Consider the following 144,179-nt stretch of genomic DNA (forward strand, 5'->3'; position numbering starts at 1 on the left):
TCGTCCAGCTGCCAAATCAGGGCATCCGGCTTGGCAGTAAAGGTAATGGTTTTGGCAATTTCCTCCAACTGGAACCATTATTCCATGAGATTATCACTAAAGTTCCTTCTAAAAGAGAGTTTTAGGCATTGACCATCCCAAACTTCATTGACACTTTTGTTAAGCTCATTGCAGACAGAGTAAATAGGCCAAAATTGGACTGCTAGGGGGGATGTGCCAAACCAAGTATCTTCCCAGAACCTAGTTCTGCTCCCATCCCCTATGTTCCATCTGTAGCCAAATTTCACAGCATGCATAATAGATTTTAATCCTTTCCAGAATCTAGAGGTCTTAGGGTTGGAGGAAGGGACAAAAATATTAGGTTTATTTCCTAGGTATTTATGGGCAATAAGAAGCTTCCAGGGTTTCAGGTCTTCCTCATAGAATCTTTAAATCCAAGACCCTAGAAGACAGATGTTAATTTCTTGGAGGTTAGGTATGCCTAGGCCTCCAAAATCTTTTTTCATAGAGACTAGGGCCCAATTAGCAATGTGTAGCTTCCTATTTCCCTCAAAATCATTCCACAAGCAATGAGACATCTGAGAATTGATGAGGTTCACTGCCCATTTAGGGAACTTGAAGAAGGAGAGGAGATACACTAGAATGGTAGCCAAACAAGCTTGTATGAGGATCAATCTACCTCTGTAAGAGAGAAGTTTGCCCCTCCACCCAGCAATCCTTTTAACAATTTTATCCATAAGGGGTTGGATATTCTCTCTCCTCAGTTTATCATAGTGGAGAGGGATACCTAGGTACTTAATGGGGAAGTTACCTTTATTACAGACTAGAATAGAGAGGAAGTCAGCTAACTCCTGATCATCCATGTTGATAGGGATGAGTTCACTTTTAGAGTAGTTGATTCTCATTCCCAAGACTTGTTCAAAACAGGTTAGAACAGTTTTCAGATTGCTAGCATGTGTGGAGTCATTGTCTAAGAAAAGGATGGTATCATCTGCATATTGAAGGCAGATGATGCCACCAGGGCAGACCTCAGGACAGAGCCCTACAATTAGACTATGATCAGCAGCTTTGCTCAGCATTTTAGTAAGAACGTCCACTACTAAATTAAACAAAAGCGGGGAGATGGGGTCACCTTGCCTAAGGCCTTTACCAGCAAGGAAAAAGTCACTTTCACAGTTCTTTAACTTGACCCCAACAAACCCCTCATGAGTAAGTTGCTGGATCCAACTAGTCCATTTACCCCCAAAACCTCTAAGCTCCAGGAGTTTCATAAGGAAATCAAGGTCAACTTTACCGAAGGCTTTCTCATAATCCAATTTAAGGACAAGTCCTTTATCACCTCCTGAGTGAACTGAATGAAGAACTTCATGAGCAGTAACAACACTCTCTAAAATGTATCTCCCTTTCAGAAATGCAGATTGATTGGTAGCAATCAACCTCTGCAGGACTTTAGAGAGCCTAGTGGTGAGGACTTTAGAGAAAATCTTAAAACTACAGTTAATCAGGCTGATAGGCCTGAATTTCTTCATAGAGGTGGCCTCAGACTCTTTAGGAATAAGAGAGAGCATAGAAAAGTTGAGCCTATATATGTCCAACTCTCCTCTATGAAAGGCTTGGAAAAGATCTAAGAGATCATTTTTCACCAAGTCCCCAAAATGCTGGTAAAACAAGAAATGAATCCCATCAGGACCAGGAGCCCCATCAGGATAAGAGCTAAAAATGGCTTCCTTCACCTCTATCTCTGAAAAAGGGGCTTATAGCAGCTCATTTTCAGCAGGAGAGACTTTTTCAGAAGCAGAGAAAAAATTGTTTTGTAGAGAGAACCCAGAAGGGTTTTCTTTCTTAAACAGATCTTTGTAGAAGTCACTAGCCAGTTTCAGCATCTCATCTACCTCAGTAACAGGGCTATTAGGGCCATCAAGGGAGTGAATGAGGGTTTTCCTCCTCCTTTGGTTAGCTACTGCATGGAAGTAAGCAGTATTTCTGTCACCCTCCTTAATGTTCCTATCTCTAGACCTTTGTTTGGCTTTGATTTCTTCTTGAAGGCAAATTTTCTTAAGCTCTCCATGGACAAAGTTTAATCTATTAGTCTCAGCCTCAGAGAGGTCAGTGGTTTCTGCCTTAATATCTAGAGAATCAAACTCAAGGAGGAGTAGCCTTTTGTATCTTCTAAGATTAGCTTCCTCATTGGAGTTCCATCCTTTGGTAGTTCTTCTAAATCTCTTGATTTTGATCTGCCAATTTTCTAGGGGGCAACTGCTCCCAGTAGGCTCATTCCAGATTTTCCTGACTAGCTCAGTAAAATCTTCTCTAAGCAACCACCACTTTTCAAATTTAAAACTATTGCTCTTTGGAGTTTGGTTAAGACCAGAGTCCCAAAGCAAAGGAGTGTGGTCACTACCACATCTGGGCAGAGCTCTACAACTAGAAAGGGGAAAAAACTATATAATTCTGTGTCATAGAAAATTCTGTCAATGGTGGACATAATCTAGTCTACTTGATTATTGGCCCAAGTAAATTTCCTAGAAGAAAGTTTAATTTCAAGCAAGCTCCAAATCTCAATCCAGGCATTGAAGCAGTCACTCCATTTATGATTAATGGAACCATTGCTTTTACTGCAGCATTCCTAACTAAATTAAAATCCCCTCCAATCAGGGTGGGAATGTGAGTATCTAGAAATAAGGTATGAAGTTTAGAAATAAAAGCTTCTTTGCCTTCCTCATAAGGAGAGCCATAAACAGTGATAATCCTAAAGGTTTGACCAGTAGTTTTAAAATTAACTAAACAACTAACAGAAAAGTCTAGGTGTGACCAAGCAACAGCCTAAAAAATGCTTAAATCTATTCCCATTAGGATGCCTCCAGCAGATCGTTTGGATGGAAGAACATGCCAGTCAAAATCTCTGTTGCTAATGAGAGATTTAAGAAAAGAAGAGGAAAATCCTCTTTCTTAGTTTCCTGGAACCCAAGGATGGTAGCATGGGTTTTGTTAATGGTGTCAATAATAAGGGATTTCCTACCAGGAGCAGCAATACCTCTAATATTCCAGAACAGAGAATTCATGGAGAAATTTTGTTCCTAGGGTGCTTGCCCCGTTTATGTCTACAAATAAGAGACTAGAGACCCTTACTTGGCTCAGTAGGGGGGTCAACGCAGTCTAAACTAGAACTACCATCTAGAGAAAAATTCTCACAAATAGAGCCTTCAGATCTATTTTGGTGAGGGTAAATAAAGGAAGAGCATTCAATGCCATCATTAAGAGAAGTAACATCTACACCAATCTTAGCAGCAATGGCATTGAAGGAAGGATCATTAAAGTTGGAGAAGGAAGTGTGTTTCATACCCTGGGGTTTTTGCACTTCCAGGTTCTGAACCTCTTTGAGCTGTTGAACTTTTTCAATAATGGTTCTCTTGTCACCAACTACCCTGGCACTGGTTCTGGTGGCTTGAATAGGACCCCATTTGGGAAGGTGCTTCTCCTTAGGAAGGACAGGGAAGTCAGAATTGTATTTTGAGTCCAAATTGTCTGGGAGTTCAGTTGTTTCAACAAGTGCCTCTTAATCCTCTTGTAGATCTACAGAACCTTCTAATTCCATTAGATCATCATCTTCCAGGAGCTCCATTTCCTTGAGGAGGTTGAATCCATCAGTTTCATCAAGCACAGAATTCAAGATCTTTTCCTGAATGCTGAGTTGAGGAGTGTATGGAGAATCAGGGAGGTGTGTCTTGAGGACTGAAGTGGGTGTAGTTTCTCCAAGCATCTGATTGTGGCCAAAAGACTGTCCTCTGATGTTAGGGGCCACAGAATTGGCAGCAGGCCCTTTATCTGATTCAGATCTAGAGCTCCTGTTGGATTCAGCATCTTTAGTAAGATTGGTACCAGTTTCAACTGTAGAGACATATGTACCAGCAGAGAGGTTGGTGGAGGTGCTAGTTTCAGTGGGGGTTAAGGACTCCACCTCAATGAGTAGCCTGTAGATTTTGTTCCCAACTCCAAAAAGCCTTTTAGCAGGGATTTGGGGTGGGGTGGGGGGGTCTTTACATAAGATTTTGACCCTAACAGTTTCATAGAATGACTTGAAATTATGCTGCCAATCCACATCCAGTAAGACCCCCAGAGTGGAAGTGATTTGATCCAGCATAGTCCAGTCACACGACTTGGGGGTTTAATTTCCTGATCTTGATCCAAGTTTCCTGGAGGTCCTCTTCAGCCTCAATCCTGCCTTTCCAGACTTCAACATTGACTACAACATTGTCTTTTTTGAGACCAAAACAGGGGTATCCAGCAACTTGAACTACATCTATTTCAGGAGGGAATTTGACCAAGAATGTCCACTCATCTAGGGCATTGATTGGCCAGGGCCAGTTGGTTTTGTAAATGTCTACAAACTCAGTGGCAAGTTCCTCCTTGGTCACTTCACTAGCTTTTACCATAACAATCCCCACATTCTTCAGGCAGCCATGATACTGAGCATTTTCATCTGGTGGGTCTATGTGGTAGAACCCTAATCCTGGAGCAGCACTTCCAACATATCTAGCAGAACTGTGGGTTTTCCTTCTGATAGGGCAATTCTTAACTTTATGGGTAACCATTTTGCTGATAAAACAACTCTTGGGCTTGACACATTTATCCAAATGATGCCCTGGTTCCCCACAGTTGTAGCAGATCACCTTAGAGTATGCCATAAGGCCCGAAGCAGGGGCAAGAGCAGTTTTCTGGATGTCCTGTTTCTTCTTTTGATGATTCTTGCCTTGCGATTTCCCACTAATCTGAGAGTCAGAACCACCAGCAGATTGATCTTGGACAATTACAGGAGCCTGCCCATATTGTGCCCCCATTTGGGGCGGAGGTGGGCCGTACCACTGCCCAACCGGCGCCCCCCCATTGTGATAGCGGAAATTCATCGGAGTTCCTGGTTCCTTCTCATCTTCTAGCCAGATGCTGTCTCTCAGGAAGCAGAAATAACCACCAGACAGCTCAATTGAAGCAGATTGCAAGCCTAATTTCAATCTTTTGCAGGTTTGGGGGAGAGGTAAGGTAGGGGATCCACCTGCTCCGGCTCCGGTGGCGTGCTGGTGGGCATGAGTCCAGTCAAGCATTCCCATCTCGCAGCATGGTGTGGATCTCCTGAATTCACTTCTCCTTTCGTCCATCGAACGAACGCAATCGGCGGCTCCCTAGGGTGGGGCATCTTGTGCTTCTCCGAGAAATCTCCTTCGAAGTAGATTCGCAGGGCTAGATTCAGCAGCTCCCAATCCACATGATCCTTGCACATCCGAGCATACCTGTGCGAGTGAGAGAATGGATTCGGTCCCTCCTTTGCTTCCCTCCATTCGCGTGTGCACTGGGTCCAGGAGAGAGCGTCGTCACGGATCCGCATCGCCCGCTCCCTCCTTCTCCTCCCTCGAGTCTCCCGCAACACCGCCGGCGTGACGGAGTTGAGCGGCTGGAGCATCCGCGGGAAGGCTTTGTAGACATGTGGGAGATGCATCTTGTACATCTGCCTATCTTCCAGCCATTCCCCCGTGGATCTGGCTGGTGATTCCATGGGGCGCGCGAGCGGACTTGCTGAGGGGGGCAGGCGCACCCGGAGTCAGGAGGCGGCGCGGGGGGGGGGGGGGGCGAGATCTATGGCGGCAGCGAGGGTGGAGGTAGTGGCGGGTGCGGCGGCGAGGTTGGAGGTGGTGGCGGGGGCGAAGGGGATCGCGAGAGCGGTCATCTATTTGCCAATTATGTGAACTAAACAGTCAACATATAAAATAATTTAAATATATATAATATAGTTAGAAGGGAAACATAAGTTGGACCTGGCGTTCCTATTCTTATATAGAAAAAATAGAACAGACCTCTACGTTTTCTTCAAAAAAATACATAAATTGGGCTGCCAAAAATAAAACCTCGGATGGGCCCTAAGAAAATACAAACAGGCCTATGGACCTCCCACCCAAGGTCGTGGGCTGCGCATGTTCAAAATGAAAGCCTAGACGGGGCAGCCCAAAACCACGTCCAACACTTGCCAAAAGTTCGTCCCTCGTTTTCTCTGTGTTTCGCACACTCGACATTGTGTGGGCATTTTGACTGTGCATCATATGAAGATGTGCTATGCATGAATGTTGATCAGCATGATGTTAACTGGCTGGTAGTTCCATTTTTGACCATGAATAAAACTTCCAACATGATGTTAACCCTGTTTGAAAAGGCCGTGTTAATATAAATGCTCTGCCTCTGAAAGTTGCAGTTTCTTCTCTGAGAATCACATTGTCTGCACTTTTATACTCCTATTAAACTACATTTTTTAAGTGCTAAAAATAGATCTCTAGAATTCATAAAATACTTCATATGCTCAATACCGCAAATCTGAAATTCAAAAGACATTCATATCTGAAAGTACTCTTAAAATACACAACACAAAACACAATTCACAACCTGCAAATACTGACAACCCTAAGCTCCTCCTGACAATTCACAACCTGCCCGACTATTGGGCTGGGGCAGCCCCCTCCTATTCCTCGGCGACAGACAGCCGCCCGTGAGATGATGTGAACGGCGAGGGAGACGATGGCGGGGAAGCGTCGTTGGGCCAACTGCTTTTCTCCTCTTGCGGTTGGGTTCGGTCGACGAAGACTCCACCGGCTCGCTCTGGCAGGACACCCTCACAAAAGGCACCCTGTAGATGCTCGATCCTTCAATCTCTGGTGGATGCTCCATCTGGGATCGATACTCCCACCACCGCTCCCTCACGATCGGATTCGATGAATGTGTTTGCTCCATGGCCCAGAGGAGCAGCTCTATGTACTCCGGCGCAACTCCCTCCGGGAGTATCGCCGCCTTTTCGCTCTATTGCAGATATTTGGCCATGGATGTCGCCGCTAGTTGGTCCTTGTTGTCAAACCAAGACTGTATCTCCAACATCCTAGCTAGCTTCATAGGGTCGCCGTCTGCGATCCTCACGTATCGGTTGTACTCCTCCATCGATCTACTTCTCCACAGCACCTTCACTCGCCGGCGGCGGTTTTTGAATGGAAGAGGAGAGGAGCAGCGCCGGTTTTGGATTAGAACGGGAGAGGAGCGACGTTGGTTTTGGACTGGAACAGGAGAGGAGGGGTGGTGGTTTTGAAATGGAAGAGGAGAGGAGCGGCGCTGCATTTAGATTGGAACAGGAGAGGAGCGGCGGTGGTTTAAGAGAAGAGCGGAAGAGCGGCGCTGGTCTTGGAAGTATTTTTTTGTTGTTTTGCGTATTTTGGGTGAAAGTTTGACCACGTACTGTATTTGACAAGCAAAATCTGAATGCATGTCACCAAAAATTGCACCGTTTGGTTCGTATCTGAATGTACTTTCAAATTATATTATTTTTGCAATGTATAACATATATTTTATGTGTGAAAATCATGGTCAATTATGACCCAGAATAAAAGGGAGACCAGTTAATGTGGGGTCGCTTTCTTAATTGAAGGGTAAATTGATTTTGATTTTGATCCAGTCACAGCGCGCCGGCCCTCTCATCCAATCCCAAATCGCTGCCGCACGCTCCTCTCCCTCTTCTCCGTTGCAAAACCACCTCCTCTCCTCTCCATCATCTCCATTCCAAAACCACCGTCTCGCCTCTCCCTCTTCTGATCTTCTCCATTGCAAAACCACCTCCTCTCCTCTCCATCATCTCCATTCCAAAACCACCGTCTCGCCTCTCCCTCTTCTCTATTGCAAGACCACCGTCTCTCCTCCGTTTTCTAGACGCTTTGCTCCATGGTGCGGGCGCAATCCATGGATACAAAATTAGTATACTGTATACTATTTAAAAGTCGAGGGCGGGGCTTTTCCTGCGCGGTAGGCAGTGGGGCAGTTCCGCCTAGTCGGTTCGACAGAGACGCGAGAAGACGAGGGAGTAGGCTGCTGCAAACGTAGGGCTATGTGATTTGACAGCGAGTTACTGCTAGACAGGTGGGGCCCCGTGATTTGACTTGCCATTATCATTTTAACTGCGACACTACGACCGATGTGAGTCTCCTGATTCCTGACCACCTCCATACAGGTGCCTCTCCCAATGCTCCACCATATAGTAGAGGCTGGCTCTTGCATGAGAGCCCACTTCTCCACTTTTTCCTTGCCTCTCTTTCCTCCACATATGCAAAAATGCCATGTAAAGCGCACTATTGTACTTACTTTTACTTGCTCCTACAGGTGCTTAAGCTTGCCACATAGGCATAAAGTCTGATGTGGCAAGTTAATCAAGAAGAGAGAGACTAGTTTGGTGACCCAAGGAAGAAACGGTGCTAAGCGTGTGTACCTAGGTGAAAAGACAATTTTGAGTCTATAGCTAATTAAATGAAGCAAACTTAGCAACACCATTTCATTGGAAGAGGTCACTCCTTGGAAAATGCAATAAATACTAGTACTCCATGTGTCCCATAATATAAGAACGTTTTTGGCACTACACTAGTGTCAAAAACATTCTTATATTATGGGACGGAGGGAGTACAAAGAAAGAGATAGAGAGGAGTAAAAAAATACACTTATAGCCAACCTTATAGCCAACCTTGTTGTAGTATGAGTGACTAAGTGATGACTATGTATGACATGCCAACATCAGATAGCCTAACACACTGTGTTAAATCTCCAAGGGCGCGACCGCGCGAGCGACACGACGGTCGTGGTAGGCATGACCATGATACGGGCTGCCGGCAGCCCTTGGATCTGAGATCAAACGGTCGCATTCTAAGTTGCTGAAAATTTGCAGAATAACCCTCCAGGATAGGATATTCACCCATAGTTCTAGAATCACGCCATGCAAATGTTCGATCTCAGATCCCAGGGCTCTCGGAAGCCCGTATCATGGGAGAATGGAAAGCCACTACCCTGTCGTTCGCACGCTGGTAGTTTGCTCCTACTCGTCCCCGCACGTCCTTCAATACTACGGCGGTTCACTCCTAGTCGTCCCGTCCATTCACATTACGGCAGTTCCACTAATCCTAACCCTCCTCCCAAATCCATGGCGTCCCAAATCTCCACGATCGGTAGTGAGTACAAGGTTAGAACCATCACCGGCGATGAGTTCGACGTCATCTACACCCGTACTTCCGCGACGGTGAAAGGATGCCTTTCTTGCTTCAGACGCATGTTCGAAAACTCAGATGATGAGTGGGTCGCTGTGCTAGATGTTGAGTACACCACAGTCCTGGAACCAGAGAAGGATCTAAAGGACGAAGAGAGGAAGAAGCCCGTCGTGATCCAGGTTTTGCGTACATAACGTTTGCTTGGTCTACCACATATGCCATGCCGACGTTGAGTGCCAGGATTTTAAGAACTTCCTCAAGGACAAAACAGTGAAATTCATTACTGTAGACTTTAAGAACGATAGGGATGTCCTGCGTCGGATAGGTCTTGTTGTAGGCAACCCCTTCGACCTCCAAAAGAATCGGCTGGTGTCCTCTCGTCAGCCTTCAATGCTGACCCTGGCAGGAGTCATGGTTCATCCTTCGTACGGTAAACTGGAGAAACCTCCATACACGTTTCATCGTCATGCATGGCAGCGGAATGTACTAGATATATACCACATCCACTACGCTACAATGGATGGCTACCTTTGCTTCAATATCTACAAGGGTTGGATGAAGAGCAACAGCCAAGTGTGCGGTTCAAGCAAAGAAGTATCGGCCAAGAGGAAGAGGGACAAGGACAAAGTCGAGGACATGGACGAGGACTCCGAGTAAGGTGGCAGTGTCATTGCTCATGGTGGTTCTAATGCAGTGTCTACCGGAATAGTTGCAAAGTTTAATTTCAGGTGTGCTTAATTTAATTTGAGGGGTGTGTTGTGCTGAGCCCCCAGCAGAACTATGTTATGTTTCTTCTCGTTACTTTAACTCTTCAGTACGTACATACTAGTATTTCTTACATTTCATCTTTTAGTTGGTATAGTACTACCACTCGTTTCTTCACATTATATACGTACAATATATATGGCCAACATCATATAGCCAACAGTTTAGTTGTCAAAGAATTTCAGGGTGCTTAGTTTTGTCAAAGAATTCCAGGATGCTTAGAGGGTGCTTGGATCCAAGGGACTTATTTTAGTCTGACTAAAAATAGTCTCTTTAAGAGGCTAAAGTTCCAAGCACCCCTGACTAAAGAGGGGCTAAAACTTGAGACTAAAATTTTTTAGTCAGGGATACCCCTACTAAAATGTGGATTAGTCCTCTCTCTACTCATTTAACTCCTCTCCTTTAACACAGGCGAGTTCTGGATTGGAGGATTTGGAGGATAATAAATGCTCATTAACTTGATTTTATCCTTTTTAGTATTTGGATCCAAGCATGGGTGAGGCTAGCATGTTTTAGTCCCACTACTTTTAGTCATGGGACTAAAACGTATCCAAGCACCCTCTTAGTTTTATTTGAGGGGTGGGTTGTGCTGGACACCATTATTGTGACTAGCCTTTTTAATAGTACTATATGCATAATTTGGCGACGAGCACTCTCTATATGTACCACCTTTTTTTTAATTTCAAGTTTTGCTCCATGGCGCAATCCATCGATACTACTGCTGTACAAAAGTATACATTTTTTAAAAGGCTAGAGGGCGGGGCAGTCTAGCTTGGTCGGTTTCACGAGAGATGAGGGCCTTTGTGATTTGACGGCTCATTACTGCTGGAAGGCGGGGCCTTATGATTTGACTGCTCGTATAAATGCTCCGATGACCTGATCGAGGAGGAGCAAAGAACCGTGCGGTATACTCAAGTTTTCCACTGGAGTAGTACTGCGATGAAGGGGCACGAAACACGGCAACCCAGTGCCATATGGCGATAAAAAATGATCTAATTTTCTAGTCATCTCATTGTTAGCATTGTTCTATTCATTCCCTAAAAAAACCATTGTTCTATTCATGCCTTGCAGAGAACGTGACACGTGCGGCGAAACACCCAAAGCAAAAGATGAAACACATGAGCAAAATAAGAAGGAAGATTATCACCCCAAATGATCTAATTCACCTAGGAGTCGTATCTGCTTCTTCATCTCCTCCACGACCTCCATCTCCTTGCGCGTCTCCTCCGCCATCTTCTTCATTCTGTCCATGACGCGGGATTTCTCGACGCGAGCCTTCATCATCTGTTCCACGGCCGCATTACGTACCTTGACAGCAGCTAGGTGCTCGATGTGGAGCTTCGCCAACTCCTCCTTCTGTTCCATGACGAGGGCCTGCAACATCTTCATCGAGGAACTACTATTCTCATGCAGCTTCTTCCAACCAGCGTTCTTCTCCTTCAACAGGTCGATCTCGTGGTAGAGCTTTGCCTTGTCCTCCTGAAGTCGCAGGATTTCGCCGGTCGCCTTCTTCTCCAAGGCAATGCTCTTCTTCAGCAGCATCACCAAGCCGGCGGTCAACTCCCCCTGCTGATTGAGCTCAGCGGGCATGTCGCCGAGGCTCTCCTTCAGCAACTCCATCAAGCCTTGGATGAACTCCTTCTGCTTATTGAGGTGCTTATTGAGTTGATCAGGCATGCCATCGAGGGATAACGACTCCAGCTCCGCCGGCTCGGCATGTTCGCCTCCGCGGCTAGGGCGCTCCTAGGAGCCATCGCCTGCCCGCGAGAGATCTTTCAAGGTCTCTACGTGGCGGCGAGCCCTCTTTTTTTCAGCAGCCTTGGTTCCCGCTCCCTTGTTACGAGTAGTTCTCGACCTAGAGCTCTGCTCACCGGCCATGGCAACGACGGACGAAGAAGAAGCACTTATGAGGAGGAAAGGTAGAGTAATTTTCGGTTAGGTAGTTCCCCTTTTTATAACCTAAGTACTAGCACTAGTACTAACACCTGCATAGTGGAAACACTTTCAGGTTTGGTACGTACTAGTAGGTGTGAGCAGGCTTTCGAATGTGATGGGAAGAAGGTAAAGATTAATTGATGGTTTTGGTTTCGAGGCCCGAAACGGCTCCCGATGAGTTTAGCGGAACATAAATTTCAAGTACTACACTGATCAAATGCGTAAATATTATGTTACTGTCAAAAATTGGCACAAAATATGGAGACCAATCGAAGTACTACTAGCAACCCACGATTTAACTACTCGCATGCGCGCAGTGGAGTAATAATGTCTTTCTTCCGCCCTCATGTCCACTCAGTTTGCATGCGCTGTATTAATTGACCATCAATGAAGTGAACGACTTTACACGCGTCAAATTATCACATGGGGTGGATCTTGGTACAATATTGCGTCCACCCGTGTACCCGCGTGTGCATGCGGTGAGTGCATGCGTGGCGTGCATGCACATCTTCGTTTCGTGCATGTACCGCCAGTATGGCTCAGGGAGGACGAGTACATTCTTCTAGAACCAGCAGCACGTTACTGTGATCAATCCACGCAAGGAGGTCGCGACAACGCCTCCACATGTGCCACGTGGCTTTATGAACTGTAAGAGAGACACTGTGTAGCATGCCATTGGTATTCTAATTTACGTGTTTTGCACATACTTGAAGTACTAGTAAGGTACACGTGCATTGCACGCATCAGATTTTGCAACCAAATTATGAATAAATACCACACTATAGCATGCAAGCTCTGAGTCATATATGCCTGATGTAGCCCTTCGTTTAATTCTTATAGTTCATCTCATTCAAAATCAATTAGTTTTTATAAAAAATCTAAGAACGCGGGAATAGGAAAAACATGGGATTATAGTGGAATGTCGTCTTGAATCCTACAAGATTGTACGAGTGTTTGATTGTGCATGGAAAAAACGTAGAATTCTTTCAAAGAGGTTTGAGTGGATGGGATGTTTCCTATGAAATCTAGTGCAAATGAATCATATGGAAAAATTCCTATGGTTTACAATCCTACGAATCAAACAACCAAGATAGGAAAAATTCCTAATGATTACAATCCTCCGAAATTCCTTTGAGAATCATTTGAATCAAAGAAGCCCTTAATCTATTTTATGATTCATGGAATTGTGCGTTGTAAAGCATAAAGTAAAAACAAATAATGGCAATTCAACTAGAAAAAAAGTTTGGGCAGTTATCATACAGAAGATTCTAGAACAAAAGAGAACCACTGTTGTTTTGAGGTTTGTGCATTATGCTTAAGTTCAACCATGGAGTCTGCTAGATTGTACATGTGGCAAAATCCGGTGGGGGGCTAGAAGATGGTGAGAGGGGCCGAGTGGAGGGAGACTATGAAGGAATGCACAAGTGTGAGATCGATATTTAGAGAGAGGGGGCGAACACGTGCGCTGTTGCGCGCAGTGGTGGAGCCATGAAAAATAAATGAGCTAGGGGGCCAAGCATTGCTAATCCTTTACGAGGAGGGTCAATTCATGAACTTAAACCATTTTAGCAGCAATTGTCTAATGATCACATTCATATTAGCCTCGATATATAGTGATGTTAGGGGGGGAGGGGGGCAGGGCCCTTACTGCCCCTGTCTTCGCCTTTGTGCACGTGTCTGAGAGATGAAGCAGAAGGCATGGATGATGAGAGGGGGACGTTGGATATATAATTAATGTGGGTGTATTAGCTATATATGTTAATCCTATATAGAGAGGTATTGATTGATCGATGTGGACGTGGGAAAGAGGGTGAGACCTCATTGGATATATTGATTGATCGGTTTGTGTGGAAAACTATGAAAGACCTAGCTATATACACCACTAGTAGAAAAATGGTCTAATGTGAAACTCATTAGTCCCAGTTTGTAATTGAACCGGCACTAATGTGACCATTAGTACCGGTTCCAGCGGCTAGGCGGGCGGTGCTCATTAGTACCGGTTCGTGGCGAACCTTTAGTACCGGTTCGTGCCACGAACCGGTACTAAAGAGGTTGTGACCTTTAGTACCGGTTGGTGGCCCCAACCGGTACTAAAAGGGGGGTCTTTAGTACCGGTTGGTGGCTCCAACCGGTACTAAAAGGGGGGGGGTCTTTAGTACTGGTTGGAGCCACCAACCGGTACTAAAGGTGGTGGCCTTTAGTACGGGTTGATGGCTCCAACCGGTACTAAAGACCCCCCTTTTAGTACCAGTTGGAGCCACCAACCGGTACTAAAGGTGGTGCGCTGCCACCTGCAGTGCATAATGTTTAGTCCCATCTCGCTAATTGAGAGGAGTTCGCACCGGTTTATAAGCCCCGCCCCGGCTATCGTGTCGAGCTCCTCTCTAAGCAGGCCTTTGTGGGCCTATTGCAAGTCTTCTGCCCTGTGGGGCCTACTGGGCCGTACGGTCCTGCATCCTGGGCCAACTAGAGATTGGGTTTCTAGTCGTACGCAGGCCGTGTCGGCCCAGTAGGCGGGCTATTTTTACTTTATTTCAAAAATAAAAAAAAATCCTTACCAACTGGGACTAAAGGTCCTCCAGACCACGGCGCGCCTCGTGCCACGTGGTTGCCCTTTAGCACCGGTTCGTGCTGAACCGGTACTAAAGGGGGGGCATTAGTGCCCACACTTTAGTGCCGGTTACCGAACCGGCACTAAAGGGCCTTACGAACCGGTGCTATTACTCGGTTCTGCACTAGTGCACACATACATAGAGGAACATCGATCGTTGCGCATGCATGCGTGAGAGATAAAGAATGCTCGATATGATGGAGAGGGGGATGTGTGTGGGTGTGTGCCTTCATGGGAGACCGACCTGAAGAAAAAGATTGCATGCGTGCGATGGATAATGCCGACTGGTAGTGTGTGTGCATGCATGCACGAGAGAAAGTTAGCGGTACAATTATAAAGAGAAGACTACTATGTGGGTGTAAAAGAATAGGTGAGGTCATAATCAATGTAAAGTTGAATTCAAATATTTGAATAAGAGATCATGATGTTTGAAACCCATGCATGCATGAATATAACGGAGATCTGCGCGGTGTGGTTTGGAAACGAGCATGTTGTAATGTATACACATTGAACAAGGTCAGACTGATTTGAATTTGAGATACCGATGGCAGACATCATTTGGCCACGTCGCATCCGTGCATGGACACACTATTCTAATTGGATATGATGGGCGGCTTTCGCATCACATATCTATATCTATACCCCTATATATATTATATTTTATATTTTTTATATTGTGTGCGGGTAACTTTAACTTTGAAAGATGGTTGTTGGATGAGGTGAATCCGATGGTCCAAAGATGGCAAATTTGAGCACTACTGGCCATTGGATATCATCTAGATTCCACCAGATTTCGCCACATGTATAGTCTAGAGGACTCCATGGTTGAACTTAAGCATAATGCACAAACATCAAAACACAAGCACTTCTTATTTGTTCTAGAATCTTTCGTATCAGAATTGCCCAAATGTTTTTCTACATGATTTGCCATTATTTGTTTTCACTTTATGTCTTACGACGCACAATTCCATGAATCTTAAAATAGATTAGCTTTCTTATAAAAACTAGATGATTTTGAATGAAATGAACTATAAGAATTAAACGAACATCTACATCATGCATATATGACTCAAATCTTGCATGCTATAATGTGGTATTTATTCATAATTTGGTTGCCAAATCTCATGCGTGCAATGCACGTGTACCTTACTCTAGTCTAAATGGTGTTTGTGTGTGTGTGTTGTGCATGTTGAGGTGCAAATTGTCTTTTTTGGTACACGTTAAGCTTGTTCTTCTGAAATTTCAAGTCACGCCTTGTTATGCCGAAAATTCAAGCTAGCGTCTCTGTCTATCGTGCTGCGAAATTCCCGCCTCTTCAACCCACGCCTTGTTAGCCCGAAATATTTAAGATATATCTTTGTCTCGTTGTGATCCGACAACTCCCTCCATCTCAACCCGCGCCTTGCTATTCCGAAATTACAACGCGCGCGAAAACTACCACCTCCTGTGAAACCCCGACACACGAAATGCACGTGGTACCCTGAACCGAAAGAACCGCCTCAAATCGGTGGGGGTACTTTCATAACTTACCCACATTTTGGACAAGCACGTCTCTAAGCCATGGTTCCCCACTGCCATCCTATCTGCCCACCCATTCGTACACCGAGGCCGCGAAAACCCGCGACGAAACCCCACACCCTGCTCCGTCCGCCACCCAGCCGGAGCCTCTTCCCCGACGATGTCGTCCACAACAACACCTCGACGTCCCTCATCCACCGTACCAGATGAGGGTCCGTCGTCGATCTCATCGTCCCGCCGGTTCAGCCACCCTGTCCTCCACCTCCAAGGAGCTGCCCCGACGTTCCCCTCGTCTTTCGCGCCACCTCCATTCCCACACTGCCGTATTCACCTGCACCACCGGAAGAGCATCATCATCACCGTTTCCTCGGATGAAGATGCGGCCTAATCGGCGCTAGCAAAGAGGTTGTACACTAATCGCCGCATTTTCTTCTTGATTCGATCTCACGGTGCTGCCGGCGCTCGGTCCCGAGCCGACACGGCGCGGCTCCGTCCACGACAGCGTCGTCGGCCACTTCCTCCATGGCGTCGCTCCCTCGGTGGCGACGTCCACATTAGTAGGAGCTGCTGCTGCTTTAGGTCTCGCTCGCGTTGCTGCTCTGCTCTTGCTCTCGGTCCCCTGCCTGGTCTACTCTTGCTATTGCTCTTGCTCGCACTACTGCTCTCGCTCTTGCTCTTGCTTGCGATGCTGCTCCAATTTAGCTACACTTCAGTCGACTGAATCGACTTTTGGGTCAGTCGATTTTCAGGGGGTGGGGGGGGGGCTTGCCGGGGTGAAGGAAGAACCAGCCGCAGCGGGGAGGGGGGCTCGCCGAAGAGGTACCCCACTATCTATCTTAGGGTTCAGGATGGGGGCGGTGGTCGCCGGGGTTGGCGGGGCGTTGGCGGGGCGGTGGTGTGGGGATCGCCGGAGAAAAAGCTCGGCACAGGGGGGCCTAGAGGGATGGCCGGGGTGGCGGCGGACCGACGGTGGGGAGTGTTTTCGAGGCGGGCGGGGCGGCGCACCGCCGGCCATGGGCGGCGGGGGGTTGCTGTTTGGCCGGTGGTGGCTGGCGGCTCAGGGGGGGTGGAGATTGAAGATGAACCGCAGGCCCTTGATTTCGTATCCAACGGCTGCAAAATCGACTGACCAGAGATGAAAAAGTCAGTCAACCGACGTGTAGCCTCACCTTTCTAGTGCGTTCAGTTTCGACAGCAAAATTCAGTTTCGACAACAAAATTCAGTTTCGACAGTTAAGTTCAGTTTCGACAGTTAAGTTCAGTTTCGACAGTTAAGTTCAGTTTCGACAGTTAAATTTAGTTTCCACAGTTAAGTTCAGAGATGAGCGGCTGATGTATTTTACATCTAGCACTTTGTGGTTATGTATTTTACGTCATGTATTGGAGATGCTATTAGAATTCCACTCAGGTTAACGTTGTTCGTTGTCTCTCTTGTCCTGCTTCAGCCTCGGCATCGTACAACTCAGCGGAGCTGCTCCAACGACGAAACCCTCCATCACAGCGGAGCAGTACCTCGGGCTCCATCTCCAGACGCCTAAGATCTTCTTCCCCTCCTTCGATAGCCAAGTCAGCCGGAGCATCCTCATCGGCCAACCCAATCACGCTGAGATCGACATGGCTTCGCCAAAGAGGTTGTACACTTGTTGCATCTCTTTTTTACTCTACATGTTATATATATTGTCCACTAAGCACTCGTAGTAACGGGAAATACGATTATTTTATCCTGCTATATGACAAGCAGTGAGGTACCAGGCAACTTAGCTATCCGTGATGGACTCTCTTGAACGCCATCATTATTTATCTCTACGCGTTTGAGCTGTGCATTTGTCGATGGGCCTGGGAGTTGAGCTAGTATGGCAGTGGCCTGGGTCCAAAGTAATAGAAGTAGCACAAAAACATTTTTTCACTGTAGGATTTTCCTTGCTCAAGCCTGCCTACTAGAATCGCCAGTGCTTGAAAGGAAAAGTGAATGAAAAACATCGGAATTTGAAAGTTTCCTATGGTACTACTTTTCATGAATTTGGTGCAAAGGAATGGAGCAAAGGAAAACTGTAGGATTTGTTCCTTTAGTGTCTCCTTGAAAGAAAAACCGTAGGAATTCTAATTTCCACTTCCCGTTCTTTTCATATTCCTATTCATCAAGCACAAGACTAAGAGATAGTAGCATAATAGCATTATAACCGTACATTTTCTTGTGGTTTGACTTAATCTCACCACGCTTTTTTGCATCCTGTGATCTTCCAATTGTTGTGAATCAAACACCCAGATTGGCAGAAATCCTGTGTTTTTAAATTCTCTATTTTGCACGTACATTCCTATCCTATTCATGTCTATTTCCTATCCCTGCATCGTTAGAATCCTCAAATTCAAACAAGCCCTTACTCAATTACTTCTGTTATAGATATGTGTCAAAGAAAACCTTGTGTGGTTTGTCCTGCTCCTGCGGCGCTGTGTTCCACCCCAGCTCAGTTGCTCCAACGACGGAAGGGTTCACCACAGCAGGGATCCGCTCTCCAGACTGTCTTTCGCCGCCTCAGATCTTCTTCCCCGCCGCTGGCAGCCACGGCAACTGCATTACCATCATCAACTGAGCAGATGACCTTGAGGACTACACGGGTCCGCAAGAGAGGTCGCACTCTTCCGTGTCTGCTTACGTTATGCATCACTTAATATGATGACATGCTACATTATCGTCGTGTTCACCTATTAGACTCCGAGTCAGGTCCAAACTAATGCTGAAACTTGAGTTTTTAAATGGTTGTGGGGTACATATTGGGGCAGCAATCAGTACTATCTGTCTACTACCTGGTTAATCTCCGGTGTCTACTATGAGTTTCATGTTGGGTGCAAACAAACATTAAAGGAGCCATTATCTGTATTTTTTAACCAAAGCTATTATCTGCCTGCTATCATTGGTTTTGGGTCTATCCACAGTTTGCTACCATCACTCTGGATTTGTGCACGCACTCCTTACATAATCTCACTATGTTTTATTCCTATGCATGCCAGTTATTGTACACAATGGAACTGATCATGTAGAGCAAAAGAGACGAGCCTTGCATGGCAATAAAATTACATGCAGACGTCGTTCCATGGTGGGCGCAAAGGCAGCCCCCCTCCACCCATTTCGGATCGTAATCAAGAGGAAGATAACTGTTTTGAGGGGGATTCAGAAGGAGAAGACCACTCCTATTTACCCCATGAGGTCTTCGCTCTAACTTTGCATGCTGATGTTGGTAATATCATGCATATGGTGCCTTGCATTGCTTACTATATACATTAAAGATGTCATCTACTTAGTTTAGACATGCTTTGTGTCAATGCCATCTGTTTCATTTCTTTATCGTATATGTGAATCATGCAATGCCATCTTGTCTAGCCAGGCATCATATATGTGAATTTTGCAATGCCACCCTGGTTAGCCAGTCATCTTATATGTGAATTATATCATGCCATCATTTTTTTATTACGTGTTAAATTTGTCAACAATTTTAGTACATTCAATTACTCTTCATGTGCATCAGCCATTTGGCACGATCATGGCAAAATCTAGAGTGGAAACAAGGTCTTCAGAGCAGACAATGCTATCTGACGAAGCGCATGTCTTGCTGGTTACCGATAGCTCCTCAAAGGAGGATTCAGAGACAGATGACCAGTCATATTTCCCCTCGAGGTGCATGCCCTAACTTGGTAGGGTTATGTTGCTCATATCGTGCGTATGGTATCTGGCGTTGCTATGTCATTTGCTTAGTTTAGACATGCTTTGTGTGAATGCCACCTGTTTAGTGTCTAATTACCATATATGTGAATTATGCAATGCCATCTTGTTGCAAGACATTATATATGTGAATTATGCAATGTTATCTTGTTGCAAGGCATTATGTATGTGAATTATGCAATGCCATGCTGTTTAGGCAAGCGTCATATATGTGAATTATATCATGCCGTCCTTTTTTTGTATTTCTCGTTGCTTTTGTTGACAATGTTTGTATATTCAACTGCTCTTCCTGTGCATCATCCATTTGAATTGGTGATGGAGAAATCTGGAGTGAAAACAAGGTCTTCAGAGCAGACAATGCTACCTGCTGAAGCAGATATCTTGCTGGTTACAGATAGCTCTTCAGAGGAGGATTCAGAGGCAGATGACCAGTCCTATTATCCCCCTGAGGTGTATGCTCAAACTTGGCAGGGTTATATTACTCATATAATGCATATGTTGTATTGCAATGCTTAGTTTTTACATCATATACACAATATTAAATGTCATCTCCTTAGTTGACACATCATATATGCGATTGCCCTCTGCTCACTTCCTTAGTATATAAATCATATATTTGAATTATGTCATGCCATGATGTTTACATAGACAGCATGTATCTGAATTATGGCATGCCAACCCATTTTCCAAAGACATAATATAGTTATATCATCTCATCCGGTTTACATAGTCATCATATTTTAAATTATGTCATTCTATCCGTGAATTATATCATGCCATCATGTTTCCATCGACGGCATGTTTGTGATTTATGGCATGCCAACCACTTTAATAGACACATCGGATAGTTATATCATGTCATCCTGTTTACATAGTCATCATATTTTGAAGTATGTCATTCTATCCTGTTTAGTTAGCCATCATACATGTGAAATTGTGTCATGCTATCCTGTTTAATTAGCCATCATATATGTGAAATTATGTCCTGCTATTCTGTTTGCTTACACAACATAAATGTGAATTATTTCATGCCCTGTTTTCTTCCCTACTATCCATTGCACCTGTCTATCTTACAATGTCTGTACATTCAATTACTTTTCTTGTTTATCAGCCATTTCAATTGGAGGGAGTGATGGCAGTATCTGTGGGAGTAAAAACACGGTCTTCTGAAAAGATCGTGCTACCTGTCGATGCAGATAGAGCCACGGTTGTACTTGCCCAAGAACCAGCCCCACCACACATAACCCACACTCATGCAGATTGTACCCCTACCCAGTTGGACAGAGAACCAACTACACCCCTTCTAACCCCAACCCCAGTAGATAGACACCCAGTTCTTGTTGACACAGCACCGTCTCCACCACAGAGCACCCAAACACGAGCAGTTAGTAAGGCAACTGCAGTGCCCAAATAACGAGGACCACCACTCCGAACCGAAGTCAACGCTTAAAGCAGAAGAAGAATTGTTCTCAGGTTAGGTTCCGTAGCTATGGTTCATACTACTTTGCTCTTGCATCACTGTATTTACTGATACCAACTAATTTCAAATTTGAAGGATGCAATTGAAACTCCAATGGCGCAATAGGTATGTTTTAAACCTGTTTCTTCAACGTGTTTGGCTGTTTGCTATTGTAACTTGCTCTATGTTGATTTTAGTTTCAATTGAATAAACAGTTATGTTCTCATGCCATGCACATTACAAGTGTTGTTATTGCTGTGTAGTTTCCCACACTTATATTCTGTCTATGCTGCTTTGTCTTAAATAGATATGATTCGAACTGTATCTATCTTGATTTGGCAGCATAAACTAGAATGATATCGACCATACAGTGACCATACTACATAGATATATGTTTCTTCATGCTGTTATCCAGTCCACCTTACTACTAAACTAGTTTACCAAAATGAGTTTCATATACTACATTGTAAACCTGAGATGTGTTTGTTTGTTTCTCTTTTAGAACACGGATAAAATAATGGAGAAGAGTACCCTGTTATGCAATGGTAAAGGAAGTAATGCAGATAAGGTTCAAGATAGTGAGACATCCCTGTTGGTCTCCAAGAAAGCTGATAAAAACTATATTGAAGACACTGAGACAACCCCAAAGTCCTGTCTTGATGTAGTGTTCAAGTTACTGGCTACCACTGATGGCACCAGCTCTTCGAACTCGTTGCCTGAATCAGTTCGGCTTCTTGAGTCTCAACTTCAAGTTGAAAGACATCGATCAGATGTTATGCGACAGGAAGCCGAAGGACTGAGGAAGTCCCTGCAGAATTCAGATGCATACTTTCTCGTGCAACAGCAAGCGCTGGAGGACTTAAGCGCCAAACAAGAGAAAGTTAATAAGCTTGCTAAGCATCTTGCCAGCATTATGGGTACCCAGGATATTGTTTCTTGAGCTCTTCTGAAGTGGTTTCAGTTCTGGACTTGTTTTGCTGCGGCTTTATATGCTGATGTGTTCCCTATATTTGCACTGGTGGCGAACTTTGATGCCTAGTGGATGTAATATGTGTAATAGCCATGATAGCCTAGTGTAAGTTGCTTGCTTATTTATTTCCCTGTTGTCTTGTTTATTTGTTTGCTTGTAGTCAGTGTAGTTCTTTTTCCATGGTTTGCTAGTGGCTGCAATAACCTATTTTTTAAAACTAGGCCACAATAACCATGGGCTAATATTTACTGTAGTGACACTGGGCCTCCTACGGGCCATAGAAACAGTGGGCCTTCTACGGGCCGTATAAATAGTGGGACTTCTACGGGCCGTAGAAACAGTGGGCCTTCTACGGGCCATAGAAACAATGGGCCTTCTATGGACCGTATCATCAATGGGCCTTATACGGGCCGTATGATCGATTGGCCAAACATGGGCCAAACAGACCGCATTCTGGCCGTAAACGGGCTAGAGTTGGAATCGTCCATTCATGGGCCGACCATAACGGGCCATCGTTAATAGGCTGTATTTGATGACGCTATGAAAACGTCCCAAACGGACCACAAATGGGTCGACTGTAACCACGGGCTCAATTTGGCCCACAAGCAAAAAATGACCGTAATGGGCCATAAGTAAAAGAATGCTGGAAAATAGCCCAAGAATAAATGGGCTCTAAGAAAGCCGAAAGATAACATGGGCTGGAAACGGCCCAACGGAATAACGGGCCGTTAATGAAAATAGCCCAAGAATAAATGGGCTCTGAGAAAGCCGAAAGATAACATGGGCTGGAAACGGCCCAACGGAATAACGGGTCGTTAATGGGTATAAAGTGATACACTGTTCTTTACGGGCCAGTTTCACCATGGGCCGTTAATGGGTGTAAAGTGATACACTGTTCATTACGGGCCAGTTTCACCATGGGCCGTTAATAGGACAAGAGTTGCATAGGGCCTCATATGGGCCGAAAGACGTCATGGGCCATACATGGGCCAGAAGTGAAAACGGACCGGAATTATATTGGATGGCCCAGATGACGCTACTGGGCCTAATTCAAATAGGGCGTAATGGGCCTTGGGTTAGCGGGTTGTAAATGGGCTATATGCGAATAGGCCATGAATAGGCTTTCCATGGGCCGGCCCGCCACCTTTTGACCAAGTCAAACGGGTCGACATTTTCACAGGAATGGGCCTCTGTTGGGTCGTGCCACGTGTCGACATATCATAGGCGCCTTCTGTCCAATGAGTGGATGACATCTGTCCCAGCATGAGCCGACACATGTTTCCTCCAGCCAATGATTATTTTACACGTGGAAAATCCCCATTGGTCGGGGCTGTTAACGGGTTATCGGATCCAAAACCCGACCCAATAGCTTAACGACGTTCTATTACGGTGGATGCCACATGTCGGTCACCCTTGACAAAAGCACTTCTGTGACGCGCGAGTTATCGTCATGGAAGTGGACACTTCCGTGATGATAATTTTGGTAATGTCATGGAACACTTCTACGACAGCACAGGTATGACTATCTTGATTCTGTCATAAAATCGTCATGGATGTACATGCATGACAGAAAACGCGACCTACTGTGACAAACACGTATCATCACGGAAGTGTATTTTTTTGTAGTGAATCTAAATCTGATATATCAGGACACAGTCCGCCAAATGTGGATAGACCCGACACAAATAAGCCACAGTAATACTACCTTCAAGGGAGTAATACCAGGCCAAGAGGCCCGCTGTACGAGCTCTCTACCACTAGAGGTGGTATTCGGTTCTCCCGATAACTTCCGAAGCGAAACGTTAACTTTTCATATGGCTCCATTCCGAAGTGATTATCAAGCACTACTCGGGAGAGCGGCTTTCGCTCGTTTTAGCGCAATACCACATTATGCTTTTCTCAAGCTCAAGATGCCCGGTCCACGAGGCGTCATCACAGTTAGCGGAAATGCCAACCATTCTTTACGTACGGAGGAGGACGCGGTGGCTCTAACAGCCGCACACTAGACGGCCTCATCAACCAGAAAAAAATGGAAGGTCGTCAAGACCATGGACATGGTTAGACGAGTCCGGCATCCCATCATACATGCATGAGATTGGTCTTCGAACCCTCATAAAAAGATACCAGGGGCTCCCCGCGTACAATTAGGGCCAGCCCGGCTCGACCAGGCCTCTCTGGAATTTTGATTATTCATTCTTCTTGGCACGACAACTTTCACCTAAGTTCTTCCCTTTTGCAAGTGACAATCGTGCTGCACCCGTCCAGGACACGGCACAACGGAGACACAGGCGCAAACGTGCAGCAGGGACCCGCCCAAGCGTTTCTTTTTAGATTATGGCCCTGCGTAAACCTTTTTTATTGTCTCTTGTTGCTCACATCCTCCGGATACTCTAATAAACCGAGAAGGATGCCGGCGTTATTGGCATGTGGACACGCCAGGATTTTGCACGTACCTAGACACATGGGGTTTCTTATAAAGGGCATTGTTTAGCCCGGTATATGTTATAAAGACCAAACACCTTAGGGAGTGTTCGGCGTTGCGAGTTTGGCCTATATGCATCATCTTTGAATCATGTCTTTGGTCAAACGTTGGGTTTGCCCGGCTCCCACGTTTTGGTACCTTATGTTCCGTTATATCGGCTAAGGTAGCACTGGGAGAACTACTGCGATTGTGCCTAGTTCATCCGGATGAGCACCTCAGTAGAGAAAGCCGAAAACTAACTGTCATGATATAGCGAGAGACTGGTCAACCACTCGATGACTAATCAGAATCTTCGGGATTCCTCCGCATTAACGAAGGGCAGTTTCCCGGTCATGTACGTACGTGCCCCGTATTCGGACAAGCGCAGAAGTACCAGGGGCTATATAGTAGCCCCACTGTCAAACTCCTATGGCTAAGTGAAAGTGTTAAAGCAATATAGTCCGATTGCCTTGTTCGCTACGCTATCACCTCCTTAACGGACCAAGACGTTGGATCAAGTGTGGATATGCATCTTTTGCGAACACCCCCGCATTATATGCGTGGGGGCGAAAGCCGACAATTGCAAACTTTTAGGTTATATACATATATACATAAACGGCCGCACAGGAGGCATCATAGTACTTTCGGGCGAAAGTATAAATACAGCCTTGATTAATTCAAAAAAACATTGTTTGCACAATGGGACTACATGTCACTAGAAACTAACATTCTTCGAGCACTGAGCCGCTATCGAACGAGCGCCTGCAAGGACTTCTTCAAAGTGGTGCTCGGTAGCCACTCGGCCTATGGCCGAACCCTGTGCTACAACAGTGGTGGCATCCATTCCCGCCCATTATGTTTTGACATGGGCAAGGGCCATCCGCGCACCTTCTATGCACGCCGATCTCTTTACAGCATCGACGCGTGGCACAACATCAAGGAATTGTCGCACTAAGCTAAAGTATCTATTCGGCCTTGGCCCTTCCGGCAACAGATGATCCACAACAGACCTCATGGCAAGTCCGGACAACCTCTGGAGCTCGGCCCAACCGTTCAATCGCTCATTCAGCAGCAGCGGATGGACTGGAGCGTGAAACTGTGACCAAAACGTCTTTTCCACTTCGGGACCTTTTTGATCCTTGAAGTACTCGGCCGCATTAGCAGAGCTTGCAGCCAAATCCATGTACTCGTCTGCAGAACTCCATAGCCAGTCCAGAGGAGCATACTTCGGATCTCCGAACTTAGTCCGCAACAAGAAGGGCTTCCCAGACACGATATTTGCAGCTTGATTCAGCTCCTCCTTCGTCACTCTAATTTTGGAGCGGGCCTCCTTGGCAGCCACCCGGGCTTTCTCCAGGTCCGTCGCCTTCGCCCGGTTTTCTTCTTCAAGAAGCCGATAATGGTCAGTAGCACCTTTTAACTCTACAGCCATCTTGGCTACTTTTTCCTTGCTCTTGCAATGCGCGGCCTGTTCAGCCCTTAACTCTTCGGCCGCCTTTAATGCGGCCGCATTGCTACTCCTTGCTTGCTCGTTGGCTCAGGCAAGCTTCGCCCGAAGGGTCTCCATGGTGGCAGCTCCATCTGCAGTCACAACATATTAAATATACTAGCATCATGCTGCTCTTATTATGTGACGATCACCAGAAAAATCACTCACCCTGTGCCTCGTCAAGCCGCTTGTTGACAAGCACGATGTCGGCATCTGCCGCATCCAGTTGCCGCCTTAGTTCAGCAAACCCATCAGTCTGGCTAGCCACCGGAGCTTCAACCACCTTCACATAAAGGCGGTCTGGTTATTACCTGGGACTATGATCCTCTGTTTGCCGCCGTTCTCGACGACAACCAGAGTCTCAGGGGCTACTATCTGCATGGGCACACCTAACGTATGCGGTACTGTTAAAAGCATACATTATTTCACGTACTTCGAAGCCTTTCAGTAGACTCATAAAAGCTTCATGCAACCCGCTTTCAGCGGATGAAATCCTCTCAATTACTGTACCCATTAGCGTACGATGTGCTTCTGAGACAGCAGCTTGCCTCAAAAGATCCTTCAGCGTGTCCGACCACACACTGTACGGACCCTTGTTGTCGCTCTCCTTAGGAGCCGGATACTGGGGATTCCAGGTAGCCAAAGGGTTATCCTCTGGCCCTAGTGGATCCGGAGATACCCTTCGCAACGACACTTCAAGGTCGCCCGCTTCTTGAGCTGGGGAGTCCAGGGGAGGCGTTTCGCTCTCCATCATCTCCGGAAGAAGATCCCCCGAAGATGAACTCTGTCGAGAAGGGCTGCGATTCAGACTACAATTTATAAGCATCAGTTATTGTCTTCGGAAGTAAGGTAGGATATCTTTACTATTAAGTACTTTTTGGTTACTTATAGCTCGGTAGAGGGCTGATCCCCGTGCGGACATTGTGCGGCAAGAATACCCTCCAAGGCAGGACCCTCTGGCTGAGATTTCTTCTCCCGTTTGGAAACCTTAGTTTCCGGATCTTCAGAGGTAGTCCTCTTCCTTCCACGGGGAGAGAGAATGTCAGATTCTTCCCCTGTGTTATCCTCCCTCGCGGAGGCGCTCATTCCCTCAGTTGGAATAGGTAGCGAAGGAGGCCCGCTTTCGCCCTCTTTATTCCCCCTTCATCTTCCCTTGAGGGCATTAGACAAGGTGCTGGCTCGAGCATCTTTTCCAGCACCGGATTGTATAAGCCCTCAGGAAGGGGGGCCACACACCAGATCATCTTCGCTTTTGTTATCCTGTCCTGATCAAAGAACGATTTTTCAAAATGATGTCATGATAAATAAAAGGGCAGTGTGTTCGGCCATGGGATTACTTACTTGGGCAGCGGGGCGGTTGCATCTTAGACCCACGTCCTTGGTGGTGTTCGGACACTCTATTTGGAGTCCGAAGAACGATTTGTACATCTCCTCTTGTGTCATGCCGAGGAAATGATGAATAGTGTGCGGTCCTTCCGGGTTGAATTCCCACATATGGAGGGGTCAGCGTTTGCAAGGCTGGATTCGACGAACCATCATAACTGGCATTACCATACCCAGACTGAAGTCTCCCTCGAAGAGATCTCGGATACGGCTCTGTAGCACTGCACGTCCTTGGCTGGACCCCAGCTTAGCCCCCTGCTGATCCATGGCATCAGTTGTGGTGTGGGACCCAAGCGAAAGGAGGGGGCAGCTACCCATTTGGCACTTCGGGGAGCTATGATGTAAAACCACTCCTGCTGCCACAATCTGGACACCTTTGGAAAAGAACCCTTTGTGCATGGAAAGTCAGCCATTTTGCTTATTAAAGCACCTTCGCACACTACGTACTGCCCCTCGATCATCTTCGGCTTCACATCGAAGGTCTTGAGCCACAGGCTGAAGTGAGGGGCAATGCGAAGGAAGGCCTCACATAGGACAATGAATAATGAGATGTGAAGAAGGGAATCCGGGTCCATATCATGAAAATCCAGCCCGTAATAGTACATAAGACCCCTAAAAAAGGGATCCAGAGTGAGGCCTAGCCCTCGGAGGAAGTGGGAGATGAACACGGCGCTTTCGTTGGGTTCAGGAGTAGGGACGATCTGCCCTCGGGCGGGTAGCCTATGCGAAATTTCGGCATATCTGGCCTCCCTCAACTTCTTGATGTCCTCCTCCGTGACGGAGGAAGGCATCCACCAACCTTGAAGGCTGGATCTGGACATGATTGAAGGTCTGAAGTACCTGACCTGAGCTTTGGGTGTTAGAACTCGAGGCGGGGGAAGGATTCGATTGAGCGTGGGGGGGGGGGGGAAGAAAAAGCCTTGTCCCTTTATAAAGAGGGTGAATACCAGGCGTCCTCCTCGTGGCCGTTTCAGACTTACCTAAGATCTAGGAGTCATACCAACAGGCACAGTTGGGTTACCCATGTTCGTATTGATGAGAATCCCGTGATAAGGGGAACACGATCTCCGCTTTGACAAGACGTATGAAGAAAACGCCTCGCGTTATGTGCGGGGCTGGTTCAAGAAAGGTTCGAATAATGACCGGGCCGTGGCATGATGTCATGCTGACAAAACGTGTCAGCAAATTAGGTTTGTGGAAATATTATTCTCTCTATGGTGGTATGTGGAACTTATTTTGCAGGGTCGGACACTATCCTTGTATTCAAAACTCTTCCATGGTGTATTCGGAGGAGGAACCCGCCTTAAAATGCCGAAGACAATACTGCGCGCCGGACTCATCGTCATTGAAGCCTGGTTCAGGGGCTACTGAGGGAGTCCTGGATTAGGGGGTCTCCGGACAGCCGGACTATTGGACTATGAAGATACAAGATTGAAGACTTCATCCCGTGTCCGGATGGGACTCTACTTGGCATGGAAGGCAAGCTAGGCAATATGGATATGTATATCTCCTCCTTTGTAACCGACCTTGTGTAACCCTAGCCCCCTCCGGTGTCTATATAAATCGGAGGATTTTAGTCCATAGGACAACATACAATCATACCATAGGCTAGCTTCTAGGGTTTAGCCTCTCTGATCTCATAGTAGATCAACTCTTGTACTACTCATATTATCAAGAACAATCAAGCAGGACGTAGGGTATTACCTCCATCAAGAGGGCCCGAACCTGGGTAAAACAACGTGTCCCCTGCCTCCTGTTACCATCCGCCTTAGACGCACAGTTCGGGACCCCCTACCCGAGATCTGCCGGTTTTGACACCGACACCCTCCTTGCCACATCTATCTTCTAGTGAGCAGATCAAGGTCTCTTATTGAAGAATCCACATGTGGTTGTGTGGACCTGCGCCAAGAGACAATAATGGTGATGATTAGGCTAGGAAGACAATGACGTACAATTGATGGGATTGCAGATTGGGAAGCTTCAGCCCACATCGGCTGCTCTTTTTCATTAAAGAGGTTACAAATAATTACCTTCCTACTTGAATCCGTAGACATCCTGAGAAGGTGCGACAGAAACAATAGCTGGAGCGAGGAAAGATAGGAGGACGATGGCTACCCGATCAAGTCGAAGATGTGATGGTAGAGATGCATTGGGAAAGATGAGGAACACGGATGTTGTATAGATAGTTGATCAGATGTATGTGTCCAAGCTTCAAAATAAATAAAGAGATGTACGTGTCCTAGTAGGATAGGACTTCCTTTTTTGGTGTTCGCTTGTAGTTGTAGCTTTTTTTTATCGCTTTCCAGCTTCTGGTAATCCGTACATCCTACGTACATGACCAAACTCTTTCTTTCTTACCAACGTAATCTTGCACCTTTTTATTTAGATTAATCGTGCACCTTTTTTAAAATAATCTTGCACCTTTGTACATGACCTATGTACTTGTCGTGCAACATATATAACTTTAGGCACATAACGTAATATCGTTAAATCTCAGTCATAAATATTATTGATCAAGGATGCATATTATTTTAACTTATGTGGAAGAACGTGGTGTCTTATTTGACTTCATTTTAAATATATAATAGATTGTATAGGTGCACTAGTTTGGCGAAGAGATGGTGATACAAGTGCAATATGGATAGTAGATATAGGTTTTTGTAATCTGAAAATATAAAAACAGCAAGGTAACTAATGATAAAAGTGAGTGTAAACGGTATTGCAATGCTAGGAAACAAGGCCTAGGGTTCATACTTTCACTAGTGCAAGTTCTCTCAACAATAATAACATAATTGGATCATATAACTATCCCTCAACATGCAACAAAGAGTCACTCCAAAGTCACTAATAGTGGAGAACAAACGAAGAGATTATGGTAGGGTACGAAACCACCTCAAAGTCATTCTTTCCAATCAATCCGTTGGGCTATTCCTATAAGTGTCACAAACAGCCGTAGAGTTCATACTAGAATAACACCTTAAGACACAAATCAACCAAAACCCTAATGTCACCTAGATACTCAAATGTCACCTCAAGTATCTGTGGGTATGATTATACGATATGCATCACTCAATCTCAGATTCATCTATTCAACCAACACATAGAACCTCAAAGAGTGCCCCAAAGTTTCTACCGGAGAATCAAGAAGAAAACGTGTCCCAACCTCTATGCATAAGTTCATGGGCGGAACCCGCAAGTTCACCAAAACATACATCAAGTGAATCACGTGATATCCCATTGTCACCACAGATACGCACGGCAAGACATACATCAAGTGTTCTCAAATCATTAAAGACTCAATTCGATAAGATAACTTCAAAGGGAAAACTCAATCCATTACAAGAGAGTAGAGGGGGAGAAACATCATAAGATCCAACTATAGTAGCAAAGCTCGCGATACATCAAGATCGTGCCAAATCAAGAACACAAGAGAGAGAGAGAGATCAAACAGATAGCTATTGGTACATACCCTCATCCCCGAGGGAGAACTACTCCCTCCTCGTTATGGAGAGCGCCGGGATGATGAAGGTGGCCACCAGAGAGGGATTCCCCCTCCGGCAGGGTGCCGGAACGGGTCTAGATTGGCTTTCGGTGGCTTTGAAGGCTTCTGGCGGCGGAACTCCCGATCTATTCTGCTGCCCGATCGTTTTAGGGTATATGGAGATATATAGGTGGAAGAAATACGCCAGGGGAGCCACGAGGGGCCCACGAGGGTGGAGGGCGCGCCCCCTACCTCGTGCCTCCCTTGTTTCTTTCCTGACGTGCACTCCAAGTCTCCTGTGTTTCTTTCCTTCCAAAAATAAATTTTCCGAAGGTTTCATTCCGTTTGGACTCCGTTTGATATTCCTTTTCCGCGAAAAACTGAAACAAGGGAAAAAACAGAAACTGGCACTGGGCTCTGGGTCAATACGTTAGTCCCAAAAGTAATATAAAAGTGCATAGTAAAGCCCAATAAACATCCAAGATGGATAATACAATTGCATGAATACTTAATAAATTATAGATATGTTGGAGACGTATCAGCATCCCCAAGCTTAATTCCTGCTCGTCCTCGAGTAGGTAAATGATAAAAGAAATAATTTATGAAGTGTGAATGCTAGCAGGTGCACAAGGTTGATCAATGATAATTTCAATCACCTTTTCTAGCATCATTATATCATAACAATAGTTCATCTCATAAAGCTTCTCATGATCAAGTAATAAGCTATTCACATGTTAAAGTATAGATCGTAAACTTTCTTGAAAACTAACAAACCATGTTATCAGTCATCAAACAATTACAATTCATCTTATTTTCAGGAAGAGTCTATGTCAGAGCTTTGATTTAGCAAACCCCACATACTCAACTATCATGTAGTCTTTCACAATTGCTAACACTCATGAGATATTTATGGGTTCAAAGTTTTAATCAGACACAGAGAAAGATAGGGGCTTATAGATTCGCCTCCCAACCTTTTACCTCAAGGGTAATGTCAACAATAATAGTTCATGATGCCTTACATCCAATTGGATATATATATATATATATCAGAATCTTTCCAACACAATGTTTTTGCCAAAGGATAAAATGTAAAAAGGAAAGCTGAAGATCACCATGACTCTTGCATAAGGGTAGAAGATAAAAGTAAAGATAGGCCCTTCGTAGAGGGAAGCAGAGGATGTCATGCGCTTTTATAGTTGGATGCATAAAATCTTAATGCAAAAGAAAGGTCACTTTATTGTCCCCTATGATAGGGACCTTTATTATGCAGTCCGTCGCTTTTATTGCTTCCATATCACAAGATCGTATAAAGCTTATTTTCTCCACACTAAAAGAACATACATATTTAGAGAGTAATTTTTATTGCATGCACCGATGGCAACTTACTTGAAGGATCTTACTCAATCCATAGGTAGGTATGGTGGACTCTCATGGCAATACTAGTTTAAGGGATGTTTGGAAGCACAAGTAGTATCTCTACTTGATGCGAAGAATTTGGCTAGCATGAGGGGGAAAGGCAAGCTCAACATGTTGGATGATCCATGACAATATACTTTATTTCAGATATAAGAAAACATAACCCATTACGTTGTCTTCCTTGTCCAACATCAACCTTTTAGCATGTTATATTTTAATGAGTGCTCAGAACAACAAAAGATGTCCAAGATAGTATATTTATATGTGAAATCTCTCTTCCTTCAATATTCTTTCATGAATTGTTCAAGTGAGCAATACAATGTTTGCTAACCTTCAATAAATTTACCACTTCTACTTCTTATATGTGAAGTCATCACTCCCCATGGGATAAGCATATGAAACATATATAATTTCAGATTTATGATATTCGCTGACTCAACTATTTGCTCATAGGATATAAGTGAAGCACACGAGTAAATGACAAACTACTCCAAAAAGATATGAGTGAAGATCAACGAGTAGGTTAAATAATTATGTAGCTATGTGAAGACTCTCTCTCATTTAATAATTTCAGATCTTGATAATTTATTCAAACAGCAAGCAAATCAAAAACAAAATAAAATGACGCTCGAAGCAAAACACATATCATGTGGTGAATAAAAATATAGCTCCAAGTAAAGTTACCAATGAACGAAGACGAAAGAGGGGATGCCATCCGGGGCATCCCCAAGCTTAGGCCTTTGGTTGTCCTTTAATATTACCTTGGGGTGCCTTGGGCATCCCCAAGTTTAGTCTCTTGCCACTCCTTATTCCATAGTCCATCAAATCTTTACCCAAAACATGAAAACTTCACAACACAAAATTTAACATAAAACTCGTAAGCTCCATTAGTATAATAAAATAAATCACCACTTAGGTACTGTAATGGACTCATTCTAAATTCATATTGGTGAAATATCTACTGTATTCCAACTTCTTTATGGTGCATACCCTCCGATTCTACTCATAGATTCATCAAAATAAGCAAACAACACAATGAAAACAGAATCTGTCAAAAACAGAACAGTCTGTAGTAATCTATAGGTTTCTACAACTTCTGGAACTCATAAAATTCTCAAATAAATTGGTGGACCTGAGGAATTTATATATTAATCATCTGCAAAAATAATTAACTAAATAGCACTCTCCAATAAAAAATGGCAGCAAATCTCATGAGCGCTAAAGTTTCTGTTTTTTACAGCAAGATCAAAAAGACTTTCCCCAAGTCTTCCCAAAGGTTCTACTTGGCACAAACACTAATTAAAACATAAAACCACATATAAACAGAGGATATATGAATTATTTATTACTCAACAGGAGAAAAAATCAAGGAACAAAAATAAAGTTGGGTTGTCTCCCAACAAGCGCTATCGTTTAACGCCCCTAGCTAGGCATGATGATTTCAATGATGCTCACATAAAAGATAAGAATTGTAACATAAAGAGAGCATCATGAATAATATGACTAGCACATTTAAGTCTAACCCACTTCCTATGCATAGGGATTTTGTGAGCAAATAACTTATGGGCACAATAATCAACTAGCATAGGAGGGCAAAATAAGCATAACTTCAAGATTTTAAGCACACAGAGAGGAAACTTGATATTATTGCAACTCCTACAAGCATATGTTCCTCCCTCATAATAATTTTCAGTAGAATCATGAATGAATTCAACAATATAACCAGCACCTAAAGCATTATTTTCATGATCTACTTGCATATAAATTTTACTACTCTCCACATAAGAAAAATTCTTCTTATTCGGAATAGTGGGAGTATCATAAGAGACTTGAATACTATAAATTGTTTCCACATTAAAATAGTAATGTTCAAAAAAAGGGTAATCATAATCATGAAAAGTTTTATAAATATAATCATCACTACTTTTTATACCATAAGTTTCATCACAATAATCATCATAAGTAGCAACTTTGTTCTCATCATAATCGATTGAAACCTCTTCCAAGATAGTGGATACATCACTAAATAAAGTCATGACCTCTCCAAACCCACCTTCATAAATATTATAAGATTCAACATCCTCCAAAATAGTGGGATAATTACTTCCTAAAGTTGACAATCTTCCAAACCCACTTTCATAAATATAATCATCATAGGTAGAAGGCATGCTATTATCATAACAACTGTGCATATCAAAACTTGGGAGGCTAAAAATATCATCATTAGGAAACATAGCATCCCCAAGCTTGGGACAAACATTAATTTCAGAAAATATATTCTCAAATATGTCATCCTCATCAAACATAGCATCCCCAAGCTTGAGCCTTTTCATATCATAAGCATAATCACTCTCATCATTAATAGTATGGATAGCACCAATAGTATAGCAATTATCATATTCTTCCAAGCAAGTGCCAAAAAGATCTTCAAGATCATAAGAAGTATTATTATCTTCCCAATCATAATCATCACAACAAGCAATAGGCATAACGAGATCATCATCAAGTGCATCATCTTCCACAATTATTTTTGATTCATTTTCATGAGGCACAACAATAGTAGGAGCAACATTATTTGGGAGAGATATCTTTTTACCTCTTCCTTTTTCTTTTCTTCTTCTTCACCTCATGTGTGGGTTCAATCCTCTTTTTGGAGCTCATTATTAATGAGATTGGTTGAATACAAGGCTCCTCCTCGTTACCTGATTCATCATAAGAAATAATAGGAGAATATTGGGAAGTCTCTTCCCTTTCATTAGCATTCTCTTCATCTTCTATTTGTTTTCTTTTCTTCATGTAATTGGAAATATAAGGATTTTCAATGCAATTCACCGCACAATACATATAAATTCCTCTAGATCAAAATGAAGAACTCTATCAAGGGCAAATTCTGGAATATCCTTAGTTATACGTTTCATTTCTTCATAACCCAAGAGAAAACTAAGTTCATTATGATGTGCAAGGGAAATCAAGTCATCACAATTTTTGGACATGATATGATCATGAAACAATTTGCATTGGGTACTGAAATGATCATGTTCATTGCAAAGTTCACAAGTACGGCTAAGAAAATTTAAATTTTCAGCACAAGCATCTAGCCTTTCTTGCAACCATTTAGTTTCCAAGTACTTATGCCTCTTGCAATATCTATCTTCCCTATTTGGTCTGTACTTGCAAACCCAATATACTCCACAAAAATCGACATGCTGATAAGAGATATTTTCATCATGACTAGTGCAATCATCATTAGTACCATGGATATTCAAGGAGTTCATACTAACAACATTGCAATCATGCTCATCATTCAAAGATTTAGTGCCAAACATTTTAATGCATTCTTCTTCTAACACTTTGGCACAATTTTCCTTCCCATCATACTCACAAAAGATATTCAAAAGATGAAGCGTGTGAGGCAAACTCTATTCTATTTTTTTATAGTTTTCTTTTATAAACTAAAGTAGTGCTAAAACAAGAAACAAAAAGATTCGATTGCAAGATCTAAAGATATACCTTCAAGCACTCACCTCCCCAGCAACGGCGCCAGAAAAGAGCTTAGTTGATGGGGTGTTAGTGCTTCTTACCTAGCCTCCCCGACAACAGCGCCAGAAAAGAGCTTGATTTCTACTACACAACCTTCTTATTGTATACGTTATTGGGCCTCCAAGTGCAGAGGTTTGTAAGACAGTAGCAAATTTCCCACAAGTAGATGACCCAAGGTTTATCAATCCGTGGGAGGCGTAGGATGAAGATGGTCTCTCTCAAACAATCCTGCAACCAAATAACAAAGAGTCTCTTGTGTCCCCAACACACCCAATACAATGGTAAATTGTATAGGTGCACTAGTTCGGCGAAGAGATGGTGATACAAGTGCAATATGGATAGTGGATATAGGTTTTTGTAATCTGAAAATATAAAAACAGCAAGGTAACTAATGATAAACGTGAGCGTAAACGGTATTGCAATGCTAGGAAACAAGGCCTAGGGTTCATAATTTCACTAGTGCAAGTTCTCTCAACAATAATAACATAATTGGATCATATAACTATCCCTCAACATGCAACAAAGAGTCACTCCAAAGTCACTAATAGCGGAGAACAAATGAAGAGATTATGGTAGGGTACGAAACCACCTCAAAGTTATTCTTTCCAATCAATCCGTTGGGCTATTCCTATAAGTGTCACAAATAGCCCTAGAGTTCGTACTAGAATAACACCTTAAGACACAAATCAACCAAAACCCTAATGTCACCTAGATACCCCAATATCACCTCAAGTATCCGTGGGTATGATTATACGATATGCATCACACAATCTCAGATTCATCTATTCAACCAACACATAGAACCTCAAAGAGTGCCCCAAAGTTTCTACCGGAGAATCAAGATGAAAACATGTGCCGACCTCTATGCATAAGTTCATGGGCGGAACCCGCAAGTTCATCACCAAAACATACATCAAGTGAATCACGTGATATTCCATTGTCACCACAGATATGCACGGCAAGACATACATCAAGTGTTCTCAAATCATTAAAGACTCAATCCGATAAGATAACTTCAAAGGGAAAACTCAATCCATAACAAGGGAGTAGAGGGGGAGAAACATCATAAGATCCAACTATAGTAGCAAAGCTCGCGATACATCAAGATCGTGCCAAATCAAGAACACATGGCTACTGGTACATACCCTCAGCCCCGAGGGAGAACTACTCCCTCCTCGTCATGGAGAGTGCTGGGATGATGAAGATGGCCACCGTAGAGGGATTCCCCCTCCGGTAGGGTGCCGGAACGGGTCTATATTGGCTTTCGGTGGCTACGGAGGCTTCTGGCGATGGAACTCCTGATCTATTCTGCTGCCCGATCGTTTTAGGGTGTATGGAGATATATATATATATATATGTGGAAGAAATACGTCAGGGGAGCCACGAGGGGCCCACGAGGGTGGAGGGCGCACCTAGGGGGTGGGTGCGCCTCCCTACCTCGTGCCTCCCTTGTTTCTTTCCCGACGTGCACTCCAATTCTCCTGTATTGCTTTCCTTCAAAAAATAACTTTTCCGAAGGTTTCATTCTGTTTGGACTCCGTTTGATATTCCTTTTCCGCGAAACACTGAAACAAGGAAAAAACTGAAACTGGCACTGGGCTCTGGGTCAATAGGTTAGTCCCAAAAGTAATATAAAAGTGCATAGTAAAGCCCAATAAACATCCAAGATAGATAATATAATAGCATGAATACTTCATAAATTATAGATACGTTGGAGACGTATTAGGGCTCCTCGGCCCGGGCTGGAGCACGACGGGCCTTGGAGTTTGTAAGTGCATCTAGTGCCACCCCTAGTTGGTTTTGGAGTATTGACGACAAACCTAGTTGACGGACTAATGTGTTTGCGAGAATTGCAGGATAACACAGGTAGAAGTCCCTCATTGATTCGGTTTTACTACCAGAGATGACCCCTAAAAATGTATGAAGACATTGAAGACAATGGTGGTACATGAAGATATTCACATTGAAGACTATGACAAGAGAAGACACCACGTGAAGCCTATGGAACTCGAAGACTTAGATCCTTCGTAGTTTTATTTCATTTGTGTTGGGTCATAGGAACCACCGTACTGTTAAGTGGGGTCCAAGAGAACCAGTCAGAATGACTGAAGTGATGCCTAATTCAAATCCCATGTCTTCGAGCGAAGACTATGAGAGCAAATCTTGTCCAGAGTCGGACAAGTCAGCTTTACTTGTAGCCCAAGTAAAGTTGCCATGTGAGTTCGAAATCTGACCGTTGGAACACGTGTCAGTTCCTTAGTGACCCAGGGTCATTTCGGACAAATCAGGTCGGGTTGCCCAGTGGCTATAAATAGTCCACCCCCTACCACCATAAATGGTTGGCTGCTCAGATTTCAGTGCACGGCTTTTGTCGTTTGAGAGCAACCCACCTCGAAGCCTTTGAGAGAAAATTCCTAGCGAGGAGAAAATCCCTAACCACCCAGAGCCAGAGTAAATTGGGCATCACTTAAGTCTTCGTGTCTGAGTGATCTAAAGAGTTATTACACTTGAGGACTGTGCATCCTCCAGACGGTTAGGCGTCGCGTTCTGAGCATCCAAGAGAAATTGTGGATTGCCGGTGAACGAGGTCTGTGAAGGTTTGGGAGTCTACCTTGAAGACTTACCAGAGTGATTGGGCGAGGTCTGTGTGACCTTAGCTCAAGGAGAAAACGGTGAGGACTGGGTGTCCTGAGCTGCGTGTTCAGGACTGGGTGTCCGGGACTGTGTGTCCTTTGGTTTAAATACCTAGCCGCTCCAACCAGACATACAGTTGTCACAGCAACTGGAACTGGTCCAACAAATCATTGTCTTCAACGTGTCACTGGTTTCATCTTCCCTCCCCTTTTAACTTACTGTCATTCAGTGTGAAGACATTGCTTGCTTTCTCTATCTTTTGTCTTCATAACGTAACCGTATGATTTGATTGGCTTCACAACTTCTTCCTACCTGATCCTTATTACACTGCAGCTACTTGTCATTGTGCTTTCACTCTATTGAATACTTGACCATGGCTTGCCTAGTGTAATCTAACTTCCGCTGCTTAAGTGATAGGCATATCTGTACTGTTTGTCTTCATAACTCTCACGTTTTGAAGACTTTCATAAAAATCGCCTATTCACCCCCTCTAGTCGATATAACGCACTTTCAATTGGTATCAGAGCAAGGTGCTCCCTTGTTCTGTGTGATTCGGTTTAACCACCTGGAGTTTTAGCTATGTCGACTGCAGGGATAATCAAAGTCTCCGCTGCGTGCCCCGTCTTCGATGGAACTGAATATCCCTACTGGAAGAATAAGATGCGCATGCATCTTGAAGTCATTGACGTCGACCTATGGTATGTCGTCGAAAACGGCGTTCCCAAGGCTGGAGAAGGTGTCACTGCTACTGATGTCAAGAAGTTCACTCAACTGGACTCTACTGCCAAGAATATCATCTGTGGTCATCTGACCAAGGGACAGTACGGCCGTGTGAGTGCCTTGAAGACATCCAAGCTGGTCTGGGACTGGCTCTCCAAAGTCAATGAAGGCATCTCAACCCAGAGAGATCAGAGAATCAGTGTTCTTCGCAACCTCTTCAATCGCTTCAAGCGAAATGACAATGAGAATGTCCAGCACACATTTGACCGGCTGACTGACATCACAAATGAGCTTCAAGCCCTCGGCGCCACTGAGATCACCAAACATGAAATCATCAAGACGCTGCTGAGATCACTTGATAGTTCGTTTGACATCCTAGCCCTGATGATTCAAGAACGTCCTGATTTCAAGACACTTGATCCGTCTGACATACTTGAGAGGCTCAACACACATGAGTTTCAGCTGTCTGAGAAGAGAGATATCTACGGTCCAAAACTATGGGCGTACTCGTGCCTTGAAGGCAAAAGCTGTGTCCTCATCTGAAGAAGAATCCGACAGCAGTTCTGATGATCCTGAAGACATTGGAAGGGAACTTGCAATGCTTGTGAAGAAGTTCCAAAGATTCACCAAGAAGAAAGGCTTCAGAAAGTCTTCACGATCAAGCTCAAGGAATGATGAAGCTTCTGATCATGACTACAAGAAGAAAACATGTCACAAGTGCAAGAAAACTGGACACTTCATCTCTGAGTGTCCATAGTGGGACAATGAGAACAAAAAGAAGAAGAAGAGCAAGGAATATGATTCTGACGACAAGAAGAATGAGAAATACTCAAAGTCTTCTTCCAAGTCTTCCTCGAAGTCTTCATCACACAAGAAGAGCTCATCTGGCAAGGCACGTGCGTTTGTTGGCAAGGAAATGGATTTAGAGGAGGAGTCCACCTCTGAGGAGGCAGAGGTGGAATCTGAGGAGGAGTCTGATTCTGGAATTGCGAGTCTGGCTACAACATACGTCGCCAAGTCCATCTTCAACACTGAAGAAAATGACTTCATCACCGACACCGATGCAAATGACAAGGACGATTCCACTCCTACCTACTGCTTCATGGCACGCGGTGCCAAGGTAAACTCGCGCACTACTCACTATCAAACATCTAGTGACGATGACTCTGATTGTGATTCAAAACCCAGCTACAAAACTCTTGCTAAAATTGCAACTGAACAACAAAAGGCCATGGAACATATTCAAAAACTATTAGACAGAAGCGATGATCTGTTGGGAGCTGAAATGACTCGATCTGAATCCTTAATTGAAGACATAAAAAATCTTCACGTTAAGTATCAGGAACTTGAAGATCGTCATGATACTCTCTCAACAACTCATGAAAAGCTTTCTTATGATTATCTTCAAAGGAAGCAAGATCTTGAGAAATTGAGAGCGGCTCATGAAGATCTTCAAAAGGAAAATGAGTCACTTCGTGCCGAACAGATCAGTTCCGCTCAGGAAGGATTTGAACCACCATGCCTTAAATGCATTGAGCGTGATAATGCTACTTCTGTTGCTGAATGTTCCACTGCTACTGCTGTTGCAATATCTTCAACTGTTGAAGTGGTAACTAACCCCTCTGCTGAGGATACCACTGCTATTGCTGATGAGAATGCTAGGTTGAAGACATTGCTTGAAACAGGGATGTACAAAAGTCTTAAAGGGCATCAGACATTATGTGATGTCCTCAAGAAGCAGATTCTGAACCAAAACCCTAGGAAAGAGGGTGTTGGGTTCGTAAGGAAAATAAATGCAGATGGCTCTTACTGGAAGCCTGAGAAGTACCCCAAAACCACATGGGTTGCTGCAAAGGAAACTTCAGCAGATCCATCCAATCTATCTGGCTTCACTTGTGCTAACCCCATTATCATTGATGAATCCTTTGATGAAAACTATAAACTATTTAAGAATCAGAATGGTGAAGTGTTTGCCAGGTACATTGGTACTAACTGCAGGAATGGACCGCCTATGAAGAGGATCTGGGTTCCAAAAACGTGTCTGGAGAATCTTCCTGTGAATGTCTTCATGACACCTCACTTGAAGAAGACAAACCTCAGACCAAAGGCGTCATACGGTCCAAAGGCTTCATACAGACAGAGGACTCATCTGAGTCACACTAACGCAAATGTTTTGCAGGGAAACCATACTCAGGCATATGAATATGAGAGCGGTTCATCAAACCGTCATGTTCATATGACCAAGAATTATTCTGCCTATTCTTATGAGTACTATAGTTCGCCTGCTAGACTGTTTGCTAGGGCTCCAAAGCCAAAATTCTCAGATGCTGCACTTAGACTTATTGCTTCTAAGCCACCCTTGAAGATGTGGGTGGTTAAGAAAGCTTAACTCTCTTTTGCAGGGAAAGGTCTCCAGCAGAAAACCAAAATCTTCTGACACTATTGCTGGGGACCTTAAAAAACTTGTGGGGCGCAAGATTAAATGCCCGAATGGCATCACTATGTATTTCGTTCCTGAATCGCATGCTACTCTCCCTATTAGTCCTAATCTGGATCTAAGTTTTCATAACCCACTGGTTCATCAAATGTTTCTGCTTCACAATACTCTTCGTGAAGCCTATCCCCCTAACTGCACTGTAGGGTACGACACCAGTGGCTTCAGAATGGATTATTAACAGTGGGTGTACAAATCACATGACTGGCAAACGAAGTCTTCTCATGGACTCAACCTTACGTCCATCTGACAAGAGCCACATCACATTTGCTGACACTGGTAAAAGTAAGGTATTGGGTCTAGGTAGAGTTGCAATCTCAAAGGATCAACACATGGATAAAGTCATGCTTGTTGAATCCCTTGGCTTCAACTTAATGTCTGTCTCAATGCTCTGCGATTTGAACATGATCGTAATATTTGGAAAATATCGTTGCCTGGTACTAATGGAATCTAACAAGTCTCTAGTGTTTGAAGGGTATCGGAAAGATGATTTGTATGTGGTAAATTTCTCAGCAGGGCCACAACTTGCAGTATGTCTTCTGGCAAAGGCTTCAGAATGCTGGCTTTGGCATTGAAGGCTTGGGCATGCTGGCATGAGGAACCTCCACACCCTTGCAAAGAAGAAGCATGTCATAGGCATCGAAGGCGTCAAGTTCAAGAAAGATCACTTATGCGGTGCCTGTGAAGCAGGGAAGATGACGAGGGCAAAACACCCCTCGAAGACAATCATGACCACTACTCGACCCTTCGAACTGCTTCACATGGATCTGTTTGGTCCCACTCACTACTCAACTTTCTCAACTACTGCTTGCCTCTATGGCTTTGTCATTGTTGATGATTATTCTAGATATACTTGGGTGCACATAATCCTTTACAAGACTGAAGTGCAGGATGTCTTCAGACGCTTCGCCAATCGAGCTATGAACAATTATGGCGCCAAGATAAAGCACATCAGAAGTGACAATGGCACTGAATTCAAGAACACTGGCCTTGATACATATCTTGATACTTTGGGCATCACACATGAATTCTCAGCCCCGTACATGCCACAGCAGAATGGCGTCGTCGAACGCAAGAACAGAACACTCATTGAGTTGGCCAGAACAATGCTGGATGAATACAAGACTCCGAGAAAGTTCTGGCCTGAAGCCATTGACACTGCATGCCATACAATCAATCGCGTTTATCTTCACAAGCTTCTGAACAAGACATCTTATGAACTCCTAACTGGCAAGAAGCCAAATGTCAGTTACTTCAGAGTATTTGGCGCAAGATGCTGGATCAAGGACCCACACCACACCTCAAAGTTTGCACCAAAAGCACATGAGGGCTTCATGCTTGGATATGGAAAGGATTCGCACTCCTACAGAGTCTTCAATCTCTTTCACTACAAAGTGGTTGAAACAGTGGATGTGTGGTTCGATGAAACCAACGGTTCACAAAGAGAGCAACTGCCAAATGTGCTAGATGAAGTTCCAGCTAGTGAATCAATCAAGCTTATGGGAACTGGAGAAATTGTACCTTCTGAAGCTCATCCTGAAGAAGAACTTATCATCTCAGCACCTGATCCACATGAAGATAATGCTCAGCCTGAAGATATTCCTCCCAACGATAACACAGATCAGCAAGAGCAAAGTCTTCGCCCTGTACATCCTCGTGTTGCCAATGAAGTGCAGATTGACAGAATAATTGACAGCATCAATGCACCTGGTCCACTAACTCGATCAAGGGCAACTCAACTGACAAATTTCTGTGGGCACTTCGCATTCGTCTCAATTACAGAACCCAAGAAAGTTGAACAAGCCTTTATGGAACCTGAATGGATTCAAGCAATGCAAGAAGAGCTTCAACAGTTTGAGCTAAACAATGTATGGGAACTGGTTAAGTGTCCTGATCCACGGAAGCATAACATAATAGGCACCAAATGGATATACCGCAACAAGCAAGATGAGCATGGTCAGATCGTCAGAAACAAAGCTCGCCTCGTTGCTCAAGGATATACTCAAGTGGAAGGCATTGACTTCAATGAAACCTTTGCTCCGGTGGCTAGACTTGAAGCCATACGTATACTGCTGGCCTATGCAAATCATCACAACATAATTCTGTATCAAATGGATGTGAAGAGTGCCTTTCTCAATGGCAAGATTGAAGAAGAAGTATATGTTGCACAACCACCAGGGTTTGAAGATCCAAAACATCCTGACATGGTATACAAGCTCAATAAGGCACTGTATGGCCTCAAACAAGCCCCTCGGGCCTGGTATGATACACTCAAGTACTTCCTGAAGAGCAAAGGCTTCATATCTGGTCCCCTAGATCCCACTCTCTTCACGAAGACATATGATGGTGAACTGTTCGTATGCCAAATATATGTGGATGACATTATCTTCGGCTGCACCAATCAGAAGTACAGTGAAGAGTTTGGCTATATGATACAAGAGCAATATCAGATGTCCATGATGGGGGAGCTGAAGTTCTTCCTTGGTCTTCAAATACGGCAACAACGCAACGGCATCTTCATATCTCAAGACAAATATCTTAAAGAGTGCCTGAAGAAGTTCGGTATGCAAGACTGCAAAGGCTTCACAACACCAATGCCAGCCAAACATCATCTGGGTCCCGACGACAATGGTAAAGAGTTCAATCAAAAGGTATACCGCTCCATGATTGGTTCTTTGCTTTATTTATGTGCATCTAGGCCAGATATTATGCTTAGTATTTGCATGTGTGCTCAATTTCAAGCGGCACCAAAGGAGTCGCATCACTTAGCTGTGAAGTGAATTCTTCGATATTTGGCTCACACCCCAACTCTAGGATTATGGTATCTAAAGGGCTCAGAGTTTGATCTGGTTGGATTCTCGGATGCTGATTATGCTGGTGACAAGGTTGATCGGAAGTCTACATCAGGCACATGTGACTTTCTGGGCCGATCACTTGTATGTTGGTCTTCAAAGAAGTAGAACTATGTATCCCTCTCCACTGCTGAATCTGAATACATTGCTGCTGGATCTTGCTGCGCTCAGCTTTTGTGGATGAAGCAAACTCTCAAGGACTATGTCATTCATCTGAAGCAAGTGCCACTTTACTGCGACAACGAAAGCGCCATCAAGATCGCCAACAACCCAGTTCAGCACTCAAAGACAAAGCACATTGAAATTCGTCATCACTTTCTCAGAGATCATGTTGCAAAGGAAGATATTGATATCATACACGTCAACACTGAAGAGCAATTGGCAGATATCTTCACCAAGCCCTTGGATGAGAAGAGATTTTGCAAGTTACGGTGTGAGCTAAATATCTTGGAATCCTCAAATGTCCTGTGATCAGGCACACATCCAAACACTTATGCATATTGACGACTTAGATGTGCAACACACGAAGTAACGTATATCTTCAATCAATGAAGACATACATTCTAAGTGTGAATACATTAATGTGGAAATTGACTTCGGAGTGCCACGATAATTGTGCGCCGTGTCTGAGTCTAATACTTCCTATATGGTGGGTAACGCCACCACCAAACGTTCCATTTTGAAGTGTTTCACTCATGGCGTTACCTTGCAATGTCTTCACATTTGGTTAGGCTTCAATCTCAACATGTCTTCATGATTATCTTCACTACGTGGATTATATAGATATATATATGTACCAGTGTTCTGTCCTCTACATCATTCACTTATAGCTATGTCTTCTTATTTGAATCTTTTGAACTAAGTGAATGTGATCGGACCCTAACCTCTCTATGCTTTCTATCTCAAACTCTATCTCTCCAAGTCATATGCATTCTATTGAAACTGTCGAATGTCTTCTTTGCGTCCTTGTCAGCAGAAGACACAGAGACAAACTTTAAAACTGTTTTCAATGCTCATTCATCCACAAGAAATCCGGAGAAGTAGGAACGACCACCCGACAATCCAGGCGTGCGTGGGATGTGGAACTGCCCCCGATATTCCACATGGTGGACACGTGCTATTCAGATGCGAATCGCCAGGGGCACCTGTGTAATAGCGCAGTGCCGCCTCTATCCCTATAAATACACGATTCACTGCGGTCATTATCTCTTCTTCCACCCTCACACGAACCCTAGCGCCACCGCTAGCTCTCGACGACGCCGACGACGAAGCGCTTCACTGCCGCAACCTCTCCGACGACGTTTTCACGCCGACCGTGGACATCGTCCTCTCCGTCGTCGCCGTAGGTGTCTTCCGTCGCCAAGTTAGGGCACGAAGGATCGAACTGCTCGGCCTCATCTCCCACTTCGTCTAGCAGTTCCAAGTGTGGTAAATAAAACCTCTTTTTGAAGCCTCTTTTGATCCTATAGTTCAGTCACTTTCTGCCATAAGAAGTTTCTGTTCTCACAAGTTAGATCTCTCTCAGTCTGCATCTCATAACTTGCCTAGTATATTCACTTGTGCTTCATGAAGTAGTTAGATTCCTCACTTGTACTGATCTGTGGGTTTGTACAAATCTGGAACCAACTTCTTTTCTATGAGTGAATGTCTTCGCACGCTGAGGTCAATGTCTTCTAAACCGATTTATCTTCAAAATCTTCTGAGAATGCATATGACCTCTTCCCCTTCCCTCGCACCTTAATGCTGTCACAGGTACATGTCCGTGGGAGAATCCTTTGGTTCTCATAGTCTGCATTCATTTGCAGAGTACTTACAACATCACATCAACTCACCTGAAGCCAGTTCCTGGTCAAGCAAACGGAAGCCTTTGAAGCCGTTGAACATTTTGAAGCCTTCCAAGTTAAGGTTTATGGCTTCAGAAGCAACAGCAAGGAAGGGGGGCAGACAGAGACGTGGGGAAACATCCAAAGATCTGCCTGATGAACTGGCAGAGATGTACAAAACAGACCCGGAAGAAAGCTATGGTCAGGGCAAGACTCAAATCCAATGGATTCGAAGATATTGGGCAGAACAATGGTTCCACTACCGCTTCGTCACTCAGGAGTATGCGGAGAAGTGCGCCATCAAGAGACCGTGGGGAGACGTACTCTACAAAAATCTCGTACCCAGGTCCAGAGACAAAGCCATTGCTCAAGGCTTCTATCCATGCATGGTCCGAGGACCGCAGCCAGCTGAAGCACATCCGTCATCACTACTCTGGTGTCGCGATGACAATCTGTTCAAGCGCAACTTCCAGTTTGCTCAGAACTCTGTGAAGCAAAACAAGAAGAAGTTGGGATTAGACTTCAATCCTGGTCCCTCTGAACCAAGGGCAGATGGCACACGCGACGCCGACCCAATATCATCGGTCCGTATGCCAATCTTGCAGGCCTCATCACCCGCATCCTAGTCCAAGGGACTACTGTGAATGACCCTCCAGCAGACACTGAGTCTGATGACGCTCCTGCTGCGCCGAAGCCAAAGCAGATGAAGAAGCCAAAAGCTTCAAAGCCGGCCCCTTCACCCAAAATCTCAAGGGCGAAGCCATTGGCAACTGCACCTCCTGAAGCCAGTGTGCAGTCTGAAGACTTATCACGAGTCTCCAAGCCCCAGGAAGCCAAGAAGCCTCAGCCACACACAGGCAAAGAGCTCACTGCTGCTTCCATTCTGCGCAGCAAAACCATTGATCTGTCAAGCGATGAAGATCTTGGAGATGACGCTCTTGAGCAGCTCATCAAGAGCAAGGAGGAGGCTGAAATCTTCAACAATCTGCCTCTGTTCGATGTCGCCATCATCCACAACTTCATCGATGAATGGTTTGCCTCCCCGCACATAAGCTTCGAAGATCTGCAGCTGCCCATAGGCCTCAGCGTCGCCTTTCAAGGCGCTATTGCTTCAGAACTTGCAATTGCCCAGCGCATTGTCGAACTGAAGCAGAAAATTGACTTTGAAAAGGCTAAGTTCAAGAAGCAAATGGCCAAGCTCAGCGTGCAAGAAGTGAAAAACTTCAAGATCATGTTGCACGAGCTAAAGGAGAACTTTCTGCAGAAGCGTGCAGAAGCTCAAGGGTCGCGGGAGCGAATGAAAACTCTGGTTGATCGCTGTGTGCAGGCCTACAATGAGGCCGAGAAGCGCAAGACACTTGGGTGTCCCGGCATCGACCCCAGGATGGCCGCAAAGAAGAAGAAGAAGACTTCCACCGTTGAACCCGAGGCGCCAAGGTCAGATGCTGTTCCGATTGTCTTCACCACTGCAACGACTGGCTTGAAGCCAAAGAGTCGGTCAACCGCCTCAGAGCTCAAGAAGACACGGACTGCAGAGGCTGAAGCTAGGAAGAGGAAACACTCTGAAGCCTCTCCTTCTGACCCCACCAAGAAGAAGCGCAAGACAAAGAAAGCTCGGGCTGCTCCCACAGAGCCTTGATAGTTGAACCCCTCTCTGTCATCTATCCTGACGCAGATCGTCAGCTGACAGTTCATGAGCCTGCTCCCACAGAGGCTCCTGAAGCTGAAGGCATTCCAGCAGCCGACCCCAACGCTGCTGAAGACATTGGTCACCAAGACAATGTACAAGGTGATGCAGCCCTTCCTCAGCTTGAGACAAGCGAACTGATCAGCATTGGTCGTCCATTGACGCTAATTGCACAAGATGCTTCGTGGGCAGATCGCCCACAAGAGGAAGACAATGAGGCCCAGCCCACTCCAACTCCAACGGCGTCGTCTGCATTCCGCAGGCTTCGCAAGGGACCAAGGCCTCAAGATTCTGCTGAAGACATTCCGGCTGCATCAGCCGAAGAGAATGAAGAAGAACCACAAGCTCCAACTCCCCCGCTCCAACAAGAAGCAGTTCTCCAGGAGAATGTGCCTGAGTTCGTCCCTCCCACTACACGTGTGCAGGCTGAAAATGTTGAGGCTGCCACAACCAACACCGAAGCCAATGTGGAGCCCTCCCCAACAACAGCTTTAGAAGACACTGAAGCTACTGCTCCTGACACTTTTGTGCCTGAGTCTGCTGCCGGTCCCCAATTCAACCATCATGTTGCGCACCGGCCTCAGGTCCAGAAGCCGATTCCACAACTGCCAAGGTTCCCAGGTCCTGCATCAGCTCCTGGTTCCTTTAACGTCAATAGCTTCAGGGCAGATAATACATTCTTCAACAGCTCCAAGAACCCTTATTCACGGGAACAGATTGTATCAGATAGGTTCTGGAGCTATCCACAACGCAGCTATTACTCGTGCATCCTATACAACCAAGGTCGCATCTTCCCGCACAAGCGCCTTGAGGTTGAAGCTGTTGCTGGTCTGCCCGGCCTGGAAGAAGCACTGGATTGCTTCAAGCAAGTGGTTCTGCTGCCGTTTATCATAGATGAAGAGCACTGGAATGAAGAGCTTCTGCTTCAATTCTATGCCACCCTCCATATCAAAGGCTACAACCGAGATCCAAATACTTGGGTCCTGGAGTGGATGACCGGCAATGTCCATCATGAAGCCAATGCATTCGATATCATTGAGCTTACCGGCCTGCCCACTCCTGGCGAATTCTTCGAGGAAGGCTGTCAACTCCATGCTGAAGCAATTGAGAGCATATTCCAGTGGCCTGAGCCAAATATGAGTCAGATGCTCTCAATGATGAAGCCATTGCCTCATGATGCACCCTATCCAACTGAGTTCTTCGTTGAAGACCTAGAGTACCTTCCCAGAACCATATATCACATCATCAGGCGGACTCTCTGGCCCATTAAGGGACACTCTCCACATGCTAAGGTTGAAGGTGCCATGAAGACTCTCATATTCTACATCCTTCATGGCAAATGCTTCAACGCACAGGATTTCTTCATCCGCCAACTTGCAGCATCCGGCTCAGATCTCTTTGGCTTGATGTTTTATGCTCCTTGGGTTATGAGGCTGATCAAGATTCACTCTGCGATCTCCTATCAGCCCTCAGCCCGCAACCATCGGATCTTCTTGCCAGATGTGGACATCTCTGCTGAAGCAATATATCCTGAGCCTGCCAAGCAACCATTAAGTCTTCAGAATGCAGAACACCAGAGCTTCACTCGGAATGTTGAAGGTGTTGAAGCCATCTCCAGCGTGTATCCGTTGGCTGGCACCACACGTGCACCTGCATCTACTGAAGCCACTAACAGCACAGCTGCTCAGCGACCCAAGAAGCGCGCTCGTGCCCTCAATGACAGAGAGCTTCTTGTGGCTCTTCACCAAAAGCAGGATAGGCATCACGACTAGCTCAAGAGGCAGATGAAAAGCATCATGGAAGACCTCAATCGCATCAGAAATCTAGCAACCAAGAATGCATTTGTTGCACACGAAACCTGTCGCCGCACTTGGAAAGGGACTCACAATGATGTGTCCTGAAGCTGAACTTCAAGAGCATGGCTTCACAGAGCGCTTCAAATTTGACTCCACGCCTCCTCGAAGGGCTATGCTGCGCCGAACTCCATCACTTGAAGATTCGGAGTTCTCTTCTTCTGCTGCCACGGTGACTGCACGGATTATTGAAGAAGAAGACGACGCTACTTAACCTCCACCTCCTTTAGCGCGCGTCGAATCTGCACCAAGCTCGTCTGCACCGCCAAACACCTCCACCGACCCTGCTGCGCCTGGGAACGCGTAGAAAACTCTATGTCTTCAAACCTTTTTGGTCATCACTGACAAAAGGGGGAGAAGCATATGATGTTTATAGTCTTCAAGCGGGTCACTATGGGCGGGTGCCTTTATATTTTGCTACATTTTGCTTCGTGCTTACAACTCCCATTTTTGCTACATTTGCTTATTTGAGTTGTAACACTTAGACTTGATGGTCGTCTGCTACCTGTTTGTCACTCTGTTATGCGAAGATAAATTCCGCATGTGCGACGATAAATTCCGCACTTAGATCATTTTGCAGACGTCCATCTTCCATTATGCATGTCATTATCTTCGTATACTCTTACATGCATAGTGGATTGTCATCATAAGTTGAAGTGGATCTCCACAAGTACAACCTGCCATGTGCATTTGCATTCAAGAAGCAAATTACTTATATGCACATCTTCAGGGGGAGCCCTTGCAGCTTATGAAGACAATTCCTTTAAGATTTCACAAATTATATTCCCCGTTGAAAACTTCAACTAGTTTGTCATCAATCACCAAAAAGGGGGAGATTGTAAGTGCATCTAGTGCCACCCCTAGTTGGTTTTGGAGTTGACGACAAACCTAGTTGAGGGACTAATGTGTTTGTGAGAATTGCAGGATAACACAGGTAGAAGTCCCTCATTGATTCGGTTTTACTACCAGAGATGACCCCTAAAAATGTATGAAGACATTGAAGACAATGGTGGTACATGAAGATATTCACATTGAAGACTATGACAAGAGAAGACACCACGTGAAGCCTATGGAACTCGAAGACTTAGATCCTTCGTAGTTTTATTTCATTTGTGTTGAGTCATAGGAACCACCGTACTGTTAAGTGGGGTCCAAGAGAACCAGTCAGAATGACTGAAGTGATGCCTAATTCAAATCCTATGTCTTCGAGCAAAGACTATGAGAGCAAATCTTGTCCAGAGTCGGACAAGTCAGCTTTACTTGTAGCCCAAGTAAAGTTGCCGTGTGAGTTCGAAATCTGACCGTTGGAACACGTGTCAGTTCCTTAGTGACCCAGGGTCATTTCGGACAAATTAGGTTGGGTTGCCCAGTGGCTATAAATAGTCCACCCCCTACCACCATAAATGGTTGGCTGCTCAGATTTTAGTGCACGGCTTTTGTCATTTGAGAGCAACCCACCTCGAAGCCTTTGGGAGAAAATTCCTAGCGAGGAGAAAAGCCCTAACCACCCAGAGCCAGAGTAAATTGGCCATCACTTAAGTCTTCGTGTCTGAGTGATCTGAAGAGTTATTACACTTGAGGACTGTGCATCCTCCAGACGGTTAGGCATCGCGTTCTGAGCATCCAAGAGAAATTGTGGATTGCCGGTGAACGAGGTCTGTGAAGGTTTGGGAGTCTACCTTGAAGACTTACCAGAGTGATTGGGCGAGGTCTGTGTGACCTTAGCTCAAGGAGAAAATGGTGAGGACTGGGTGTCCTGAGCTACGTGTTCAGGACTGGGTGTCCGGGACTGTGTGTCCTTTGGTTTAAATACCTAGCCACTCCAACCAGACGTACAGTTGTCACAGCAACTGGAACTAGTCCAACAAATCATTGTCTTCAACATGTCACTGGTTTCATCTTCCCTCCCTGCCGGGGTTTCTGATCCACGGACACCTATGGGACCGGCGGACCGGGTCCCTTTCGGTTCGGCGGGGGGCGGAGGTTGCGCAAAGAGCAGATCGAGGCGAAGCAAGCGGGCGGTTGGTCGTGCAAAGAGTAAATCGAGGCGAAGCATGCGAGCGATTTACCCAGGTTCGGGCCGCACGGATGCGTAAAACCCTACTCCTGCTTTGCGGTTTGGTATTGATTTCTAGCTCAGGAGCGCGGGGTGCTACAGTACACACCGGCGACTAGCGAGACCGAGCGTGGGCGTTGGAATGGCCTCCTCCCGAAGGCTCTCAAAATGGCCGACCCCCCCCTACGTTGCACATGGGCCTCCTTTTATACTCAAGGGGTTACCGACATAGAGCAACGGCGGCCAAGGGCAAAAATGGAAAGGGTGCCGTGGATAGGCATAGCTAGGTGCTGTAGTAGGCACAGCTACCCGCTACAGTGTTATCATACCTAACCCTGACGGCAGGGGACAAGGGCATTAAATGCCCGTCTGTGTCGCCTAAACAGTACCGAGAGGGACCGCTAGGGACGCCACCGTTTGCCACGATGGTTATCTCGTCAGCGCCTGCTCGCCACCTCGCACCCCTAGCTGCGCGACCTCCTGCCATGTGTGCTTGGGAGAGGCCCCCAGAGCGACACGTGGTGGTTGTGCTGGAGCGCGGGCTCGGAGAGGCGGTTCCCGCGGCGAACTCCTCGCCGCGGTCGTCGTCTTGTCGCGTCCGGGAGCTTGTCGCTCACCGGGTCTTGCCGGGACGCGTGGCACGTCGCGACAGGTTTTCTTGGTATGCCTGGGTTGGCCTTCCCGGCAAGCTCCTCTTGCCGGGGTCTCGTTTCCTTCCCGGCAAGCTCCCCTTGCCGGGGCCTTGAGATGCTTTTGATAGCTTTCCCGGCAAGCTCCTCTCGCCGGGGTCTTGTCTTGGATACTTTGTTCTTGAATGGTCTTCAAAGTAGCCGCGGAGGACCCTGGCGGTTACCCGGCAAGCCTTGCCGCGGGGATGCTACGACTGCCTGTGCACAAGTTTGGGGTACTAGGGTACCCCTACCTTCGTACACCGACAGGAGCCCCCGGGCCTGGGCCAGACACGGTGCCGAGCGCTGTTGGGCCAGGCCCGAAACAGTGCACGGGCACGCGCGGCCTAGGTTACGCCGTACATCTCTCCGCTTCCACCGCGCACGCCTAGAACGGCGCGCGTCAAACGCGGCGTCGTGGGTGACGTGGGCGGCGTGCGCGGGGCTAAGCCCCGCGGGCATGCGTCAGGCCATGATGAAGGGGACGGTTCACGCCCTCCTTCTTAAACGGAGGTAGGCGTGGTGCATTTACTGGACGGAGCCGGTGTGCGGTTTCCGAGGCACCCACTCCCCGCGATCGCGGGGTGGGGCGAGGCCGCCTCATTCGCCGCCTCGGTTCCGCATCCTGGCCACGCGGCTCCCATGCGCTTGGGGTCGTGGATGGTGGAAGTGGGAATCTGGGCCGCCGCGGGCAGAGGCAGCGGGTCGGCCCCGACTCCCTGCCCTTCCCGTGCCTCGATTCGCTGGGCGGGGCAGCCGCGCCCCCACCTCGCTCCTTTATAAAGAGCGGGAGGGGAGCACGGAAGCCCGCACTCTTCCATCTCCTCCCTTCTTCAGCTTCTGCTCCCCTTCCTCTCATCTGCTATGGAGAAAGGGAACCCTGGCCCTTCATCGGTGGCGGCAAGGGTCGCCGCCAGACAGCGCGCCTCGCCCCCTCCCGCGCCCGTGATGGCGGAAAGATGCCGGGGTTTCTGATCCACGGACACTTATGGGACCGGCGGACCGGGTCCCTTTCGGTTCGGCGGGGGGTGGAGGTTGCGCAAAGAGCAGGTCGAGGCGAAGCACGTGGGCGGTTGGTCGTGCGAAGAGTAAATCGAGGCAAAGCACGCGAGTGATTTACCCAGGTTCGGGCCGCACGGATGCGTAAAACCCTACTCCTGCTTTGTGGTTTGGTATTGATTTCTAGCTCGGGAGCGCGGGGTGCTACAGTACACACCGGCGACTAGCGAGACCGAGCGTGGGCGTTGGAATGGCCTCCTCCCGAAGGCTCTCAAAATGGCCGACCCCCCCCTACGTTGCACACGGGCCTCCTTTTATACTCAAGGGGTTACCGACATAGAGCAACAGGGGCCAAGGGCAAAAATGGAAAGGGTGCCGTGGATAGGCACAGCTAGGTGCTGTAGTAGGCACAGCTACCCGCTACAGTGTTATCATACCTAACCCTGACGGCAGGGGACAAGGGCATTAAATGCCCGTCTGTGTCGCCTAAACAGTACCGAGAGGGACCGCTAGGGACGCCACCGTTTGCCACGATGGTTATCTCGTCAGCGCCTGCTCGCCACCTCGCACCCCTAGCTGCGCGACCTCCTGCCACGTGTGCTTGGGAGAGGCCCCTAGAGCGACACGTGGTGGTTGTGCTGGAGCGCGGGCTCGGAGAGGCGGTTCCCGCGGCGAACTCCTCGCCGCGGTCGTCGTCTTGTCGCGTCCGGGAGCTTGTCGCTCACCGGGTCTTGCCGGGACGCGTGGCGCGTCGCGGCATGTTTTCTTGGTATGCCTGGGTTGGCCTTCCCGGCAAGCTCCTCTTGCCGGGGTCTCGTTTCCTTCCCGGCAAGCTCCCCTTGCCGGGGCCTTGAGATGCTTTTGATATCTTTCCCGGCAAGCTCCTCTCGCCGGGGTCTTGTCTTGGATACTTTGTTCTTGAATGGTCTTCAAAGTAGCCGCGGAGGACCCTGGCGGTTACCCAGAAAGCCTTGCCGCGGGGATGCTGCGACTGCCCGTGCACAAGTTCGGTGTACTAGGGTACCCCTACCTTAGTACACCGACACTCCCCTTTTAACTTACTATCATTCAGTGTGAAGACATTGCTTGCTTGCTCTATCTTTTGTCTTCATAACGTAACCGTATGATTTGATTGGCTTCACAACTTCTTCCTACCTGATCCTTATTACACTGCAGCTACTTGTCATTGTGCTTTCACTCTATTGAATACTTGACCATGGCTTGCCTAGTGTAATCTAACTTCCGCTGCTTAAGTGATAGGCATATCTGTACTGTTTGTCTTCATAACTCTCACGTTTTGAAGACTTTCATAAAAATCGCCTATTCACCCCCCTTCTAATCGATATAACGCACTTTCAGAGTTCGTCAAGGCGTGGTATCCTGGGCTAAATCTAGCCCAGTTGGCCACACTTCGACTGGAAGACCAAGAGGAGCTGGTGGCGGTGGAGCGCGAGCTCGTCCAGCGGGCTGCGGCGATCGCCGAGTACACCAACACCAGCATCTTCCTCCCGGAGCTAGCTGAGAATGGCACCAAAGCGCCGCCAGAGTGGTTCGGGCTGAACCCGGAGGATGGCGAGGACTCGGCCGAAGTGATCGACTCTAGCGACGAGGGAGAAGGAGAGGAGGACGAGGAAAGTGAAGATGAGGCGCCAGATGTTGGAGCGGATGGCCAGCCTCAGCTCGACCGCGCCTCCAGCAATGAGCCACGCCCGAGCGAGCCGACTGCTGCTGAAGGCGACCAAGCGGAGACCGACCAGTCGGCTGCTCCACCAACTGGCACCACCGACTCCATCGTTCCGCCGAACCCGTCTGCTGCCCCCTAGGCTGCCTATTTACCTTTTGTTTTTACCTGCTTATCAGCCTCGACAAACTTTGTTAACTTCGCACAGTTCCACCCGCGGGGTGTATTTCAAACTTCTGTTGAATGTTGGCCAAGGGCCTTTTTGTATGTAAATATTTTTGCCGAGTTCTATCTTTCCTTGCTTTCTACTCCATGGCTTTTTTCCTTTGCCGCCTTCCCTCAGGTGCCGTCTTGCCAGCCGAATAGCCGCTCTACGGACTATGGCTGGGTCAAGTACTTAGCCACTTTCGGGAAGGCAAGTACTTAGCCAATTAGAGTTTTTTAGCAAGTTAAGTAGAAGCCGGCCGGCCGGCTGCTCGGCAGCCGTTCGGGGAAGCGGGAAACCGGCTTGAACTATGCGCATGCCTTGGGTCCTTAGCCATTTTTCATGTGGACACCCTTTCTGCCTTAACTCCTGCCCACCAGACAGTCGCTCTGCGAGTTACGGCTTCTGGCAGGAGAAAGCTTAAGTGCGAGCACATTACTTGTCCGACTGCAGGAAGCATTACATAGTACAAGGCGGCGAGTCCCCGGGCCGACTGGTCGAACCCGGTGCCCATGGTCGCTCCATCTCCTTGTCGGAGTCATCTCTTTTGCGTGCTCGAGGCTTCTAAGCATCGTTCAGGTAGTAGGAGTCTTTGCCCAACACCTTGCTGATGATGAAGGGGCCTTCCCAAGGTGACGAGAGCTTGTGCTAGCCGACTATTCGCTAGATCAGTCGGAGCACAAGGTCTCCCTCTTGGAAGGATCTTGGCTTGACCTTTCGGTTGTAGTATTGGCGCAGGCTCTGCTGGTAGATGGTGAACCGGCTGAGTGCCAACAGTCGGCCCTCTTCCAGCAGATCAACACCGTCTTCTCATGCTTCTTTTGCCTCCTCTTCGGTGTACATGGTGACTCGAGGGGAGTCTAATTCTATGTCCGTCGAGATGATGGCTTTGGAATCGTAGATGAGGAAGAAAGACATGAAGCCGGTTGACTTGTTCGGAGTTGTGCACAGACTCCAGAGGACGGCCGGCAGCTCATCGAGCCAACAGTCGACCGACTGCTCTAGAGGCTCGACCAGTCGGGGCTTGATGTCGGACAAAATGAGGCCGTTTGCAGGCTCCACCTGGCCATTTGACTACGGATGGGCAACAGACGCTAGGTCCAGTCAGATGCCCTGCGTCGCGCAGAAATGGGCCAAGGCGCCTTTGGCAAAGTTTGTGCCGTTGTCAGTGATAATGCTGTGTGGTATGCCATACCGGATGGTGGTGTCGGAGATGAAAGTCATAGCAGTCGGGCCATTCAACTTCTTAATTGTCTTTGCTTCTATCCACTTGGTGAACTTGTCCACCGCGACAAGTAGATGAGTCAAGCCGCCGCATGCTGTCTTGAATGGTCCCACCATATCTAGCCCCCAGACAGCAAAGGGCCAATCAATGGGGATGGTCTTGAGTGCAGAAGCCGGCTGATGTGGCTTGGAGCGGAACTTCTGGCACCCTTTGCATTTCTGGACCAAGTCTTTAGCGTCTTCTAGAGCAGTCGGCTAGAAAAAACCGTGCCGGAAAGCTTTGGCCATGAGTGCTCCTGAAGCCGCGTAGTGACCACACTCGCCTTGATGGATATCTTTGAGGATTGCTTGGCCTTGCTCTAGATCCACACAGCGCTGGTAAACACCAGTGACACTACGCCTCACAAGTTCTCTGTTGACGATGGTGTATGTTGCTGCCCGTCGTTGCACTTGCCGGGCCGAGACCTCGTCAGTCGGCAGCTCTTTGTTCATCAGAAAGTTGAGGATGGGATGAGCCTAGGAAGGTGCTGCAATTTCTTCGACTGCTAGGACTGCTACTTGCATGAGGGCGGTTGGGCTGGGAGGTGGCGGGTTGGAGTCGGCTGCCATTTACTGAGTTGATCAAGTCCCCGGGCAGACTGCTGCAATCCCCGGGCCGGGTTCTGAAGTCCCTAGGCCGGGTGCGGCTGCTGCAGTCCCCGAGCCGCCTGCCGAATTCCCTGCGCCGGCTGCTGGGGTCCTCAAGTCGGATCCGACTGCTTCAGGAGGATCTAGTACGAAGATGGAGTCTGATTCTGGTGACGGCTTGACAGACAGCTTGAGGAGGCGTTGCAGGGCGACGCCGGCTGGTATGGCTTGCCGGGTAGAGCCAATCCATGCCAAAGCATCGGCTTGCTCATTGTCATTTCTTGGCACATGGAGGAACTCGCACCCTTCAAAGTATCCACCAAGTTGCTGGACGAGGAAGAGGTAGCTGGCCATATTTGCATCCTTGGCATCCCAGTCGCCAGACGACTGCTGGACCACCAAGTCGGAATCACCATAGCACAGGATCCGGCGAATGCCGAGTTCCTTGGCAAACCGGAGCCCGTGAATGAGTGATTCACATTCAGCAACGTTGTTGGAGGCGGCAAAGTGGATTTGCAGCACATATCTGAGCTTGTTGCCTTTGGGAGAGGTGAGGACGATGTCAGCTCTCGAACCAGTGCGCATCTTGGAACCATCAAAGTGCATCCGCCAATGGGTGGAGTCTGGCGCCGGCGGCAGGTACTGGGTCTCGGCCCAGTCGACGAGGAAGTCGGCCAGTGCTTGTGACTTGATGGTGATGCGGGGCTGGTAGTAGATGGTGTAGGGGGCCAAATCTATGGCCCATTTGGCCACTCGGCTTGAAGCATCTCGGCTTCCAATGATCTCGGCAAGTGGAGCGGTGCAAACCACAGTGATTGGGTGCTCTTGTAAATACGACTTCAGCTTCTTGGCGGCAAAATGCACGCCGTAGCACATCTTCTGGTAGTGGGGGTAGTTCTGCTTGGAGGCGGACAAAACTTCACTTAGGTAGTACACCGGCCTCTAGACTGGTAGTGCTTTGCCTTCTTCCTTGCGTTCCACAACTATGACTGTGCTGACCACCCAGCTGGTGGCGGCGATGCAGAGGAGCATGGGCTCCTTAGGGGTTGGAGCCGCTAGGATGGGCGGAGTGGTCAGCATCTTCTTCAACTGGAGAAAAGCTTCATCCGCCTTGTCGTTCCACTCGAAAAAGTGGTCTTCTTCATGAGCTGGTACAGGGGAAGAGCCTTCTCGCCCAGCCGACTGATGAAACGGCTGATGGATGCTAGGCAGCCGGTGAATTTTTGCACGTCCAACAGTCGGGTGGGCACCTTCATCCTCTCGATGGCCTGGATCTTCATGGGGTTGCATTTTATGCCGCGCTCTGAGACCAGGAAACCAAGAAGCTGGCTGGCTGGTACTCCAAAGACGCATTTCTCCGGGTTGAGCTTGATCCGGAATCGGCGCAAGTTTTCAAAGGTCTCCTTGAGGTCTTCTAGCAGCATTTGACGCTTCTTCGTCTTCACCACAACATCATCCACATAGACGTGGGCGTTTCTTCCGAGTTGCTTGAGGAGACACTTCTGCATGCAACGCTGAAACGTGGCACCAACATTCCTCAAGCCGAACGTTAATAGAAGGCTCCGAATGGTGTGATGAAGGCGGTCTTTAGCCTGTCGGCTGGGTTCAGCTTGATCTGATGATACCTTGAGTATGCATCCAGAAAACTCAGCAGCTCGCATCCGGCTGTGGAGTCTATCACTTGGTCAATCCTTGGCAAAGCAAAGGGATCTTCGGGGCAAACTTTGTTGAGGCTGGTATAATCAATACACATGCGCCACTGTTTATTTTTCTTCAGTATAGGGACCGGGTTAGCTAACCATTCTAGAAAGAACACTTCCATGATGAAGCCGGCTGCTAGAAGCCGGGCTATCTCTTCTCCAACAACTCTTCTCTTCTCTTCTGACAGGCGGTGCAAGGGCTGCCTGACTGGCTTGGCATCAGACCGGACATGTAGCTTGTGCTCGGCGAAATCCGTCAGAACACCCGGCATGTCCTTGGGAGACCATGCAAAGATGTCCTGATTCTCACGGAGGAAATCGACAAGCTCGCTTTCCTATTTGCTGTCAAGGTTTGCACCTATGACAGTGTACCTCTCCGGGTGCTCCGGGTCCAAGGGTATCTTCTTCGTTTCTTTCACCGGCTTGAACGAGCCCTCAGCTTCCGACTACTTGGGGTTGGGTGACATTTCCGGCTGCTTGCCTGCCGTCGCCACAACCCGGTCCACGAGCCACTTCTTGGCCGCGATCACAAGGGACTCGGCTAGCCGGCTGCTATCTGCTGCACAAGCCGACGACTTCTTGTAGTCCCCAGTTATGGTCAGGATCCCCTTGGTGCTTGGCATCTTCATCTTGAGGTAGGCATAGTGGGGGACAGCCATGAACTTGGCCAGAGCAGGACGACCAAGCAGCCCATGGTAGGGGCTCTCAAGGTCCACCACCTCAAACCAGACTGGCTCTCGGCGAAAGTGCTCTTTGTCTCCGAAGAGGACGTCGATCTGTGTCTTGCCAATTGGTGAGCAGGAAAGGCTAGGAACTATGCCATGGAATACAGTCCGGTTGGGCTGGAGATGTCTCTGCTGGAGTCCCAACTTCTCCATAGTATCTTTGTACAGGATATTGATGCTGCTGCCGCCATCTATCAGAACTCGGGAGAAGCGAGCAGCCCGCCTCTCTGTGGCAAAGCTGGCATCCAACACCAGAGCATAAGAACCGTGATTGGGCATCACCTCCGGGTGGTCGGCTCTGCTCCAGCTGATGGGCTTCTCGGAACAATGCATGAACTTGGAGGTCTCTGATGCTACTGCATTTACTTCTTGTTGTCCTTGCCGTCTGTTGTGCCTGTCGTCGGCCACACTGGTGAACACGACATAAGCTCCATGCTATTCAGGGTATTCATCTTGTATTGCGCCGACTGGCCGAACCGCCAGCTACTGGGGAGGAGGAGGCGGCGGGCCGGCAGGCGGAGGAGGCTGGAGTCCGTCGCCTTTGGCGATCCTAGTGAGCCAGTGGCATTTCCAAGTGGTGTGGTTGGACAGCTTCGCGCCGCTGTGGAACTTGCAAGGTGCATCGAGAGTCTGCTCGTACGAGAAGGCAAGCAACCAATTGGGCTTGCCGCCCTTCTGGCGTTTGAGAGGAGGCTTCCCTTCCGGCTGCTGGTCTTCGACTGTCGCCACCTGCCGGCTCGTGGAAGCCGGCTGCATGGCCTTGCGCTTGTTGTCATTCGGTTGTTGTCGCCGACTGGTGTCACCAGCCGGGGTCCGAGGAGCTTGAGGGGCCACCTTGCCCGACGCATTAACTTGGATCTTGGCCTTCATGGAAGAGTCGGCTGTGGCGTACTTGTCTGCTATGATCACCAGTTCGTCGAGGGTCGCCGGCTCATCGTAGAGAAGCTTGTGCTTGAGGAGGTGATACGTCTCCGCCGTATCAATAATTTTTGATTGTTCCATGCCAATATTCTACAACTTTCATATACTTTTGGCAACTTTTTATACTATTTTTTGGACTAATATATTGATCCAGTGCCCAGTGCCAGTTCCTGTTTGTTGCATGTTTTTTGTTTCGCAGAATATCCATATCAAACGGAGTCCAAACGGAATAAAAACTGACGGATATTTTTTTTGGAATATATATGATTTTTGGGAAGAAAAATCCATGCGAGACGATGCTCGAGGGGCCCACGAGGCAGGGGCACGCCCCTGACCCTCGTGGCCACCCCGTAAGGCGGTTGAAGCCCTTCTTTCGCGCAAGAAAGCTAATTTCCGGATAGAGATCGTGTCAAAATTTCAGCCGAATCGGAGTTACGGATCTCCGGGAATATAAGAAATGGTGAAAGGGTAGAATCTGAGAATGCGGAAACAGAGAGACACAGAGAGACAGATCCAATCTCAGAGGGGCTCTCGCCCCTCCCATGCCATGGAGGCCACAGACAAGAGGGGAAACCCTTCTCCCATCTAGGGAGGAGGTCAAGGAAGAAGAAGGAGCGGGGCTCTCTCCCCCTCGCTTCCGGTGGCGCTGGAGTGCCACCGGGGGCCATCATCATCACCGCAATCTTCACCAACAACTTCACCGCCATCATCACCAACTCTTCCCCCCTCTATGCAGCGGTGTAACCTCTCTTTTACCCGTTGTAATCTCTACTTAAACATGGTGCTCAATGCTATACATTATTTCCCAATGATGTATGGCTATCCTATGATGTTTGAGTAGATCTGTTTTGTCCTATGGGCTATTTGATGATCGTGATTGGTTTGAGTTGCATGTTTTATTATTGGTTCTGTCCTATGGTGCTCTCTGTGTCGTGAAAGCGTGAGGGATCGCCGCTGTAGGGTGTTGCAATACGTTCATGATTCTCTTATAGTGGGTTGCATGAGTGACTGAAACACAAACCCGACTAACGGGGTTGTTACGTATGGGATAAAGGGGACTTGATACTTAAATGCTATGGTTGGGTTTTTACCTTAATGATCTTTAGTAGTTGCAGATGCTTTCTAGAGTTCCAATCATAAGTGCATATGATCCAAGTAGAGAAATTATGTTAGCTTATGCCTCTCCCTCAAATAAAATTGCAATAATGATTACCGGTCTAGTTATCGATTGCCTAGGGACAAATAACTTTCTCGTAACAAAAAGCTCTTTACTAAAACTAACTTAGTTGTGTATTTACCTACAGCCCCTACTTTTTATTTACTTGCTCTTTATTATCTTGCAAACCTATCCAACAACATCTACAAAGTACTTCTAGTTTCATACTTGTTCTAGGTAAAGCGAACGTCAAGTGTGCGTAGAGTTGTATCGGTGGTCGATAGAACTTGAGGGAATATTTGTTCTGCCTTTAGCTCCTCGTTGGGTTCGACACTCTTACTTATCGAAAACTGTTGCGATCCCCTATACTTGTGGGTTATCAAGACCTTTTTCTGGTGCTGTTGCCGGGGAGCAATAGCATGGGGTGAATATTCTCGTGTGTGCTTGTTTGCTTTATCACTAAGTAATTTTTATTTGTTGTTCTTAGTTGTTTTCTATCTTTAGTTATGGGTAGGAAACGCAAAATACCAAAAAATTAGTTGTACCTACTGAACCAATGGTTGAAGAACCACTCAAAAAATATCACACTCCTGAAGCTTTTTACTTGGATCATCTTCGATCCCTATGTGCCCGTGCCGAAACCCCAACTAGCTTAGTTGAGGGCAAATCTTTAGATGAGCATGCTTGTTATGTGTGACACCATATATCTGAAAAAGGGAACTTTTACTGGGTCAAATTCATCGTTTGGAATGCTATGCTTGGAATTTATGTGAAATATATGACTTTACTTGTTGTTCTGAAAACCCTAAGAAACACCTTCCCTATCAATGTGAGTTTAGTGATAATGGAATCGTATCTTCGTATGCTAAAGGTGTTTATAGTTACTATGATGTTCAACAAATTGAAGAATTTTTTGCTTTTAAGGGTGCTTACGAAATTGCTTCTTTGATTGAAAAGTATGATGCTACTCTTTACAAATCTGAAATTTTTGCCATACTTAAATATTGCTATGATAATTATGCTTCTAATTCCTATGTTGAACCATATATGGAGGACTACTCCATTGTCCAAGAAGAGACTAATATTTTGCATGAGTCTATGGAAGAAGAAATTGATGAAACTGTGAGCTCATTGGGTGAAAAAGATGATGAGGAGAGCGAAGAACAAAAGGAGGAAGAGAGGATTAGCTACCCGTGCCCACCTTCTAATGAGAGTAACTCTTCAACTCATACATTGTTTAATTTTCCTTCGTGCTTACCGAAGGATGATTGCTATGATGATTGTCATGATCCCGTTGATTCTTTTGAAATATCCCTTTTTGATGATGCTTGATGTGCTTGTGGCTAAGATGCCAATATGAATTATGCTTATGGAGATGAACTTGCTATAGTTACTTATGTTAAACATGAAATTGTTGCTATTGCACCGACGCATGATAGTCCTATTATCCTTTTGAATTCTCCCAACTACACTATATCGGAGAAGTTTGCCCTTAGTAAGGATTATATTGATGGGTTGCCTTTTACCGTTACACATGATGATTTTGATGAATATAATATGCATGTGCTTGCTGCTCCTACTTGCAATTATTATGAGAGAGGAACTATATCTCCACCTCTCTATGCTTCCCACATGATAAAATTGCAAGAAACTGTTTATACTATTCATTGGCCTTTACTTTGCGTGCATGAATTGTTCTTTTATGACATGCTGATGCATATGAAGAGAGTTAGACTTCGTTGTTGCATGATATATGTTACTTTGTGCTCACTACTAAATTAAAAATCATTGTTAATTAAAATTGGCTTTGATATACCTTGGGATCCGGGTGGATTCATTACTTGAGCACTATATGCCTAGCTTAATGGCTTTAAAGAAAGCGCTGCCAGGGAGACAACCCGGAAGTTTTAGATAGTCATTTATTTCTGTTGAGTGCTTTCATATAGTTTAAAAACAACAAAAATAAAGAAGGGAACCCAAAACACTACAAAAAAATACACTTCCGTGATGATACGTGTTTGCCACAGTAGGTCGCTTTTTTTTCATGCATGTACATCCATGACAAATTTATGACAGAATCAAGATCGTCATACCTGTGCTGTCGTAGAAGTGTTCCATGACATTACCAAAATTATCATCATGGAAGTGTCCACTTCCATGATGATAAATTGCGCGTCACAGAAGTGCTTTCGTCAAGGGTTACCGACACGTGGCATCCACCGTAACAGAACGCCGTTAAGCTATCGGGTCGGGTTTTGGATCCGATAACCCGTTAACAGCCCCGACCAATGGGAAATTTCCACGTGTAAAATTCTTATTGGTCGGACGAAACATGTGTCAGCTCGTCAGTGGGTCAGATAGGCGCCTATGATACGTCAACACGTGGCACGGCCCAACAGAGGCCCATTCCTGTGAAAAGGCTGGCCTGTTTGACTTGGTCAAAAGGTGGCGGGCCGACCCATGGAAAGCCTGTTAACGGACTGTTCGCATATAGCCCATTTACAGCCCGCTAACCTAAGGCTCGTTATGCCCTATCCGAATTAGGCCCAGTAGCGTCATCTAGGCCATCCAGTATGATTCCAGCCCATTTTCACTTCTGGCCCATGTATGGCCCATGACGTCTTTCGGCCCATATGAGGCCCTATGTAACTCTTGGCCTATTAACGGCCTGTGGTGAAACTGGCCCGTAATGAACAGTGTATCACTTTACACCCATTAACAAACCGTGGTGAAACTGACCTGTAATGAACAGTGTATCACTTTATACCCATTAACGACATGTTATTCCGTTGGGCCATTTCCAGCCCATGTTATCTTTCGGCCTTCTCAGAGCCCATTTATTCTTGGGCTCATTTCCAGCATTCGTTTACTTATGGCCCGTTAGTGTCATTGTCTGCTTGTGGGCCAAATTCAGCCCGTGGTTACAGTCGGCCCGTTTGTGGTCCATTAATACGTTGGGCCGTTTTCATAGCATCATACAGCCTATTAACGATGGCCCCTTACGGTCGGCCCATGAATAGACGATTCCAACTCTAGCCCGTTTACGGCCATAATGCGGCCAGTTATTGGCCCATGTTTGGCCAATCGATCATACGGCCCATATAAGGCCCATTGATGATACGCCCCGTAGAAGGCCCATTATTTCTACGGCCCGTAGAAGGCCTACTGTTTCTACGACCCGTAGAAGGCCCACTATTTCTACGGCCCGTAGGAGGCCCAGTGTCACTACAGTAAATATTAGCCCATGGTTATTATGGCCTAGTTTTAAAAAATAGGTTATTGCAGCCACTAGTTAACCGCGGAAAAAGAACTGCAATGACTACAAGCAAACAAATAAACAAGACAACAAGGAAATAAATAAGCAAGCAACTAACGCTAGGCTATCACGGCTATTACACATATTACATCCACTGGGCATCAAAGTTCGCCACCAGTGCAAATATAGGGAACAAAGCAGCATATCATATACACTGGCCGTCAAAATTGGCCACCAGTGCAAATAAACGCGGCAGCAAAACAAGAGCATAACTGAAACAACTTTAGAAGAGCTCAAGAAACGTTATCCTGGGTATCCACCATGCTGGCAATAAGCTTAGCAAGCTGATTAGCTTTGTCCTGTTTGGCGCTAAAATCCTCCAACGCTTGATGTTGCACCAGAAAGTATGCATCTGAATGCTCCAGGGACTTCCGCAGTTCTTCTGCTTCTTGTCGCAGCACAGCTGATCGATGTCTTTCAGCTTGTAGTTGAGACTCAAGAAACCGAACTGATTCAGACAGTGAGTTTGAATAGCTTATGCAAGTGGTAGTGGCCAGTAACTCCAACACTAAACCAAGACATGATGTGTCACTATCCTGAACCTTATCTGCATTACTTCCTTTACCGTTGCTTAATAAGGCACTCTTCCCCAATATTCTGTCAGCATTCTAAAAGAAGAAACAAGCAGACACATAACAAGTTTAGCATGTACTAGTATATGAAACTCATTTCGGTGAACCAGTTCATTAGTAAGGTGGACACGATTAAACTACCAAGTCTTCTATTGCCAAGTACTAGTACATAATAAAAGCATCAAACAAACATATATCTATGTCCTATGGTAGCAGTGGAATCTTAAATTAGAACAGTTGTTCTTCAGGTTTAGGCAATTGTTCTACATGAACAGAGTACAATAAGACGCAAGAATATAATACTTAAAAATAGAAAATGAGCTCATAGACCTTACCACATTCTTGGTTCGGGACCAGTACAGAACAAGGCGTTCCCAGTCATCGTCTAGTAAATGTGTCTCAGGAGAACGCAAGGGAATTTGATGAGTTTCTTTGCCGGTGAAGTACGTTTTCTTTAGGTAATTCCGATACTGCCACCAAGCATTCTTGAAGATAGCAGAGGTATTAGCACAGGTTACCTCATCTTGAGTTTCCAAATCGGTCCTTCTCTATAGAGAAAAATGGGAAAATTTGTTGTATTATAACCATCATGGAGGTAGGATGTATGGGGCGAAGCAAAGTAATTGCCATGAATAACATTACTTGCACATAACTCCTGGACAAACACCTGCAACTGGCATTTTCCTTCGTCTTCAGTATAATATTTCCAAGATGGGAAGATACGCACATATGATTTAACAACATCAAATGCGATAGATGCTAAACTACGACTAGCTGGTTGTGCTTCCTCCACAGGAATAAGCGTACTAACTGGTGGAGTTGGGGTTCATCGTGATAGTACTGGCCCTTTGGGCACTGGAGCTGCCTTACTAACTGCTCTTGTTTGGGAGCTCTGTGGTGGAGATGGTGCTGTGTCAACAGGAACTGGGTTACTATCGCTTGGGGTTGGGGTTAGATTGGGTGAAGCTGGTTCTCTGTCCATCGTAGTAGGGGTACAATCTGCGAGAGTTTGGGTTATGTGTGGTAGGGGTGCTATATCCACCAAGAGGTAGCACTGTTTTATTTGAAAACCATGTTTTTAGTCTGCTAGATACTGGCATCACCCGCTCCAATTCAAATGGCTGATAAACATGAAACATAGTTGAATGTACAGACATTGTATGAGAGACAGATGCAATAGATAGTGTGGAAAAAAGAGGGCATGAAATAGTTGACATGTATATTGTTTAACTAAAATGGATAGCATGACATAATTTCACATATATGATGTCTATCTAAACTGGATAGCATAGCATGACATAATTCAAAGATACGATGAAGAACTAAACAGGATCGCATGACATAATTCACCTACATGTTATCTAAGTAATCAGGATAGCATCATTTAGTTCACATATGTGATTTATATGCTAAATAGAGGGCATTCGATATGATGTCTGAACTAAGAACATGGTGTTGAATATTGTGTATATGATGTCTAAACTATGCAATGCAAGACACCGTATGCATGATATGAGCAGTATAATCGTGCCAAGTTAGAGCATACACCTCAGTGGGGGAATAGGACTGGTCATCTGTCTCTGAATCCATCTCTGAGGAGCTATCGGGACCCAACAAGAGATCTGCTTCGACAGGTAGCAGTGTCTGCTCTGAAGGCCTTGTTTTCACTCCAGATTTTTCATCTCCCACCCAAATGGCTGATTCACAGGAAGAGTAGTTTAATGTACAAACATTGTCGACAAATGGAAATGTAATGAAGAAAATGATGGGCAAGATATCATTCAAATATATGATGCTTGGTTAAACAGGATGGCATTGCACATTTCACATATATTATGGCTGGCTAAAAGACATGAGACTGCATAATTCCCATACATGATATAGAAACTAAATAGGTGGCATTACAGAACATGTCTAAACTAAGTAGATGACATATATGATGTCAAAAGTAGGCACTGCAAGGCAACATATGCATGATATGACTAACATCATCATGCCAAGGTAGAGCAAACACCTTGGGGGGTAAATAGGAGTGGTCAGCGGCGCCTGAATCCGCCTCAGAACAGATATCTTCCTCTGGATTACAATCTGGAGAGGGGTGGGGAGGATTTTCCATTGAACCCACCATGGAGCGATGTCTGCATGACATTGTATTGCCGCGCAAAACTCTTCTCTTTTTCTCTACATGTTCAGCGTGACTGTGTACAATATCTGACATGCATATGAAAAAAAATGGTGAGATTATGTAAGGAGAGCATGCAGAAATTTAGAGTGATGGTAACAACAAGTGGATCAATGTTTTTCCGTTGAACCAAAATAGCCCTAACGGATCGACGTGAATGTATAGTAATAAGGGATGCAACAAGTGTACAACCTCTTTGCCGTAGCCATGTCGACCTCAGCATCATTGGGTTGGTCGCTGAAGCAGTTGAGGTAGAGGTGGCTGTCGGAGGTGTGGAGGAAGATCTGAGGAATCTATAGACGGCGTCCTGGGCACTGCTCTGTTGTGACGGATCATTCTGTCGTTGGAGCAGCTCTGGTGAGCCGTAAGACGTCAAGGCTGAAGCAGCACAAGACAGCCATCATCAATCTCAAGTGGGATTCTAATAGCATCTCAAATAGATGATGTAAAATGGATGTAAAATTAACATCACCAAAAACCACCTGACTACAACAGATGAGGTAAAAACTGTTGACTCTGAACTTAACTGTTGAAACTGAAATTTACTGTGGAATCTGAATGCTACTGTCGAAACTGAACGCAATGGTAGCAGCGAGGCACTTGACATGTAGTTTAGGGAGGGCCTGCAGTTCATCTTCAACCTGCACCCCCCTGAGCCGCCAGCCACCATCGGCCGAACCGCCGGCCCCAGCGCCGCCTTGCCACCCCGAAACAACTCGCCACCGCCGCCCTGGCCAGCCCTCTCGGCCCCCCGCCCCCCACCCTGAACCCTAAGATAGATAGTGGGGTACCTCTCCGGCGAGCCCCCGTCCCCGCTGTGGGTGGTTCTTCCTTAACTCCGGCGAGCTCCCCAACCCCTGAAAATGGACTGACCCAAAAGTCGATTCAGTCGACTAAAGTGTGGCTTAATCGGAGCAGAGCAGCAGCACGAGCGAGGGGGAGAGCAGCAGCAGCAGCTCGGCGAGCGAGCGATCGAGCGAGAGCCGGAGCAGCAGCAGCAGATCCGGCTGGTATGGACGCAGCCGCCGAAGGGGCCTCGCACTGGGGGAGAGCCGCCATGGAGATGTCGCCCGCGGCGCCGGCTTCAAGGTACCCGCTCCATGGGGGTGCGGAATGGAGCACCCTCAGCGCCGGGAGGTCGAGTTAAGGAGAAGGTGCGATGCGATGAGTGTACAACCTCTTTGGTGGCGCCGAGTAGGCCTCGGCTTCGTCCGAGGAGTCGGTGAGGATGTTGCAGTTCCGGTGGAGCAGGTTAAGGCGGCGCTATGGGGATGGAGCAGCTGCAATAGACGAGGCGGTCATCGGAGCAGCTCCTTGGAGGTGGAGGACGGGGCGGCTGAACCGGCGGGATGGCAAGATGGACGACGGATCCTCATCCGGGGAGGTGGATGAGGGACGTCGAGCTGTTGCGCTGGACGACGTCGTCGGGGAAGAGGCTCCGGCTGGGCAGCGGTGACGTGGCGGACGCAGGAGGGTGGGGTTTTGCGGCTGGAGCGGAGAGGTTATGGCGGCCTGGGATTTCGAATGGCGAAAAGGGGGCAATGGGAGGGGGTGAAGCATGACCTAGGAACACGCTTGTCCAAAATGTAGGGTGTGTTACAAAAGTACCCCCCACCGATTTGAACTAGTGGCCCTTTCAGCTCAGGGTTAGAAGGGGCATTTCGCGTGTCGGGATTTGGCAGCTGGAGGGAGTTTTCGCGCGCGTTGTAATTTCGGGATAGCAAGGCGCGGGTTGTGAAGGCGCCAGTTTTGGGAGCACGATATCTGAATTTTCAGGATATAGCAAGACACGGGTTGAATTTTAGGGACAAGCCTAACGTGTTGTAATATTGTACATGTACGTACCAAATCAATTCGCACTTCCCTCAACCAAAAAGAAAACGAAAGAAATAAAACTATTCACACCACACAAAGAGAGAGTCTTGCCCCGTTTTACTATACAAATGCTATTCAAAGCTACTCCCTCCTTCCATCTATATAGGGCCTAATGCGTTTTTCAATGCTAACTTTGACCAAATATTAGAGCAATGATATATGACATGCAACTTACACAAAGCACACCGTTAAATTCGTCAGTGAAAGGTTCTTTCAATGATATAATTTTCACATTGTGCATGTCATGTACTATTAATCTTGTCAATAGTCAAAGGCGGTCTTAAAAATCTCATTACGCCCTATATAGATGGAAGGAGGGAGTATGAATCCATGTTATGCCCGATTAAATTTTTTATCTTGCTGTATAATGCATGTAACCTACTCATACCAACATTTTAGTGCATTCCAAATGTCTGTACTACCGCTGCAATTCGAACTAAATTTGAATTTGTTTCTCTATTTCAATAAGAATCTACAATCATGATTGTTGCCAACTTCAACCATCATAGTTTCCTTGCTATCTGCCAGACATAAATCAGACGGCCTATAATGCAGGATGGCAGGCACACCATCATCAACAACTCAGTTTTTTATAAGAGTAGAGATAAAACATATTAAATGTAGTATACCATGTTCATAACCACACCATGTGTATCACCATTATATATATTCACACATCTGTCGGTTTGAAACACTATGATAAATTCTTCAAATATCCAAATTCGCTTTTTATAATGAAGTATATATGATCTCTATTCGTCTTTTACACCCACACAACCCTCTTATCTTTGTAGCTAGCGCTAACTTTCTCTTGTGCATGCACACGCCCACATCCCTCTCACCCTCCCTCAGCATTCTCTAGCTCCATTGCGCAAATTCGTCTTTTCACTTTAGGTCGTTCACCCACGATGTGTGCAGGCCCCCGGCTCCTTCTTTACGGCACACATCGATCGATATGCCTCTCTAGCCAGGTGTGCCTAGCACAAACACAAGCTTCCCCTCTTCTCTTGGCACCGTCCATGCCTCACTCCCACCACTCTTTTCATCGTTCTCGTGCTCGCACACTCCCCCCCTCGATATAGTATGCCTCTCGTACCACCTCCTACATGCATCCCTCTCTCTCTATCCTTCTCCTCGTGCCTCATTTGCTTCTAACACACACATGCATGCATACCGATCGATCTCCCAACATATACCTAGATCGACTTTAACTACCCCCCATCTATCGACATACCTCACAAGTTATGTCTCTCCTTTATCTTACAAAGGGCGATTGATCTTCCTATGTAGTTACGTCTGCTTACCACAGCCACATCGGCCCCCCTCATCATTCGTGCATACCTCCTGACCAGTCTCTCACACGCACGTGCACAGACAACAAGCATCCATCTCCTCTCTTATTGATATTGCGGGCGTGCCCTCCGTTTGTCTAGCAAGCCTATCCCACCATTTGTTAGAAGCAACTCCACTACCACCCCCTCCAACAATCTAGCTCTGGCTCTCTCCCAACCTTATTCATCTCCTGCACATATGCATGGATGTCGATCGATCTCCCTTAATACATGAGGCAGATCGATCTCCTTAATACATGAGGTAGGCCTCTCTCCTCCTCCACACATATACCAGCCATTGTACCTCTATAGTTAATTGGGCCTCCCTCTTCCCCCACCACACACCAATAGTCGAACGCTGCAGGTAGGTATCCATGCCACAGAGACAAACTGCACATGTCCCATCTCACGTTCCAGTAGGCCAGCCACTCTATATCTTTGACGTGGGCACACACAAATTCGATGGCACTCTTTATCGATCACGCACACGCACACACACACATCATCCCTCTCTTCGATTCTATGGACACCTCAAGCCGATGATACCTCCACTCTCTTCTCGTGGATCGCCCCTTCTATATATATATATATGTTATATCCAGGACTCTATTTCACACACATTGCATATGTTAAATTTTTTGATTGACCCCCCCCCACAAAAAAAACTCTCAAGAACCCACACACTATATCTCTCTAGGTTTGTATCTCTCGCACACAACCCCACGTAGGTGGTGTACATATACAAGAAGAGAATAGGTGCACCATGCATGTACTCACGCTTCGTGCCCAGCCACACCAACGTGGGTACACGGTGGAGCTCATTTCTCTTCAGAAGCTGAATTTGTTTTTGAAACATCAAGTGGCCAGAGACTCGAAAACTTATTTGCCCATTAGTGACTTGTCAGGGCGGTGGATTTTAGTTTGTACGATAATGCTGCATCCACCTAAAGTAACGAAAGTTCTTACGTAAACTTCCTAGTAATTCCCTCTTTGTAGGTGCAGCATTACTCCTAACATTTGTAATATCAGTTTGAAACTTGTAATATTGCCGTGTCTTATTCCTGCGTTTTCAAAATCCTGTGAATCAAACAGGTCCTGAGTTGGTGATGATGTTGTGCCTCCCATCTTTCACCAATAGCCGTTGGATCTAGATCTAACGCATACAAACCAAGCTTCTCCATTTTTGCAAAAAGATGCCTGCACTTGTTCCCTATTTACAAACAACTCCTTGTCTCTCACAATCTAGGAGTAGAAGGCCATCGAAAAATCTGGCGCGATGGCCGCTGCCGGAGCCGTCCACCCCCAATCTTGGTGTTCCGTGCAATGCACGGGCATCTACGCGTGGGAAATTATGTCGAACAGGGCTAGTTGTAAGCAGGCTAGCTCTACAGCCAGGATGATAGTGACTGCAGATGGTGAGGCTGACTATGGTATGCCGAACATGGCGCCTATACTCATGTCTCATCTCCGACGCAGGGTCTTGTCACTTCACTATGAGGAGCAACACGTAATAATTTGACCAACGGGTAGTACAGTGCTAGTACTCCTACTACTACATTGGTAGTACTACTACTAGTACTAGTAGCACCACCATCTGGATTTAGGAGTACTACCACGTCCACAGGCACCGAGGAACGTCTCCAGGTAGTATTGCTTGAGGCCGCCAGGGCGAGGGGCCGCTTGGACGACAGCTTCGTCTCCTTGTTCGACGAGGTCCTCATCGGTTTCCTCGACAAGTTCACCGTTGTCAAGAAGCTTGCGGATGACTTTGACATAAGCCTCCAGCCGACGTGCCCAGGCTCTGCGATGCCCGCCACCCTCAACGGCCACTATGGTAACAACCTCTTCGATGCACTTGTGGCCCTGCGACTGCCCGCCGTCGCGCCGGAGAATGTCCACCTCAAGGTCGCGCTCGCCGCGCAGCGCCTGGCGCGGCAAGACACCATCGACATAATCACCCACGTCTATGCGCAAATCGTCCACAAGGACTACTACATGCAAGAGGAGGATGATAGGATGCTGGCCTTCTTGGAGCGCAGGGCAACCTTGGATGGCATTATTCAGAAGCACGTTGAGCTCGCCGCCAACGCCGCTGCTCCTCACACGTCGGTTGGTGACCCGGCGCACTAGGGCGTGAGGATGTTGTTGAACGTTGATGGATCCATATGTATTTTTATCTTTCCGTCAAATCCATGTAGTAGTATATGATACTACAGTAATTATCTTGTCGGATGGCTAAGAAAACAGGAGGGAGAAGAGATGGCTGTAGCACGGACTCCAAGAAAATTGGTGTCGGATGGGACTCGTGTGGGTGGCGTGTGCCGTACTGCTAGACGTGAATGCTACTGAGTTATGGCCCATGCCACCCCACTATATCGAGCCTATGGCCCTGTTTAGATACTCTAACACACTTAGAGTTAGAGTTATTTTCTAACCCACTCTAACCCAAATAAGCACTTTTCCACCGGGATAGTTCGGTTAAGTGAAACTAACCCACTCTAACCCTCCCTGTTTGGATACTTTTGGGTTATTTGAGCCTTTAACTAACCCAAACTAGCTCTAACCCCATGATCCAAACAGGGCCATATTGAGGTACGTAGAACAAATTTCCTGGAGTCCATGCTCAGCCCTCCTCTATCTCTCTTCTTAGCCAGCTAGCGGACGCGCGGAGCCCATCGTCTGTTTGCTCACATGTGGCCCCACATGTCAATGAAAATGCAAGAGGACCCACTGAACCTGCACATCTTTCACCTCGACGTGCTGGTGATGAAAAACAAATCCAATAAAGATCTTCGGTGGCCGCTTCTGGAGTTACTCAAGAGTAGTAAGATTCTATTTACAGTTTAACCCAAGATGCACATCTCGTGGCTTCAACTAGCACTCTATTTTCTTTCATGACACGACTTGGATGCTGGATGTCCCACGTGTCGGCAAAAGGAGGAAGAACCCAACCAAATCTTCGGTTCTGCTATCGGATGAGATTAGTGCACTTGTTGATACTCCTACTAGAATAGAGGCTAGACATGAGACTAGACGCGAGGAAGCAACGTCTACTTCTTTACACTCGAAGAAGAAAGAAGCACGCAAGATCGAGCCTCCGTGGATCAACAATGAATGCATCGAGAAGGCACTAATCCAACTTACAGGAGTAGTAAAATGTATTCTTGTGGTTCTTGTTTTCTTTGGTCTTGCTTTTCTAGTCAAAATTATTGTTGGAGTTCGTGCAAAACGGAGGTCCGTTTGGGGTCGTGCGTTGGAGTTGGCCTTACAAGTGGGACCGCAGTTAAGGAAACTGACTATCGGCAAAACCCCCACCTCGCCCGCTGCGCGATGGCTGAAGTTAGAGAAATGACGAGGTTGAAGAGAGTGCTCTAGCATGGACTCCAAGAAATAATATGGTGTCATATGGATGTCGTGGTGGTGGCGTGTGCCGTACTCCTGGATGTGAATGCTTGTTCTGGCCCATGCCACCCTACTACTCCTACTACTTACTCCTACTAGTATATAGTATACTAGTATCGAGGATTCGAGGTGCTGGTTACGTACAACGAACACATTAACATATGGCTACAGTAAAAACACCCGCCCGACGCGCGAAGCATGTGAAGCTAGTACAAATTTAGAGAAGCGACTCGAAAGCCATTCATAAATTTAGTAAGTTTATCATAGGCATATCATTTTATTACATACAACAGGTCATCAACCCACATCGACAACGAGGATACATTATAAATACTAAAGTTTTCACCACACAACAAATAACAAGCCATGAAATGAACTTCAACTCAACCATTCCGCGGTGTTGGAAACGCTTGCTTTGAACCACAAGTGATTCTCTAGGACGGGCCATCTGTTGTCGATCTGGAGACCAACGCAGGACCGATCATCCAGGCTGAAGTGGCCTACTATATCAGTACGAGGGTAGGGAACCACCCAAATGTTCGAGATATAGACACAGTTGCTTCTCATAAATGTGTCAACAGCAGTTGGATCGCCTTTCACCATCATCGGATAGTTTTGTCCAAGGAAGAGCGAGTTTTCTCCAAGACTATCAATTATGTGACAGGGAGAAGGAGTTGGCGCTAGCACACTAGTATCCATCCCGAATACCATGCAACGGGTGTTGGAATAGGTCCAGAGAGTGCGACCATGGGAGACACCTGCTTCCTTACCAGTAACATCATCAGTGGGTTGTATACACACAAGAAGAGGTGATCCATCGAAATTAGTTGCCAGGCACCACAGAGTATATCGGCGCTGCTCGTCCTCATGCTCGTGATCATCACCATCGTCATCTCCCCCTTGGTTATAAAATTTTTCAAGTATAGGTGGTGGGATGTTCACAGGACCTTGGAAACACAAGAAGAAGGTTAATTAGTAAAGGGAAACTTGCTAACCCGCATGCATGTGGATGAAACAATTATAATTACGGTGGAAGACAGACATACCGAAACTACTAGGATGCCATGCAAAAACAGTGCCACGAGTGGTGGCAGCAAACACAAGGCCCTCGTATTGAATTGCATCACAGTACTCATCCGTGTACAAAAACTGATTTTTGAGCTATATCCATCGAGTCAAACTATGAAGGACGGCAACAAGCTTGTCGAAGATAGCAACAACTTGATAGTTGTTGTAATTCCAAGAGCGGTTGGGAACTCGACAAATTGCTATCTTCCGTAGAAGACAGTCACCATGATCGTATTTGAACGTGCGTACATTACCGGTGTGCTCAACCTCTAGGCAGTGTGCTGTGATTTTTGGAAGTGGAACCCGGTGACGAGTGTACACATTCACAAGTTCCCACTCGCAGTTGGACCCAATGTAAACAACCCAATCTCCATTTGCGCCCGCCCAAGCCTTGCCCTCGAGCGATGGCATCTTAACATCATACGTATCATTATCAAGTGGCATCAACTGGCATAGGGCAAGGGCTCCGTCGTGCCGGCGCCAGTCATCAGGGTCACGGTGAAGAAGATAGGGGAGATCAAACCGCTCCTTGACTCTTGGGTTCTTTGTAATGATGTTATTAGTTGAGTCGAGAATGGGCTTGAACGAACCTGCCATGCTAGCCGAGGTGATGACGTCGCACCGATCAATGAGTTCCTCCACAACGTCATCTTTCAGATCGGGGCAAGAATAACGGGGTCGTTTCTGGCCTGTTCCCTCCATGGAGAAGATGATTGAACAATGGCAGAAGAAAGGGTGAAGGGCTGAAGGAAAATGGAGGAGGGAGAGGAAGAGCGTGCGACAGCAGTTCCAAATCAAGAGGGAAAGGCAAAGAGTCGGTGGACGGTTGCGGGTTCGCCACGGTTCACGAAGAGGCGACCCGGCCTACACGTCCGTTCGGAAATACTCCTACTACTCGCCATCGTCTCACTGATATGTTGGAACAGGACCACATGTCAACGAAACATGGTGTGTAATTTCTCGTGCAAAATTCGATCTGGTCGCGTTGGCCCGAGGTGCCGCATTAGTTATCAACCTTTATTTTTTTAATGGTGTGTCGATCAGTTTTGAAGCACGACTAACTGGTACTGTACATGGAGAGGATGACAGCAGGGACCCGCCAAGGTCATGGTAGTATGCAAGCAAGTGCCTCCTTATTTCAAGCCAATAAAAAATGGCTCCTCGTAGTGGATTTCTGACATCTGGGTCCCATGCCACTGTCAACGTAGTCAATAAACAAGAGAATTGCACAACGAGCGGCTGACACCAGGGACCCAGCAGCTCGCCCAGTTATTTTTGTTTTCGGTTAATTTGATAAATGCCACTCCAAATCTGGTGTATCCGAGAAATGCCACTGCAATTTCCAAACTTTGAAAAATGGCATTTCATTCCATTTCTAGTGGCATTTTTCGAAGTCTGGAGTGGCGTTTTTCAAAGTTTGCAAACTGCAGTGGCGTTTTTCAAAGTTTGCAAAAATTGCAGTGGCATTTTTCAAATTTTGGAAATTGCAGTGGCATTTTTATGAATCGCCATAATTGGAGTGGCATTTATCTAATTTGTTTTTGAGACAGAAGCAGGGTGTCAAATGGGCTGTGCGGGACACTCTGGCCTGTCTAGACAACCTTTTCTTTTATGTTTACCACAGACCAGCCCAGTAGTTTTTTTCTTTCTGAAAATGGCTAGCCCAGTTCTTTTGTTATTTGTCAAGTAAGTCGCTTTATCAGGCCTGCTGGGCTGCAAATCTTTCAAGACGAGGAGAGCTTCATTCGGTTGGCCGAGAAAATGGCCTATCAGTAATGAGAAATGGGTTGTACATTTTTAAAACACATAAAACCAGCAATTATTTTCAATTTTTTTTTCATTTCGAGATTTAAAATTGCATTGATTTTTATGCGTGGACAATTTATTGGATTTTATATTGACTAGCAAATGTGCCCGTGCGTTGCAACGGGAGAACAAAAATCCTCGCACATTGCTTGAGATCCATCTGTGTTGCCACTTCTCCTCTTCATCACCATCACAGATGGTGGTCTTGTTATCCACCAATTAACAATGCACGCTCTCAATTCCAAGGTGGTGAGTTTGATAAACACAGTCTAGCACGCCACTTTCACAAGACCTCCCTACACCGACTTGTAATTTTGTAGACAATGCTCGTGCTTTGCTACGAAATAAATGTTGGTTACTATGAACCACCATTGGACCGGTCAAGGTACCATTATATGGAGCGTCGGTTATGTTGTATATGATGAGGAGCATTGCACACTTATCCTTATCCTTCGGCTAATATTATAGGGAAAGTGAGGATTTCTTATCGGAAACACCGGGCGATGAGTTCGATTGGTGGTGCATTGGTGACAGGTGCCAATGGATCATGCAGTGACGGCTTCTTCCTAGCGACGCCCAATAGTGGAGTGCGTCGATGATGGGCACTGGCTGGTCGATCAGATGTCTCTCCTTGTTCACCCCCTCCGACCATCAGCGCACTATGTTGATGTAGATGACACGGGACATAATTAGTGAAACACCACCAACGAAAGATGAAACTCACCTACCTGAGATCATGTGTTGCAACGGGAGAAAAAATGTAGTGAGCACTGCAAAACATATTGCACTTCATGCAAAATTTTGTATTACTAAGATTTGTGGGGAAATAAATGAAATCTTTTAGCAGTCATATCAATATTAGATCTAGAAGGACGGTCTTAATTTTTTAATGAGTAACGAAAATAGGTCCAAAAATATAAAAACTCTTCAACTATAACGACCATATATTTTCCGATGTCAACGACATTTTTTAGGGAAATTAGTGAATTTGTCTCCTAGAAAATGGATCCATGTTGTTTAGGCTACAACAAACTCATAGTTGATGGTTGTATTGTATCACCACTGATTTCCGTGGGTGTTGGATTAATAGTTCATCCTCTCTCTCTCTCTCTCAGAGAGATACTCATAGTTATTTTTTACCATTTTCACCTTACGAAAGGGTTGATCAGTTACACCTTACATGAAATCACCTGAAACAATGTACATGTGATGTATTATTTGGCACCTCGTGTACCTTTATTTTCTTGGTATTGCAAATACGGCCCATATGACTCCAAACAACACCTGCCCCCTTCATCCATGCATGCAGCAATATATAGAGTTCATTCCTTCTTTTAATCCACCAAATTTATTCACTTTCCGGCCCCTTCATCCATGCAGGTAGCCACATGGAGTCCATTCCTTCTTTTAATCCGCCAAATTTGTTCGCTCTATTAATTCCTTTTCTTTCCTTCCCAAGGCACAGCCAAATTTATTCTCTCTATTAATTTCTTTCCTTCTTAAGGGCACATTGAATTTTATTTTATTCTTTCTTCAAATTCCTTTCCTTCCCTAGTTTTATTCCTTCTTTTCAATCCTTTCCTTTCTCCTTATACGTATTTTGATTCCCGGTCTAGCTTTTTTTTTGCATGGAGTCTAGCTTATTGAGTTGATTGTTACCTAATAACTTGAAGACGTATATAAATTGATGAGGTTGGACGTAAAAGGGCGATGTGGTACTATTCAATAGACAAACGTACGGTAAAAAATCAGCACAAGATGATCTAGCTCAGTTGGCGGTTGGTGGAAGTCCTTTATTGGAGGTTGCGAGTTCAATTCCTTATACCAGCAAATATTTTTGCCTCCCCATCTCGGACTGCTATTGGGCTGCCTGACACGACCTAGATGGGCCGGCCACAGTCGAGGCGTTAAAATCGGCAAAAAAATCATGTGAGGCCAACCATGGACGGACGGAAAATTAGTACCATCTCGGATAGTAAAAAAATTCAGAAAAAAATAATATGGGGTGAACGGATGAAAAAAATTGGAGAAACGCACCTTGCTTTATTAGTAGGTATAGATATACATTTATTTTTAAAATCAGTCTGAATGTGACTCGAAATTTCGGGATTAAAAACAGTTCAGACCGCACCGACATATGCAAAATTTCGTATAATTTTTTAACCGTGGCCACAATATGGGCTGTAATGCTAACATAAAGAATATGGGCTCCAAAAAAACCCGTAGGAATTAGCAAATGGGCTGTAAATTATTTGAAATAATGGCAGATGGGATGTATGCTGTTTTCCACAGATTTGAGGCTTTCCACAGATGGCCTGTATACAGTTGGATGTCCATCCAACGGCCGTCGTGCTTCTTCAATCTCTGCTCTTCCTGCTCCAGCCGCTCAAACAAGCGTCGGCGGGACTGCCTGCTCCCTCCTCCCCGTGGCCGGCTGTGCTGCCGCCCAGGCCTCACCGCCCGACCGTACTCCCATCGCTGGCCTAGCCATCCCTCAACTCACCCGCATCTGCTGTTATTCTCCGGCGACGGCAGACGAACCAGTAAACCCTCGTACAGTCGTACTCCCCTCCGCGTGGGAAACAACTGCCGAGTCTTCCCTGCCTCCATGTTGTCCCCTTCCTAGGCCTTGCCGTCGTCCACCGCCCTGGTGCTCTCGGCGCCGCATGGTCAACGTGGTCAAGGAACGACTTTCATCGGACGTGGACTGTACATGGAGAGGCTGACAGCTAGGTCCACGGCCGCAGCAAGGAAGTGCCTCCTTATTACGCAGAAAATAATGATTCCTCCACCTGACAGCTGGGACCCACCGGACGGGCCACTGTATTTCGCGAAAAAAACGTCTCCCCCTGACTGCTGGGACCCACTAGCTACATCTTCGCATGCAAGGAATTGCGTCCGGGCAAAAAAAACGATTCGCCCCTGACTGCTGGGACCCACCAGCTACATCTTCGCAGGCAAGGAAGTGCCTGACAGTCGGGACCCACCTGGTCAAAGCATACATAGCGTTGTCATTCTGGTCACGAACGTGTACGTACATACTGGTCGATGTAGAGACGCGCACGTGTCGTAGTAGAGGCGGGCACGTAGCATGTACACGTACATACAGCGGCCGGAGTGCAAGAAAGAAAATATGGCCACGTATGTGTACATACGGGCGGGGTCTCGAACGCCTACTCGCGCATACGTACGGCGAGGGCTCGTGTACATGGCTGGGTCGGAACGGAGAAACAACGTTGTCGTCGTGTTCATGGGGAGGCAATGGAATGCATCGTTTTCATGGGGAGGCAACGGAATGCGTCGTGTTAATGGGGAGGCAACGGAATGTGTCGTGTTCATCGGGAGGCAACGGAACGCGTGGGAGCCAACCGGCTGGGTCGGAACGGAATGCGTGGTCATGTTCATCGGGAGGGCTTGGATGGAACAGGCGATGGAAACGAGGCCTGGCGTACCGCACAACGGAGGAAACGGACCTCCTACGTTTGGAATGGGGTCCTGTTGATCGGGCGGGGTCTGGCGTACCGCAAAACGGAGGAAACGGACCTCCTACGGTCGAAACGGGAGTCCTGTTCATCGGGGGGGGGGGGGGGGGGTGGCGTACCGCAAAACGGAGGAAACAGACTTGTGTTGGAGCGCTACAGTCGAAACGGGGGTCCTGTTCATCGGGAGGGGTGTGGCGTACTGCAAAACGGGACTCCACGGGATACTGTTCATCTCTACCGTCGACCCCCTCCAGCCTCCACGAGCTACTGTTCATCCACCATCGACCTCCTCCAGCCTCCACCTGCGACTGTTCATCCACGGGCTCCTGTTCATCCAGCCTCCACCGCGCGCTACTCCACGGGCTACTATTCAACCAGCCCTCTCCACGGGCTCCTGTTCAACCACCCCTCCACGGGCTACTGTTCATCCTGCCCTCCACTGTCTACTGTTCATCATGCCCTCCACGGGGTGGTCCTGTTCATCCAGCCCTCCATGGGGTCCTATTCATCCAGCGCCAACCGGCTCGATCGATCGGGGTCCTGTTCATCCAGAGGCAACACCACGGGGTCCTGTTCATCCACACCCACCGTGAACTGTTCATCCACCCCCCCCCCCCGCAACGCTCACTGTTCATCTAGAGGCAGCATCGATCGGCTTCAGTTAGCAGCAGTAGCGAAGGAATCACTCGATTAGGTTCAGTTAACAGACATCGATCGATCGCTCGGGTTCAGTAACGCGTAGCCTGCAGTGCAATCGCTCGGGTTCAGTTAGAGCCCAACGCCTCGCTCGTGTTCAGTTAGAGCCAACGCCTCGCACACACGCACATACGTGTACGAGAGAAACGCGCATCGCTCGGCCCCCGACCTCCCACCGTAACCGGGAACTCCCCGAAATTTTCCTCCTCCTCACTTCTACCACGGTTTTTTCCGTCATGGACGGCCCAAAGAATGTCATGCAGCTGCGTCTCCGGCCCGCCCAGGACGAAAAGCCCATTTTCTGTCATGATTTTTTTCTCATAGAAGTAGGAGCCCACCACATCTATGATGATACCGGGTTTTGTCACAATTATCGTCATAGAAGTATCATATGTATGACACAAAAAAATTCGTTCGGCCCAAAATGTCACGGATGTGTCTTTTTTTTGTAGTGAAACTTTTTCAAAAAGGAAAGTGAAAGTGAGAGAGACAAGCATTGTTGAAGTGGGAGAGCTCCTTGAACTTTGTTCATGCTCATGGCAACTTTGTGAATCTTGATTACAGAAAATTTTCAAAAAAAATAATTATCCCCTTGTACAATTCCATTGTATTATAAAAAATTATGTGCCAAGGTTTGCCTTTAGGATGTTTTAGATGCTTGTTGATTTGTACAGTGCAGGACAGAAACTTTGTCTGTAGTGCGCGATTTTACGTTTTTAGCTGGAACGTCAAATGGTTCTAATTCTTTCTGCACTGTCTTACTATACAAATTGTTTATTTTTCCTAATTTTGGCAGAATTTTTTAAGTATCAGAAGTATGGTGAATGTTCAGATTATTACAGACTGTTCTGTTTTAGACAGATTCTGTTTTTGATGCATAGTTTGCTTGTTTTGATGAAACTATCAATTTATATCAGTGGATTAAGCCATGAAAAAGTTATATTACAGTAGACACAATGCAAAAACAGAATATGAATTGGTTTGCAACAGTACTTAGAGTAGTGATTTGCTTTATTATACTAACGGATCTTACCGAGTTTTCTGTTGAAGTTTTGTGTGGATGAAGTGTTCGATGATCGAGAAGGTCTCGATGTGAGAAGAAGGAAGAGAGGAAAGAGCTCAAGCTTGGGATGCCCGAGGCACCCCAAGTAAATATTCAAGGAGACTCAAGCGTCTAAGCTTGGGGATGCCCCGGAAGGCATCCTCTCTTTCTTCCACAAGTATCGGTATGTTTTCGGATTCGTTTCGTTCATGCGACATGTGCAATATTGGAGCGTCTTTTGCATTTAGTTTTCATTTTTCTTTTATTCACCATGCTGGTATGAGGTAGTCCTTGGTTGATTTATAGAATGCTCTATGCACTTCACTTATATCCTTTGAGTATGGCTTTATCGAATGCTTCATGCGCTTCACTTATATCATTTGAAGTTTGGATTGCATGTTTCTCTTTAGATAGAAAACCGCCATTTGTAGATTGCTCTTTTGTTTCACTTATATTTGTTAGAGCGTGGGCATATCTTTTGTAGAAAGAATTAAACTCTCTTGCTTCACTTATCTATTTAGAGAGATGACAGGAATTGGTCATTCACATGGTTAGTCATAAAATCCTACATAAAACTTGTAGATCACTGAATATGATATGTTTGATTGCTTGCAATAGTTTTGCGATATAAAGATGGTGATATTAGAGTCATGCTAGTGGGTAGTTGTGGATTGTAGAAATACTTGTGTTGAGGTTTGTGAGTCCCGTAGCATGCACGTATGGTGAACCGTTATGTAACAAAGTTGGACCATGAGATATTTATTGATTGTCTTCCTTATGAGTGGCGGTCGGGGACGAGCGATGGTCTTTTCCTACCAATCTATACCCCTAGGAGCATGTGCTAAGTACTTTGTTTCGATGACTAATAGATTTTTTGCAATAAGTATGTGAGTTCTTTATGACTGTTGAGTCCATGGATTATACGCACTCTCACCCTTCCATCATTGCTAGCCTCTTCGGTACCGTGCATTGCGCTTTCTCACCTCGAGAATCGGTGCAAACTTCACCGGTGCATCCAAACCCCGTGATATGATACGCTCTGTCACACATAAACCTCATTATATCTTCCTCAAAACAGCCACCATACCTACCTATCATGGCATTTCCATAGCCATTCCAAGATATATTGCCATGCAACTTCCATCATCATCACATACATGACTTGAGCATTCATTGTCATATTGCTTTGCATGATCGTAAGATAGCTAGCATGATGTTTTCATGGCTTGTTCGTTTTTTGATTTCATTGCTATGCTAGATCGTTGCACATCCCGGTACACCACCGGAGGCATTCATATAGAGTCATATCTTTGTTCTAGCATCGAGTTGTAGTAACGAGTTGTAAGTAAATAGAAGTGAGATGATCATCATTATTAGAGCATTGCCCCAGTGAGGAAAGGATTATGGAGACTATGATTCCCCGACAAGTCGGAATGAGACTCCGGACAAAAAAAAAGAGAAAGGCCAAAAAAAGAGAAGGGCCAAAAAAAGAGAAAATAAAAATAATAAAAAATGAGAGAAAAAGAGAGAAGGGGCAATGTTACTATCCTTTTACCACACTTGTGCTTCAGAGTAGCACCATGTTCTTCATATAGAGAGTCTCTTGAGTTATCACTTTCATATACTAGTGGGAATTTTCATTATAGAACTTGGCTTGTATATTCCGATGATGGGCTTCCTCAAATGCCCGAGGTCTTCATGAGAAAGCAAGTTGGATGCACACCACTTAGTTTCCAGTTTGAGCTTTCATACACTTATAGCTCTAGTGCATCCGTTGCATGGCAATCCCTACTCACTCACATTGATATCTATTGATGGGCATCTCCATAGCCCGTTGATACGCCTAGTTGATGTGAGACTATCTTCTCCTTTTTGTCTTCTCCACCATCATATTCTATTCCAGCTATAGTGCTATGTCCATGGCTCACGCTCATGTATTGCATGAAAGTTGAAAAGTTTTGAGAACGTCAAAAGTATGAAACAATTTCTTGGCTTGTCATCAAGGTTGTGCATGATGTGAATATTTTATGTGGTGAAGATGGAGCATAGCCAGACTATATGATTTTGCAGGGATAACTTTCTTTGGCCATGTCATTTTGAAAAGACATGATTGCTTTATTAGTGGGCTTGAAGTATTATTGTTTTTATGTCAAATAATAGACTATTGCTTTGAATCACTCGTGTCTTAATATTCATGCCATGATTAGCTATGTGATCAAGATTATGCTTGGTAGCATTCCACATCAAAAAATATCTTTTTTATCATTTACCTACTCGAGGACGAGCAGGAATTAAGCTTGCGGAGTCTGGTCTCCATCGTATCAATAATTGTAGATTGTTCCATGCCAATATTCTACAACTTTCATATACTTTTGGCAACTTTTTATACTATTTTTGGGACTAACATATTGATCCAGTGCCCAGTGCAAGTTCCTGTTTGTTGCATGTTTTTTGTTTCACAGAATATCCATATCAAACGGAGTCCAAACGGAATAAAAACTGAAAGAGATTTTTTTTGGAATATATATGATTTTTGGGAAGAAAAATCCATGCGATACGATGCTTGAGGGGCCCACGAGGCAGGGGGCCCGCCCCAGGGGGGCAGGTGCGCCCCTGACCCTCGTGGCCACCCCGTAAGGCGGTTGATGCCCTTGTTTCGCCGCAAGAAAGCTAATTTCTGGATAGAACACGTGTCAAAATTTCAGCCCAATCAGAGTTACGGATCTTCGGGAATATAAGAAATGGTGAAAGGGTAGAATCTGAGAACGCAAAAACAGAGAGAGACAGAGAGACAGATCCAATCTCGGAGGGAGTCTCGCCCTTCCCATGCCATGGAGGCTATGTACCTGAGGGGAAACCCTTCTCCCATCTATGGAGGAGGTCTAGGAAGAAGAAGAAGGAGGGGGGCTCTCTCCCCCTCCCTTCCGGTGGCGCTGGAGTGGCACCGGGGGCCATCATCATCACCGCAATCTTCACCAACAACTTCACCGCCATCATCACCAGCTCTTCCCCCCTCTATGCAGCAGTGTAACCTCCCTTTTACCCGCTATAATATCTACTTAAACATGGTGCTCAACGCTATATATTATTTCCCAATGATGTATGGCTATCCTATGATGTTTGAGTAGATCTGTTTTGTCCTATGGGCTATTTGATGATCGTGATTGGTTTGAGTTGCATGTTTTATTATTGGTGTTGTCCTATGGTGCTCTCTGTGTCGCGCAAGCGTGAGGGAAACCCCCTATAGGGTGTTGCAATACATTCATGATTCGCTTATAGTGGGTTGCGTGAGTGACTGAAACACAAACCCGAGTAAGGGGGTTGTTGCGTATGGGATAAAGGGGACTTGATACTTAAATGCTATGGTTGGGTTTTTACCTTAATGATCTTTAGTAGTTGCGGATTCTTGCTAGAGTTCCAATCATAAGTGCATATGATCCAAGTAGAGAAAGTATGTTAGCTTATGCCTCTCCCTCAAATAAAATTGCAATAATGATTACCAGTCTAGTTATCGATTGCCTAGGGACAAATAACTTTCTCGTAACAAAAAGCTCTTTACTAAAACTAACTTAGTTGTGTCTTTACCTAAACAACCCCTACTTTTTATTTACTTGCTCTTTATTATCTTGCAAACCTATCCAACAACATCTACAAAGTACTTCTAGTTTCATACTTGTTCTTGGTAAAGCGAATGTCAAGTGTGCGTAGAGTTGTATCGGTGGTCGATAGAACTTGAGGGAATATTTGTTCTGCCTTTAGCTCCTCGTTGGGTTCGACACTCTTACTTATCGAAAACTGTTGCGATCCCCTATACTTGTGGGTTATCAGGAGGGTGCCCTCTCGGCACCCGGCAGTGAAGTACTCGACGGCCTGCACCTCGTGCACGCCCTCGCAAGAGTTGCGTAGCTCGGCCCAGCGCGTGAGGTAGTCGCAAGTCGACTCGTTGGTGCCTTGGACGCACAAGGAGACCTGGCAAGGCTTGGGCGGCCCCTTGTACGTGCTGGTGAAGTTGCGGATGAAGGCTTTAGTGAAATCGACCTAGCTGTTGATGCTGCGGGGCTTCAGGCTGTTCAGCCATGTCCGGGCTGTGCCTTGGGGCATGAGCGGAACGTACTCCACGGCAACATGCTTGTTGCCGTTGGCGATGCTGATGGCTGTAGAGTAGTTGACCAGCCAGTCCTCCAGCTTCACGGAGCCGGTGTACTTGGGCGTATCTCTCGGGAGAGTGAACCCTTTGGGGAAGGGCTCATCTCGGATGCGGGGGCCAAAACAAGGCGGACCCAACTCGTCTTCTTCTTCTAGTGCCAGGGATCGATTGAGGCGGTCGATCCGTTGGCGGGCGTCGTTCTCTCCGACCCCTTCTCGACGACCAAGGCGGTGGGGAAATGCGCCTCTCCCTGCGGGGAGGGGGAGGCGGACAGTCGTCTCGTTGCCGTACTGCCCTTGGGCGGCCGTCTTAGTCGCGCTCGATGGTGATGCGAGTCCGGCTGCGGCTGTGTCGGGTGGTAGGTGCGATATATGCCAACGGGTGGCTTATCATTGTGGGACCCAGTAAGACGTCGCCGGTGCCTGGAAACGGGATGAGGCGAAGACATGCACGCCGGCGAATCTTACCCAGCTTCGGGGCTCTCCGTGGAGATAACACCCCTAACACTGCTCTGCAGGGTCTCCGTATGATCACTAGATGAACAAGTAGCTACACGATGCTCCTTGAGCTGTTCAGCGAGAGGAGGAAGAAGGGCACGACTCGCTCTCTTCTCCTCCCTATGTGGTGTCTAAAACTAGCAGGGATCAACCCTTTGCATGGGTGTGCCGGGGGGTTTATATAGGCCTACCCCCCCGGGGGTACAATGGTAATCCGGCTGCGCATGGGGCCCAGCCGTCTGTGTCTACACTCGCCGGCTTCTGCGCCGGCTGCTGGGGCCCACCGGCTGGTGGGTCCCGCCGGCTGCCGGCTCCTTGGTCGACAGGCAGGCCCCATTGTCCAGGGCCCGGTCGGGGGCTGGTTACTGTTGCTCAATCCTGGTGACGAGGGCTTCGCCGAGGTGGGCGTGGCTACAATTCCGTCGTCCGGCGGGTGATCGCTGTAGCCTCACCGCGTCCTGTCTCCTTAATGGGGCGTCTCCTTCGAGGGAGGTGGCAAGCCGGCTATGGAGAGCCGGCTTTGTCTTGGGCCGAGTGGGGGGTGGCCTGGCCGCCTTCAGGTATCTCTCTGCCCAAAGGGGCCCACCGCCCGTGGGCCTCACTGGCAGCCCGTCGTGGATGACATCAGGGTCAACGTGGCAACAGTGCTGCGCCGGACGGGCCATGGCCACCCATACAGCGCACTGTGCCAGGCGTGCTCCGGGATTCGGGGGTGGCAGGCTTTACTGTAGCCACGCCCCATCACATCACTGTTACGTGGATGCAGACTTCGAGGGTACGGTCTTGACCGCTTTGTGCGAGCCGGCCTCTTGGAGTCGGCCTTCTCGCGGCCGGCTTCTCGGAGTCGGCCCTCCCGCGGCTTTCTTCATGAGGGCTGAAGTCGGGCCGCCTTCCGATAGTCGGCCTGTTAGACAGCCGGCAAGGGGAAGGCGGCCCCGCATCTTGGATTCTTGAGGGCCGGATCGGCTCGTAATTTTTTTAGAAGGGCCAGGGGAGCCGGCTAGGCTACCCGTGGCCATTTACTCCGACAGTAGTCCCTGAAGCTGATCGAGCTTCGAGGCTGACATAGGGACGAGAAGCTTGGTCAGCTTCCTATCCCGAGGGGCTGGCTTTGCTTGTGTGCGCCATCTTCGGAAAGCTCCGTTTCTCGCAGGCGGGAACGCGGGTCGCCCTGCGAGCTGACTGCGCGCCATCCCGCGGGCCACGTGGCAAGGAAATCCTGCCAACGCACGCGCGTGACGGGACGGCGACACAGGCCCGGGCCCGCCACTCGTAGGCCTCGGCCCGAGCGCGGATCTTCTGCGGCCCACACGGACCGCTCGCCTTCCCGCGGCGGTTTTATTATGCCATCAGGGCACAATAATTGCGGGACGTGGGGGAGTGGGCGCAGTTGATCCCCACGTTCCCCCACGCCACACCTCCTCGGCTCCGCCGCGCGGGTCTATAAGTAGGAGGAGGAGGGGGAGCGGCAGAGGCTCGCACGCTCTCCCTCGCTCCGCCCCTTCTCGCCTTCCTTCTTCTTCCCTTCGCCGCCATAGCAACCCATTGCCACGCCATTCCGCCGTCGGGCCTCTCGGCTCCTTTGGTCCTCCCGTAGCGGGGTCGTGCACGTCTCCACCATCGCTTCGTCTTGCTCCCTGCCGCATCGCTCCCATGGAGCTGTCGAGCTCGTGGGATGGCTCCAACGTCCACGAGGACCACGTCGAGTTCCTTCGCCGGACGCGGCGCCTGCCGGGCGAGAACTTCATGCGGGTTTGTCGGGCGCCGGAGAAGGAGATCTCGCTGGCGCCGGAGGAGGGCGAGCGGGTGATCTTCTGCTCGCACTGCCTGCGCGGCTTCGGCCTCCCGGCGAGCGGATTCCTTCGAGCTTTCCTTGAATTCTACCACCTCCAGCCGCATCACCTCACGCCCAACGCGGTGATGCTGCTGTCGGCTTTCGTCACCCTGTGCGAGGGCTTTCTTGGGGTTCTCCCCACTCTTGAGCTTTGGGGGGGAATTCTTCCAGAGCAAGCTTGGCACCGTCGTCGCGGGCGTGCCCGCCCCCTGCGGAGCCTTCATTGCCATGAGGCGGACGGGCGAGAACAATCCGTTCCCGCCCATCCCGCTGATCCAGTCGGTGAAGCTCTGGCAGAAGTCCTACTTTTACGTGAAGAACGTCGCCCAGCAAGGCGACTACGTCAACCTGCCGGCTTACGTAGCCGGCCCGCTGGCTGGGAGGCAACCTTCGTGGAGCTACCGGCCCAGGTCGCTGTCTCAGGTCGGGAACGCAGCCGTCTCCCGGCTTCGGGTGATGATCCAGTCGGAGGGCCTGACCGGAGCCGACTTGGTGGCCGCCTTCGTGGAGCGCCGAGCACTTCCGCTCCAAGGCCGGCCTCACATGATTTGCCAGATGAGCGGTCGCTTCGACCCGTGCCGGCTGAGCACCAGGGAGATGCCTCATGCAGAGGTGTCTTACATGGTAAACTACATCTCCAACTGCAAGCTCGCCGAGGATTGGCGATACGTCAAGGGGCCGTATTCCCGCGCCAACCCTCCGCCTGCCATAAGTTTTTCTTCATTTTCTTCCTTTTGTAGCCGGCCTCATGATAGCCGACCTCTGATCAGTTGGTTTGCCCTTAGCAGAACCCTCTTCTTCCGCCGACGGCTGGGGCTGCAGGGGTAGAGCGCCAGCTCCTCCCTGACTGCACGGTGGACGACGCCGATGATCCGGACCTGGGAGCGGCCGCCTTGGAAGACACCATCATGGGGGAAGGCGACGAGGCAGGAGGCGCGGGGCCCGGAGCTGGCTTCGAGGACTGGCCGGACGACGACGAGGTCGAAGCCGCCCCGCACCGCCAGCCGGCGCTTGATCATCAAGGCGCGGGCCCTTCTACCGCGCCGGCTGCCCGTGGCGGCGCACAGAAGCGCCGGGCCGCGTCGACCTTCTTCGGCAGCCGGCCGAAGAAATCCAAGGCTTCCACGGCGGCGACCAAGCGGGATGAGGCGGCCGCGAAGGCGGCCCGCTTCCGCAAGGCGGTTAAACAACCGCAGGCGATCTCGGCGTAAGTCGTCGAACGTCTTGTATATTATATATATATATATATTTTGTTGTCCTTTTCGATTGAAGCCCTTCTAAACCTTTCTTTGCTTGCCGGACAGGGCACCGCTTTCCCTTGAGCGAGGTCCTGGCGGCTCCGTAGTCGGGCCGACTGGAGGGTCCTCAGGCTCCTGTCGCGTGGATCCCCGCGCGGACCTTAGGGAGGCCACAGAGCGGAACGCACAGGAGGCGCGGGAGGAGCGGGAGGTGGCGGAGCGAAGGACCGCCCAGGCGGCGAAGGAGCAGGCCGATGCGGCGACCAAGGCCCGGGCGGAGGCAGCAGCCGTGGAGACGAAGGCGGAGGCCTCGCACAGCCAGCCTCCGCTGCTCGTCATTCCCCTCCGCACCGTGGCCCCCGACATCCCCGTGCCCCCGTCGGAGGAGGTCGACCAAGACCTGCCGGTGATGGAGAGGAGGGAGGACCACGTGGTCTCCGTGGAGGGGGCGCTGCAGACGGCGCCGACTGGTGCGGGCCAAAGGGGCCAATCAGCCGCGGCGCTAGAGTAGCCGGCCGGGGGCGAGTCGGAGGCAGGAGCCGACCTCGAGGTGCAGCCGACATTGCGCCGGCGCGCACGGGGAGGCACCTCCACGCCGGAGCTGCATCGAGCTGTGGGCGCCAGCCAGACGGCGGAGGCCCTGGAGGCGGCCAGCGCCAGCACGTCCGAGTGGACTCCCAGCGGGGGGACGGGCGAGCTGAATGCGGCGGCCCAGGAGGTCCGGAACCGGCTTCAAGCCCAAGCCGCCTCGCTGCAGCGATACACCCAAGAGTTCCTCACGACGCGGGCCGTCATCCGGGTGAGTCTTCTGACCTTGGTTGTTTTGCTCTTTTGATTTCTTCCGTGGGGGCGCGTCAGCGCACCCACTGGGTGTAGTCCCCGAGTTCCGAGTCGGCTGCTGCGCAGGCGGCTTGGAACTTACTAGGTCCTGACAATTATCTTATTCTTGCCTCCTGTCTGATCTTCCAGGAGTATCATAACCTCCGCGCTGCTGCCTTCAACTCCCAGGCTCAGGAGCTGGGCCGGAGAACCGAAGACCTGACCAGCAGCCGGAGTGTGTGCTTTGTTTCGTTCATCTCCTGTGGGGGCGCGTCAGCGCACCCACTGGGTGTAGTCCCCGAGATCCGGGCCGACTGCTGAGCAGTCGGGTCGGATCTTCCTTGACGACTTCTTCCTTATTGATTTTCCTTTGTCTTCATGCTGGCAGGAGCCAATGCCGACTTGAGGGGCAGCTCAGTGGGGCGCAGGCCGCCCTTCGCGCCAAGGAAGCCGAATACATCACCTTGGTCCTGGAGCGTGACCGCCTGGCCAAGAAGTTGGCCGACCAGGAGGAGAGCCACAAGGCGGCCCTGAAGAAGGCGCAGGACAGCGAGGACGCCCTGAAGGCCAAGTTCGAGACTGAAGCGGCGGGCTGGGCTGAGACAAAGCAAGCGCTGAACGAAGGCTTTGGTCGTATTGAGGATTTGATCGATGGTAAGCCGCCTTCCTCACTCCTTGCTTGCCCCTTGCCCCCTGATTTGTGTTCTGACTTGTGTTGCTTTCTGTTCTCTGTGCAAACTACTTTCCCGGCTACTCCGTCTTCGCCACCCAAACCATCGAGGCCCATCGCGAGGCGCGCCGGCAGGCGGGGGCTGAAATCGCGCCGGATGCGAGCCGGACGCTCGAGGAGCAACTCTTGGCGGTCCAAGCCCGGCTGCAGCTGGCTCACCGTATGCTCCGCCGGCTCCAGCGCGCCGGGGCGCAGGTGTTGGCCGCCCTCTGGCCAGGCGAGACAATTCCCCGCACCCCGAGTCGGACTGCCGACTGGCTGGAGGTTGCGGTTGGCCGCTTCGAGGCCCGGAAGGCATCGGCGGCCCGGCTTGGGGCTGGGCGGGCGCTGGAGTTCGTCCGAGCCTGGTATCCGGGGCTGAACCTGGACCAGCTGCGCACCTGGCGGCTAGAGGCCGACGAGGAGATGGAGGAGGTGCGGTCGGCTATCGCTCAGCGTGCCTCGACGATCGCCGAGTGCACTGACGTCAGTGTCTTTGCTCCTAAAATAAATGACGACGGCGTTGCCCAGCCAGAGGAGTGGTTCGGGCTGGACCCGGCGGCGGGTGAGGACTCGGCAGAGGAGATCGCCTCCAGCGATGAAGGTGAAGACGACGAAGGAGAGGAAGGCGAAGACGTTGAGCCAGCCGGTGAAGCGGTCAGCCAGCCTCAACCTGACCGTGCCTCCAGCAACGAGGCGTGTGCAAGCGCGCCTTCTGCGGGAGGCGGTGATCATGCCGAGGTTCACCAGCCGGCCACTCCTCCAGCCGGCACTGCCGTCTCCACCGACCTGCCCGACTCGCCAGTCGCTCCCCTGGCTTAATCTGCCATCCTTGCTTTTCCTGTTTGTTACCCTTTGAACAATTTTTATTGAACTTGCGCAGTTCCACCCACTGGGGGTGTATTTGAACTATGTTGAATGCTGGCCTTTTGAAGGTCTTTTGTGTAAATATGATTGTGTGCGTGTTTGGTTTCCATTCACGTATGCTTTTTATCCTTAGGCTGTTTCCTTTGCCGCCTTCCCCTTTTGGGGAGGCAAGTACTCGAGCTTTCTTAGATTGAAGTGAGGTTAATGGAAACCGGCCGGCCGGCTACTCTAGTAGTCGGTCGGTGGTGGGAGAAAAACCGGCTTTTGTTATATTAGTCCGTTAGTCCCTAGCCGTTTTTCGTGTGGGCGTCCTTTCCTGCCTTTAACTCTTGCCAGCAGGATAGCCGGTTCTTCGAACTGCGACTTTTGGCAAGAGAAGGCTTGGGTGCCGGCACACTACTTGTCTGACCGCGGGTAGGACTTCTAATATAACTCCAGGCGGCCAGTCCCCGGGCCGACTAGTCGAACCGGGTGCTGGACGAAAAAAGTGAATGTAATGACAAGGTCATAAGCATAATATTCTTCATTTATAGATAAAAGATGGCAGTCCCCGAGCTCTCCTCGGGGGGCCTATCGTCTCATACTTAGTACAAAAGTTAGCGTGATACATACTGCATTTCAACTGTAAAATCTTCAGAGGAGGTTGGCGTTCCATGGTCGTTCCGACTCCTTGCCGGAATCATCTCTCTTGCGTGCCTTCGGCTTCTGTGCGTCGATTAGGTAGTAGGAGTCATTGCCTAAAGCTCTGCTGATGACGAAGGGGCCCTCCCAAGGGGCCGAGAGCTTGTGCTAGCCGGCTGTTTGCTGGATCAGCCGGAGCACAAGATCGCCCTCTTGGAAGGATCTTGGCTTGACCTTCCGGCTGTGGTAGCGGCGCAGGCCCTGCTGATAGATGGCGGACCGTCTGAGGGCTAATAGCCAGCCTTCTTCCAGCAGGTCGACGCCGTCTTCTCGTGCTTCCTTGGCCTCCGCCTCCGAGTACATGGTTACCCGAGGCGAGTCGAACTCGATGTCGGTTGGGATGACCGCCTCGGCACCATACACGAGGAAGAAAGGAGTAAAGACGGTTGACTTGTTTGGGGTAGTGCGCAGACTCCAGAGGACGGCCGGCAGTTCATCGAGCCAACAGCCGGCCGAACGCTCCAGTGGTACGACCAGTCGGGGCTTGATGCCGGCAAGGATGAGGCCGTTGGCTTGCTCGACCTGGTCGTTTGACTGCGGGTGGGCAACGGACGCTAAGTCCAACCGGATGCCCTGCATCGCGCAGAAACGTGCCAAGGCTCCCTTGGCGAAATTCATGCCATTGTCGGTGATGATGCTGTGTGGCACGCCGTACCGAGTTGTTATGTCTGCGATAAATGTCACGGCAGTCGGCCCATTCAGCTTCTTGATCGGCTTTGCCTCAATCCATTGGTGAATTTGTCCACAGTGACAAGCAGATGTGTCATGCCGCTGCGCGCCGTCTTGAATGGGCCCACCATGTCCAGTCCCCAAACGACGAAGGGCCAAGTGAGGGGAATGGTCTTGGGTGCAGAAGCCGGCATGTGTTGCTTGGAGCTGAAGAGTTGGCACCCTTTGCAATGTTTAACTAACTCCTTGGCGTCATCCAAAGCAGTCGGCCAAAAGAAACCATGGCGGAAAGCTTTGGCGACGAGTGATCTTGAGGCCGCATGGTGGCCGCATTCTCCTTGGTGGATGTCTCTGAGGATTGCAATGCCCTTCTCTTGATCGACACATCGCTGGAGGACTCCAGTGACACTACGCTTGACGAGCTCTCTGTTGATGATTGTGTATGCTCCGGCTCGGCGTTGGACTTGCCTTGCCTCTGTTTCATCAGCCGGCAGATCTTGGTTTATTAGGAAGTTGAGGATGGATTGAGCCCATGATGGAGCTGCGACTTCTTCTATTGCCAACACGGCTACTGCGACCAGGGCGGGCGGGCTGGGTGGTGAAATGCTGGAGTCGACCGCCGCCTATTGTGTTGGTGCATTCTCCGGGCCGACTACCGCAGTCCCCGAGCCGCGTGTGGCGGTCCCCGGGTCGGGCATAACTACGGAAGTCCCCGAGCCGCCTACTGATGTCCCTGGGCCGACTATCGAAGTCCCCGGGTCACCCGCTTGGTTCTTTGAGCCGGACCCGGCTGCATCGGGGTCAGGCGGCATGAATATGGAATCAGACTCTGGAGACGACTTGATAGACGGCTTGAGGAGGCGTTGTAGAGAGACGCCAGTTGGTATTGCTTGCCGAGTGGAGCCTATTCGAGCCAGGGCATCAGCTGGCTCGTTGTCGGCTCGCGGTACGTGGAGGAACTCGCATCCTTCAAAATACCCACTGATCTACTGAACGAGGAAGCCGTAGCTTTCCATATTTGCGTCCTTGGCATCCCAGTCGCCGGATGATTGCTGGACCACCAAGTCTGAGTCGCCATAACATAGGATCCGGCGAATGCCGAGTTCTTTGGCAAGCCGGAGCCCGTGTATGAGTGCCTCGTACTCGGCCACGTTGTTGGAAGCGGCAAAGTGAATTTGAAGTGTGTATCTGAGCTTGTCGCCTTTGGGAGAGGTGAGGATGACGCCGGCTCCCAAGCCGGTGCGCATCTTGGATCCATCGAAGTGCATGCGCCAATGAGTGGAGTCGGGAGCTGGTGGTAGGTACTAGGTCTCGGCCCAGTCCACGAGGAAGTCGGCCAATGCTTGGGACTTGATGGCGGTGCGAGGCTAGTAGAAGATCGTGTAGGGGGCCAGCTCGATGGCCCATTTCGCCACCCGGCCGGACGCATCCCGGCTGCCTATAGTCTCGGCCAGCGGGGCGGTGCATACAACCATGATGGGATGCTCTTGGAAGTAGGGCTTCAGCTTCTTGGCGGCGAAGTACACATCGTAGCACATCTTCTGGTAGTGTGGATAGTTCTGCTTCGAGGTAGACAGCACCTCGCTTAAATAGTACACCGGCCTCTGGACCGGCTGGGCTCGGCCCTCTTCTGGGCGTTGGACTACGATGAAGGTGCTGACCACCCGGCTGGTTGCGGCAATGTAGAGGAGCATGGGCTCTTTCTCAGTCGGCGCCGCCAGGATAGGCGGCGTGGCCAACATCTTCTTCAGCTCGTGAAAAGCTTGGTCGGCTTGGTCATTCCACTCGAAGTGGTTAGTCTTCTTCATGAGGCGGTAGAGGGGAAGAGCTTTCTCTCCGAGCCGGCTGATGAAGTGGTTCAGGGAGGCCAAGCATCCGATAAACTTCTGGACGTCTCGAAGTTTGGTGGGAATCTCCATTCTCTCAATGGCCTTGATCTTTACTGGGTTGCATTCGATGCCGCGTTCGGAAACCAGGAAGCCTAGGAGCTGGCCGGCTGGCACTCCGAACACGCATTTCTCGGGGTTGAGCTTGATTTGGAACCAGCGCAGGTTCTCAAATGTTTCCTTGAGGTCTTCCAGCAAGGTGCCGCGCTTCTCCGTCTTCACCACAATGTCGTCTACGTAGACGTGGGCATTTCTGCCGAGCTGCTTGAGGAGGCACTTCTGCATGCAACGCTGAAAAGTGGCATTGGCATTTCTCAAGCCGAATGTCATAGTCAGGTAGCAGAAGGCTCCGAATGGCGTGATGAAGGCGGTCTTCAGGCGGTCTGCCGGATCTAACTTTATCTGGTGGTATCCTGAGTAAGCATCCAAGAAACTCAACAGCTCGCATCCGGCCGTGGAGTTTATCACTTGGTCAATCCTCGGCAGGGCAAAGGGATCTTTGGGGTAGGCCTTGTTGAGGCTCGTGTAGTCTATGCACATGCGCCACTTGTTGTTCTTCTTTAGCATGAGGACTGGGTTGGCGAGCCACTCTGGAAAGAAAACTTCCATAATGAAGCCGGCTGCCAGAAGCCGGGCTATCTCCTCTCCCACAATCCTTCTTTTCTCCTCCGATAGTCGGCGGAGGGGTTGTTTGACTGATTTTGCGTCTTCTCAGACGTGTAGCTTGTGCTCGGCGAATTCCTTCGGAACACCCGGCATGTCCTTGGGGGACCATGCAAAGATGTCCCGATTCTCACGGAGGAAATCGGTGAGCTCGCCTTCCTATTTGCTATTTAGGTTTGCCCCGATGACGGCAAACCTCTCTGGGTGCTCGGGGTCAAGAGGTATCTTCTTCGTCTCCTTGGCCGGCTGGAAAGATCCTTGGGCATCATACTCCTTGGGATCGGGGGACAGGGCCGACTGTTTGCCGGCCATGGCCACGACTCGGTCCAACATCTTCTTTTCTTCGGCAATCACAAGGGACTCAGCCAGCCGGCTGCTGGCTGCTGCGCACTCGGAGGACTTGTTGTAATCGCCGGCTATGGTTATGACGCCCTTGGTGCTCGGCATCTTCATCTTGAGGTATGCATAGTGGGGAACTGCCATGAACCTGGCCAAGGCAGGTCGGCCAAGCAATGCATGGTAGGGGCTCTCCAGGTCCACCACTTCAAACCAGATTGCCTCCAGGCAGAAATGCTCCTTGTCCCCAAAAAGTACATCAATCTTGATCTTGCCAATGGGGGCGCAGGACATGTCGGGTACGATGCCATGGAACACAGTCCGAGTAGGCATGAGTTGCTTCGTCTTGACATTCAGCTTCTCCAGGGTGTCACGGTACAGGATGTTGATGCTGCTCCCGCCGTCTATCAGTACGCGGGAGAAACGGGCGACGCGTCTATCCGTTGCAAGGGTGGCATCCAAAACCAACGCATAAGAGCCGGGAGATGGCATCACCTCTGCGTGGTCGGCCCGACTCCAGTTGATAGGTTTTTCTGACCAGTGCATGTGCTCGACGGGGTTGGCAACGACCATGCTGAGTTCTTGGTGCTCTTGGCGTCTGCTGCGCTGGTCTTCGGGCTGGCTTGTAAAGACGATATAAGCGGCATGCTCATCGGGGAACTCATCGTGCACGGCTTCGACTGCAGGCCGAGCGGTCGGTGGCTGCGGAGCCGGAGGCGGCGCGAGCCCTTCGCCTTTGGAGATTCGGGTGAGCCAGTGGCACTTCCGGGTTGTGTAGTTGGATGGCTTCGCGCCGCTGTGGAACTTGCATGGGGCGTCGAGAGTCTGCTCGTAGGAGAAGGCCGGCTGCCAAGCCGGCTTGCCGCCCTTCTGCTTCTTGGGTACAGGCCGCCCTTCGGGCTGCTCATCTTCGACTGTGGCCACCTGCCGACTGGTGGAGGGCGGCACGGGGCCCTTGCGCGTGTGGTCGTTCTGGTGTGGGCGTCGGCCGGAGTCCCCAGCCGGCGTCTTGGGCGCCAGGTGGAGTACTTTCCTGGACGCGTCTACCCGGAGTTCGGTCTTCATTAAGGAGTCGGCGGTGGCGTACTTGTCCGCTATGACCAGAAGCTCGTCGAGGGTAGTCGGCTCGTCGCAAAGGAGCTTGTGCTTGAGGAGAGTGCCTTCTCGGCACCCGGCAGTGAAGTATTCTATGGCTTCCACCTCGTGCACCCCTTCGCAAGAGTTGCGGAGCTCGGCCCAACGCGTGAGGTAGTCGCGAGTGGACTCAGCGGGGCCTTGCACACACAAGGAGAGCTGTCTGGGCTTGGGAGCCCGCTTGTAGGTGCTGGTGAAGTTGCGGACGAAGGCTTCTGTGAAGTCTAGCCAGCTGTTGATGCTGTATGGCTTGAGGCTGTTGAGCCAGGTCCACGCCGTGCCTTGCAGCATGAGGGGCACGTACTTCACAGCAACGCGCCTGTTGCCGTTTGCTATGCTAAGCGCCATGGAGTAGTCGATCAACCAATCTTTCGGCTTCATGGAGCCGTTGTACTTGGGCGTGTCTCTTGGGAGCGAGAACCCTTTGGGGAAAGGCTCGTCGCAGATGCGGGGGCCGAAGCAAGGTGGGATGACATCGTCTTCTTCTTCCAGCGCCAAGGATCGCGCTAGGCGGTCGATCCGATGGCGGGCGTCGTTCTCGCCGACTCCTTCGCGGCGACCTAGCCGGCCGCTGAGAGTCGGATGCGCAACAGGAGGTGGGGTGGGATATCTCTCCCCACGGGGCCGAGGCGAAGGCGGGTTGCCCCGCCACTCCACGGCCCGGGGATGGCCTTCTGCGTCTCGCTCGATGGAGATTCGGTTTCGGCTTCGGCTGGCAGCCGGCTCTTTCTCGCGCCGCACGCGGGTTTTGCCCGCGGTCGGCGTCCGGGACGTCGTGCCGTGATCTCGGCGCGGGGGAGGGCTTTCCGCGCGGGCGTCGGCTTCGTGCCGCTGCGCGGCCGCATCGATTAGCTGCTGGATGCGTCTGGTCATGTGGGGGAGTTCTTCGGCCCCCAACCCGTCTAGCTCGTCTATGGCCGCCTGGGCGGCGCGCAGGTTCTCGAGTGGAGTGGCGTAGACTGGGCGGTCGAATCCTAGCATGTCGGCGACGACAGCGCTGCGCTGTCTGACAACGTCGGCCCGGCTGGGCCCACCTGGGGGTGGCGTGCCAAAGGCGGCGCGGTCGGCTTCGCGTCGGTGGGCCTCACTAAGGTGTCTCATGGAAGCCAGCTTCCGGCCCTCCGTGAGGAGGGCAAGGCGGCGAGCCTCCAGTGCTTCAGCGCCGGCATCGGCCGGGAGGGGGATGGACAAGTCGTGGACCGCCGCATGCGGGGCGTCGTGGGCGCTCTCGTCAGAGGCGCCGTCGTGGCCGATGACCATCACCTCGGTGGTGACAGCGTCGCAGCCATCAGCCCGGGGAAGCGGGTCATTGTAGATCATGACGTCAGTGGGGAAAGTGTTGAGTGAGGCCGTGTCTGAGTCGACAGGCATCGGATCAGTGGAGCCGACCGACTCCAAGTCCACAGCAGGCTCACCGGAGACGCGGAGCTGGCCGAGGAGGTTGACGAGGTGGTCGGTGCCCGCGTTAGAGGCGAGCTCGTCGAAGCTGAGGGTCTTGTCAAGGAGATCGGCGAGGCCGCTCGCTGCACAGACGTTGGTGACGCCTTGTAGCGCGTCGTGGCAAGCGCCATCGAGCGTGCCGGGCTGGCTACGCTCGTTGGGGAGGAAGAGGGTTCCCGTCCAGAACAAGTCTCCGGACGACGGTGCACCTGGCCCCACGGTGGGCGCCAAATGTCGGGTGGTAGGTGCGACCTATGCCAACGGGTGGCTTATCATTGTGGGAGCCAGTAAGACAGCGCTGGTGCCTGGAAATGGGATGAGGCGAAGACATGCACGCCGGCGAATCTTACCCAGCTTCAGGGCTCTTCGTGGAGATAACACCCCTACTGCTGCTCTGCGGGGTCTTCGCATGATCACTAGATGAACAAGTAGCTACACGATGCTCCTTGAGCTGTTCGGCGAGAGGAGGAAGAAGGGCACGGCTCGCTCTCTTCTCCTCCCTATGTGGTGTCTAAAACTAGCAGGGATCAACCCTTTGCATGGGTGTCCCGGGGGGTTTATATAGGCCTACCCCCGGGGGTACAATGGTAATCCGGCTGGGCGTGGGGCCCAGCCGTCTGTGTCTACACTCGCCGGCTTCTGCGCCGGCTGCTGGGGCCCGCCGGCTGGTGGGTCCCGCCGGCTGCCGGCTCCTTGGTCGACAGGCAGGCCCCACTGTCCAGGGCCCGGTCGGGGGCTGGTTACTGTTGCTCAATCCTGGTGACGAGGGCTTCGCCGAGGTGGGCGTGGCTACAGTGCCGCCGTCCGGCGGGTGATCGCTGTAGCCTCACCGCGTCTTGTCTCCTTAATGGGGCGTCTCCTTCGAGGGAGGTGGCAAGCCGGCTATGGAGAGCCGGCTTTGTCTTGGGCCGACTGGGGGGAGGCCTGGCCGCCTTCAGGTGTCTCTCTGCCCGAAGGTGCCCACTGCCCGTGGGCCGCACTGGCGGCCCGTCGTGGATGACATCAGGGTCAACGTGGCAATAGTGCTGCGCCGGACGGGCCATGGCCACCCGTATGACGCACTGTGCCAGGCGTGCTCCGGCATTCGGGGGTGGCAGGTTTACTGTAGCCACGCCCCGTCACATCGCCGTTACGTGGATGCAGACTTAGAGGGTACGATCTTGACCGCTTTGTGGGAGCCGGCCTCTTGGAGTCGTCCTTCTCACGGCCGGCTTCTCGGAGCCGGCCCTCCCGCGGCTTTCTTCATGAGGGCTGAACTCGGGCCGCCTTCCGATAGTCGGCCTGGGAGACAGCCGGCAAGGGGAAGGCGGCCCCGCATCTTGGATTCTTGAGGGCCGGATCGGCTCGTAATTTTTTCAGAAGGGCCAGGGGAGCCGGCTAGGCTACCCGTGGCCATTTACTCCGACAGGCTGGCAACCGGCTCCTTGTCTCTTCTATCACGGACACCACCAGTCAGCGTTCGGGATGTTGCGCCTTGGTCTCGACGAGGAGGCAAGTCGTTGCTTCGCTGGTTGGGCGCTTCAGTGCGGCACCCGGCCTCTTGCTGCTCAGCAGCCGCGTCAAGGAGCTGTGGAACACGCTCCGTCATGTGGCGATGCTCGTCGCCCTCGAGCTTGTCTAGCTTGTCTGCTGCCGCTTGGGCAGCTCGTATGTTCTCTACAGGCGTGGTGTTGACGGGACGATCTGTCCCGAACATGCTGGCGACGGTCGTGCCACACTGTCGGGCCGGGACAATGTGGCTAGGCCCACCAGGAGCTGGTGTGCCGACGACACGGTCCATCTCCCGCTGGTAGGCCTCCGAAAGCCATCTCATGCTGGCCAGTCGGTTGGCGCTTTCGACGAGCTGGACACAGCGTGCCTCCAGCGTCTCGGCGTCGACGTCTTCTGGGATGGGCACAGTCAGGTCTTGCATCGCCGCCTGCAACGGATCCTGGCCACCTCCGCCAAAGTGCTCGCCGTGGCTGATGACGAGCACTTCCGTGACGGTGCTGCCGCCGCTGTCCGCGCGAGGAAGTGGCTCGTCGTAGACCACCATGTTGGTGGGGAACATGTCAAGCGATGCCGTGTCGGAGTCGACCAACATCGGGTCGGTGGAGCCAACCGACTCCAAGTCGGCAGCAGGCTCGCTGGCGACGTGGAGCTGATCGAGGAGGCTCACGAGGCGGCTCTCGGGGCCACCGGTGCCCGCATCAGACGCGGGCTCGTCGGAGAGGCGAATCTCGGCAACAAGATCGGCGAGGCAGCTCGCCGCGCAGGCGACCTCCGCATCGTGCAGCGTGTTGGCGCAGACGCCGTCTAGCGTGCCGGGCTGGCTGCGCTCGCCAGGAAGGAACAAGGTTCCCGTCCAGAACAGGTCTCCGTGAGATGGTGCACCTCGCCCCATGGTGGGCGCCAAATGTCGGGGGTTGGGTGCGACATATGGCAATGGATGGCTTATCATGGTGGGAGCGACTAGAATGTCGCCGGTGCCTGCAAGCGGGATGAGGCCTAGACACGAACACCGCCGCACTTTACCCAGGTTCAGGGCTCTCCTAGGAGATAATACCCCTAGTCGTGCCCTGCGGGGTCTCCGCATGATCACTAAGGCACTAGTGGGTACAGATGTGCTCCTCGAGCTGTATGCTAGAGGTAGAAGAAGGCAAGGCATGCTCTCTTCTCCCCCTATGTGTAGGTCTAATTCTAACAGGTTGGAATGATACATCTCCAACGTATCTATAATTTTTTATTGCTCCATGCTATATTATCTACTGTTTTGGACTATATTGGGCTTTATTTTCCACTTTTATATTATTTTTGGGACTAACCTATTAACCGGAGGCCCAGCCCAGAATTGTTGTTTTATGCCTATTTCAGTGTTTCGGATAAACAGAATATCAAACGGAGTCCAAACGGAATAAAATCTTCAGAAACGTGATTTTCTCACCGAACATGATCCAGGAGACTTGGACCCTACTGCAAGGGATCAAAGAGGAGGTCACGAGGGTGGGGGGCCCCGCCCCTAGGGCGCGCCTCCCCTGACTCGTGGGCCCCTCGGTGCTCCACCGACGTACTCCTTCCTCCTATATATACACACGTACCCCCAAACGATTAGAACAGGAGCCAAAAACCTAATTCCACCACCGCAACTTTTTGTATCCACGAGATCCCATCTTGGGGCCTGTTCCGGAGCTCCGCCGGAAGAGGGCCGTCATCACGGAGGGCTTCTACATCATCCTAGCCCCTCCGATGAAGTGTGAGTAGTTTACCTCAGACCTTCGGGTCCATAGTTAGTAGCTAGATGGCTTCTTCTCTCTCTTTGAATCTCAATACAAAGTTCTCCCCCTCTCTTGTGGAGATCTATTCGATGTAATCTTCTTTTTGCGGTGTGTTTGTTGAGACCGATGAATTGTGGGTTTATGATCAAGTCTATCTATGAATAATATTTGAATCTTCTCTGAATTCTTTTATGCATGATTGGTTATATTTGCAAGTCTCTTCGAATTATCCGTTTGGTTTGGCCAACTAGATTGGTAGTTCTTGCCATGGGAGAAGTGCTTAGCTTCGGGTTCGATCTTGCGGTGTCCTTACCCAGTGACAGAAGGGGCAGCAAGGCATGTATTGTATCATTGCCATCGAGGATAACAAGATGGGGTTTATTTCATATTGCATGAATTTATCTCTCTACATCATGTCATCTTGCTTAAAGCGTTACTCTGTTTTTAACTTAATACTCTAGATGCATGCTGGATAGCGGTCGATGAGGGGACTAATAGTAGTAGATGCAGAATCGTTTCGATCTACTTGTCACAGACATGATGCCTATATACGTGATCATGCCTAGATATTCTCATAATTATGCACAATTCTATCAATTGCTCAATAGTAATTTGTTCACCCACCGTAGAATACTTATGCTCTTGAGAGAAGCCACTAGTGAAACCTATGGCCCCTGGGTCTATTCTCATCATATCAATCTCCATCACTTTTATATTGTTTTGCTATTTACTTTGCCTTTACTTTTTACTTTGCATCTTTATATCAAAAATACCAAAAATATTATATCTATCAGATCTCACTCTCGTAAGTGACCGTGAAGGGCTTGTCAACCCCTAATCGCGTTGGTTGTGAGTAGCTATCGCTTTGTGCAGGTACAAGGGACTTGAGCGTGGGCTCCTACTGGATTGATACATTGGTTCTCAAAAACTGAGGGAAATACTTACACTACTCTGCTGCATCATCCCTTCCTCTTCAGGGAAAACCAACGCAAGCTCAAGACGTAGCAAGAAGGATTTCTGGCGCCGTTGTCGGGAAGTCTATGCAAAAAGTCAATATACCAAGTACCCATCACAATCCCTATCTCTCGCATTACATTATTTGCCATTTGCCTCTCGGTTTCCTCTCCCCCCAATTCACCCTTGCCGTTTTATTCGCCCTCTCTCTCTATCCTCCCTCTTTGTTTGCCTCTTTTGTCCGCTTGCTTTTTGTTTGCTCGTGTGCTAGATTGCTTGTTTGTCACAATGGCTCAAGATACTACCAAATTGTGTGACTTCACCAATACCAATAATAATGATTTCCTTAGCACTCCGATTGCTCCTCTTACCGATGCTGAATCTTGTGAAATTAATACTGCTTTGTTGAATCTTGTTATGAAAGATCAATTCACCGGCCTTCCTAGCGAAGATGCCGCTACTCATCTGAATAGCTTCATTGATTTATGTGATATGCAAAAGAAAAAAGATGTCAATAATGATGTCATTAAATTGAAGCTATTTCCTTTTTCGCTTAGAGATCGTGCTAAATCTTGGTATTCGTCTTTGCCTAAGAATAGTATTGATTCATGGAACAAATGCAAAGATGCTTTTATCTCTAAGCATTTTCCTCCCGCTAAGATCATCTCTCTTAGAAACGATATTATGAACTTTAAACAACTTGATCATGAACATGTTGCACAAGCTTGGGAGAGAATGTAATTAATGATACGTAATTGCCCTACTCATGGTTTGAATTTGTGGATGATTATACAAAAAATTTATGCTGGATTGAATTTTGCTTCTAGAAATCTTTTAGATTCGGCCGCAGGAGGCACTTTTATGGAAATCACTTTAGGAGATGCTACTAAACTCCTAGATAATATTATGGTTAATTATTCTCAATGGCATACTGAAAGAACTTCTAATAAAAAGGTGCATGCGATAGAAGAAATTAATGTGTTGAGTGGAAAGATGGATGAACTTATGAAATTATTTGCTACTAAGAGTGTTTCGTCTGATCCTAATGATATGCCCTTGTCTACTTTGATTGAGAATAATAATGAATCTATGTATGTGAATTTTGTTGGTAGGAATAATTTTGGTAACAACGCTTATAGAGGGAATTTTAATCCTAGGCCATATCCTAGTAATCCTTCTAATAATTATGGGAATTCCTAAAACAACTCTTATGGAAATTATAATAAGATGCCCTCTGATTTTGAATCTAATATTAAATAATTTATTTCTTTGAAAAAGAATTTTAATGCTATGATTGAAGAAAAATTGCTTAAGATTGATGATTTGGCTAGGAACGTTGATAGAATTGCTCTTGATGTTGATGCTTTGAAACTTAGATCTATTCCACCTAAGCATGATATAAAGCAGTCTCTTAAAGCCATGAGAATTTCAATTGATGAGTGTAAAGAAAGAACCGCTAGGATGCGTGCTTCCAAAGATGCCTTTATTAAAGCGTGTTCTTCCAATTCCTATGAAAGTAATGATGAAGATCTAAAAGTTATTGATGTGTCTCCCATTAAATCTTTATTTTGCAATATGAATCTTGATGAAACTAAATATGATCTTCCTTTACCTAGAAGGCGTTCTAAACATTCGGAGTATTTAGATCTTAATGATGAAATTGATGAAAGTGGGATTGAAAGAAATAAAAATCTAGATGTTGCTAAACCCACTATATTGGATTTCAAGGAATTTAATTATGAAAATTGCTCTTTGATTGATTGTATTTCCTTGTTGCAATCCATGCTAAATTCTCCACATGCTTATAGTCGAAATAAAGCCTTCACCGAACATATTGTTTATGCCTTGATGCAATCTTATGAAGAAAAACTTGAGTTGAAAGTTTCTATCCGTAGAAAACTTTATGATGAGTGGGAACCAACTATTAAAATTAAAATTAAAGATTATGAGTTTTATGCTTTGTGTGATTTGGGTGCTAGTGTCTCTACTATTCCCAAGACTTTGTGTGATTTACTAGATTTCCGTAATTTTGATGATTGCTCTCTAAACTTGCATCTTGCGGATTACACTATTAAGAAACCTATGGGAACAATTAATGATGTTCTTATTGTTGCAAATAGGAATTATGTGCCCGTAGATTTCATTGTTCTTGATAGAGATTGCAATCCTTCTTGCCCTATTATTCTTGGTAGACCTTCCCTTAGAACGGTTGGTGCGATTATTGATATGAAGGAAGGGAATATTATATTTCAATTTCCATTAAAAAAGGGCATGGAACACTTTCCAAGAAATAAAATAAAATTACCATACGAAACTATCATGAGAGCCACTTATGGATTGCCTACCAAAGATGGAAATACCTAGATCTATCCTTGCTTGTTATGCCTAGCTAGGGGCGTTAAACGATAGCGCTTGTTGGGAGGCAACCCAATTTTATTTTTATTCCTTGCTATTTGCTCCTGTTTAGTAATAAATAAATTATTTAACCTCTGTTTAGATTGTGTTTTTTGTGTTTAATTATGTTTGTGCCAAGTAGAACCGTTGGGAAGACTTGGGGAAAGTCTTGTTAAACTTGCTGTAAAAAACAGAAACTTTAGCGCTCACGAGAACTGCTGCCATTTTTATTTGAAGAGTGCTATTTAGTTAATTTTTTTGCAGATGATTAATATATAAATTCCTCATGTCCAGAAATTTATTTTAGAATTTTTGGGGTTCCAGATCTTGCGCTAGCTACAGATTACTACGGACTGTTCTGTTTTTGACAGATTCTGTTTTCCGTGTGTTGTTTGCTTATTTTGATGAATCTATGGCTAGTAAAATAGTTTATAATCCATAGAGAAGTTGGAATAAAGTAGGTTTAACACCAATATAAATAAATAATGAGTTCATTACAGTACCTTGAAGTGGTCTTTTGTTTTCTTTCGCTAACGGAGCTCACGAGTTTTCTATTTTGAGTTTTGTGTTGTGAAGTTTTCAAGTTTTGGGTGAATTCTTTTGATGGATCATGGAACAAGGAGTGGAAAGAGCCTAAGCTTGGGGATGCCCATGGCACCCCCAAGATAATCCAAGGACACCAAAAAGTTAAAGCTTTGGGATGCCCCAGAAGGCATCCCCTCTTTTCGTCCACTTCCATTGGTAATTTACTTGGAGCTATATTTTTATTCACCAACATGATATGTGTTTTGCTTGGAGTGTCTTGTATTATTTGTGTATTTTTTGCTAGTATACCACAATCATCCTTTATGTACACACCTTTTGAGAGATCCATACATGAATTAAAATTTGATAGAATGCTCTATGTGCTTCACTTATATCCTTTGAGCTAGATAATTTTGCTCTATGTGCTTCACTTAGATCATTTAGAGCACGGTGGTGGATTCGTTTTAAAGAAACTATTGATCTCTCACGTTTCACTTAAATTAATTTGAGAGTCTCTTAATAGCATGGTAATTTTCCTAATAATAATATGCTTGGTATTCTAGATTTGTGAAACTTTCTTTTGAGTGTGTTCAATACTAAGAAAAGATTGAAGCATGATAATTGTTTTGAGATATGGAGGTGATAATATTAAAGTCATGCTAGTTTAGTAGTTGTGAATTTAAACAATACTTGTGTTGAAGTTTGTGATTCCCGTAGCATGCACGTATGGTGAACCGTTATGTGATGAATTCAGAGCATGATTTATTTATTGATTGTCTTCATTATGAGTGGTGGTCAGGGACAAGCGATGGTCTTTTCCTATCAATCTATCCCCCTAGGAGCATGTGCGTAATACTTTGCTTTGATAACTTCTAAATTTTTGCAATAAGTATATGAGTTCTTTTTGACTAATGTTGAGTCCATGGATTATACGCACTCCCACCCTTCCACCCTTGCTAGCCTCTCTAATACCGCGCAACTTTCGCCGGTATCATACACCTACCATATACCTTCCTCAAAACAGCCACCATACCTACCTATTATGGCATTTCGATAGCCATTCCGAGATATATTGCCATGCAACTTTCCATCATCTAGTTCATAATGACACATCCATCATTGTCATATTGCTTAGCATGATCATGTAGTTGACATAGTATTTGTGGCAAAGCCACCGTTCATAATTCTTTCATACTTGTCACTCGTGATTCATTGCATATCCCGGTACACCGCCGGAGGCATTCATATAGAGTCATACCTTGTTTTAGTATCGAGTTGTAATCATTGAGTTGTAAAAAAATAGAAGTGTGACGATCATCATTCAATAGAGCATTGTCCCAAATAAAAAAAGAAAGGCCAATGAAAAAAAGAAGGCCCAAAAAATAATAAATAAATAAATAAGGGGCAATGCTACTATCCTTTTTCCACACTTTTGCTTCATAGTAGAACCATGTTCTTCATATAGCAAGTCTCATATATTGTGCTTCAAAGTAGCACCATGTTCTTCATATAGAGAGTCTCATATGTTGTCACTTTCATATACTAGTGGGAATTTTACGTTATAGAACTTGGCTTGTATATTTCAATGATGGGCTTCCTCATTGCCCTAGGTCTTCGTGAGCAAGCAAGTTGGATGCACACCCACTAGTTTCTTTGTTGAGCTTTCATACATTTATAGCTCTAGTGCATCCGTTGCATGGCAATCCCTACTCACTCACATTGATATCTATTGATGGACATCTCCATAGCCCATTGATACGCCTAGTTGATGTGAGACTATCTTCTCCTTTTTTGTCTTCTCCACAACCACCATTCTATTCCACCTATAGTGCTATATCCATGGCTCACGCTCATGTATTGCGTGAAGATTGAAAAAGTTTTGAAAAAGTTAGAGTATGAAACAATTGCTTGGCTTGTCATTGGGGTTGTGCATGATTTAAATACTTTGTGTGGGGAAGATGGAGCATAGCCAGACAATATGATTTTGTAGGGATAACTTTCTTTGGCCATGTTATTTTGAGAAGACGTAATTGCTTTGTTAGTATGCTTGAAGTATTATTATTTTCTATGTAAATATAAAGTTTTGTCTTGAATCTTTCTAACCTGAATATTCATACCACAATTAAGAATATTTGCATTGAGATTATGCCAAGTAGCACTCCGCATCAAAAATTCCCTTTTTATCATTTACCTACTCGAGGACGAGCAGGAATTAAGCTTGGGGATGCATGATACGTCTCCAACGTATCTATAATTTTTGATTGCTCCATGCTATATTATCTACTGTTTTGGACTATATTGGGCTTTATTTTACACTTTTATATTATTTTTGGGACTAACCTATTAACCGGAGGCCCAGCCCAGAATTCATGTTTTTTGCCTATTTCAGTGTTTCGGATAAACAGAATATCAAACGGAGTCCAAACGGAATAAAATCTTCGGAAACGTGATTTTCTCACCGAACATGATCCAGGAGACTTGGACCCTACTACAAGGGATCAAAGAGGAGGTCATGAGGGTGGGGGGCGCCCCCCTAGGGCGCGCCCCCTGCCTCGTGGGCCCCTTGGTGCTCCACCGACGTACTCCTTCCTCCTATATATACACACGTACCCCCAAACGATCAAAACAGGAGACAAAAACCTAATTCCACCGCCGCAACTTTCTGTATCCACGAGATCCCATCTTGGGGCCTGTTCCAGAGCTCCGCCGGAAGAGGGCCGTCATCACGGAGGGCTTCTACATCATCCTAGCCCCTCCGATGAAGTGTGAGTAGTTTACCTCAGACCTTCGGGTCCATAGTTAGTAGCTAGATGGCTTCTTCTCTCTCTTTGAATCTCAATACAAAGTTCTCCCCCTCTCTTGTGGAGATCTATTCAATGTAATCTTCTTTTTGCGGTGTGTTTGTTGAGACCGATGAATTGTGGGTTTATGATCAAGTCTATCTATGAATAATATTTGAATCTTCTCTGAATTCTTTTATGCATGATTGGTTATCTTTGCAAGTCTCTTCGAATTATCCGTTTGGTTTGGCCAACTAGATTGGTAGTTCTTGCCATGGGAGAAGTGCTTAGCTTTGGGTTCGATCTTGTGGTGTCCTTACCAAGTGACAGAAGGGGCAGCAAGGCACGTATTGTATCGTTGCCATCGAGGATAACAAGATGGGGTTTATTTCATATTGCATAAACTTATCTCTCTACATCATGTCATCTTGCTTAAAGTGTTACTCTGTTTTTAACTTAATACTCTAGATGCATGCTGGATAGCGGTCGATGAGTGGAGTAATAGTAGTAGATGTAGAATCGTTTCGATCTACTTGTCACAGACGTGATGCCTATATACATGATCATGCCTATATATTCTCATAATTATGCACAATTCTATCAATTGCTCAGCAGTAATTTGTTCACCCACCGTAGAATACTTATGCTCTTGAGAGAAGTCACTAGTGAAACCTATGGCCCCCGGGTCTATTCTCATCATAATAATCTCCATCACTTTTATATTGTTTTTCTATTTACTTTGCCTTTACTTTTTTACTTTGCATCTTTATATCAAAAATACCAAAAATATTATATCTATCAGATCTCACTCTCGTAAGTGACCGTGAAGGGCTTGACAACCCCTAATCGCGTTGGTTGCGAGTAGCTATCGCTTTGTGCAGGTACGAGGGACTTGAGCATGGGCTCCTACTGGATTGATACCCTGGTTCTCAAAAACTGAGGGAAATACTTATGCTACTCTGCTGCATCATCCCTTCCTCTTTGGGGAAAACCAACGCAAGCTCAAGAGGTAGCAGGAACCCTTTGCATGGGTGCCATGGGGGGTTTATATAGACCTACCCCCAGGGGTACAATGGTAATCCGGCCGGGTGTAGGACCCGGCTGTCAGCCTCTCTGGTCGCCGGCTTCTCCGCCGGCTGCTGGGGCCCGCCGGCTGCTGGGTCCCGCCGTCTGGTCTGGTACGGAGCCGACAGGCCACTCCCGCCGCTCGCGGGTCTTGCCAGCTGCTGATTACTGTAGCCGTGATGCTAATGACGCTTGCTTGGTCAGGGGAGCGTGGCTACAGTCCCGCCGCCTGGCGGGAGATCACTGTAGCCACTCCGGGTCTTATCTTGTTAATGGTGCACGGGCCCCGAGGAAGGAACGGGCCGCCTGCTAGGAGCCGGCCTCCCTTGGGTCCGACTGGTGAGGCTTCCGCCATCTTCTGGGCTCTCGCTGCCTTGTAGGGCCTGCCGTCTTCAGGCCATATCGACATGCGGTCATGGGAGCAGGGCTCCATCTGACAGGAGTGACGTCAGGGGCGAAGTGGCAACAGTGTCGCGCCGGGCGGAGATCTCCGCCTGTACGGAGCACTGTGGCCATGCCCGGCCCTGGATATGGGGGTGATGCGCTACACTTTAGCCTTGCACTGTCTTGTCTTCTTAATGGGGGCGCAGACTTTGAGGGCGTCGTGGGCCGACTGCTAGGAGACGGCCTCTCTGGAGGCCGCCTGGTAGGAGTCGGCCCGTCTTGGTGCCGCCTTCCTGAGCGTGGCCGTCTTCTGGCAGCCAACCACCAGAAGGCGGCGCTTCATCTTGATGTCTTGAGGGGCGCAGCCAGCCCCGATGTCTTGTAAGGTTCGGGGACTCGAGTTAGGCTACCCGTGGTCCATAACTCTAACAGGTTTACACCAGGTCGGTTACAAAGAAAGGAATCTACATATTTGATCGCCAAGCTTGCCTTCCACGCCAAGGAGAGTCCCATCCGGACATGAGTGCAGTCTTCGGTCTTCGTATCTTCACAGCCCATCAGTCCGGCCCATGGCTAATAGGCCGGACGCCCGAGGACCCCTTAGTCCAGGACTCCCTCAATGGGTGTGGCGTACCGCAAAACGGGACTCCACGGGATACTATTCATCTCCACCGTCCACCTCCTCTAGCCTCCACCTGCAACTGTTCATCCATGGGCTCCTGTTCATCCAGCCTCCACCGCGCGCTCCTCCACTGGCTACTGTTCTACCAGCCCTCTCCACGGGGGTCGTGTTCAACCACCCCTCCACGGGCTACTGTTCATCTAGCCCTCCACCGGCTACTATTCAACCAGCCCTCCACTGACTACTGTTCAACCAGCCCTCCACGGGGTCCTGTTCATCCAGCCCTCCACGGGGTCCTGTTCATCCACCGGCTCGATCGATCAGGGTACTGTTCATCCAGTGGCAACAGCCTCTACTAGCACGGGTTCCTGTTCATCCAACCCCCACCAGGAACTGTTAATCCAAACCCCCCATCAACGCTCATTGTTCATCTAGAGCCAGCATCAATCGGCTTCAGTTAGCAGCAGTAGCGAAGGAATCGCTCGATCGGGTTCAGTTAATAGCAAGGGATCAATCGATCGCTCGGGTTTAGTAACGCGTAGCCTGCAGTGCAATCGCTCGGGTTCAGTTAGAGCCAAACGCCTTGATTGGGTTCAGTTAGAGCCCAATGCCTCGCACACACGCGCGTACGTACGAGAGAAATGCGCATCACTCGGCCCCCGACCACCCACCGTAACCGGGAACTCCCCGATATTTTCCTCGCCCTCACTTCTACCACGGTTTTTTCCGTCATGGACAGCCCAAAGAATGTCATGCAGTTGCGCCTCCGGCCCGCCCAGGACGAAAAGCCCATTTTCTGTCATGATTTTCTGTCATAGAAGTAGGAGCCCACCACATCTATGATGATACCGGGTTTTGTCACAATTATCGTTAGAGAAGTGTCATTAGTGTGCCAGGAAAAAAATTCGTTCGGCCCAAAATGTCACGGATATTTGTATGCGTTGTTATTAATTGATATTGAGTATGACTATGACTGGATCTCTTTTACCATGAATTACAATGTCTAGTCAGATCGGCTCATCTTCTCCGGCGTCTTCCACAGTGTCTCCTGGTTATTTTCTCCATCATGGCGGTCCATGCTGCACTCTCCATGGGGTTGGATTTCTCCCCAGGGATGAAGCTGTCTCAAGAGATCCATCGCACCTTTAACAGATCGGTGCACCCCACGAAGGATATGGGCCACTTCACCATGGTGGTCTTGTTTGCAAGGCACTCCTTCCGTTTGGACGTGGAGAATGTTGGTCTTGCGCTTGAATCTGCTATTGGCGGCTATTGTTCTCCACTTAAGGTATCTTATCTTAATGTTGGAGTTTTTTTGTTCAATGTGTCATGCAAAGAGGTGGGGTTCTTTATCTTGCATCAGCGAAGCTTTGTTTGCCCGCAATTCAAATGCTTCTTTCATCTTTGGGGCCATGGTGGTCCTTATTGGGAAAAGGAGTTTAGGATTTGGCAATCAGAATGCAAGCAAGAGTGGACATTAGCTATCCCTTCCAAGAGGCGAGCTCGCCTTGGTTTGGAGGCAATGAAACATGCTCCGACTAAGTCTTCTCTACGCTCTCGATCCTCTGGATCCTACCCTCATAATCATGTTAAGTTTGCTACGTTCATGAAATACCCTGCCCGGAAAGGTTACAATTACGGGCCAACGGCCACGGAGGTGGTCACCGTCCGGGAGGCAGGGTATGAGGTCTCTGAACGTGAGGTTGTTTCATCTCCGGTGCCAGCATCTTCACCGGCGGCGACACTTTCGATCCAATTTGGTTCGTTATCGCCTTCTCCACAGGGTGTATCTCATGCATGCACCACTTCCGGATTTCCTGGAAGACTGTTGTTCCCTGCAACGAAAGTTTAGATTCACCTCCATCAATTTTTGTTGTGGCCTTGGGCTCCGACACGGCCACCGGCCCATCTGTGGCCTTGGGCCTTGACACGGCCTTGGGCTCCAGTGCTCAGCCCATATGTCTTTCTGATGATGAAGGGGGCAGCCCAACATCGCCGGCGATTCGGTTTCCCTCTCCAAAATAAGTTGCCAGTGATTTACAAAGTTTTGATGAGATGATTGATGATATTGCTGCAAGCTACTGGGATTGTCAGAATTGCTTGGGTATGCGCCACAAGTCAGAGACCTACATCAACCCGGTCCATTGTAGAAATTGTTTTCGGTCCGGTCACATTAAAAAAGATTGCACCGGCCATGCTCCTGACACATCCCTCTGGGTGCCTAAAGTCCCATCGCCGGGTTTTGGAAATCGAGCACACAAGGAAAACTCTGCTTCCCTTGCCTCTTCGGTTTCCCAAGACCAAATAACTCCCGAGCAGAAAACCCAGACCCGGCTACTCCGCCGCCCTCACCATTGCCGCAGTCGACGCCAACCTCTCCCCAAGCTTCTTCACGCTTTGTTCACCACCCGCCGCTCCCAATGGTGGTGTACAAGATCGATCCGTTTCGGTTCATCCCAACTGGCTTCGACATTGTGGACGGTGGCGCAGACCGTCTGCCCCATACCTTCTACACTCCGACGACACCTCCGCCCCGCACGCACAAGCAGTATATGGTGGCCATTGTCGAGCCCGTTCCGCCTGCTCATCTCGGTGGAGTCCATCGGCAGCAGGTGCTTAACTTCCTGGTACAGACCATGCACATCCTTGTCTTATCTGCTCAAACATGGTTTCAAGGAGTTGGTCTATTTGAGATGGAAGATCATGTCGTTCGTGGCTCTTTTACTATGCACCCACCATTTCCTCTGGGTCTGGATGAGGATGGTAATGAGTTTTTTGTTCGATTCATACCACACAATCACGGGGAGGGTTTCAGAGCTCTTCATGGTCATAGACAAGGATGGTTAATGTTCATTGGGATTCCCCTGGATTCTCGCAACACGCAATGTATTGCTGACATGGTTAGTACTTTTCACCAATTCCACTATTGGAACAGTACAGATAGGCGCAAGGTCAGATCCCTAGTTCGTGCATCTTTTCCTGATAACGCTCTGGTTCCATGCTCGGTTGTGTTTCGCTAGTTTGCCAATTGGGGAGGGACAGTTGTTTCTTGGACAGCGGGTTGCTATATTCTGGATGGATACTTTGCAGAAGCTATGATACCTGCTGATGAGGATCCCATGCCCTTGGATGGCAATCCACATCCTATGCCAAGGGCAAATCCCCCACCCCATCCTTTTTGGGCAATGCCTCCTTACCCTACTTTGGGATGGAACGTTGTGCCCCCTGGACATGATCAAGGGCACAATGCAGCTGCTAATGGTTGGGCACAGAACATGAACAACGAAGTTGGTTGGGGGCCATGGGAAGAACCTGCTCAGCAGCCGGACCCTGCTCATGTGAAAGACCCAATCGCACAGGATCAGAACTCCATGATATTGAACCCTCCGTTGGACTCGGATGGTGATGATGACATGGCGGAGGTGTAGCAGCCTATGATAAATCTTCACCCAGTTGGTCCCTTGAATCCCATTAACTTGGGGATTGTTTGTGTCTTCTTTGGACCCATTCTTCCACCGTCTATGATCTGGGAACGCTCCTTCAAGTCCCTGCTACCTGAGTTTGCGGTTCTGAATGTTCCATGCTTTCTGCCAGGGCTTTCTCTGCCGCTAGTGCCTGTTAAGTTCGACTCTGTCTTGGAGCAGCAATGGTTGTCTGTGGTTAATAACAACAAGTGCTCTTCTTTGGTGCTCCAGGAGCTCACTGATGACGCGATCTGATTGGACTCGCAGCCTATATGTCATACGCAAGATATGCCCGAGCAGAGTTCTGAACCGCAAGTGCAGGATGATTTTCAGTTCACCTCTGTCACACCTTCACCATTGGGGAAGAGACCGTGGCAGCCTCGTTCGATGTGTACGGCCACAATGGTTGAGGAGACCCTGGATTTTTCAGCCAGACGGATGACTCGCAGCTGCGCCAAGAGAACTGGTATGAAACCAACATCTGCAATCTCCATCAAGTCGGCGCCTCTACGACGCCCCAGGGCCAAGAAGCTCAAGTTTGATTCTGCCCCGCGTCAAGACATCCCTTTGCCGCCACCAACACCTATCTCTACCTTGCAAGCAGTTTGCGAGGCTCTTGGCATCACCCCGGAAGAAATGACGATGGAGAAGCTTATGGCTTCTCCTAAATCTGACCCAAAACATGATAGTTCCAATGATGAGTGAACTTGTCTATGCAGCTTTGGGGTGCCGGATGTGTTGGGTCTTTTGTCGTTTTGTTTTATTATCGCTCTGTAGGCCTGAACCTTTGAACTTTTATGATCATGCTGTCCGTGGCTATGCTGAGAATTGTACTGTGCTGTTAAGCGGCACAGTTGGTTACTTTCTTATTATTTCAGTTATCTATGGGGACTACAATGTTTTGTAATTGGTTTTTTCTATGTTGGATTGTGCGTGGTCTGAATTCACCGGCTAGACAGCGTGATGTTAGAGCTAAGATTGAAGAAAGTCACTGCTCCATAATTTGTCTGCAGGAGACTAAATGTGAAAACTTTGACATCCGAACGATTAGGTCATTCTGCCCTGAATGCTTTGACCAGTTTGCTTTTTCTCCCTCGATGGGTGCTTCTGGTGGTATCCTGATCATTTGGAACTCCTCTGTTTTTGAAGGCCAGCTAGTGGAAATTCAGCGTTTCAGCGTGGTTGTTTCATTTAAGTCTGTTTATAATTCATAAAAATGGACAATGGTTTCAGTCTATGGGCCATGCGAGGGGCAACCTAGAGATGATTTTGTTAGCTGGCTATACCATTTGTCTATCCCTTTTGACGAGAATTGGATGCTCCTAGGTGATTTCAATTTTATTCGTTCCTTGGACAACAGAAATCAATCAGGAGGAGATATAAATGATATCTTTCTTTTTAATGAGGTCTGAGGGAGTCCTGGATTAGGGGGTCTCCGGACAGCCGGACTATATCCTTTGGCCGGACTGTTGGACTATGAAGATACAAGATTGAAGACTTCGTCTCGTGTCCAGATGGGACTCTACTTGGCGTGGAAGGCAAGCTAGGCAGTATGGATATGGATATCTCCTCCTTTGTAACTGACCTTGTGTAACCCTAACCCTCTCCGGTGTCTATATAAACCGGAGTGTTTTAGTCCGTAGGACAACATACAATCATACCATAGGCTAGCTTCTAGGGTTTAGCCTCTCCGATCTCGTGGTAGATCAACTCTTGTAATACTCATATCATCAAGAATAAATCAAGCAGGACGTAGGGTTTTACCTCCATCAAGAGGGCCGGAACCTGGGTAAGACATCGTGTGCAGTGCCTCATGTTACCATCCGCCTTAGAAGCACAGTTCGGGACCCCCTACCCGAGATCTGTCGGTTTTGACACCGACATTGTTGCTTTCATTGAGAGTTCCTCTGTGTCGTCGCCCTTAGGCTTGATGGCTCCTACGATCATCGATAGCGATGCAGTCCAGGGTGAGACTTTTCTCCCTGGACAGATCTTTGTGTTTGGCGGCTTCGCACTGTAGGCCAACTCGCTTGGCCATCTGGAGCAGACCGAAAGTTACGCCCCTGGCCACCAGGTCAGGTTTGGAAGCTTAAACTACACGTCCGATATCCGCGGAGACTTGATCTTCGACGGATTCGAGCCTCTGCCTTGTGCGTCACGCGGTCACGATGAGTACGATTTAGCTCTACCATCAGACAGTGTTCAGGAGATCGCACCGGCAGCCGCTCCGACCCTCAATTCGGAGCCAGTTGCGCCGTCCATGGACGGGTGGATGGACCCCGCCACGGAGGCCTTACCCTCAGCGGTGATCGAGCCGAACATCCACCTTACCCTGCACAAGAGCCATGTTGTCAGACTGCCGGATCCTTCTCCGGCCACGGACTTCGAACCGCCTGTGCCCGTTCCTAGCGAATCCGATTGGGCGCCGATCATGGAGTTTACCTCCGCGGATATTTTTTAGCACTCTCCCTTTGGCGACATACTGAACTCATTAAGGTCTCTCTCCTTGTCAGGAGGATCCTGGCCGAACTATGTCCGGCAGGATTGGGATGCGGATGATGAAGAAATTCGCTGCCCACCCACCACCCACTTAGTAGCCACTGTCGACGACTTAACCGACATGCTCGACTTCGACTCCGAAGACATCGACGGTATGGACGATGATGTGGGAGACGAAGAGGAACCACTGCCCACAGGGCACTGGACAGCCACCTCATCATACAATATATACATGGTGGACACACCCAAAGAAGGCATGCAATGGCGACGAGACAGCGGAGGATGACCCCTCCAAGAAGCAACCCAAGCGCCGACGTCAGCGGCGCCGCTCTAAGTCCCGCCAAAGCAAAAGTGGTGATACCGGCACAGGAGATAATAACACTCCAGATAGTGCCAAAGATGGCAACAATCCCCTCCAGCACGATCTAGGACAGGAGGATGGAGAGGCCAGCCCTCCAGAGAGAGCGGCAGATGGAGAGGCGGAGGATGATAATTACATGCCCCCTCCGAAGACGAGGCAAGCCTCGACGATGACGAATTCGTCGTGCCAGAGGATCCCGTCAAACAAGAGCGCTTCAAGCGCCGACTTATAGCCACGGCAAAAAGCCTTAAGAAAAAGCAGCAGCAGCTTCAAGCTGATCAAGATCTGCTAGCTGACAGATGGACTGAAGTCCTCCCGACCGAGGAATATAAACTCGAATGCCCCTCCAAGAGTTACCCAAAATGCAGGTTGCTACCTCGACTGGAGGAAGAAACGTATGACGCGGCTGATCGGCCACCTCGTGGCCGCGATAGAGAGGCATTCCAGCCAAAAGCTCAGCCTGCACCCCGACGCCATTCAAATAAAAAAGCATGGGGAAATATGCCAGACCTGCGAGACGTATTGGAGGACAAAGCAAAACATGCAAGATCGATCTACGGATCATGAGGGCGCGCCACTATGCGAGATGACAAACGTCACGCCGGATACAGTAAATGTAAATCCGGCCGGGGCGAACATAGCGGGCAAGACTCATTGGAGCTGCGTTGCGATATAGCCCAGTACAGAGGTGCCGCACACCCCTTATGCTTCACAGATGAAGTAATGGATCATCAAATCCCAGAGGGTTTCAAACCCGTAAATATAGAATCATACGACGGCATGACAGATCCTGCTGTATGGATCGAGGATTTCCTCCTGCACATCCACATGACCCGCGGTGATGACCTACACGCAATCAAATACCTCCCACTCAAACTTAAGGACCAGCTCGACATTGGCTCAACAGCTTGCCAGCAGAGTCCATTGGCTGTTGGGAAGATCTGGAAGCTACATTCCTCGACAACTTTTAGGGCACTTATGTGCGACCACCAGACGCCGATGACCTGAGCCATATAATTCAGCAGCCAGAGGAATCGGCTAGACAATTCTGGACACAGTTCCTAACAAATAAAAATCAAATCATCGATTGTCCGGATGCAGAGTCCCTAGCAGCTTTTAAACACAACATCCGCGACGAGTGGCTAGCCCGGCACCTTGGTCAGGAAAAGCCGAAATCTATGGCAGCCCTCACGACACTCATGACCCGCTTTTGCACAGGAGAAGACAGCTGGCTAGCTCATAGCAATAACATGTCAAAGAGCCCTGGTACTTCGGATACCAAGGACCGCAATGGCAGGTCACGTGCAACAAGCACAAGCACCACATTAGCAGCGACAATACCGAGGATACGACAGTCAATGCCGGATTCAAAGGCTCTAAACCCGGTCAGCGGAAAAAGCCATTTAAAAGAAGCACTCCGGGCCCGTCCAGTTTAGACTGCATACTCGATCGCTTGTGTCAAATACACGGCACCCCCGACAAGCCAGCCAACCACACCAATAGGGATTGTTGGGTATTCAAGTAGGCCGGCAAGTTAAATGCCGAAAACAAAGATAAGGGGCCACATAGTGATGACGAGGAAGAGCCCCGACAGCCGAACACCGGAGGACAGAAGAGGTTCCCCCCACAAGTGCGGAAAGTGAACATGATATACGCAACCCACATCCCCAAGAGGGAGCGGAAGCGTGCGCTCAGGGACGTATATGCGTTGGAGCCAGTCGCCCCAAAGTTCAACCCATGGTCCTCCTGTCCGATCACCTTCGATCGTAGGGACCACCCCAATAGTATCTGTCATGGCAGATTCGCCGCACTGGTCCTAGACCCAATCATTGACGTATTTCACCTCACTCGAATCCTTATGGATGGCGGCAGCAGCCTGAACCTGCTTTACCAGGACACAGTGCGCAAAATGGGTATAGACCCCTCAAGGATCAAATCCACAAAACGACCTTTAAAGGCGTCATACCAGGTGTAGAGGCCCATTGCACAGGCTCAGTCACACTGGAAGTGGTCTTCGGATCCCTGGATAACTTCCAAAGCGAAGAGTTAATCTTCGATATAGTCCCGTTCCGCAATGGTTATCATGCACTACTCGGGCGAACCGCATTTGCGAGATTCAATGTGGTACCGCATTATGCATACCTCAAGATCAAGATGCCAGGACCTCGGGGGGTCATTACAGTTAACGGAAACATAGAGCACTCTCTCCGAACGGAGGAGCACATTGTGGCCCTCGTAGCGGAAGCGCAAAGCAGCCTCTTAAGGCAATCCACTAGTTTGGCATTTAAGGACCCAAACACCTTCAAGCGCGCCCGGAGTAATCAGCAACAGGACTGCCTAGCACGTTCCGAGCTCGCATAGCAACGCGGCCCCCACCCCAGCCCAAGCCAAACAGTGAAATTCGTGCCACGCGTACATAATTACGCATTAGAAATACCATGGGCACAGGCGGGGAGGGGGCATGGCTACGGCACGCCCCAAGACGCGGCTTAAACCGCACTAGGGGCTTCCCGTTTTGTTATTTTTTTTCTTTTCATGACTTTAATCTCTGGAAACCCGGTCCGGCAGCATGATTGCCGAACATATGATGCAGCAACCAAGAAGGCAGAAAGCTACGTCACACCATGGAACTCCTAGGTGGATTACGATAACGAGTGTAATACTTGCCTTAATACTATTCTTCAGCTCACCCTTGGAGGGGACATAGTCCTACTTTTTGCTTATTGCACTGCATGTATCATTCTGCTTTAACGCACCTTTTTAAATAAACAATGCATAGCATTAAGACTATTATTGCATTCTTCTTTATATATATATATATATATGTTCATTCATGACATCCAGCACCCGTACACTCTAGTACGGCCAATACGCTAGGGGCTTAAGCATACCCCACAATACGGCGTGAGAAGTCCAGACACTTTCAACAGTGTGGCACCCCGAACTTATAGCATTATATGCATCAGCTCTGAATCATGTCTTGGGTCAATAGTTGGGTTTGCCCGGCTCCCATGTTTTGGTACCTTACGTTCCACTATATCGGCTAAGGTAGCACTGGGAGAACTACTGCGATTGTGCCCCGGTTCTTTTGGGGTAAGCACCTCAGTAGAGAAAGCTAAAACTGACTGTCATGATAAGGCGAGAGACCGGTCGTTGTTCGGGAGGTTTTTGAGTCCTTAAAGACTTATGCCGCTTAGAGCGAGGAGTCGGCTCTGTCCAGCTTAAGGCGTGTATCGCGCCCCGAGTTCGGCCTTCCGAACACTAGGGGCTTCGCCGAAATTTAAAATTATAGAATTCTATGGCTAAGTGAGAGTGATAACACATTATAGTCCGATTGCCTTGTTCGTTGTGCTGAGCACCTCCCTCGAAGGACCCAAAAATGGGAACAAGAGTGCTCAGGTTTATCCCGAACACCCCAGCACTCGTGGCATGGGGGCAGAAGCCGATGACTAGCCATCTCTCAGATTTGATAAACAGCCGAACAGAAGGTAATATTTTAAATTCAAACAAGCGTTGCATAGCACATATGAACAAGTTTTCATAACTACAGGATTACACGAGCGAGTTTACTCGAATATTATATCTTTCGTACACTCGTCTGCTACGAGACGAGCACCCTTCAGGACACCCTCATAGTACATCTCGGGGTGGCGATGCTCCTTGCCCTCCGGCGGCCCTTCCTTAATAAGCTTCACAGCGTCCAGCTTGGCCCATTGCACCTTCACACGGGAGAAAGCCTGGCGTGCACCTTCGATGCAGACGGACCGCTTGATGACTTCCAGCCGTGGGCAGGCATCCACAAGCCGCCTCACCAAGCCGAAGTAGCTGCTGGGAAGGGCGTCGCCAGGCCACATCCGGACGATAAAGCCCTTCATGGCCTGTTCGGCCGCCTTGTGCAGCTCGACCAGTTGCTTTAGCTGGTCGCTCAGAGGCATCGGATGTTCGGTCCCAGTATACTGAGACCAGAACAGCTTCTCCGTTAATCTTCCCTCCTCGGCCTGGTAAAACCGTGCGGCATCCGACACACTGCGGGGCAAATCTGCGAATGCTCCTGGAGAGCTCTGGATTCGGGTAAGTAACAGGTAATTTACTTTCACATGCTTGCTTTGCATATAGAATGCCTTACCCGCCGCTATCTTCTTCATCGCATCAATCTCCTGGTGGGCCTTTTGGGCTTTGGCCTTGGCACTCTTTGCGCTCTCGAGGGTCGCGGCAAGCTCAGACTCTCGCGTCTTCAAGTCAAGCTCCAACGCCTCGTGCTTCATCACGAGAGCGTGGAGCTCTTGCTACACCTCGCCCAATTCGGGTAAAACATCGTGTTCCCTGCCTCCTGTTACCATCCGCCTTAGACGCACGGTTCGGGACCCCCTACCCGAGATCCGCCGGTTTTGACACCGACAAGGTCATCGGACATCTTGGTCTTCTGGAATTGCCGATCAAGGGGAGGAGTTTCAACTGGTCCAATATGCAGAAAATACCCCTTCTTGAACAGCTTGATTGGTTCTTTACCACCTCGGATTGGATTTCTCATTATCCTAACACCGTGGTCTTCCCTCTAGCCAAAACTGCTTCGGATCAAGTGCCTTGTGTGGTGTCCATTGACACTAAGATTCCTAAATCTAAGGTTTTTATATTTGAAAGCTTTTGGGTGGATATGCCAGGCTTTTTGGATTGTGTTCGTAATTCTTGAGAGGCTCCGATTTTGCTGATCTCTCTGCTTCGGCCGTGTTAACTAGGAAATTCAAATGGGTCAGATATGATTTGAGAGCTTGGAGTAAGAAACTATCTTACCTCAAGAAACTAACGCTGGACTGCAGTAAGGTTATCATCTTTTTTGATCAGTTAGAGGAGGTCAGACTGCTGGTTCGGACGAATTAAAATTTCAGAAAAATTGTTAAGCTACACTATGAGCGTCTGCTGAAACTACATTATATCTATTGGAAGTAAAGGTGCATGATCAGATACATTAAGGTGGGTGAGGAGAATTCCAAGTTCTTCCACGCTATGGCGTCGGAACACATGCGGAGAAACTCCATAGCCAGCTTGAATACCATAGGAATGGCTGATCCGGTATCGGACGATGATCAAATGGCGGGAATCCTATGGGCCTCTTTTAAAAACAGAATGGGCCAGGCCCAGGGGATCTCAATGGGCTTTGACCTACCAAACCTCATCCAGCCCGTACCAGGTCTGGAAGAAGTGTCTCAGCCTTTCTCTGATGATGAGATTATGAAGGTTCTGAAGGAGATGCCACCTGATAGAGCACCTGGTCCAGATGGATTCAATGGTTTGTTTCTTAAGCGTTGCTGGCCGATAATTGAGCAGGATTTTCTGCGTCTCATCCAGGATTTTTATGAAGGGAAATTGTCACTTGAGAATATCAATGGTTCTCTCATTACTCTCATACCCAAGATGCCCTCTCCTGAGGGACCAGATGATTTTTGGCCTATTTCTTTGACTAACACTTGCTTGAAATTTCTTACCAAATTGTTAGCCAATAGGTTTCAAAAAGTGATCCTCAATTGTATCCATAAAAATAAATATGGGTTCTTGAAGAGTAGATCAATTCAGGATTGCTTAGTGTGGGCCTTTGAATACATACACCAATGCAAACAGTCAAAGAGACCCATTATAATTCTGAAGCTGGACTTTGCAAAGGCATTTGACACTGTGGAACATGAGGTTATTTTGCAAATGCTCAAGCACAAGGGGTTTGATGACAAATGGATTTGCTGGGTTAAAGATATCCTCTCTAAAGGTTCTTCCTCTATTTTTCTCAATGGCATACCTGGTAAACAGTTCAAGTGCAAGTGTGGTGTCACACAGGGTGATCCTCTCTCACCTTTGCTGTTTGTAATTGTTGTTGATCTTCTGCAGTCAGTTGTTAACTAGATGTTCTCCCATGGAACCTTAACCCTCCCAATTCCCTCATATAACCAGGACTTCCCTATAATTCAGTATGCTGATGACACTGTCATCTTTTTGTCTGCCAGAGATGAGGAGTTGGTAGCTCTTAAAAATATGTTGCTTACCTTTCAACAATCCACCGGGCTTAAAGTCAATTTTGCAAAGTCTTCCATGATTCCTTTGAATATTGATGAGGTGGAAGCTGCCAGGTTAGTTGATCTGCTAGGTTGCAAAATTGGTCAGCTACCATTTACTTATCTGGGTTTTCCCCTTGGTACTACCAGGCCCAGAATTGTGGGTTTTATGCCTTTAGTTGATGCTTTGGAAAGGAGATTGACAGCTAGTTCATCCATGTTAAACCAAGGCTCCAGGTTGTAGCTGTTAACTTCTGTCTTGACATCTATGCCCATATATTTCCTATGCAGTTTACAACTCCCACCTGGCATTATTAAGCAACTGGACAGGATTTTTAGACAGTGCTTGTGGAGAGGAAACAGTGATGCACCAAAACAATCTTTGGCTGCATGGGATCTGGTTTGTAGGCCAAAGGAAAAAGGAGGGATTGGGGTGATTAATTTGCATATCCAAACTAAGGGCCTCCTTCTCAAGCATCTCCACAAATTCTTCAATAAGGCTAATATACCATGGGTAACATTGATCCGGAATAGTTATTATGCTGATGGTGTCCCACATGCTACAGCCCCAGTTGGTTCATTTTGGTGGAGGGATATCCTCAAGCTTAATGATGCATATACTGCTATTTCCTCAGTTCACATCAATATGGGAGACTCTGCCCTTTTTTGGTCTGATGCTTGGCTAATTGGTGGCTCTTCCAGACCCCTATGTTGGAGATTACCTAGGCTTTTCTCCTTTGTTATTAATGACAAACTCTCTGTGCATGAGTTCCTCATCTCTCAGGATTTCTTTTCAATGTTCTTCTTGCCTTTGTCACATGAGGCTGCTCTGGAGTTGCAAGTTCTGGAAACTTGGATCCTGGATTTACATAGGGACATCACACTGCCAGATGTTTGGATATGGCCTGGAAAATCTGGAGGCTACTCTACCAAGAGCTTTTACACTCTCATGCACTCTCATTTGCCAACTATCTTGCCATGCAAATGGTTGTGGGATAGCAAGTTGATACGTCTCCAACGTATCTATAATTTTTTATTGCTCCATGCTATATTATCTACTGTTTTGGATGTTTATGGGCTTTATTATACACTTTTATATCATTTTTGGGACTAACCTATTAACCCAGAGCCCAGTGCCAGTTTCTGCATTTACCTTGTTTAGAATATCGCAGAAAAGGAAAACCAAACGGAGTCCAATTGACCTGAAAATTCACGGAACTTATTTTTGGATCAGAAGAAGCCCAGAAGCCTTGGAGTGCACGTCAGGGGATCTACGAGGATGCCACGAGGCAGGGGCGTGCCCACAACCCCTGGGCGCGCCCTCCACCCTCGTGGGTCCCTCGTGGCCCCCCTGACGTATTTCTTCCACCGCCAGAAGCCTCCGTAGCCACCGAAAACCAATCTAGACCCGTTCTGACACCCTGCCGGAGGGGGCAATCCTTCTCCGGTGGCCATCTTCATCATCCTGGTGCTCTCCATGACGAGGAGGGAGTAGTTCTCCCTCGGGGCTGAGTGTATGTACCAGTAGCTATGTGTTTGATCTCTCTCTCTCTCTCGTGTTCTTGAGGTGATACGATCTTGATGTATCGCGAGCTTTGCTATTATATTTGGATCCTATGATGTTTCTCCCCCCCCCCTCTACTCTCTTGTAATGGATTGAGTTTCCCCTTTGAAGTTATCTTATCAGATTGAGTCTTTAAAGATTTGAGAACACTTGATTTATGTATTGCCGTGCGTATCTATGGTGACAATGGGATACCACGTGATTCACTTGATGTATGTTTTGTTGATCAACTTGCAGGCTCCGCCCATGAACCTATGCATAGGGGTTGGCACACGTTTTCGTCGTGATTCTCCGGTATAAACTTTGGGGCACTCTTTGAGGTTCTATGTGTTGGTTGAATAGATGAATCTGAGATTGTCTGACGCATATCGTATAATCATACCCCCGGATACTTGAGGTGACATTAGAGTATCTAGGTGACATTAGGGTTTTGGTTGATTTGTGTCTTGAGGTGTTATTCTAGTACGAACTCTAGGGCTGTTTGTGACACCTATAGGAATAGCCCAACGGGTTGATTGGAAAGAATAACTTTGAGGTGATCTCGTACCCTACCATAATATCTTCGTTCGTTCTCCGCTATTAGTGACTTCGGAGTGACTCTTGGTTGCATGTTGAGGGATAGTTATGTGATCCAATTATGTTATTATTGTTGAGGGAACTTGCACTAGCGAAAGTATGAACCCTAGGCCTTGTTTCAACGCATTGCAATACCGTTTACGCTCACTTTTATCACTAGTTACCTTGCTGTTTTTATATTTTCAGATTACAAAAACCTTTATCTATCATCCATATACCACTTGTATCACCATCTCTTCGCCGAACTAGTGCACCTATACAATTTACCATTGTATTGGGTGTGTTGGGGACGTAAGAGACTCTTTGTTATTTGGTTGCAGGGTTGCTTGAGAGAGGCCATCTTCATCCTACGCCTCCTACGGATTGATAAACCTTAGGTCATCCACTTGAGGGCAATTTGCTACTGTCCTACAAGCCTCTGCACTTGGAGGCCCAACAACGTCTACAAGAAGAAGGTTGTGTAGTAGACATCAAGCTCTTTTCTGGCGCCGTTGCTGGGGAGGTGAGTGCTTGAAGGTATATATTTAGATCTTGCAATCGAGTCTTTTAGTTTCTTGTTTTATCACTAGTTTAGTTTATAAAAGAAAATTACAAAAAATGGAATTAAGTTTGCCTCATACGCTTCATCTTTTTAATATCGTTCGTGAGTATGATGGAAAGGAAAATTGTGCCAAAGTGTTAGAAGAAGAATGCATTAAAATGTTTGGCACTAAATATTTGAATGATGAGCATGATTGCAATGTTGTTAGTATGAATTCCTTGAGTATCCATGATGCTAATGATATGCAAAGCCACAAGCTTGGGGAAGCTATGTTTGATGAAGATGATATTTTTTGTCCCCCAAGTTTTGATGAGAAAATTTATTAATGAAAGCATGCCTCCTATTTATGATGATTATATTGATGAAAGTGGATTTGGAGAGGTCATGACTTTATTTAGTGATGAATCCACTATTTCGGAAGAGGTTCCAATTGATTATGAGAACAAAGTTGCTATCTATGATTATTATTGTGATGACATGTATGCTATAAAGATAAATGATAACCATGAAACTTGTCATCATGATTTTAATTTTCAATTGGATTATGCCTCACATGATAATTATTTTGTTGAGTTTGCTCCCACTATTATTCATGAGAAGAATTTTGCTTGTGTGGAGAGTAATAAATTTTCTATGCTTATAGATCATGAAAAGAATGCTTTAGGTGCCGGTTATATTTTTGAATTCATTCATGATGCTACTAAAAATTATTATGAGGGAGTAATATATGCTTGTAGGAATTGCAATAATATCAAGTTTCCTCTCTATGTGCTTAAAGTTTTAAAGTCAATCATTTGGTCTATCCGAGGCAAAGCAAACGGATCCTTGGGGCATGCTTTGTTGAGGTTGGTGTAGTCAATACACATGCGCCACTTGTTGTTCTTCTTCAGCAAAAGTACTGGGTTAGCAAGCCATTCTAGAAAAAATACATCCATGATGAAGCCGGCTACCAGCAGGCGGGTGATCTTTTCACCAACAATTCTTCTATTCTCTTCTGACAAGTGGCGGAGGGGTTGCTTGACTAGTTTTGCATCTGATCTGACATGTAGCTTGTGCTCGGCGAAATCCATCGGAACACCCGGCATGTCTTTGGGAAACCATGCAAAGATGTCCCGATTCTCACGGAGCAAATCGACGAGCTCACTTTCCTATTTTCTATCAAGGTTGGCCCCTATGAGAGCGTGCCTTTCCGGGTGGTCCAGGTCCAAGGGGATCTTATTTGTTTCTTTGGCCGGCTGGAAGGAGCCCTGGGTCTCTGACTCCTTGGGATCTGGTGACAGGTTCGGCTGTTCACTGGTCGTGGCCACAACCCGGTTGAGGAGCTTCTTCTCGGCAGTGATCACAAAGGAATCGTCCAGCCGGCTACTAGCTGCAGCACAGGCGGCCGACTTCTTGTAGTCGCCGGCTATGGTGATAATGCCCTTGGTAGCCGGCATCTTCATCTTGAGGTAGGCTGATACGTCTCCAACGTATATATAATTTATGAAGTATTCATGCTATTATATTATCTGTTTTGGATGTTTATGGGCTTTATTAAACACTTTTATATTATTTTTGGGACTAACCTATTAACCCAGAGCCCAGTGCTAGTTTCTGTTTTTTCCTTGTTTTAGTGTTTCGCAGAAAAGGAATATCAAACGGAGTCCAAACGGAATGAAACCTTCGGGAGCGTGATTTTTGGAACGAACATGATCAAGGAGACTTGGAGTTGAAGTCAAGGAAGCTTCGAGGTGGCCATGAGGCAGGGAGGCGCGCCTGCCCCCTAGGCGTGCCCCCCACCCTCGTGGATCCCCTGACTGACTTCTTTCTCCTATATATATCCATATACCCTAAAAACATCGGAGAGCATAATAGATCGGGAGTTCCACTGCCGCAAGCCTCTATAGCCACCAAAAACCAATCGGGACCCTGTTCCGGCACCCTGCCGGAGGGGGGATCCTTCACCGGTGGCCATCTTCATCATCCCGACGCTCTCCATGACAAGGAGGGAGTAGTTCACCCTCGGGGCTGAGGGTATGTACCAGTAGCTATGTGTTTGATCTCTCTCTCGTGTTCTTGAGGTGATACGATCTTGATGTATTCTGAGCTTTGCTATTATAGTTGGATTTTATGATGTTTCTCCCCCTCTACTCTCTTGTAATGGATTGAGTTTTCCCTTTGAAGTTATCTTATCGGATTGAGTCTTTAAGGATTTGAGAACACTTGATGTATGTCTTGCATGTGCGTATCTGTGGTGACAATGGGATATCACGTGATTCACTTAATGTATGTTTTGGTGATCAACTCGCGGGTTCCGTGACCTCGTGAACGTTTTCGTCTTGACTCTTTGGTAGAAACTTTGGGGCACTCTTTGAAGTTCTTTGTGTTGGTTGAATAGATGAATCTGAGATTGTGTGATGCATATCGTCTAATCATACCCACGGATACTTGAGGTGACATTGGAGTATCTAGGTGACATTAGGGTTTTGGTTGATATGTGTCTTAAGGTGTTATTCTAGTACGAACTCTATGATAGATCGAACGGAAAGAATAGCTTCGTGTTATTTTACTACGGACTCTTGAATAGATCGATCCGAAAGAGTAACTTTGAGGTGGTTTTGTACCCTACAATAATCTCTTCGTTTGTTCTCCTCTATTAGTGACTTTCGAGTGACTCTTTGTTGCATGTTGAGGGATAGTTATATGATCCAATTATGTTATTATTGTTGAGAGAACTTGCACTAGTGAAAGTATGAACCCTAAGCCTTGTTTCCTAGCATGCAATACCGTTTACGCTCACTTTTATCATTAGTTACCTTGCTGTTTTATAATTTCAAATCAAAAAAACCTATATCTACCATCCATATTGCACTTGTATCACCATCTCTTCGCTGAACTAGTGCACCTATACAATTTACCATTGTATTGGGTGTGTTGGGGACACAAGAGATTCTTTGTTATTTGGTTGCAGGGTTGCTTGAGAGAGACCATCTTCATACTAGGTCATCCACTTGAGGGAAATTTGCTACTGTCCTACAAACCTCTGCACTTGGAGGCCCAGCAACGTCTACAAGAAGGTTGAGTAGTAGACATCAAGCTCTTTTCTGGCGCCGTTGTCGGGGAGGTCAGTGCTTGAAGGTATATCTTTAGATCTTGCAATCAAATCTTTTAGTTTCTTGTTTTTATCACTAGTTTAGTTTATAAAATAAAACTACAAAAAAATGCAATTGAGGGTGCTTCATATGCTTCATCTTTTTAATGTCTTTCGTGAAAATGATGGGAAGGAAAATTGTGCTCAAGTACTAGAAGAAGAATTACATAGAATGCTTGGCATAAAATATGTGAATGATGAGCATGATTGCAATCTTGTTAGTATGTATTCTTTGAATGCCCATGATGCTAATTATATACAAAGCCACAAGCTTGGGGATTCTATGTTTGATGAAGATGATATGTTTAGTCCCCCAAGTTTTGATGAGCAAATTTATTATGATAAAAGCATGCCTCCTATTTATGATGATTATTGTGATGACACATATGCTATAAAGAATAAATATAACCATGAAACTTGTCATCATGATTTTAATTTTCAATTAGATTATGCTTCACATGATAGTTATTTTTGATGGGGATCGTAGCAGAAATTCAAAAATTTCCTATGTGTCACCAAGATCAATCTATGGAGAGACTAGCAACGAGAGAGAGGAGTGCATCTTCATACCCTTGAAGATCGCAATGTTGAAGCGTAACAAGAACGCGGTTGGTGGATTCGTACACGCAACGATTCAGGTCGCGATCGGTTCCGATCTAAGCGTCGAACAACGGCGCCTCCGCGTTCAACACACGTACAGCCCGGTGACGTCTCCCACGCCTTGATCCAGCAAGGAGAGATGGAGAGGTTGGGGAAGACTCTGTCGAGCAGCAGCACGATGGCGTGGTGATGGTGGAGGAGCGCAGTACTCCAGCAGGGCTTCGCCAAGCACTACGAGAGACGAGGAGGGAGAGGGGTAGGGTTGCGCCAAGAGGGAGAGATACTCGCATGTTGGGCAGCCACAAAACCTCCAATATATATAGGGGGATGGGAGGGGCTGCGCCCCCACCTAGGGTTCCCTCCCTAGGGGCGGCGGCAGCCCCCAGATCCCATCTGGGTGGCGGCCAAGGGGAGAGAGAGGGGGCGCACCTAGGGTGGGCCTTAGGGCCCATCTGCCCCTAGGGTTTGCCCCCTCTCCTCTTGAGGGCGCCTTGGGCCTTAGTGGGAGGCGCCCCAGCCAACCTAGGGGCTGGTCCCTTCGCACTCTTGGCCCACGCAAGCCTCCGGGGCTCGTGGCACCTCCCGGTGGACCCCCGGAACCCTTCCGGTGGTCCCGGTACATTACCGGTGATGCCCGGAACACTTCTGGTGGCCAAACCCACACTTCCTATATATATCAATCTTTACCTCCGGACCATTATGGAACTCCTCATGACATCCGGCATCTCATTTGGGACTCCAATCAACATTCGGTAACCGCGTACATACTTTCCCTGTAACCCTAGCGTCATCGAACCTTAAGTGTGTTGACCCTACGGGCTCGGGAATCATGCAGACATGACCGAGACATCTCTCTGGTCAATAACCAACAGCGGGATCTGGATACCCATGTTGGCTCCCACATGTTCCACGATGATCTCATCGGATGAACCACGATGTCAAGGATTCAGTCAATCCCGTATACAATTCCCTTTGTCTACCGGTATAGTACTTGCCCGAGATTCGATCGTCGGTATCCTGATACCTTGTTCAATCTCGTTACCGACAAGTCTCTTTACTCGTTCTGTAACACATCATCCCGTGATCAACTCCTTGGTCACATTGTGCACATTATGATGATGTCCTACCGAGTGGGCCTAGAGATACCTCTCCGTTTACACGGAGTGACAAATCCCAGTCTCGATTCGTGCCAACCCAACAGACACTTTTGGAGATACCCGTAGTGCACCTTTATAGCCACCCAGTTACGTTGTGACATTTGGTACACCCAAGGCATTCCTACAGTATCCGGGAGTTGCACAATCTCATGGTCTAAGGAAATGATACTTGACATTAGAAAAGCTTTAGCAGACGAACTATACGATCTTGTGCTAGGCTTAGGATTGGGTCTTGTCCATCACATCATTCTCCTAATGATGTGATCCCGTTATCAATGACATCCAATGTCCATGGTCAGGAAACCATGACCATCTATTGATCAACGAGCTAGTCAAATAGAGGCTTACTAGGGACATGTTGTGGTCTATGTATTCACACATGTATTACAGTTTCCGGATAATACAATTAAAGCATGAACAATAGACAATTATCATGAACAAGGAAATACTATAATAACCATTTTATTATTGCCTCTAGGGCATATTCCAACAGTCTCCCACTTGCACTAGAGTCAATAATCTAGTTCACATCACTATGTGATTGTAATGAATCCAACACCCATGGGGTATGTTCATATCTTGCTTGTGAGAGAGGTTTATTAGTCAATGGGTCTGAACCTTTCAGATCCATGTGTGCTTTACAAATCTCTATGTCATCTTGTAGATGCGGCTACCACGCGCTACTTGCAGCTATTACAAATAACTGCTCTACTATATGAATCCGGTTTACTCCTCAGAGTCATCCGGATTAGTGTCAAAGTTTGCATCGACGTAACCCTTTACGACGAACTCTTTTACCACCTCCATAATCGAGAAAATTCCTTAGTCCACTAGTTACTAAGGATAAGTTCGACCGCTGTCATGTGATCCATTCCTGGATCACTCTTGTACCCCTTGACTGACTCATGGCAAGGCACACTTCAGGTGCAGTACACAGCATAGCATACTATGGAGCCTACGTCTAAAGCATAGGGGACGACCTTCATACTTTCTCTCTCTTCTGCCGTGGTCAGGTCTTGAGTCTTACTCAATACTCACACCTTGTAACACAGCCAAGAACTCCTTCTTTGCTGATCTATTTTGAACTCCTTCAAAATCTTGTCACGGTATGTATTCGAAAGTACTATTAAGCATTTTTGATCTATCCTTATAGATCTTGATGCTCAATGTTCATGTAGCTTAATCCAGGTTTTCCATCGAAAAACACTTTTCAAATAACCCTACATGCTTTCAGAAATTCTACATCATTTTTGATCAACAATATGTTAACAACATATACTCATCAAAAATTCTATAGTGCTCCCACTCACTTCTTTGGAAATACAAGTTTCTCATAAACTTTGTATAAACCCAAAATCTTTGATCATCTCATCAAAGTGTACATTCCAATTCCGAGATGCTTACTCCAGTCCTTAGAAGGATTGCTGGAGCTTTGCATACTTGTTAGAATCTTTCAGGATTGACAAAACCTTCTGGTTGTATCACATACAACCTTTACTCAAGAAAAACGTCGAGGAAACAATGTTTTGACATCCTATCTGCAAGATTTCATAAATAATGCAGTGACTGCTAACATAATTCCAACAGACTCTTAGCATCGCTACGAGTGAGAAAGTCTCATCGTAGTCAACTCCTTGAACTTGTCGAGAAACATCTTAACGACAAGTCGAGATTTCTTAATGGTGACACTTACCATCATTGTCTGTCTTCCTTTTAAAATCCATCTGCACCCAACAGCCTAACGACCATCAAGTAGTTCTTTCAAAGTCTATACTTTGTTTTATACATGGATCCTCTCTCGGATTTTATGGCCTCGAGCCATTCATCGAAATCCGGGCCCACCATCGCTTCTTCATAGCCGTAGGTTCATTGTTGTCTAGCAACATGACTTCCAAGATAGGATTACGTACCACTCTGAAGTAGTACACATCCTTGTCGACCTATGAGGTTTGGTAGTGACTTGATCCGAAGTTTCATGATCACTATCATAAGCTTCCACTTCAATTGGTGTAGGTGCCACAGGAACAACTTCCTGTGCCTTGCTACACAGTAGTTGAAGTGATGGTTCAATAACCTCATCAAGTCTCCACCATCCTCCCACTCAATTCTTTCGAGAGAAACTTTTCCTCGAGGAAGGACCCATTTCTAGAAACAATCACTTTTGCTTCCGGATCTGAAATAGGAGGTATACCCAACTATTTTTGGGTATTCTATGAAGATGCATTTATCCGCTTTGGGTTCGATCTTATCAGCCTGAAACTTTTTCACATAAGCATTGCAGCCCCAAACTTTTAAGAAACGACAGCTTAGGTTTCTCTAAACCATAGTTCATACAGTGTCGTCTCAACGGAATTGTGTGGTGCGCTATTTAAAGTGAATGCAGTTGTCTCTAATGCCTAACCCATAAACGATAGTGGTAATTCGATAAGAGACATCATTGTATGCACCATATCCAATAGGGTGCAGTTATGATGTCCGGACACACCATCACACTATGGTGGTCCAGGCGATATTAGTTGTGAAACAATTTCCACAATGTCTTAATTGTGTGCCACACTCGTAACTCAGATATTCATCTCTATGATCATATCATAGACATTTTATCATCTTGTCATGATGATCTTCAACTTCACTCTGAAATTACTTAAACCTTTCAATAATTCAGACTTGTGTTTCATCAAGTAAATATACTCAGCATCTACTCAAATCATCTGTGAAGTAAGAACATAACGATATCCCCTGCGTGCCTCAGCACTTATTGGACTGCACACATCAAAATGTATTACTTCCAACAAGTTGCTTTCTTGTTCCATCTTACTAAAAACGAGGCCTTTCAGTCATCTTGCCCATGTGGTATGATTTGCATGTCTCAAGTGATTCAAAATCAAGTGAGTCCAAACGATCCATCTGCATGGAGTTTCTTCATGCATATCTACCAATAGACATGGTTCGCATGTCTCAATCTTTTCAAAACGAGTGAGTCCAAAGATCCATCAACATGGAGCTTCTTCATGCGTTTTATACCAATATGACTCAAATGGCAGTGCCACAAGTATGTGGTACTATCATTACTATCTTATATCTTTTGGCATGAACATGTGTACCACTACGATCGAGATTCAATGAACCATTCATTTTAGGTGCAAGACCATTGAAGGTATTATTCAAATAAACAGAGTAACCATTATTCTCCTTAAATGAATAATCATATTGCGATAAAAATAATCCAATCATGTCTATGCTCAACGCAAACACCAAATAACAATTATTTAGGTTTAACACCAATCTCGATGGTAGAGGGAGCATGCGATGCTTGATCATATCAACCTTGGAAACACTTCCAACACATATTGTCATCTCACCTTCAGCTAGTCTCCGTTTATTCCGTAGCCTTTTATTTCAAGTTACTAACACTTAGCAACTGAACTGGTATTTTAATACCCTGGTGCTACTAGGAGTACTAGTAAAGTACACATTAATATAACGTATATCCAATATACTTCTGTCGACCTTGCCAGCCTTCTCATCTACCAAGTATCTAGGGTAGTTCTGCTTCAGTGACCGTTCCCCTTATTACAGAAGCACTTAGTCTCAGGTTTGGTTCAACCTTAGGTTTCTTCACTAGAGCAGCAACTGATTTGCCGTCTCATGAAGTATCCCTTCTATCCCTTGCCCTTCTTGAAACTAGTGGTTTAACCATCAACAATTGATGCTCCTACTTGATTTCTACTTTCGCGGTGTCAAACATCGCAAGTTGCTCAAGGATCATCATGGCTATCCCTGATATGTTATAGTTCATCACGAAGCTCCAATAGCTTGGTGGCAGTGACTATGGAGAATCATCACTATCTCATCTGGAAGATTAACTCCCACTCGATTCAAGTGATTGTAGTACTCAGACAATCTGAGCACATGCTCAACGATTGAGCTTTTCTCCCTTAGTTTGCAGGCTTAAGAAACTTGTCAGAGGTCTCATACCTCTTGACATGGGCACTAGTCTGAAATCCCAACTTCAGTCTTTGGAACATCTCATATGTTCTACGACGTTTCAAAAACCATCTTTGGTGCCACAATTCTAAACTGTTAGCATTACGCACTGAACTATCACGTAGTCATCAAAACGTGTATGTCAGATGTTTCCCAACATCTACAGACAACGCTCGAGGATCACCACACTGAGCGGTGCATTAAGGACATAATCCTTCTGTGCAGCAATGAGGACAATCATCAGTTTATGGACCCAGTCTACATAGTTGCTACTATGAACTCTCAACTAAATTTTCTCTAGGAACATATCTAAAACAGTAGAACAATAGCACAAGCTACGACATAATTTGCAAAGACCTTTTGACTATGTCCACGATAATTAAGTTCATCTAATCAAATTATTTAATGAACTCCCACTTAGATAGACATCCCTCTAGTCATCTAAGTGATACATGATCCGAGTCAACTAGGCCGTGTCCGATCATCACGTGAGACGGACTAGTCATCATCGATGAACATCTTCATGTTGATCGTATCTTCTATACGACTCATGTTCGACCTTTCGGTCTTCCGTGTTCCGAGGCCATGTCTGTACATGCTAGGCTCGTCAAGTCAACCTAAGTGTATTGCATGTGTAAATCTGGCTTACACCCGTTGTATGCGAACGTTAGAACCTATCACACCTGATCATCACATGGTGCTTCGGAACAACGGACCTTAGCAACGGTGCACAGTTCGGGGGAACACTTTCTTGAAATTATGGCGAGGGATCATCTTATTTATGCTACTGTCGTTCTAAGAAAATAAGATGTAAAACATGATAAACATCACATGCAATCAAATAGTGACATGATATGGCCAATATCATTTTGCTCCTTTTGATCTCCATCTTCGGGGCGCAATGATCATCATTGTCACCGGCATGACACCATGACCTCCATCATCATGATCTCCATCATCGTGTCTTCATGAAGTTGTCTCACCAACTATTACTTCTACTACTATGGCTAACGGTTAGCAATAAAGTAAAGTAATTACATGACGTTTATGTTGACACGCGGGTCATAAATAAATTAAGACAACTCCTATGGCTCTTGCCCGTTGTCATACTCATCGACATGCAAGTCATGATTCCTATTACAAGAACATGATCAATCTCATACATCACATATATCATTCATCACATCCTTTTGGCCATATCACATCACACGGCATATGCTGCAAAAACAAGTTAGACGTCATCTAATTGTTGTTGCAAGTTTTTACGTGGCTTTCTAGGTTTCTAGCAAGAACGTTTCTTACCTACGCCAAAACCACAACGTGATATGTCAATTTATATTTACCCTTCATAAGGACCCTTTTCATCGAATCCGATCCGACTAAAGTGGGAGAGACAGACACCCGCTAGCCACCTTATGCAGCTAGTGCATATCAGTCGGTGGAACCAGTCTCACGTAAGCGTACGTGTAAGGTCGGTCCGGGCCGCTTCATCCCACAATGCCGCCGAATCAAGATAAGACTAGTAACGGCAAGTAAATTGACAAAATCGACGCCCACAACAACTTGTGTTCTACTCGTGCATAGAAACTACGCATAGACCTAGCTCATGATGCTGCTATTGGGGATCGTAGCATAAATTCAAAAAAATTCCTACGTGTCACCAAGATCAATCTATGGATAGACTAGCAACGAGAGAGAGGAGTGCATCTTCATACCCTTGAAGATTGCAATGCGGAAGCGTTACAAGAACGTGGTTGGTGGAGTCGTACACGCAGTGATTCAGATCACGATCGATTCCGATCTAAGCGCCGAACAACGGCGCCTCCGCGTTCAACACACGTACAGCCCGGTGACGTCTCCCACGCCTTGATCCAGCAAGGAGAGAGGGAGAGGTTGGGGAAGACTCCGTCCAGCAGCAGCACGACGGCATGGTGATGGTGGCGGAGCGCGGTACTCCAGCAGGGCTTCGCCAAGCACTACGAGAGACGAGGAGGGAGAGGGGTAGGGCTGCGCCAAGAGGGAGAGAATCTCGCGTGTTGGGCTGCCACAAAACCTCCAATATATATAGGGGGAGGGGAGGGGCTGCGCCCCCACCTAGGGTTCCCTCCCTAGGGGCGGCGGCAGCCCCCAGATCCCATCTGGGTGGCGGCCAAGGGGAGAGAGAGGGGGCACACCTAGGGTGGGCCTTAGGGCCCATCTGCCCCTAGGGTTTGCCCCCTCTCCTCTTGAGGGCGCCTTGGGCCTTGGTGGGAGGCGCCCCAGCCCACCTAGGGGCTGGTCCCGTCCCACTCTTGGCCCACGCAAGCCTCCGGGGCTCGTGGCACCTCCCAGTGGACGCCCGGAACCCTTCTGGTGGTCCCGGTACATTACCGGTGATGCCTGGAACACTTCCGGTGGCCAAATCCACACTTCCTATATATCAATCTTTACCTTCGGACCATTCCGGAACTCCTTGTGACGTCCAGGATCTCATCCGGGACTCCGAACAACATTCGGTAACCGCGTACATACTTTCCCTATAACCCTAGCGTCATCGAACCTTAAGTGTGTAGACCCTACGGGCTCGGGAATCATGCAGACATGACCGAGACATCTCTCTGGTCAATAACCAACAGTGGTATCTGGATACCCATGTTGGCTCCCACATGTTCCACGATGATCTCATTGGATGAACCACGATGTCAAGGATTCAGTCAATCCCGTATACAATTCCCTTTGTCTACCGATATAGTACTTGCCCGAGATTCGATCGTCGGTATCCCGATACCTTGTCCAATCTCGTTACCGGCAAGTCTCTTTACTCGTTCCATAACACATCATCTCGTGATCAACTCCTTGGTCACATTGTGCACATTATGATGATGTCCTACCGAGTGGGCCCAGAGATACCTCTCCGTTTACACGGAGTGACAAATCCCAGTCTCGATTCGTGCCAACCCAACAGACACTTTTGGAGATACCCGTAGTGCACCTTTATAGCCACCCAGTTATGTTATGACGTTTGGTACACCCGAGGCATTCCTACGGTATCCGGGAGTTACACTATCTCATGGTCTAAGGAAATGATACTTGACATTAGAAAAGCTTTAGCAGACGAACTATACGATCTTGTGCTAGGCTTAGGATTGGGTCTTGTCCATCACATCATTCTCCTAATGATGTGATCCCGTTATCAATGACATCCAATGTCCATGGTCAGGAAACCATGACCATCTATTGATCAACGAGCTAGTCAAATAGAGGCTTACTAGGGACATGTTGTGGTCTATGTATTCACACATGTATTACGGTTTCTGGTTAATACAATTAAAGCATGAACAATAGACAATTATCATGAACAAGGAAATACTATAATAACCATTTTATTATTGCCTCTAGGGCCTATTTCCAACAATTTTGTTGAGTTTGCTCCAACTACTATTCATGAGAACGAATTTTCTTTTGTGGAGAGTAATAAAATTTCTATGCTTGTAGATCATGAAAAGAATACTTTATGTGATGGTTATATTGTTGAATTCATTCATGAAGCTACTGAAAATTATTATGAGGGAGGAACATATGCTTGTAGGAATTGCAATAATATCAAGTTTCCTCTCTATGTGCTTAAAATTTTGAAGTTATGCTTGTTTTGCCTTCCTATGCTAGTTGATTATTGTTCCCATAAGTTGTTTTCTCACAAAATCCATATGCATAGGAAGTGGGTTAGACTTAAATGTGCTAGTCATATTCTTCATGATGCTCTCTTTATGTTTCAATTCTTATCTTTTATGTGAGCATCATTGAAATCATCATGCCTAGCTAGGGGCGTTAAACGTTAGCGCTTGTTGGGAGACAACCCAATATTTACCACTTCTGTTTTTGTGTGTTCACATGATTAAGCTACTATAGTAATCATATTTTATAGCTTTTGTTTCAATAAAGTGCCAAGTAGAACCTTTGGGAAGACTTGGGTGAAGTCTTTATGATCTTACTGTAAAAAACAGAAACTTTAGTGCTCACGAGATAAGCTGCCGTTTCTTACTTGAGAGTGCTTTTAGGTTTATTATTTTTGAAGATGATTAATAGACAAATTCCTAAGGTCCACCAATTTATTGTAGAATTTTTGGAGTTCCAGAAGTATACGTTTGATACAGATTACTACTGACGGTTCTGTTTTAGACAGATTCTGTTTTCTATGTGTTGTTTGCTTATTTTGATGAATCTATGAGTAGTATCGGAGGGTATGAACCATGGAGAAGTTGGAATACAGTAGATATTACACCAATATGAATTTAGAATGAGTTCACAATAGTACCTAAGTGGTGATTTATTTTCTTATACTAACGGAGTTTACGAGTTTTCTGTTAAGTTTTGTGTTGTGAAGTTTTCAAGTATTGGGTAAAGATTCGATGGACTATGGAATAAGGAGTGGCAAGAGCCTAAGATTGGGTATTCCCAAGGCACCCCAAGGTAATATTCAAGGACAACAAAGAGCTTAAGCTTGGGGATACCCCGGAAGGCATCCCCTCTTTCGTCTTCGTTCATCGGTAACTTTACTTGGAGCTATATTTTTATTCACCACATGATATGTGTTTTGCTTGGAGCGTTAATTTAGTTTGTTAGGATTTGCTTGCAGTTATTTAGAACAATGTTTTGCATCTTTTATTTAAATAAAAGTGGCATTGATAGCCTTTACTATGCCTATTTTACAAGTCTTCATGTTGCTGTTTGAAAACAGAAAGTTTACCGTTGTTGCAAAAATTCCCTAGAAAAGTCAGAATGTGATAAAATGTTGAAACCTTTTGCATAATAAGATCTGATAAATTTACTAAAGTGGGAATTCTCTTTCATAATTTTTGGAGCTAGGGAAGTATGGATCTTGCTGCATTCTTTACAAACTGTCCTGTTTACGCAGATTGCTGTTATGTTTGCATTGTTTGCATATGTTTGCTTCTTTAATGATTATTTTTGAGGATAGGACTATTAAATATGCATAGGTATTTAGTATGCAATGTTGAATAATAATTTTAGTTATTTTCTACAGTAGAGTATGATAAGGTTTTTGCATTGGTTTATACTAACTTATCTCACGAGTCCTTGTTGAGTTTCGTGTGGATGAAGCTTTTGAGATTTAGGGAGACCGTGATATGAGAGGAATTAAGGAGACATAAAAGCTCAAGCTTGGGGATGCCCAAGGCATCCCAAGATAATATTTCAAGAAGTATCAAGCGTCTAAGCTTGGGGATGCCCTTGTTGGCATCCCACCTTTCTTCTTCGACAACTATCTGTCGGTGTACTAGAGTAGGGGTACCCTAGTATCCCGAACTTGTGCACGGGCAGTCGCAGCATCCCGCGGCAAGGCTTGCCGGGTGACCGCCAAGGTCCTCCGTGGTTCCCCTGGAGCCATTCAAGGAGACAAGACCCCGGCAAGAGGAGCTTGCCGGGAAGGCCAACCAAGGCACTTCAAGACCCCGGCAAGAGGAGCTTGCCGGGAAGGCCACCCAAGGCATCTCAAGGAACTTGCCGCGACGCGCCACGCGTCCTGGCAAGGCCCGGTGAGCGACAAGCTCCCGGACGCGACAAGACAACGACCGCGGCAAGGCGCTTGCCGCGGCAAGCCACCACTCTGTGTCCGCGCTCCAGCACATCCACCAACGTGTCGCTCTGGGACCCTTCCCAGCGTACGTGGCGGGAGGCTGTGCAGCCAGCGGGGAGCGGTGGCAAGCGGCACTGACAAGATTGCCGTCGTGGCGAGCGGTGGCGTCCCTGACGGTCCCGTTTGCACTGTTTAGGTGACACAGACGGGCATTTAATGCCCTTGTCCCCTGCCGTCAGGGTTAGGTATGATACACTGTAGCAGGTAGCTGTACCATCCGCAGCACCTTTCCCTTTTTTGCCCTTGTCTAGGTTGCCACCTGTCGGTGACCCCTTGAGCATATAAAAGGAGGCCCATGCGCAACATAGAGGGGGGTTCGAACTCAGACGCTCGGTCTCATTAGCTGCTGGTGTGTACTGTAGCACTCCGCGCTCCCGAGCAAGAACTCAATACAAACCACAAAGCAGGAGTAGGGTTTTACGCATCCGTGCGGCCCGAACCTGGGTAACTGCTCGTGTGCTTCGCCTCGATCCGCTCTTTGCACGACCTCCGCCCCCGCCGAACCGAAAGGGAATCGGTCCGCCGGTCCCATAGGTGTCCGTGGATCAGTACCCCGGCATCTTTGGCGCGCCAGGTAGGGGCGTCGAGGTTGTGTGAACCAGATCCGGCGTTCACGCGGGCTAGATCTTCATCATCTTCATCAACATGCCGCCGAAGAAGAAGGCTTCGGAGGCGGCTGCTCCGTCCGCCCCGCTACCACCAGAGCAAGTGGCTGACGAGGCGGACGCCGGCGGAAGAACGGGCATCGATGAGGGAGCTCACGGTGCTGCCAGGTCCAAGGACAAGGCTGCGCTGCCCATCAGCGGCGTAGCCGGCTCCCACAACGACCGGGCGCACTCCAAGACCTCGGCGTCCGTACATGCACCGCGCCCACCTCAGGAGACGCGGGACCGGCAGTGTCACGGTACTCACGGTACCATGCGCGTGCTGGACCAAGATCGAGCTGGTGGGTCTCGGAGTGCTCCAGACCAGCATGCACGCCAACATGCTGGCACGAGTGAGGCGCGGTCGCCTGGACGGGACACTGCTCCTTCTAACATAGTTAGAGGTCCGAGCATATCCCGCTCCTCGCACCGTTCGCCACCACCACCCGCCACTGCAGCAGAAGCTTTGGCGCGAGCTCAACTGCTCCTGGACTACCCTCCAACAGCAGACAAGATCGACGACTGGAGGGCCACCATCCAGAGTCTCATCGGCTTTGCCAACGGCGACACTCAGCGGCAGCCGAGCACATCGCAGTCGCGGCAAGTCAGCCAGGCACGAGCCGGTGGCGACAAGACCGGTGGGGGTGCAACTACTGTGCACTCTCCGCCCCGAAGGCCAAGATCGCCGACTCGCCGGATCCACCTCGACAGCGACTCCACCGCGTCATTAGATCCACGAGCTCGTCGAGATCAGCGCCAAGTTCTTCACGAACGACAGCAAGAAGACGCTCGTACTCGCATCGAGTGCCGAAGAGAAGCGCGACATCAATCAAACCAGCGCGCTGGGCCCTCTGTCGACATACATGCGCCAGGGGAACCAGGCGACTTGCCGTACGCGGTAGGTTGCCCTGCGTTCACTCGTGAGCTGCGGCAAGTCCAGTGGCTCAGCATGAAGAATTTCAAGCCAGACGTACCAGAGAAGTACGACGGAAGTCGCATCCGTCGGAGTTCCTCAGCATCTACACCATCGCAGTGCAGGCTGCCGGGGGGCGGGACGACAAGATCCTTGCCAACTACTTCCCGTCGGTGCTCAAGCCCAACGTCAGGTCCTGGCTCATGCACTTGCCGGACAACTCCATATCCTCATGGGCAGACCTATGCCATTAGTTTGTCGGCGCCTTTACAGGCGGCCACAAACCTCATGGCCAAGAGAGTGACCTTCATCTACTAGCCCAGAAGGAAGGAGAGCCCCTACGCAAGTACATTCAGAGATTCAGCCGTGTACAGCACAACATCCCAGATGTCCACCCTGCCGCGGTCATTAGCGCGTTCCATCAGAACGTGCGTAACCGCAGGATGCGGGAGGAGATGGCGATGTGCAAGATCAGAGACGTCAGTGAGCTGTATGCCCTAGCCGACAAGTGTGCACGTGCTGAGGAAGGGAGGAAACTCCCCGGAGAGAATACAGGAGCAGGAGGATCTGACAGCGAGGATGCCGCCCCGGCAAAGAAAAACTGGCGGCGGAAGAGGAAGAAGAAAGACAAAGATGTGCTAGTGGTTGAGCAGTCCGGCAAAGAAGGTGGCGCCCAAAAAGCCAAAGTTGGTAGCTCCGGCAAGGAGATTGCCGCATGCACCAACTGCCAGGCTGTGGCGGTCGCCGACAAGCAGGACGGCACTGACAAGAACTACTGCAAGATTCACCGCACCAAGGGCCATGACCTCCAGAGCTGCAAGAAGGTCGAGCAGCTTGTCCAGCAACAAAAGGCTGAGTACGAGCGACGCGACAAGGAGAGGGCCCAAGGAGGCGCAGGAGAATCTGGCAGGAAGCGCGCCGGCCGGGGAGGACGCCGCGGCAAAGCCAAGCAGCGGCAAGGAGACAGACCTCCCCGCGGCCGCGACAAGGATGAAGACGACGATGACGAAGACATGGATGATGTTGAGACCAGTGAGCAGGAGTTCCAGAAAGCCACAGAGGTCTTGTGCGTTGACGGCGGTGCTTTCCTGCATACTTTGCACCGCCAACTCAAGCAGTAGGTGCGGGAAGTCAATGCGGCAGAACCACCTGTCGAGTCACGCAAGCTTCTGAAATGGTCCAGCACGCCTATCATCTTTGATATTGAGGACCACCCTGACCGCACAACTGTGGTCGGGTGCTAGCCGATGTTGGTTTCACCAACTATCCGCAACCTCAAGGTCACTAAGATGCTAGTTGACGGCGGGGCCGGCTTGAACTTGATCTCCTCCGCTATACTCCAGAAACTGCAGATCCCTGACAGCGAGCTTGAAGAGACCGGCACATCCCAAGGAATCAACCCGGGAAGGAGCAAGTCGAAGGGGAAGGTCACGTTGCCAGTAACATTTGGCAGCGAGCTGAACTTCAGGTCTGAGAGGGTCACTTTTGACGTTGCCGATATTCCATTGCCTTACAATGGGATACTTGGCCGTCCAGCACTCGCCAAGTTCATGGCAGCCTCTCACTACGCATACAA

This window comes from Triticum urartu, chromosome 6A (assembly GCF_056163025.1).
Source record: "Triticum urartu cultivar PI428250 chromosome 6A, HENAU_Tu73, whole genome shotgun sequence".
NCBI lineage: Eukaryota > Viridiplantae > Streptophyta > Magnoliopsida > Poales > Poaceae > Triticum > Triticum urartu.